At 31.0% G+C, this 116,252-nt stretch overlaps 1 protein-coding gene across 1 annotated transcript; it reads right to left on the bottom strand.

Moving 5' to 3' along the window:
- Positions 1-25,350: 25,350 nt before the first annotated feature.
- Positions 25,351-115,090, bottom strand: LOC113393064 (lachesin-like). Its single transcript, XM_026629757.2, has 9 exons — positions 114,767-115,090; positions 73,264-73,346; positions 71,581-71,702; positions 62,925-63,110; positions 61,678-61,867; positions 28,972-29,103; positions 28,632-28,751; positions 26,672-26,851; positions 25,351-25,961 (listed from the first exon to the last, which is right to left on the bottom strand). The coding sequence occupies exons 2-9, from the start codon at positions 73,325-73,327 to the stop codon at positions 25,777-25,779; spliced, it is 1,179 nt and encodes a 392-aa protein (XP_026485542.1). The 5' UTR covers positions 73,328-73,346; positions 114,767-115,090; the 3' UTR covers positions 25,351-25,776.
- Positions 115,091-116,252: the final 1,162 nt, after the last annotated feature.

Below are 116,252 nucleotides of genomic sequence, written 5' to 3' on the forward strand. Positions count from 1 at the left end.
ATACTACCAATTTTTTTTTACTTTAACATTTTATTTTATTTTGATTATATAGTATATTCGTTTAAAAATAATATGATACTAGAGCCGAAATTACGCAGTAGTTAGAACACGTAAATCTTAACAGAAGGTTGCGAGTTTAAGCCTCGTAATCACCACTTGAAAATTCTTTATATGTACACCAATCCGCATTGTAGCAGTATGGGAATGGGGCCTCCTTTATTATAAGTCTAAGCAATAAGCTGTCACTAAAGTTATATTATTTCATCGATATATTATCGAGTATCTATAAGACCAATGCTATAAACACTATTTCATTTGTTTTAACTATTAATAAACTAAACTTGTTCAAAGTATTGGCAGAGCAAAAATCTTAATCAAAATATTATGGTAACTTTTGAAGTAGGGTTATTAGTTTTTAATTTCTTCTTCTTCGAAAATAAATCTCATTTCAAATGTTATTCGTACATCTTTAGTTCCTAGAACCCAAGTATTAGTAGTTGGAATCGGGGCGTTTGATATATATATTAAAAATTTTATTAATAGCTTAGACCGATAAATTAACCGACAGGTTAATTTAATCCAGTTGTTCATCATGAAAGGCAGGACCGTTTGAAGTAGCAAATAACGATGTGGCAGGGTTTTTCAAGCTCGCCCTAATCATTTGATATTCTACCGCCAAACAGCAATAATTACTTTTTTAGTATATATGTTGGCAGATGGACAAATGCGCCACCTGTATATTAAATATACTTCACATCACCAATGCGCTACCAACCTTGGGAGCTAAGTTGTCTCTTGTGCCTGTAGTTATACTGGCTCACTTACCCTTTCAATCAGTACAATATAATACGAAGTATTGCTGCTTGTCGGTAGAAGATATGATGAGTGGGTGGTACCTAAGCAGACAGGCTTTCACAAAACCACCAAGTAAAATTACATTTTGTTGTAATTTGGTTTGAAGGGTGAGAGAACCAGTGCAACAAGAAGACTGGACATAACATCGTAGTTCAAAAACAAAACAAAACACTATATAGGTACTTTATATGTATAAAAAAGATTTTTTTTTTAAAAGGTACGAGGAAGTGCTATTAAATGTTGATGTAAAGAATGCTTTTAACTCCAAATAGGCAGCTGTGACGAAATCCTATCTCGTTCTCCGGAAATTGACTCTTACGGTCACTATCAAAAATATTTTTGGCAAAAATACAATATTTTTATGTAGGATTCCAGCGACGAGATTCAATCACTGGCTTTTTGCTTTTTATTTATTTATAACTCTTTTTTTAAATAAAATTTTCTTATTGATGCAATAGAAGACATAACAATTTATATTATTAAGAATTGGATTAGGATAAATGTTATCCCTTTGGTCAATAAAATTGGGCTGAAATTGATGTGATATTTTTGTCTGCACATCGACACCATAATTATTTAATTTTTCAATAACCGTTCTACAAACATCCTTTTTTTTTAATTTAGAAAGATCAGATTTTTTTATCGTTGGTTTCACTCTTGGTAAATATTTTTGGGTACAAGTTACTCTATTTATTTGGTGATTAAAACGTTAAAAAGAAATTTACCAATGATATACTATAAATCGTTCTAGAAAGTATATATTAAATAATTTTAACAAATACTGCAAAATAATAAATGAACAATGTTTGCGTTACAACATCAGTCAGAACTATGTTGTTGTTTGACGTTTAACTAATTGATAATATTATTGAGAATTAATAATATAACGTATTACGTGAACACGCATTCAGTTTGCCCAATCGTAAATTAATTCGAAATCAGAATCATTTCCAATCAATTGTAATCAAAAATTATTGTAGATTATGTCTAACGTTATTTCATCATCATTGTTGAAAACTGTAAGCTGCTCAGAAACATTTCAAAAGTACGATAATTTACATACTACAATAGAAGTTTGTTAGCAATCAGATTTACCACTGCAAACTCAACGATATACGAATATACGTTGAATATTCCACGTGTTGAACACGTTGTGTGTGTTTTGTTTCTTTAAGTATTCTAGTGGCGTCGACTACGAGAGCTCCGGCTCATAGACAACTGTGTTTGATAGTACGAAAAATAAAAACTGAGAAATGAGCAGTGCTTTCAGAATATCACTAGAACAGTAGACAGGAAGCTAAACGGAAAATCAGAGCGAAAAGGTATGACTGGGTCGCGAAGAGGCACGGACACAGAATGACATGAAAAACAAATACCATCTCATCTCATGAGTCATTTCGTTTGTAGAATTTGGGATATATTACTCATCGTTATAGAGAAGAAAAATAAACGTAATGTACCTGATGGTAAATTGCTTATTTAACTAATACTGGTTCTGTAAAAATATAAATCATTTCTTATACTGTTATTGCGCTGCAAATCACAGAACCTAAGATATCTTGTCATTAGCCATTACAATGTCCAGCTCAACAGTCGAACCAAACCAGCATAACCGTAAAACAACCGGTATATCTATATATATACAAATACACATGGACCTGCATCAATTATTATCAGTAACACAACGAGCATTAGAATAAATAAATATTTCAGCTGTAAAAGCTAGACAGCAAAGTATAGTTAATATATAAGTTGTTATTAAAATCAGCCAATTGTAAACTGATCATTTGTACTACGACTTTAAATGTAGTAGAACTCAGTCGTAGGACACTCAAAAGTCAATCTTTCAAGAGTTGATACTTTTTATGAGGCCCCGTCTTTTAAAGTCAAAATGAAACCCTTGTTGATTGAGTGCCTGGCGATGGAAATATTGCATACCATTATGCATTTATATTTTATTTTATAGGCGCAAAATATTCAACGTATTCTAATAGGATGGTATTTTGAATTCAGCAATACGTTTTAGATAATATAAGAATAATGCACACGTATAAAACGACGTTTAAATATTAAAGGAAATTTCATTAAATTGTCGTCCCACGTTTGATTTAGTGGAACGGTTATAAAGTGAATAAGCAAGAATCTTTTGTAATGTATATGAAATATGTGACGTCTAGTATGGCACAATAACCTATAAGTATATTTTCACTTCTAAATAATACTGAAAAATATCCATCGATGTAGGCAGATAGATAGAGGAAAGGATAGCAATGTCAAAAATCTTGATACGATCAGCCGTTGAAACATACAAAGACGGAATCAATGTTGGCGAGTAATAACAATTATTAATTTCTATAATATTCAAAAGAAAATATAAAATAGTAGTATCGTTAAACATGTAACACAATATCAAATAAACAATGCTCTTATCTCTAAACAATGAAAAGTCACGCACACACGCTCTAAGTACCAACACTCCCCGCTTTAATAAAACAAACTCGAAATTTCAATGGCTTCTTCACTCCTTCGTTCACAACTCATTGTCAGCAATTCCTATGCCTTTTTGAGTGTAATTGAATAAGACGATTGCTATCACCAGAAAAGAATTTAATAATAACGGTATGAGTGCAACGTGTAGTATGTTTTGCTTGGCTTTTAAACGTGCGAAGAGAAAATTCCGACAGCGCTTCGCTTTATAAAACACCTAATATAAGCGCTTTATTTTTTCTTTCGATCTTGTTAAATCTAACATAGTAAGACGTTAATTCGTTTTTTGTTATACTCTCAATAAGGTAGCTACAACAGTTTGGCAAGTTTGTTCATTAGAATATTTTAAGCTCAATTTCGATGCATCAATTTTCACTGTTTTTGTATAAGGACATAATATTATTATTTTTAAGAATATATTATATTTTATATATATAAAATAAATAAACTGTAACTTGTATAAATTTATTTGTCCAATAGTAGTAATATTCTAAATATAATATGTAAATAAAAAAAATATTTCTTAATTTTGCAATGCTAGCTTAAAATATACATATATAAGCACACGATGTATGTATATACATCGTACAGGGAGTATACAAGCGAATAAATTGACTTTGTTCTGATTCAGTATCATTAAATATTTATAAATATATCATTGTTTTAAAGAAAACTAGACGTTTCAGGGAAATGGTTCCCTAATTTTCTCCTGTAAAGCTGAGACAGGTATTAGTAATATAAATAATTTAATACGATAACATATTACGATAAAATTATATGTTTAGATACGCAATCCATGTAAAATTTTTAATATTAGTTTGCTAAAACTATGTATAACGGGAACTACACTATTGACTGTATTTTATAGCTTTATACGAGCTAAAGTGCTCCATAAATTGTATATTATTACATTTTAGTAATGTATACTCAAATATTAAGTAATATATTTATATAGGTGTATGGTTATTTGAGCGTATAAAGTAATATTGTATTTACTATACTACCTGTATATATTACTAGCTGTGCCGCGACTTCGTGCGCGCTGTTTCAGTTTAAGTTATTTGCATATTGTAACGTGATTTTATTTTTATTCTATATATTATAATTCTAAAATAAAATCTAAGTTACTCCTTATTACATCCGCTATCTGCCAGTGAAAGTCCCGTCGAAATCGGTTCAGCCGTTCCAGAATTAGCCGCAACAAACAGACAGACAGACAAAAATTGTAAAAAATGTTATTTTGGTATATGTACCGTGTATACATACATATGCATTTAGTAAAAATGGGTTATTTTAATACTACAAACAGACACTCCAATTTTATTATATGTATAGATTAAATTGACGTAAGACATGCTATACTAAATAAGTCGAATGTTTTGTTATTTCGTATGATATGGCATTAGATTTAAGTGTAACTCAATTATTAATTTAATTTGATATTCAGTAGCTGCCTTATTTATTCAGTAGGTAGCTTGTACAGCGGAATATCGTGATATTTTAGATAGGTGGGAAATTAACTTTGTTAGATTTCATGCCTGTCAAGATATAGACGGAGATAGGTTATGTGTCTGTTCGTACACATATATTTTTTTTTTTTCATGGATTGGTCTAAAGTCATTAACAATTTCATCTCAAGACGCATTTACGTCTTACCGAGGAGAGCTGGACACCCAATCGAAATCTATCTCCGGGTGTATCAGATTGCCATTCCATCGGACTATGAGCGTGAGGGAATATATAGTGCACTTTTGAGGTAGCGTTGAAATTGAGTACCGTAACAGAAATCAACGAAGAGATCAGCAATAAATAAAATTTTCAACTAATCATTCTAGTTTTAGCAATACCGTATGGTAGCAGGAAACCGATTTATCCGCTAGAACATTCTACCAACTCAATGCTACCCGTCTTGGGATATTGTCAATGTTTGCCAAAATGTTTTTATTTCAGTGATATAAAATATTGGGTCGATTCAATATCATAAGAGCGGGATGCATAATCATTAGGGTGTCCCTTATATGACCACAAAAATTTTTTTTTTGAATTTCGATATGCATACCCTCTATTTTTTTATAAATGCTAAAACATACTCAAATATGAAATTTCATCTTTTTAACATGATCGCAACCCTCTTTTTGATTTTTTTTTCAGGTCAGTAATGTCTTTGTTATAATACTTGCATTTTCCCAAAATCACTTCCTAATCACAAGATTTGCACTTTACTGACAGTCAGCTTAACTTCGCGAATATTGTACAAGTTTCACCTACACTATTGACTGTGTGAACTTGTCGATTAGATGGTAATTTTGCACCTTTTATTTGATGGCTGACAATCCGATAAAGAAAATATTGTGTTTATCAATTCGTAATTCTATCGACATATTTATAATATATTTTGCAATAAACAATAACGCACTAAAAATCTTAAAAATAACGTAAAAAATGAGAATTACAATACGTAGTTAGTGGTCGCAGCGCAATACCCGCGGAACTGGTATGGAGAACTTTAAATCGGAAGTCGGCACGGGTTATCGCTAATAAAACGGGCCTATATTTTTTTCTAGGCAATATTGGGTTATTACTAAAGTTTTAAGAAGGTATGCGTAAAAATATATCGAAGTTGAAATTTAAGGGACACCCTAAATTGATCATATATTATATATATTTATAACCTTTAATTAATAAAATATGTTGTTTTATTTAAAACTTATAAATAGAATCTTTTAATGTGTTATCTGTTGTCTAGATATATAACGGTAAGTCACATTCGAGCGTTTTCAATCATGCCATGTCGGCAACGTCTATTACTGAACATTTCGCACGGTCGTTTCCATGAAAGCTTTATATTTAGAGTCTAGCATACCCTTCAATTTGACGGATAGCATTGGCAACGTTTTAGTTACAGTTCGAAATTAGAATTTTACAACCAAAATTTGAAGTTATATTAAAATATGATGTAGGTAGTTATATAATTTATTATAATATTTAAAATCTGATTAATTTTTTTTCGCAAAGTTCTCAATAGAAAATCGTATTAATTTTTATATTTAATATAATAAGTAATATAATTTATGTCTTGCTTTATATAGAACTTCGTTCATCTTAATATTGACTTAAAAATATTTTTAGTAGATTACAGTTGTAATCAATCAATTAATTCTATATTATTTCTTTTAAAACCGCATCGACTTCGAATCAATTGTTGGACTGTGAAAACGTAAGCTATAAACAGAGGTATTCATTTAGATATATTATTATATGACCAAATAATGTTATATGACTACTTTGATTGATAGCGGTGCAAATTTAATTCCAACCAATTAATTAATTACGACTAATATGAGCAAATCAAGCAATGTGCGTAATTACGGATACGGAGTTTCGTCAAATGACTGTTGTCTTTAATTCAAATGATGTATCAAGTTCATAATAACATACGTGTACATTAAAAAAGTCATTTCAGCAAAAATTCATTACAATGCCGTGGAAAGAAAACCAATCGAAAAGATATTTATATGTATTTCATTGAAGAATTTTATTTCAACTGAGGTTTCAAGGTTACAACATTTAAGTCATCGAGGTTGCAACATTATAAATAAATTAATCAAAATAACGTACTTTATTCAATCATACTTTTAGCACTTCTGAATATTCATCTTATATTTATGTAAAGCTAACACAGATTTGGGATGAAGATTATACCGATAAGAAAAACTCTAGTAAGAGTTTTTTTTTAGATTTTTTCTCGGCATAATCTCTTATTTACTAAATCACTACATATTATAAAACAAAGCCGCTTCCCGATGTCTGTCAGTCCCTGTGTATACTTAGATCTTTAAAACTACGCAACGGATTTTGATGCGATTTTTTTAATAGATAGAGCTGAGCTGATTCAAGCGAAAGGTTTATATGTATAATACATGCGTAATATAGTAGATAAATACTGATCATTTTAGAGGTTTCTATGTGATGTCGTAAATGAACACTTTTTTGATTACATTGCAAATGATAAACCCTATGAGATAGATCACAATAATATACTACAGTATTGTATGCCTTAAAATAATCCGCGATGGTATTTGTCTATCTCTTAGGGGTAACCTATAATAACCATTTTTAACCTTTATTTTTTACGAGAAATAATGGTTTATTTACGAAGCGAGATAGCATTAATCCTTACCCAATTTACCTTAAGTACATTGTGCATTTAATATAGATCGCTATGGCCTTTTACAGCATTTAATTTAAATGAATATTTTCGTAGATATTACATATCTTAAATGCAGGGACATAGCGGTTTGTATTGTCTAAAGATATCTAATATATCTACAGCCAGGTTATTGATGTAAATTAACAAATGTTATGTGCTGCTTTATGATTATTATTATTATACAGATAATTTTACTTCTAATACATATATTTCTTCCAATTTTACACTGAAGACGAACAAAATCAAAACAAATCCTAATAAGTCTAGGGTGTTGAAAAGTCAGACAGTTGTCAAGTCATGTGAACAATACTGCTCACGTGTCATTATACTTGAAATGGTCGTATTCAATGGACGTAAAAGTAAACGTGCATGCATTTTAGTGGTTTATTGGTGGGGGCAGGTGTCGCCTCCATTATCAAATACATCGAACGATCGCCACTTATCGTTCCGCTGTCACTTTAACCGATTTATTGCTGATCCATTTGACCCGAAAGAGTATTGAACATTTTATATTGCTTTATGAAATTGGCCTCTTTGGGTTAATACCGCGTTTACATGGTTAGACTTTAGTCGACCAATCTTTGTTGCTTAACGTGAAATTTAATACGAATTTGAATTAAGAAGATTTAAGCATTCGATTAGAATAGACTCCGAATTTGTAACCAAGATGGCGGTAAGGGGAGAATTTATGACGCTATTAATAATAATTCACTGACATTTTACAATCGCGTCTTAAACAAAACACGTCAAGCTAAAACGTGCTCACAAAATAAGCAAGGAACAAAATTTTCTTATGTACTTAAATCAAGAAAAGTTGAAGCTATAACTATTTTAGTTGTCTTAAATTTGTTTGAGAATCTGTTCAAATGGTTGAAATCGCGTAAAATTTACCAGTTGCTCTCTAAAATGGACTTGTGTGAACCTACTGCAAGATTATTTATGATTTTTTTCTTTTACTTATAAAACACGAATAAATGCCCTCGGCTTTTTAAATTTGGTATTTAAATATTACTGTACAGACAAATCAACTCTATTCAATATAAACCATTACTATTTTCCATTGAGCATGATAAGAAAATACTTCAAGGAGCTCCAACGAAAGAAACTTTTTTATTTAAAGTTTAGTTTATTAAAATGCTTGGAAGGAATCATTTCTTTCCGCAAGTATTATCTCTCGACTTTGCTCTAAGTTTACTTTTTTTTCTTGAGAGAAAAGTTTGTTATACTCGAAGTTAAAGAAACAGCGTGTCAAGTTGTGTCATGTTTTTTAATCATGCACATACGCAAACATAATTTATTTCAATTTTTGATAATAATAATGTTGCTCAATTTATCTGTTTAGACAATACTATACTCAACAATAACTACAAAAACAGTTTTGTAACAGTTTTACTTTTCGCATAGAATAGTTTGAGTACCAGTTTCGTTCATTATTATTTCTATCATTCAAAAAGTTATGTGACGGTATTAATACTGATTTAAATATTGCATGTGTGTGTATTTATTTTGTTATACAACTAAGTAATTAAAAATATTAATATAAATAAATATAAACCGATAATATAGATAAAGTGATCCAAATCAACTAAGCTTTCAGAAGTCGCTGTGAAAATAATTTAGTTAGTAAAGAAAAAAAGTAAGCTACTTATAAATATATTTAGAGTAGTATTATTCTAACAAATGTATTTATCTCGTTAAAGTTATTTCATAACACCTACAAAGCAATAACTTAAAGATACAAAGTGTATATAATATTTTTTATTCTTACTTGTCAGCTTAGTGCAAAGTCGTTGTAAAATAAAACGTACACATTCTAAGAAGTGTGAATAGCTATTTAAACTGTAGAGTTTGCTCTTGCCAACAGCAACAGTATGAAAATTTGTAATTCGAATCTTACATTTATAAACTACACGCGTCTCGGCATACCTTTGTATGCTACTTTAAACTTCTCCGTTTAGTAGAAGTTCTTCAACTTGGGATTTCGAATTCGTACAAGTTTCATCAACGTGTTATATATTATAATGTTCACGAATTAAACTGCGATTTTATATGTTTAGTAATATTGATTCATTGATTGAATTTTAGTTCATTAAAAACCATTTTGATCACTTTTCTGTGGTCTTTGGTACTGGTTGCGGGGGTGTATGGTTTAGCATCGTTATAATCATATTAATTATATGTAGAGGTAATAGTTCACTCTTCTAAAAGTCATTAATAAAAAATAAAGTGCATGTTATCTGAGTCTGAGTCTGATTTCAGACAGAATTATGATATTCATTTGTTGTAATCTTTATTTTAATTAAGTTTCACGTAACTTTTTTCACTTCATTTTAAAGGTTATTTATATATACAAAGACCATAGGAACAATACTTCTCAAATAATCTATCAATAAGTCAATATATAATAGTAGTCTATGATGGTTTATTTTATTAAATCTCTAGGCATGCGCAAATTATTATAATAACCTAACAGTCTATAGAATTCGTGGCTGTTATAAACGTATACAAACTGAGTAATAATTTCAGACTGTTTTAAACGAGGTAATTGCTATTACGAAGTAAATATTAAATTCTCATTCTAAGATTTGAGCCAAGACCAAATAAATTAAAGAGGGTTGGATCAAACATTCACAAACCTTCAATTAAACTGAAAAACAGAGATAGTTAAATATTGGCACAATTACCGTCATAATTTTATTATTCAATAGCTTAGTAAATGACATTTAGCAATAAGTGTTAGATTAACTGAATACGATTAGAAAGTTATCCTTTTAGAAACGATCGCTACCCGTAGTTGCTACAATGTATCTAATTGTAATTGTATTTTGTATACAATCAAAGTGTGCAATTAAAAAAACAACTCAAATTAATAAATGAATGAATATATATAATTTCACATTTTAAAGTCTTATATTAAAGAGGTCTAAGATCTTATCAAATCCTAAGAAGTAATAGAAAAGTTATGAGAAAAATATTTAGAAGAGCAATATCAAGGTGAACGCCTGACGCGCCATTTTCAGTTAGAAAGGGTCGTCATATTGCTTCTCAGCTGACATAAAACCCAAACGACATGCGTTATTGTGGTTTATTGCGGAGGCAGGTGTCGCCTACATTATCAAATACACACTGCACACTCGCTCACAATAGTACATCGATAAGTCACATTTAATATATTTTTAACGATCGTAATATTTTATTTAAAATTGCTAGTATTCGTTCATTGGTAAAAAAAAACAAATGAATTAAAAAGCGTCATTGATTTGTAACTTTGTCATAGGAAGTATTATGTCATTGGCAGTATGAACATATTATGCTGTGAATGTTTATGTAATGCATAGTGGTTTATTCTTTTAAATTAATTTACGGTATTATAATAATAATGCGTGCAATATGTGCAGTTATATGAAAAATATTAGCTTTCTGAACTCCTTGTCTACAAAAACTTTCAAGTACATCAAATTTCACACTACTTCGATTTTGTAATTTTCATAAAAAGGGGTACAGAGTTGTTACTTCACATATTAATTTAAAGTAAAAAAAATAATAAAAACTTTTTTAATTTTAAGTTAATTATACTTTTTATAACTTATGTTATATTAAATGGAAATCTGTATTTCAGGAGAAAGTTCTTATTACAATAATTTCTCATATTCCTACTAAAGATAATTTTCACTGTATAAAACATAATTGTATAATTAATTTTATGAAAATTTGGTTCTTTATAATTGTTACGTGTTAATGATAAAATAAATTATTTTACAATTTAATTTTTGAATTCCTCTTAATGTGAATGTGAGCGTTTTTTAATATACTGGTTTGGAGTAACCTTGAAGACTTGTATTTTTTTCTTTATTCTTCTGTTCTTCTACCATCGAACAACTAAACATTGTATGACCTATACAACTACGTCATCCAAATCCCATCCATTCGCATAAAGCGTTTCGCTTCGTTATCTTACATGCGCAAGCCAAGAAATATAATGTCCTTCCTGCTTGTGTATTTTATGATCAATCAAAACCAAATATTTTCAAAGTAAGATTGTTTAAGGGTATGTTTCTTATACTGCATGTTTATTACCATCAGGAGTTGTTGTACTGTTAAAGTACTGTATTCAGGTGTCACTGTACCCATTTGGAATTTTTCAATTATTAAATTTAAAATCTTGTGTTAAAAAACTCTTTAATAAATCAAGCAGTATATTTTATTTTCCGATAGAACATATTGATTTAATTGTATTTTATTAACATACCCATGTTACTTAATAGGCTATAAATGTAGCCTTACATTTAAGGTAATCTTGTAAAATAACATACAATTTAAAAATACACTACAAAAATAAAACACAAGTAATAAAAATAAGTTTATTTAATATAACACTAGAACTATTATAGAGATCAACCCGTTGATATTTTAAATAAGAATTACAGTAAAACTATCTTATTTCCGTTGAAATAAAGTAAAGTCTGATATCAATTACGATTCTACCACACAAGTAAAATGAAAAGAGTTTGAAAAAGGTAACGTACAAACACAAAGATTGTGGTACAGGTCATAAAGGCAAAGAGGGCGTTGGCGTTGTACTAACATTACTTTTTATTGTATTAAATTTGGCGAAAGCAGTCGTTTTGTTCAATTACATCTTGAACTCGAAAATATAAGAGTATGATATGAAATTTCAGAAAGAGCTACAAAAGATTTATTTATCATTTTAATCTTTCTTATTTTAGTTCTCATCGAGATAATACATTAATGAGCATCATATATTTGTGTTACAATAATCATAATATTTTTTTATCATTTACTTATAAAAAAACAATTGAATACTACTTCTCTACTGCTTAAATAATAATATTAAACTCTTAATATATAGATACAGTTTATACGTTGTTGACTTTGGTTGATGGACGTTACCGATAAATATGCCGTGTGGAAAACTCACACCCTGTGCCCTGTAATTACAGAGAAAAGAATAATAGGTCCGTTGAACAGCAGATTTAATAAGCGGAAAGAGGAAATGGATCATCAAAAAATATATATTAAAAAAGATATTCTGCAAAAAAAACCGAAGGTTCCCTTAGTATCGTGTTACATAGTATTCCAATGTTAAAAAAAATATCAAGTAATAAAAAATATGCCTACGAAACATAAACTAATAATAATATATCAGAGGGTACTTTGCATACTTATTTCTTTTACTGATTATTCTTATTATTATTTTTTTGGAAAATAAGAGGAAATGTTATATATTATTTAAGATTTTCCGGTAACAATTATAGAGAAAAATGAAATCAATGTAATTCCAATGAAGCCATTTCATTTATATCCATGGCAAAATAAAAATATCAAACAATTACTAACCACTGACACAAAAAAGTTTGGTATCCTTGCGTCTGTCTATTTGTCTTCTTCACAGACAAATTTTTGCAGATTAAATTTTAGATAGATAATTAGATTCAACTAATTCGTATAAAATAATCAGCTCTTATTTTTAAGTTTAAAGGTAAATGAAGTAATAATTAATCAATACTCTGTTTAAAAGATTCACACTTAATTTGATAGGTGATTTATCAACCGTTACCTTTAAATGTTTCTTGTAATTTTCTTGCATAAATATTTAAGACATTTGTACCGTAGGATTAATAATATATGAGACTAATCAATCACAAATACGACAGTATGTATGTGACCTTAAAATTAAGTTTACAGTACAGTAAACAATTAGATACAAATAATATAAATAGATACAATTAATTGCCTATAAGTTATATTCCCTTCGCTTGAAATTATACTAGCAGACTCACTATTTAAACTGGAACACAGTTATATAAAGTCTTAGTGCTGAAGTCCCTTGGCTTTGGTTACTATTATGAAACTTAAATATTTACATTGTTAGAAGAACATTCGAGAATTAACGTAAGTAATCACTTGGTAAGAGTATTACTGCGGAACGGCTTTATTTTCACTGATTGGAAGTCTTGCAAATAATACACATGGCCTGGGAAGGAAGCAGGGTAATGGGGAATCTTAATTTGTTTTCACAGACGTATCTCGAGATGTGCTACACTCGTGGCGTGGAGCTCATAGCTATGCGTACGTCAGCACGAGGCCACCTTACTGGGGGCTGACCTCTGTCGCTTCCGCAGAGCGGGATCAGTCGGTCTAACCTTGCTCCGCTGTCTGCATCCGGACCATGACGGCCTCCCGGAAGGAGACTACGGCCCTTCACGCAAGTTTTGTCTCTTGTAATAATTTTACAGTATCTTATAACCTTAAAAGTTATAAATGTTAGTAATATATGGGGAATTTGAAAATACTAGCATATCGTTATTTTAGAAAGTAGGTATGGTAAATGTACATACCTTTAAAATATTTCTTAAAATTAAATTGCAAAAATATAATGTATTACAGATATAAAGAGCCTTTCTTAACGTTGAATTAAGTGAAATTGAATAACACTCTAGAAGAGATTGAGTGATTTTCTCAATTTTCTATATAGAAACGCATGATCGGGTAAAGTAAGCTTATTTAAATCTCTTTATATCAGAAGAGGGCGATTTACTTCGTGAGATAGGATCGTATAAAACAGTCACGTATTTTTAGTGTCAGTGGCTTCGACGCTTCTCGGTTTAACAATATCATAACCAACCTGGCGAAACCGTCGCCCGCATCGGAACGAAAAGTACAATAAAAGTGACAAGGGCGTGAACATTTCGTACGTAGATTTATGTCTTGCAACCAATTTTAGCCTAGCTGTAATAGGTAAAAGCTATAATAATATATACATATTCATATGTCCTTTTGAACTTGTATAAAAAATTAATTGTCTTATTTGGTTGTCGTGTTCATTTTATGCATGCATTTGTCATGTCTCGTTTCAGCGATATTGCTTGTTGGACTTCTTTGTTAAAACAGATTCGTATTGAGAAGTTCAACGAATTGTAATGCTTACTGTTGTAGTAAGCTTTTAACTTTATTCGAAAAACAAATCAAACTTAGTCGAAAAAAACTATATTATATTTTTTTATGGTTTTTGTTGCCTGCCTCACGCTACACATGCCAAAAATTCCTGAAATGCGTGATTCGCGTAGTTCGCAATTGTAGGATACATTCATTCGCCCCGGGACTCATTCGAATTGAAATAAATTTTGTTTTCTTGTCCATATTCCAAAATAATTTAATAAATTTATAGCGGATCTTATATGCGAATATATGCTGAATCTTATTAAGAAACTTGTAAATAAACATGAAATTGAAACATTTCACAATTCACAGAAAGTGCTTAACATGAAATTATATGTAACATTTTCTTTAGCTACAGTTTTTTAATATAACAAAACAAGACAAGGATATAATAGCAACGTGACGTAAGCAATATAAAACAATCGTGTTTAGAACGAGTGATTTCGCGTCTCTCTTTAGCAATATCATAACCATCCTGCCGCCATTGGGAAAGGCGGCAATGTAGCTTATTGAATTCCTACGTGAAAAGGGTTCGGGATTCGTGAATGCCTGTTTCACTGTTTAAACAGCCAATGCAATCCAATGGGTTATTGACTCTGAGTCCGCTGTCTATGTTAAACATACTCTCATTTATTAATCATTTGTTTAATAATTAATTCCAATATAAAAAAATATACGTTTTCAATTTATTAAGTACTTGAAAGTCGAAAGAAAATGTAAAATATTATGAAATATATTACCTCCTTGCTTTCACTGGTAACGGAGTGGCTTGTTGGAGCTTGGATTCGAAATGAAAAAAAATGCAATAGAAGAAAGACCTCATCTTTTGGCATTCATGACGTCAATGGTGACGTGTGGGCCGGTACATTTCTCGCAAACAGAGTTAAAATTGCCATTCAGCAGAAAAATGTCAGTGGTGCTGTCGTTCTTGCTGTTAATTCATGTGGCCATGTTTAATATTATTTTTTTCTATAGATATTTATTCAGCCGCAAATTAAATGTTCATAAAATAAGTAAAAAAAAAACAAAAGCACTTCTCGCGTCTGACAGTAGTATACTGATTTTAAAGCCCTATGTACTTTAGACCAGGTTCAGGTCTGGTTTTAATGTGGTGGATATAGATATTTTCTTTGGGATGATTTAAATATGCACTAGAAAAGTTATTATATATATAAGATACATTTAAATATACAGTAGAAAAGTTTGATAATTAACTAAAAGGTAATTAAAGTGATATTGTTGAATTTAACGCATAAAAGTAAAAGGATTATTTTTTTACATAATAAATGTATGTATGTATGTATTACAATACAATATCATAATAATATTAATAAGTACTGTTAAGAAGGTAGCTTAGCTTATTTTAAAATAGTATTAATTTTTATCTCGATATAATAGGACGTCATAGCGTGAAACCCTATATTTTTCGAGAAATATCTGAATTAAATAAATGAGAAAAACTAGTTTATTAAATAGTTTCTTGAAATTAATTATTAAATATAATTTTAACTACCATTACATTCATTAAGATTATTTTAATTTTTATCTTGAATATCAAGCACGAAAGATAATAATATCGACAAGTGCCTAAAATGTAAAAGCAAAACAAAACAAAATCTACATTTAACTTTTAAACTAAAATATATATTTTTACTTAGGTACATATTTTCTAGAGCTAAAAACAATTGAATACACGAGAGATAATAAGAAAAAAAAAAATAGAATGAAACAAAATACGAATACAGAACAACATTTTCGAGCAAAAGTGTTGAAAATTACGAGCTCAAAGATAATTAACATAATTTTAGGAGTCATAAGTTGAAGACTTGTCTATCCTTTGTCATTCAGAAAATGTTTGGCTTTTTAATTATTCTGTCTATGTCACTTGAAGTGAATGCTTTAATTGCAAACGTAATTAAGTAGGCTACCATGTGTTTAGGTTATATTTGCTCAAAGATAGTTTGCATTAATAGTGTGAAAAATATTATGTAAAGTTCGGACACAAATCCGTGTTTTACTTAATCATCAAACATTTTAGCGCCAAACAGAAATAATTTGTATTTATTGCCTTGTTCTGGGTGTGGGGGTGAATGAACTAGTGTAATTACAGACACTAGGGACATATCAAGTTAGTTTCCATGGTTAGAGGCGTATTGATTTCGTAAGGAATTGTGATATTTCTACAACAGTCCCAAGGGAATACTTAGTATCGAGTGGTTAATTTGCGTGTCTCCCTTCCATTTTTAAATAATATGCAATGGTGCATACGAGTATACAATATGTAAAGCTTCTACAATATAAGTTTGTAACTTAATGTTAATCGCCGATTCGAAAAATAGAGGGATTAGTAATTTTTTTTATTTCAAGAAATTATTATCATCTCAGAAATAGAAAGTTAGTACCCTGTGTCGCGGAACAAAAGCCGTTGTTGATTTTTCGCTGGATCTGTGATATTGCCGTCCCATCAAACTTTTAGCGTGACGATATTTCCACATAGACGTGTGTTTGTAAACGTGCTTGTGCACTATTATATACTTTTGTTTGAGTGTTGCCACCGTTATTAAAATTCGGTCAGGAAGACATAAAATTAAGTTTAAGTTTCATTCTCCTCTTAACACATTAGCGGACGGTTCCAGTTGAATTTATATTCGAGAATGACACATAAAATAAATTTGACGTTTAAATAAAATAAATGACAAGCACATCTTAAGAAGTTAAGTTTAGATTATCGAAATAAAGTCCCTTGGAATTTGGCTAAGTGTCTTTGGAGGATATAAAAAAAACGAAGCCATGTTTTAAACTTTATTTGTATTACTAAAAATTACCTCTGAATTTTTCATCCACTGGTAAGATATCGATAAATAATATAATTTTACCCACCTCACATCGTACATTATAAAGTGAGACCCGCAGCGATCCAATATTTTCGTTGTCCATCGATGTCAGTCGTTGTACAGGGATAGATTGATCACCGTCTGATGTCCCTAGATCCCTGTAACTCCACGATACGCTTCTATAACGTTATACTTTATTTACTAAAAGAAATAGCAATGTTTGAAAGCAATTTCCTATATATTTCTGTGAAGTTAATATTTAATAGTGAGCAAAATACCACATAGATAATTTTATTACGCTTTTTAATATGAAATGATAAAAACTTTTTACAATCGTAATGAGTCCGAATTATTTATTTTAATTTCACTATTGTCATATACGATTATTATAATAAATATTGAATATTGTATCTAAATTATGTTTGTACTTTATCCGCTTTTACAAAAGGATTAGATTATTAGAGAAGGTCACTTTTAAAATGATAGTTTAACTTGCAAATTTGTACACAATAAAAAATTAGTAACAATATATGCATTAAATATATCTTTTCTCCAATAATAGCGTTAGTTCATTTTCAATGTCTTTATGAAATATTCCCGCTTCTGCCGCAGTAAATCCTTTCGAGCGCTGACGTACCTGATGGCGAAGCTGTCAGGAACGTTTTAAAGAATTACTGCCACATGACGGAGCTGTCCGTGCAGACGAATGCACGTAGCGAAATACCGCAAATCACAATGTTCACTGCTATTGTTAGGTGGCTAATATTTTTATTATGATGAAATTGTATTATATCAAACCTTTGTTTTTGGATGAAGTGCTTTTACGTGGTAGTGTGATTTGGCAGAAATCGTCACGTAAGGGAGCGTTATGCCCCCACTAGTCGGCCATACCCTCACACTCTCTCTGATTCTTTTAAATGGCGATATCCGGTTTTATATAACATTATTTCAAATAATATTACATTTTTGTCATTCTTTTAATCTACGTCACTTTTAATAACAATTTGTTTCTTTCATTTTATTGTGTCTGTTATTTAATACATATTTTTTCATATTAAATTAGTATTAAAAAAAAAAGTAAAAATTATACATTTCGGGGATAAGTATTCTTGTCTCGCTCAAACAATATTCAAATGTGTATTATCCATTTTAACAAAACATATTTCTATAATCACCCTAAAGATGCGTCAAGATTTAAAGTGTCAATTTTAGTTGAATTAAGAAGTCGTTGCTCTAAGGATCGTAGGTACGTTTGGCAATGACATTATTAAACTTCAGCGCATCTCTCTTGGAGTGACGCTAAAAACTACGTGACCGAATTGCACAATTGACATTTCTCCTCTGAAAAATCAGCCAGTCCAAAACCCGGGCCTTCAAGTGAATAAAATAAAAATTACGGTAGCTTTCCCTCGGGACACTTACCGCGTAAGTAACCTACATAAATTATATGAATAAAAGTTTTCACTTCTGTATTAATATTGCATGCACGACACCCGAAACTTATTTCGATTCTGAATATTTTTCTTTAAATCCGGTGCGAAAATGGAAGTTTAATTTTTATTATTATTTGTTTCGATTGTATAAAAAAACTTTCGATAATTTAATTATTTGAATCACGGCTCGCGTGACCTTTTTTGTACGTTGATGATGTTGGTACTATGTTTAAAACTTTTACGCGTACCGAAAACTGTTAAAGGTCTCAACACAATCTGACATTATATTTATGTATAAAATATATTTTTCAACAAAATACCAGAGCATTTTGGTGTTTAAAACTTTTAAAAATTTAAGTAATTATTCAGTACAAGTGCTCAACATTCGTTGCATTATTTTATTAATTTTAATCAACCAGATAAAACATATGGGAAATAATAGGGTATGTTATAATTAGTCACAATTTTCATTTTTACTTATATTATGTTCACAACATTCCTTTTTATTTTTTTACTTTCTTGCAATACTTTTATGGAGTAATTTTTTTTGTTGCAATGGAAATAATGGGTTCGATTTTTAAAAGTAGGATTTTTTATAAAACATTATCTGTTTGAAGTATTCAGAGTTCTGTTCTGTGATATTTAGAAATAATACTCCACGAAAAAAGGTTTCCGATTTAAACTTCATAAGTTGAATAAATTTTTCGTATGTCACGCCCTAATAAGATATTATATCGACGTCAAACTTTTATCCCCCAATGCGTAATAGCATGATGAACGCATAATTAAGTTTCTATTTCATACGGTTAAATTTTGGGGTAAATCCTGCCCTGGGGTGATATGAAATCGTATACCGTCACGGCAAACGGCATGACCTGCTCTCGTAACAACATATTCCCTCTTTTTCGCCGTTGGCTACCCCCTTGTTCACGCAACACACAATGTATATAAAATACTACGTTGTTATATATTATTGTAACAATATGAAACATATGAAACTCGTAGTAACCACTACAACTAAAGTTTTTATTTATTTCATTCTATCTACTCTTTACTACATCTTTGTTGGTTTTCATGAATTAGAGAATTATTAAAAAAAAAAAAAATGTTTTCCATCTGAATATATCACGATTGCCACTTTTTTATTTAGTCATAGTACTATCCGCTACGGCTTACAAGCCCTAAAATAGTCTAATGTACGAAAATAACGGAACAGCTTCTCGACGTAATGATGTTTAAGAATACCTTGGAAATCAAGCTATCTTGCTATTTAGAAGCCGCTAAATGACGCCATCGCTATCTTTAAAAGAAGAACATCCTTTAATAATAGAAACCCTTATCTGAAACTTTAAAGTATTACATAACTATGTTTAATTAAAATGTTTTTTTTTGTAAAGAAAATAGCATATGTTTCTATTGATATTTTTGAACAAATTATGCTAGAATAATCTCCTATTATTAAATTATTTGAATAAGGATGTTCTAGGCCGATACGTAGTATCATTATCGTCGTTACCATGATTAGAGTGTAAATGAGAAGATAGAAGGAGAAAATGATCTATAAAAAGTTTGTTTATTCATCCAAGTTGTATCGAAGCGCGGATTAATAATGAGACATCAATCGAAAAACAAATTTCACTGATTTGGTCTCACGATCTAGATTACAGATTCATCGAGTTGTTTTTATTTGAGCTTCTTTGTTATATCGACACGAATTTCAGCTTCCAATCTTTTTTTTAATAATATAATGTGTACAATATTTGTATAAGTTGACTCGCAGTGTTAATGAAAAGTAATAGGAAAAGTACGTTTATATTATTTTTTAATATTTTATTGAATACGTAGGCGAACGTGCAAATTTTTGTCCAACTCAGCCCGAAGCTCATGAACTCTGCTGCGGCCTTAGGTCGCCTTCTACCCAACGTAGTAGGGCCGGAAACACCTTGCCGGCGTTTATACGCTGGCGTGGTGCGCTCTATGGCATTGTATGGTGCACCCATTTGGGTGGACTCGCTCACCGCTCGTAACAAGGTTCTTCTGCGGAGATCGCAGAGGGTCATAGCGGTAAGAGCGATACGGGGTTACCGTACGGTGTCGTGGACGGCGGCGACACTTCTTGCGAGCGATCTGCCCTGGGAACTACAGGCGGAAGTGCTTGCGGAAGTGTACCGGTTCCGGGTGGAAGCATGGTCAAGCGGCGATTGTCCACTGGTGGAGGTAAAGCGAGTCAGGGCTCTAGCCCAGCGAGCCTTGATTAGAAGGTGGGAGGAGGACCTGGGGTCCCTCTCGACAGGCCTGACGACAGTGGAGGCTATCCGTCCCCACTTGAGTCGCTGGGTGGAACGAAGACACGGCACACTCACATTCAGGCTGACGCAGGTGCTTACCGGGCACGGCTGCTTCGGAAGGTATCTGCACCGGATAGCGTGGCGAGAGATGACACCCTCCTGCCACCAGTGCGGCGCGCCTTCGGACACGGCCCGCCACACCCTGATTGAGTGTTCCGCATGGGGGCCTCAGCGCCATTCCCTGGCGTCCATTGTAGGCGGAGACCTCTCGCTGCCGAGCGTGATAAACCATATGATCGACAGCGAGAGATGCTGGAAGGAAATGGTCTTGTTCTGTGAAAACGTGATGACACAGAAGGAGGCCGCGGAGCGGGAGCGTGAGAACAGTGCCGCCGACCCGCTTCGCCGAAGAAGACCGGGGAGAAGGCGTCTTCGTTATGGACACCTCCTCCTCCCGCCATAAGTCTCGCCGGGGATAGGGAGTTTCTGACCCTCGAGAACCCCCTAGGAATTGGAGGCCCACAGAGTTGGGCCTACCGTCAGGACGTCACGGTAGTATGCGCAAGCGATCCCGTGACGTCTCCCAAAAAGACGGAGTGGGTACCGCTGGTTTTTTAGTGGGTATTCCGGCGCCTTCATGCGCCGGCGAGCCCCACATACCCCTCCACAGCATGTGGGGGAAACGTGTTATGCGTTTTTCCAGCGTAAAAAAACGGCGGACGTGCAAATGGGCCTGCTGAAGGAAAGTCTCCAAAAAAAAAAGTAAGACATTGGAGCTATCAGAAATATTAAACACATATATCGTCAATGTCCACCAATCTTAAGAGATAGTATGTTATGTCCCAAGGGACAAGTGCCTGTGGATATACTGGTTCACTGAGTCATCAATCTGGAACACGACAGTAGTATAGTGGTACCTACGCAGACGGCCTTGCACAAAGCTCTAAAGGCATGGAAACTTTAAAGTTTGTGTAATAAAGAAGCCTATACTAAGAAGAAGATTAAATTGACGACGATGATGACAGTAATCCGTTTATTTAAATTTAGTATATTATTTTCATTAGCTGCGATACGGAGCCGAAACTTCTAATGGATTCGTTTCAAAAATGTACAAAAACAAGTCTCCCTTTTCTTTTATAAAGCTCGATTAATTCTTTAAAGAGGACGACTGGAATAAAGCGTTGACGCATTAATTCAAGTGCAACACGAAAAATGCATTAGTGGACGACGGCTATTCGTCATTGTCCTGCCTTTCTTTGGGACAACGCTAACCTACGGAATATTGGCGTGGACATTAAAAATCCATTGTGGTTAACATTTGTTACTGTTAGTTAAACTGTCAATCGTTTTTTACGTTTAGTTCAATGATTTTGATTCATTGATTGTTCTTTATATTGAACAATGTAACAAACCGCTAAAATATTTCCGTCTAATAAATCTATACAATATAAACTAAACACGAACATGATATATGTATAATTAGAGAAACGTATGTATGTATATAACTACTGTTGAGTGGTTGTTGTTAATGTGTGCGTGTGTGTAATGTTTGTATTTGTTTAATTTTGTGTGTATCCTTTAGTGTTTGTGAATTTGAATGTGTTGAGCGTAAATATTTGTCTGTTGGGATTATTAAACAGACTCAATTGATTTTAGGTATCATCAGAAGTCGTACCTATAAGTGTTAGGAGTCATACTAGATGTTTTCCGTTATACCACTGCACCATCGGTGAGGTCAGGCAGAACGCACATATTGAAAACTTAGCCTTGAGGCACTGTAGGAATTTGGATAAAACAGATATAATCGCTGGTCACGTGCACAAGTTCGATCGGTAATATTAAATGCTGTTATTGTCAAATGTTTATCGTTTAATAAAACGATTTTTCAAATATTAAAAGAGGTCAAAGTATAAGAATTCATCCCAAAAATAAAAATTCCTTAGACAACTAAATCTTTGCGGAAATAAAATAATAAAAGAGTTTACAATTTATTCTTTTATTAAAAAAATATTTTCAATTAGGGTTGCAACCTAATTACTAAAAAAACACGCAAAAGTTGCGGGAACAGGATGCCGTTTCCAATACACTCCGCCGAAGAAGACTTGGGAGAAGACGTCGGCGTCGAAGTAGTCGAAGGGTCTATTACACCGGAAAACCCCAGTAGGAATCAGATACTTGCAAAGGCGGGTCAACTGTCGGGCCGTCACAGTAGTATGTGAAAACGAATTCGGTACCGCTGATTTTTTAATACTAATAATTAATGAACTTCCTTAATTACCAACAAAAAATATTTTAAATATTTATGGCTATTGTGGAATTTGGAAGTTAGCAGTATTTACATTTTCATGCCTTGAAACCTAAGGCTTAGCGCTGCGCTTAAGCTCTCTCCAGACGTGTCTGACGCCGTGTCCTTTTCCGTCGGATTATGAGAGTGCACCTGATTTTGCACTCAAACTTGTTCACCGCAAAATCTTCTACGCAATTGGCTAGTCTTCATTGAGAATGGACTAATATAGGTATTACTCAAGTTTAATCATAAATACTATAAAGACTGGCTTAACGCCCGTTGATATATTTTATTAAACGACTCAATGATTAATATTTAAAAAAAAAGATGCAATAACAAGTAATAAGACAGATTAAATAATAAAAAAGTAAACGGGTACGAAAAAAGCACTCAAATAGTTTTTCACATTTTATTTCAACTTTACACCAGTTTTAAATTACACATTTATTGTCAAAGTCAACGTAACATACATACTTATTAGCACAAGAGTTCAAAGTTTCAAACAACCAGTAATATTATGAGGGTAAGATGTACAATTTACGCAGCAGCCTTTTTGTAATTATTTATCGTGTGTATGAAGTGAGCATTACTTGAAATAACGACATTGTTGCCATATTTTATTCACAAAAAATCTATTAAAATTATAGATTTTTTGATGTATGATACGGGACAAATAATATTGACATCTCTTTCTTATGTGTTAGGGTAAAAAGGATAGCGATATTCTTACTCATGGTAAATTAGACGAGTTACAAGTCGATAGACGTAGTTGTTTATAGAACTCATATTATGTATAGAAAAAATTACATAAGTATTAAATATTTCATGTGACCACGAATGCATTTGTCTTGCCCGCATATAAAATAATTTATTACAAAATATTGTTTACAATGTAATTACTATCATTGACAATTGCGTACGTCGTCATAGATATTAACCAAGTTTAAACTGTCCTTTTTCAACACACACTAACAGAAACATATTACAAATGTTTACCTGTGTGTGTATGGTGTAATCGCTATGTTTTACACCTTATAAATTATAAAAACAATCAATTTTTATTAACAGATTATTACAACAAAGTACAAATATTTGATATTAAAATTGTTAAAACCTGTACAGTGTTGAATTCGCTGTATGATTTTAAGTGACGTTTAAAATATGATGTTCCTGGATAAAAAAAATCACGGTTTAATTATAATTTTGTATGTATCCATATTAAATTTTGTAGTATGTCTCTCATTACTTACTTCATAGGGAAATGAAGTTAATAAACTAATTGAATATAATTTTGTGTATGTAACACAGAAGAACATGTTGTGTCGCTTCAAGTAAAATGCATTTTTATATGTAGATGTTATTTATACGATAATTTTATGACGCGGTGTGTTTTCACCTTTACATTTTTAAAATTTTGTATCTATAGGTATACTAAGCAGTAGATAATTTTTATTTTATAATATCAATATTTTATAATATGAAGGTATGTTACTATTAATATTTTAATATTTGGATGGAAAATCTAGGTCTATATTTATGACTACATCAATATTTACATAAAAGCTATATATAATATATAACGTAATAATAAATAAAAGGAAGCATAACCAATATTTAAAAATTTTATATAACCGTAAACAAATGTACTTATATTGTACGATAAAGGAATAATTTCTGTACAAGGAAATAGATTCTTATTATAAAGGATGACTTATATTTAGTTTTACACTGGAATAAGTTTCTTATTAATAGTCTAGTTTTAGTTATAGTATGACTAGACTCATAAGAATATTATAAATGTTACTCGTAATTGATAGAACAATATATCAATAAATCAGAACTTTATTCTGACACTGCATCCTTACATTTTATAAAAAACTATAATTTATTTAAATATTGTTCATTATTTACTGAACAGACCCGTGCGACTGAGTGAAGCGAAGACGACGCTGAGTCTGATTAATTTGTAAAGCTATATTTAGAACTATAAAGTAAGGCTATGGTGATGTTGTATCCGTTAATTACAATAATATACCTTTACAGATAATCTCATTTTTGCTGAAATCCTTTTCTGAAATTATGAGAAAAGTCAAATTAAATTTTAGTCAGGTTCACTAAATTCGCTGGATCGCTTATAGCATAATATGCTGCCACGGCCAAATAAACATTCAGATTAAAGTTAAATTATTTAATCCGACATAGATCAGTCTTTCAGAAACTTAAGTCAGTAGTACAGTTCTGGCACATCTTGACATTTTGAATAAATTATACTAAGAATCCGGTTCGAATAATGACTGCAAACATTTAAATATTATCAAAAACAGAGTACACAATATTGATATCACTCGAGAAATTGTTAACATTCTTAAACCTTGACTCATACATTTATTTGCACACATAGGATTCAATATATGATCCACAATTAAAATGTATGTATGTAACGAATAGTCGTCAAGAGAAGAGCGTACAGTTGCGGCGGGAGGTGTTTGAGGTATTGGTGCGCGTGAGATGCTGCGGGTCGCATAGCGGGCAAGTTCCGTGCACGCTGCCACGCCGCGCCCGACACCATTGGCTCATCGGCGTATCCGTTCATGCTGAACTGCAGTTCTGGTAAAATAAATAGTAGACCCTTTTGTTCAATATCTTATTGATTGTTTTTACCGATAAATTATAGGTAGAATATATGTATTTTGGATGCAATAGTAAATTTACATTAAATTTATTTTGCCAAATCACGAATCAAGAATACTTGTAAAAGTATTTGAATATGTATTTTAGGATTTTATTTATGTAATGTTTACAAGACAATGTTATCCTCTTAATTCAACAAAATAATATTATTTTATCATATCACATATTTATTGCACGTAAAATGAACATTTTTAATTGGAAAAATATATATTATGTCAGGTTTAATATCCAAAAATAAGACAAACACGATATGTATGGTTGTGAATGAATTCACTGTCCTCATTCTCGCTGTAAGCAGAAAAAGCAATAAATCGCCACCACACGGGAGATCGTCTGTCGTGTAGTGTATTTCCTGAGGATGCTCCGGTTTCGGAGCGAAATCTATGTCGAGTGCGTTGTATGTGATTTGTTCAACGATGAATTTTATTTCGAACAATGATGATTTGTATACGAGTTAAAATAAATCTCAAAAGAAAGGATTTGAAGTATTTCAACAAAATTCTGTCTCAAAATATTTTCTAAGAAAATACCTACAACGTTAAAATACGACAGAATTTTGATGAAAACATATTCGGTACCTTGCAAATGCATATAAATTCATGCGGTTCATAAAATATTCTACTCACTGTGTAGGCTAACTTGGCTCTCCATCTTTCCGAGCGCGTTGACAGAGGCGCACACATAAGTACCGAAATCGCCTGGCGCCAAAGACTTTATCGTTAAGTTCATCCATAAAGAATACTCGTTCACCGCTGCCTCCGTGATGCGAAATTTCGGATTCTCTAATAATTTGTCACTCACTAAAGCTGTAAACATTTAAATTTGTAAATAACGTTATTTTATTTTATAATGTACACTGCAAAAGTATTAGATCCGAAGATATTAATTAGAAATATATTGTACTCAAAATTGTTTTTTTTTTTTAATTAACTTAATGATAGAATTATGCAATTAAATATTTAAAATGAACGTAGGTATATTCGATTTAAGTAAAAAAAAAATAACAAATATATTAGACTAAACTACAACTAAAGGTTCGAAAGTACTTTCGCCTTATGGACTTATACAACGGACTGTGCTTAAATAGAGACTTAATCGAACGATTAATTTTATTAAAGTAAATCTTTGTTCAGAGTTTAAGCTATTTCCCATTTCATAAATAAAATGTTTTAGTGACGTTGTTTTATCGGATATCGTAGTTTTATAAATTATATTTGTATTATATTTATTACATTTAGAAAAAATATAATTCGGATGTAATTTTTAATACAAATAGTTTTGTCAGGCCTGGTTTTATTTGCCTTAGGTAAATAGTTTCTGAAACTGTGAACTTAATTCTGTAAACAACTTTTTATTGCAATTGTCTAGATTTATATTCCTTGGGCCTTCTCGTTTTTTTTTCTTACAATGAAATACATGCCTTTATTCAAAATGTATACGAGTATATGGCGAAGTTCATCGTTATTTGTATAATGTTTATGAAAATGAAAAATGAATATTTTACTTTTATTTATTAATGGAATATTATGTTGTTTTTTACGATCGCAAAATTTTTAAGGGATTATTTTTACACATTGTGGTCTTATTATACATACATACATATACTCGATTTTTTTTAAGCTCTGTAATTTTATAATATCATAATTTAGCTGGATCTCACACACACATTTAACGTATTGACGACACCGGTAAGGCGTCTTAAATGTAAATATAAATATGAAAATTGTCATAATACAGACAGATAATTGGAAATTTATTTAATTTAATATTTTCTCTAAAACTTATCAATTTAATTTAATTATTCAAATTTGACTTCATTAGACATATTTTACTCCAATACATATTGGTAAATATATATTTAAGATAAACATCTTTTACGTGTATCAATAATATTTGAATACAACATTCAAACATCCAATATAGACACTCCGAGGTGTTCAAGTTTTCGATAGATTAAACGTTAATCTTACTCGAGTAATCTGTCTGCCTATTGTCTGGCGGTACTCCAAATTCACTATGGACGAATATTTAATAAAGCTATTACGTACTCCATGTGTTGCCCGAAGAAGAGAATATCATTAATTACATAGATTTTGCTTTGTTACGTGATTAATCGCCCTGTTCTTATGTAATCTTATGCCCTCGCTTTAAGTGAAGCCATCTATTCTTGTTTATCAGATTTCTTCTCGTTAATAAATCTCTCAATGGATACTAAATTTGTAATTTATTCAGAAATATATTAATTGTACGAAACGAGTCAACTGGCACTATTTTAACATACCACAGTTTTTTTTTTAAATAAAATTATAGTTTGTTGTGGTTAAAAAGTGGTTAAGACCCACATTTAAGTAGCGTGGTAATTTCCAATTTTTTTTCTCAAAAAGCGGAGGCCTTAGCATGGCAGTAAGGCAATTACAACATCTTAGTTTACAAAATTCACTTTTGGTTTTATGACGCATTTGTCTGCCTTGTTTTTTAAGATACCTACAAACCTACCAAATTATATAACGAACTGAAATACCTATTGATAATAAAGGGAAAATGTAGTAACGCAAATATCTAAAACCTTATTAATTGAATACTTACAGTCCTCACGGTACCAGGAGTTCATAGCTTTGGGAGAGGCTTCAATGTAACACTGAAGTTCCACATCACTTCCAAGAGGCGCACCGACTAATTGGTTTGTGACCTTTACCTGTGGTATAACTGTTGAAAAAAAAACTTTATTTATGTCCTAACAAAGTTCTGTAGCAATTGAAATTTCAGCTAATAACATAAGATAAATGTTATAATATAAACAGTACTATCTAAATAGCGCTATATTGTATAGTATGTAATTAGCCTTATTAATAGTCTACGATGTTGCTTGCACGAATTTTGTAAATATATTGAAGCGGTGTAAAGTCTGCCATAATAGATGACTTACAATGCACTTGCACGTGATATCGGCGACTGACGGTGGGCGGCACCCCGTTGCTCGCAATGCAGTAATACGCGCCCATGTCTGTTCTTTGCACGTGAGACAGTTCAAGACTCTCTCCTTTGTGACTATCTTCCACTGTTGAAATAAATAAAATAAAATAAGAATAACATTATTTTTATTTGTCACATTAATGTCTAAGAAGTTATAGTCTTCAGCTAGAGTTCTTATTTTGTATTGATCAACTTCGTTACTCAAGGTCACATACCGGCAACCAGATAATCCTTTTTTAACAATACATTTTCAAGGTTCTGTATTAGCGCGTTACCGAAATAAAGCTCTTTAGAATATTTTATATGGTTAATGGGACATTCATTATTCAGAGTCATTTATCGATACATGAGAATACTCTCATACTGATTTTATTTTTATTGTTAAAATTCGTACTCCCGGTGCTGACCCAATTAAGAGAAAATATTACTGAATACTGAGTAGGCACTTACTCTTCAATTGATGTAGGAAAAACAAATTTCTGGTTGAAATTACTGTACGTTTATTTCTTATTTCTAATTACTGCGGGTATTTCAGAAAATAAATTCACTGGAAAATTAAAACGCTGTTTCTAAATGACGAAAGTAACGTATAAACTTTTGGGGAGATAGCTCTGTGCTCGTTTAAACCCGACAGTATTTAAGTAATCGACATTTTGTTTGTGTGGTGTGATCACCGCTTCAATGCCAAAATTCCGAATCGCTGAGGCGTGAAAAAATATTCGGACTCAGGGATAGAGACGAGGCCACGTCGTCTGCTGTGGCTTTTCCCATTCAACAGGAATATAGTCCCTTCTGATATCGCTTTCAGTACAATTCTTTTATTATGCTAATACGGTTCATTTAGTACGGCAACATGTGAATTTGTAAAACGGCATGTTTAAAAAAATGAACAAGAAAAACTACTCAGGGACCAAGAAAGAACAAGACATTACTGACGATTGGTTTAGTATTAAGATTGTGTTATATTACAAGCATCGTAAAAGCCAACATCACAGTTCGTATATAAGTAGTGATATTTTGGTTTCGTGAATAAATTATTGTATAAATTGTATTTCAATATTTGACGAATATGACTCGTGAAATAGAGTGCGTATTTTGCTTGCAATTTAAATTAAAGTAGCGATCGATGCTAAAATTTGATCCGCAGTGGTAAACCGCTAACAAATAGTGTAGTACAGATAAACCAAAATTTTAATGTAAATAACGTTGCAATTTATGAACTGTAAGCGCTAGAAATGAATTACACACTTCTATTTATAGATTTGCTTTGCATTAAAAATATAGTCTATTAAAAGTATAAATATTTTTAATGATTTTATTCAATCGAATCAGGTTAGGGTAATGCAATGAGTATTTTTTTATTTGTCGTTTCTTTTCGTAGTAATTACAGCACATTAAACATCAAATTAAATGCTATAATATAATTATAATGAAACGATATATATTTCGAGGCATGAATAATATAATGGAGTGTACAAATTGGTATATTTCCGTAGGCGTTCCTGTAATTAAGATATTATAAAGGCAAAAGCGGACATTAACGAACTATATGTTTAACGAGATGGCAATCAGACAATATAAATTACTTGCAGTTAAAGCGCGGAACAGGACGTGTGTAGTCGGGTCGCTAACTAATGAACTCGACTGGACACACTGAAATAGACGATTGAGGACGGGGTAACTGGCTCTAATAATATTACATAGTGTCAACCTTAGTCCAAACATATAATATTTAAGTATTACGTATTTTATTGTAAATTATATGAAAACATATTTTATTAGAGCCCAGATGGACTAGTGGTTTGAATACGTGAATTTTAAACGAAAATTGCGGGTCAAACCTTGTATTGGTGGTAAAATAAAACATTGTAATTAAAAAGTTTGCGTATTCAAACTTGGTCAAGGACCATTGAATTTTCATGAGATTAATTCTAGTTTATATTACATCTTATTTGTGGCGGTGAAGGATAACATCGTGAGAAAACCTGCAACTTTTGAGTGAAACCTGACATATAGTATATTTCAACCAACAATGGACCAGCAATGTGGAATAAGTTCCAAGCTTTCTTCCTAAAAAAAGGTGGGCGCTTCGCTTTTTTTACTTTATACTTAACACACAAATTGTAAAGTTCTAACTAATACTCAATACATTTTAAACTACCATTGCGTTTTGTAAATAGAACGAGCCAAACAATAGTATTTAATTTAGTTTATTTCATAGTCACTCCACGAGTTCGCTTTTGATTTACCAAATAATAAACTATTTATTGATTACCTATTGTTCACAAAAACAAACAGTGTCCCCGATTTTAATAAGAATATATAGGTCGTGTCTGTTTTACTGGGTGGTAGGGCTGCGCGCAAACCCGTCTGGGTAGGTACCACCCACTCATGAAATATTCTCCCACCAAACAGCAGTACTCAGTATTGTTGAGTGTTTAAAGGGTGAGTGAGCCAGGTCGATGGCGCATTGTTGATATGAGGCATGATTAAAATTTCTAACTGTACCATGTTTATGGGCAGTGGTGACTACTTACCATCGTGCGAACCATATGCAAATCCGCTTACCTATATTATTAAAGAAAAATATTTATCGTAAAAAAGCATACGAGTAGGCTACCTCGTGGTAAGTTAAATTTACCCATACAATCTCTGGCACTGAAAAAAGGTATAAGCTTATCCTTGACGATATAAACGAATCGGATCGAAGATATTACGTCCTTTTCAGTAATTACACTAACTCACTCACCATTCAAACTAGAACACATTCATAGGAAGGGTTAACATATATCCTCTTAACCGATTTCGAACACGGCCATTCTAAACGGAGAATAGCAAATTGCGCAGGGAATATTATAGTACTCCATTTTCTTACTGTCATAATCCTATGGGATAGGAATTCGACACGACCATAGATAAGACTAACTGCTTCACGCGTTTTTCGAAGCACAGGACTGTTAACACGGATTATTTCCAAACTTTGGTCAGTTACTGAGAAAAAACCCAATAATTATTTATAGGCCGGATCGGGGGAGAGAAACGAGATGAGGACTGGAATAATTGATAAGTAGGTTGTACATATATTCAACACGCAGCTTTTACCCGGCCCATCTAAAAAGCGGCTCAATTGATGAAATTAGATAACATTTTTAGGTCACCGGAAAAAAGTTGGCGACTCCAATGAATCCTAGAGATCGGATCGAAAATTATTAAAATTGCTCACGAAATTTTGATTTAAATGTTGAAATAAATAGTATAATGACTTTTTCTGATTAGAATCTCAAAATAATGATTTTCCAATATCAAGTCCGATAGTATGTTGCAGTTAAAGTCTGGATACGGTGGTTTATGGAATATTCCATTTGAGATGCCTAAATTTAATTTGCATTTACGGCATGTTCTCTCATAAGATCCAATTTCTTTGTTAGAATTCATCTGCTACTGACATTTTAATCCAAAAAAGGGGCCATTCCAGCCGACTATAAAGTCGTACGTGACTAAAATAAAACCATGCCGTTAGTCTGATTCGTGCATTTGCAGAATTTGATAAAATCCTGAATACGGACGCCACATAAAAATATAATTTAGAGTAAACAAAACAACTTCATTATACTTTTTAACTATTACAAAGCAGAGTTTCAATTTGCTCTTTTACGAGTCTTTTAAAAGTTGAAGCTTAAACGAAAAAAGTAATTAAGGTCGTTTCCTGCCGTGACATTAAATGAATCAAATCGTTAGAAGAAAATCCTTTATAAACTGCAATGTTCATTGTAAGATTACTTTAGAAAACTTCAGACTAAAAAGAATAGATACAATTTATTCATGTTTTTGAAACTTATTTCATTATTTGAAATATTTAATTTGACTGATGAGATTATTATTGGTGTAAATATTCAGTTAACAGGATAGCCTTTCCTAATGAATAAGATATCAGCAGATTCATGTTTATTAAACATGACTCTGTATGATTGCTTATTTTTGATGGCATAAATCAATTCATCAAATCAACAAAAGTTTCACATTGCTATCAAACACAAGATTATTAGAAAACATAATTTCAGCTCTTGATTATATATAAGTATTTATAATCAATTTTTTTTTTAAATTACTAGCTCTGTTGATATGATACATACATACATACATACATAATTTATATAAAGATATATCTGCAAACAAAATATTACATTCCATCGGGACAAGCGATCCAGCCGTATTGCACATCTTACCGCACGCCCCACGTCACACTTTCATGAGCTTATTCAAATATTTACATTCTACGAGTAGTATTATATTTAAAACTATTAGTACAAATAAATTGCAAAGAGTAAGTGCCCATAATAAGTTGTTTTTATTTTGTTAAAGTACTATAGTTTATTTATTAAATCAAATGGAATTATTAAAGATACTCTTCCGGAGTTATCTATAAAAAAACATTTTTTCTATATGTTACGGTTGAAGTGGCATTCTAAACTAAAAATTGCCTAACTAAATTGCATAATTAGTTAAACAAATATTGTATTCTCGAAACACTAATTAGAATAAGCCGAGATGATATAATAGTTAGAACATACGGATCTTAAACGATTGTCTTGAAAAATACATCGTGAGGAAACCCACATGTTGGATGAAAGTCTGCCACAACTCTATCTGTCTATCTGCCACAACTCTATCCTCTATCTATCTATTTATCCATCAACTCGTATTGGAGCAGCGTGAATACTCATTGGACGCATACTGACGCACACTACGTCATCGGCTGTCAACGACCAATGAACTTTCAGATTCAAATTAATCTGAATTTGTTCCACGTTTCAGAAATTAAAGGTAAATCAATAAACTAACAATGTGTTTTAGTTTGAGAATAATAATAAAATAACAATTATAACAAATATCAACTAGTATGAGGAATTCTATGTATGAAGCTATTAATTTCCAACAAGTGTTTAATACGTACCGGTTAACATAAAATGATAATCAAATTCCAAACATTCAATCAATCGTAATATATTTTAATACCATGACCAGATATTATTATTATGAAGTTCTATCTGCTTGTTTTCAATTAAAAATAGCTTATCTCATTGATATAGAATTGCTTGAAGTTCTGAGAAATTATAATAAATGAAAAATTGTATTAAGTTTTTTTTTAATAACTGGCGATTAATAGCGGTAGCATATCTCTCTGTTATAAATAAATCACAGTAACCAATAGTAACATTTTTATAACTAAACATTGGCTGAATTCCAAATATGAAAGTTAAATAAAAAAAAACTTTTTGAATTCGCATTCTGAACGTTTAACAACGCATAATATAGAGGCTTAGTTACGGTAAAGGTGGAGATCGTTTTACTACCTTATTTATCTTAGTATATTTATTTTAAAATATTATTTCAGATTTATCTTGGGAACTTATATGTTATGCCCCTTGTGCCTGTAGTTATACTGGGTCACTCATCTTTTAAGCCGTAGTACAACAATACTAAGTATTACTGCTTAGCGGTAGAATATATGATAAATGGGTGGCACCTACCCATACAGATGCACAAAGCCTTAGCACCGAGTATTTCTAATTGCTTCAAAGATTAGATTCAAACCTATCATATCTGTGTTAAAGCTACAGCATTTTTGTTAATGAAAAGAAAGATTTGTACGTGGTTTATAGATACATCTATAATAAACTACACCGTTTTTTGCTGTTTTGTGTTGCCCGTCTACCCGTCCATCATTCTGTCATCGAGGCAAAACTTTCACACATTTGATGCACAGCGGAAAAACAAATACAAAGTTCCGCGGCTCGCAACGATACCGGCAAACGATGTTTTAATTATACCAAGCAAAAAATAGCTTTATGGTCTTTTTTTGAGGCGGGAAATAGTGTATATTTCTCTTTTAGTTATTCGTGGTTGCCAGAAAATTCCTTTCGATGTCAACGATTTTTTTATATATTCAAATTTATAATGTTTATGTTAGAAGTAAAGACTAGTGCAGACTGCTGGGAATGTATCGACCAATAGGTTATCACCAAACAACAATATTTCATGGTTACAGAATTCCTACACTTAGAAGAGAAAAGGTAAATGTATAAGCGTCAATATATCCCACTGCTAAGATAAAGCCCTTATCCACCACGTTGCTTCAATTCCGTTTGGTGGATACATTAGTAGCACACACGATACATACAAGGTTGCTTACGATAAGTGCATATGTACCTTCATCGTCGAACATTATTGTCGAAACACATGAGGCACATGAAAATCAATATGATTAATTTTAAAATAATTATGAATAATCTGTCTGAGAAGCAGAAAAATTTAATATATGTTATTAATCAATTTAAATGAAATAATATAAAAAATAATGCATAGACCATACAGAGGTTTTATTTATACTAAAGGTGCTTATTAATAATTCATAAAACAGAAATACACTTATCAAGTTTTTTGTCGAAACGAAGAAGCAGAATCTATTAAACGATAGTTCTATGATAAAAAACAGCCTTATCTATAATAGTACTATTCAGTATTCCTATGAATATTACATTAAAAGACGAAGAAGGCCTCACGCATAAAATAAATTATGGCAGAAATTCAAGCGACAGGCGACCAAAGTGTTCGCGATCTTATCACGCCGGCATCGCGGTTATGACATTATTAAACTAGACCGAACGTATCCACTGACGCTAAAAAATACGTGATCGTTTTACTCGATTTTTCCCCGTTGAAAAACAACCCTCACAAATTTAAGACCCGCACTGACAGCCACGAATAAATTATGCTAATGAACGGTTTGAAAGTGCATCCGTTGATTCGGACGGTGGCGTGGCGCTTTTTCCGCAATTTACATACCCAATTACCGACATTCTATGACTGTGGTTGCATTGTTATTTTAAAGCGAGCAGTAACTTCTAAGGAATTATATAAACTATGCGTTTATTTTAATTTTACAGTTCAGCTACAGCGTATTGCAGTACGGAAAGGGTTGTTTGTAATTCAAGACATTAGTAACTGTTTCGCTCAGTTCTTTGAGTCTTTTGAGAACGGACTAATTATAATTTAAGACAGTAAATTATTAGTTACTCTAAGCTATATTTATTTTGGAACTAATTATTTATAATTTTATCGCCTTGCTAGCTTTGAGGAGGTGTTCATAAAATAGCAAGTCAAGTAAAGGTACCTAATAATTATGTTGTGCAAAAACTTGCTATAACATAACATAATTATAACAGTACTCTGTATTGTTGTGTTCCGGTTAGAAGGGTGAGTGAGCCAGTGTAATCACAGGCTCAAGGGACATAACATCTTAGTTCCCAATGTTGGTGGCGCATAGGTGATTTAAGGAATGGTTAATATTTCTTACAGCGCCTTTGTCTATGGGCGGTGGTGACCACTTACCATCAGGTGGCCCATATGCTCGCCCGCCAAACTATGCCATAAAAAAAAAAAAACTTGCTATTATATAAGTTATCCTGAAATTTGTGATTATAAAACATTGTAATGCTTGTGTTTTTTTAAGGCGTTTAAAAAGCGCTTATTATCATTTGAATCCAAAAATAACTATTCAAAGCAAAGATAATTATTCTGTTCTACAATTAGTTGCTATTTGATTGCTTATCCTGAAACTTGTAATTATATAACATTTTATTGTTAACGTTTCTCTGGCTGGCTCTTTGAGGCACTTATCATGCGTTTAATATAATTCAAGTGTACAAGAATAGTAGTTTAAAATATAGATAGCTAGTTGTGGCTCGCGGCTTTGTTTACTTCGTCAAGTGTTAGGCATAAAAACGTATGTTTGAGTTCAAGCTTGCTTCATACTAAAATTTCTTCAAACTTAAACTTGGAGCAGTGGTATGGCCGTGCAATAGCTACAGATAGACAGTGTTACTTTCGCATTTATAATATTAGTATAGATAAGTCTGTTTTACAATTATATTTATAAGTATTACTGTAATTATATTGTTTTGTATTGAATTCTCGAAGGCGATCCGTAAACAGTTATTATTTTCAAGCAAAACCGTCGGCCCACATTCCTTGCCAATTATTATTCACTAAAATCTTCTCCAACACGCGATAGTTTATGTATATTTTGTAGTTATTTTTTTCGGTGTTTTCGGAAAATAAAAATACGACGATATTTTCATTCAATTATTAATATCCGCAATGATATTAGTGTAAAGCACTAGTCGTACCCATAGCCTTGCTAATCCTGAATTTTGATTACATAGAAACGAGATATATAGAGTTTCCTTGCAACGTGCCGTAACCTAAATGCATTTTACATGCTAAATCCATTAGGATTATGTTCATAAGTGTATACTCATGTCTGCGTCCGACCATGGAACTACATCTATTTTTTGTTGGGAAAATATCCTATTCTGGAAAGTAATATACATTGATGATCCAGACGCTATGCTTCGACTTTTTATCTTGAATGAAGATAAATTATCTATTATTATGACCCGCGATGACCCAGTGGTTAGAACACGTGAATAATATCCAGAGATGTCAAGCTCAAATCCGTTTAGAACTAAGCAGTTTTCATTTGTGTAAAGTCATGAGAAAATGTATGTTTCGACATAGGTATTATATTTATGTGACATATTTCGCTTGTAGCGTAAAGTTAAGACTAAAATACAATTGCACATTAAAATAAATGAACTAATTTAGAAATATATACCGAATATTTAATAGCACCATGTATTAACTTTACATAATATACTATAAATAAATATTTGCGGCGACGTCATATACAATTATAATGAAAATCAAACCTCAATTATTGAAATGAGTTCGTAAAATAAGGCTTTATATACACATTTTACATGTAAATGATCATTATATCATATTTCAAGTACAACTTAATGAGTACACACGATACCTGTAATAGCACTTAATACATGAAATCCATACTTCCATACTAATATTATAAATGCGAAAGAAACTCTGTCTGTCTGTCTGTCTGTCTGTCTCGCTTTCCCGTCAAAACTACTGGACCGATTTAAATGAAATTTGGTACACACATAGTCTAGAGCCTGAGAAAGGACATAGGCTACTTTTTATTTGGAAAAAGTGCTGTAAGGGTTGAAAAGGGGGATGAAAGGTTGTAAGTGGTTGAAAGTATTGTCACTTTTAGAACTAGAAGCATAAAACTTATATTTTAGGGTGTACACTTATAAACTAACTAACTTAAATTTTGGAAATTTTACCCCTAAAGGGGTGAAATAAGGGTTGAACATTTGTATGGAAGTCCGTAATTTTTTTAGTTACAAACATGAAACTTTATATTTGGAATTCTGATTAAAAAGGAGTAGATACTTATTTAAGTGTTTCTGCATATTCTACCCCTACGGGGGTGAAATAAGGGTTGAAAGTTTGTATACAAGTCCGTAATTTTTAAAGATAGAAAATTTAACTTTATTTTTGGGATACTGATCAAAAATGAGTACATACTTATTTAAGCATTTCTAGACAATCTACCACTAAGGGGGTGAAATAAGGGTTGAAAGTTTTTATGGAAGTCAGTCATTTTTTAAGTTAAAAACATGAAACTTAATTTTTGGGGTTGACATTTCTTATATAGATTAGTCTGGAAGTCCGTAATTTTTTAAGTTAGAAGCATGAAACTTTATTTATGGGCTACTGATTAAAAACAAGTAGATACGTATTTAAGCGTTTCTTGATATTCTACCTCTGAGGGTGTGAAATAAGGGGATGAAATTTATTATGGAAGCCCGTCATTTTTTAAATTAAAACCATGAAACTTTTTTGGGAATACTGATTAAAAATGAGTAGATACGTATTTAAGCGTTTCTGGATATTTTACGCCTAAGGGGAGACATAGGGGTTGACATTTCGTATACACCTTAGTCTGGATGTCCGTCTTTTTTAAAGTTAGCAGAATGTAATTTTATTTTTTGGATACTGATCAAAAATGAGTAGATAAGTATTTAAGCGTTTCAAGATAATCTACCACTAAGGGGTGAAATAAGGGTTGAAAGTTTTTATGGGAGTCAATCATTTTTTAAGTTAAAAACATGAAACTTTATTTTTGGGATACTGATTAAAATGAGTAAATACGTATTTAAGTGTTTTTTTATATGCTACCACTAAGGGGTTTAATAGGAGTTGACATTTCTTATATAGATTAGTCTGGAAGTCCGTCATTTTTTATCTTTAAATACGTATTTAAGCGTTTCTTGATATCCTACCTCTGAGCGGTTGAAATAAGAATTGAAAGTTTTTATGAGAGTCAATCATTTTTGAGTTAAAAACATGAAACTTTATATTTGTGACACTGATTAAAAATGAGTTAATACGTATGTAAGAATTTTTATATTATCAACCTCTGAGGGGATGAAATAAAGCATGAAAGTTTTTATGGAAGTCCGTCATTTATTAAGTTAAAAATATGAAACTTTATTTTTGAGATACTGATTAAAAATGATTAAATACCTATTTAAGTGTTTCTACATATTCTACCTCGAAGGGGTTTAAAAGGGGTGACATTGTATATAGGATAGTCTGGAAGACCGTCATTTTTGAAGTCAGAAGCAGGAAATTTAATTTTTGGGCTACCGATTAAAAATAAGTTGATATGCATAAACGTTTCTGGATATTCTACCTTAAGGGCCGAAATACACACCAATGTGTTATACAAAGAGGTTATACATTAACGTAATATTTTAAGTTCATTTGTAAATATAATCATATTCTACGCGAGCAAAACTGCGGGTAACAGCTAGTTAGCTATATATTCAAAGCTTAGGTATATATGGTTAATATAAGGTAGCATTTCTTCGCTTTACTGTTAAAAACTGTGTAGTTTCGTTAATATTCAGATATTCTAAATTTAAACATATTTATTAATAAACTAACAGCCTGTAAAAGTCCCACAGGTGGGCTAAGGCCGACTCTCCGTTTGAGGAGGAGGTTATATCACCTCATTGCTCTAATACACGTTGGCAGAATCACACAAGTTTCCTTACGATGTTTTTCTTCACCGCCGTGAACGGGATAATTTATGAACACAAATTAAGCATTTAAAAAATCAAGTATGCTTGATCTTGTCCTTCTTGTAATTTTCATATATTCAAGTTATGAAACACAACGCACAATATTTGGTCTAAACACGAGGTCCGACGATAATATTTTTTTCAACCCAACCGTTAAACCGGACAGACGTTATTCGTGTATATTTTCAACTCCATTTAATAATGCATATTTGAGGCAGATGAAGCCACCAAAGAAAATTTAGTAGCATGGAAAAAAAATAAGCCATATATGAACCAAAATTAATGGAAATAATGCAATGTTTTAGTTCCTGAAGCTTAAACATTCGCGTGAAGAAAGAGTTGATACTAAAATTATTCGTAAATTATTGCAATATTTTCGACAACTTTGTTTTATATTTAATTTTTTAATGTTCATAAATTTTGATTTCGATATTACTTTGCATACAATTGAAAATATAACTACTTGTATCACAAGACAAGTATTTGTTATTAAAAGGGCGTATAAAGCAAAATTGCTAATCTTTCACTTGTACGGGTAAATCCAGTTCAAATATTATGAAAATAAAATATTGTATGTAAAACTAAAATTATATTTTCAAGGACTCCGTTTGATCGAAAACATAAAAGAAAAACATTTTATTGATGAAAAAAATTACGATTTTCAATTTTACATTTTTTTATTTATACTCGTAATCCATAAGTTATTGAGAAAATAAGTTGAATAATTAATTATAATATATAGAAATAATCTACTCCTATTTATTTAAATATTTTTAATGATACAATGTTTTTGGCGCTTACTGCATTTTCTTCGCGAAAATCAATCATACATTTAACATACATTTGTTTCTTAAATCAGTCGCGGCACTTTGTATTCATTATCATATTATATTTAAAAAAAAATTATGATGTTCTTCAGAATAATCTGGAAGGTATTGGTAGCCTGAAAAAAAATATTGTTAAAATGTGGATAGGAATGAGATCCCGCACCGAGAGGGGCGTGAAAGGGACGCGGGGATGAAATTTGAAATTTGTGGACTTTCAGCGCTCTTCAGATACTTATTGAATCTTATTGAGCTCGTGTAATTATTTAGATACATAGTAAGTGTGATAAGAATGTTATTAAGCCATAAAATATGAATTTATAATAGAAAAGAATTCAAAAAGCCAAGGACTTAAACGATTTTATATTTTAACTAGTGATATATAAGAAAATATCCTATCATCCCATCGATATCCACCTCAATATTGCAGTGGAGTTACGTATCTGATCCAGCTCCAAATAATTTTCCTAAATATAATTTACTGGATGCTATGTTTGCTTGTGAAAGAACAAATGAATTTAACGAAATAATCTGTTATCGCTAGGCCCAATTAAATGATATTTAATAATAATTAAGATCATTATTCATTACCCGACGTTATTAAGAAGGTTCTATTGTCTAAACTGATTGTTACACAAATGAACCATCGTTAAAGTGATGTGTTATCTTGACAGACATCACATTCTCAGCTTATAATATTAAATTTGATCGTATAACATACGGTAACATTATACATTATTACATTCCTGTCACGTCGAATGTATACAGGCTTATCAAAACGTATACCTTAACGTTATATGATACGTCAAATTTACCCCTGTCAGGGATTTGAAATATTTAGTCAAACAATACATGTTTATAAAGCATCATTTTATTTTTGGACGTATCTAAATGAATTTTATTGGTATTATGCTTATATATAAGTAAATATATTTTTGGTTAAGTCTAATGGAGTCATCGATTTTATTGGATTTTTTGTAGGCTGTGTGTAACGTTACTTTCTTGGAAAAACGATCGTGATCTATTTAAATTTTTAATTGCCATAAATATACAACTGTAACGAGATGTGTTTTGTTGATCAATAAACTTAACCTTTTTGTTTAAGTAAATAAGATTAATCATATGTTTTGTCAAAGTAAGAGGCATTACATAAATATTTTTACTAGTATAAAATATTTTATTCTTGTATAAGATACTTAGTTTCGAGATTTATCGTTTCGATATTTTATCATTAGGTAATTGTTAACTGTTGGTCTTAGCTTTAGATCGTGTAAAAAATAAGATAATTTCTTGATGATTTTATATACTTGGTAGGACTCTGTGCAAGCCAAACTCATCACATATTCTAACATCAAACATATATTTAGTATAGGTGTGTTTGAACAGGAAGTGTAACAAGAGGCACAGGTGACATAATATCATAATTTACAAGGTTGGTGGCGTATTAGCGATGTATGGAATAGTCTTAGATTATAATCTGATATAATATATATACATAGATAAATAATTACTTATTATCTAACAGATTAATCATCGCCGAGCGTAAACTATTAAAGTTAGGGCCATGAAATTTGGTAAGTAGGATCGTTTTATTGAGTAGACACCCACCAAGGAAGGAATTTTGGAAATTGTACCTCTTAGGGTGTGAAATAGGGGTTGAAAGTTTGTATGAAAGTCCGTCATTTTTGAAGTTAGAAGCATGAAACTTAATTTTTGTGCCACTGTTTAAAAATGAGCTGATACGTATTTAAGCGTTTCTGAATATTCTACCCTAAGGGGTGAATTACACGCCAATGCGTATACGTATACAAAGAGGTCTTAAATCAACTTTATATTTTATGTTAATCTGTAAATATATTCAAATTCCACGCGAGCAAAGCCGCCGGCAACAGCAAGTGAATCTATATAGAGTATCGCACTACAAAATAACTTTACCATCTTAGGGTACGTGACAGCTTCGCTTGACGCTCGCCAAACTTCATACTATGGCCACTATTTTTTTCGACGCGTTCTCAGTTTTGACAGTCATCTAGGTAGATGAATATTCAAAGGAATATTTAATATTTCTGTGGTATATGTAAAATATATATATATGTATATATGATAACTAAAATATAATATTTTTTAAGTATCAAGCTTTAAAACAGATTATTATACTATGAATCTGTGATTAATAGTATTAATACTTAATAGCCCACAGTAATAAGTATAAACAACTAGTAACGAAATCGTAAAGAAAATATTTTTGCAACAACTTCGGGTCGAGATTTGCATTAAAAGACGAATAACTTATTGCCGGCTTCGAAGCGGATATTTTAGTTAATTCGTAAACTTCATACTATTCCCTTCGCTGGCAACGAGTTAAGACGTTAATTAAAACACTTTGCTAACTTTAAGTACTGAATTTCTAAAAGTACGGCAATCAGCTTAATGGCTCAATCAAAGATCAAAACAGCCCCATCGCGTTAAATGTATATTATAAAAGATTTACTCTCACTTTTTATTATTTTATTTTCCCTTCGTATTTGTTTTGAGAAATGTGAAAATAATTTTCTTCCTCTTTATTCTGGATCCACTTAAGGATCTATATCGAGCTGCTAAATATAAACTAGTATGCCTACCCAGAAAAGCCAAGATGGTCCAGCGGTAAGGTTAAATTTTAACATAACGTGGTTTCAAACCATTGAATTATAAAGACTAATTACGCATTTTGTTTTTATAATTAATTTCCTGCTTGGAAAAAACATAGTGTGGAAACATGCTTGAGTCGAATGAACCTCTACCACATGTGACCACCATACCCGTATTAAGGAATCTTAGTAGAATAAACTCCAATGCAACCGCGGTACATTCCAATGTTTGTTACTAAATATTTTTGTTATCATCGACAAGAGAAAATCTAGTTGTGAGTAAACTCGTCTGAAATAAATGCGAAAAATAAAATAAATCCGTTCCAGCGGGAATTGAAGCTGCAACCAATGGCTTTAAAATGATTATAATAGCTTTTTCAGATGATCAGCGACGAAAACAATTTACTGTGTAAAATAAAATACTTCATTAATTTCATTAAAATTAAATTGTAATGATGGCTTAATTTGTATGTAATCTGATAATATTTCTAAAAAGCAATTAATTTTAAGTAACTTATTTTTTTACTTCTTGTTAAGATTTTTTTACGTTTATTTCTGCTTTTTTAAGAGGGTCATTCGTGTGTAGATAGGGGAGACCATTTTAATAAGAATTTAACGCTCTATGAGCAGTCTGTACGCCATTATTACTGAAACCACTATTCTCTATTTGTAGTAGGTGAAGCTTACAGCGCGGGTCAAACGTAGTGAAGTGCTGTGAAACTTATCGATAATTAATTAAATGTTTAAGAGTTCGCTCAAAAGTTACGCTTCTAATAAATTTTAAGAGCTCACTTAATTTGTTGCCATGTTAGATTTAATAATAATTAAATTATAATTATACCAAATATTTTTACCATAAATCTATATAACCTACAAACTAATCCTTTTTGAAAATTATAGAAACATCCACTACATCAACTGTAAACTTTTATTCAAGGCTGCCAATACATTAATAAATCTAATTGTATATGGCATATTACTTTGGGGTAATGCTGCAGATATTGAAACTGTTTTTATTTTACAAAAGAGAGCAATCCGGTCTATTTATAATCTTGGAACTAGAGACTCTCCTCGGGATGTTTTTAACAAAGTAGGAATACTCACCATTACGTCAAAATATATTTACAACAATATTATGTATATTCACAGTAACTTTGATCACTTAGATAAAATCAGTAATAATCATTGTATGTGCACAAGAAGTAAGGATAAGCTTATAACGCCAAGTTTCCGACTCCACAAAGTCAATAAATCCTTCTTGGGCAAGGTATCCGTTTCTATAATAAAATTCCGCAGACATTTCTATCTTTGCCGTTTCATAAATTCAAATCATTTGTAAAAAATTCAGTGGTAAAGAAGGCATATTACTTGATACAAGATTATGTAGATGATAAAAAACGTGGAGTATAATACTTGTTGACTTCCGGGCAGGATATATGTAACATTTATATATAATTGTATTTAACTAGCATGACTGTATTTTTAGATTTTGAAAAAGAATAACTACTGAGTTTCTTGCCGGTTCTTCTCGGTAGAATCTACATTCCGAACCGGCGGTAGCTTCACTTAATATAGTTTGTTAAATGACGATTCAAAAGTGCTTGTAAAAGCCTACTTGAATAAAGTATATTTTGATTTGATTTGATTTGAATTATTAAAAAATTGCCTTTCTACTATTTCTTATATTGTATCTGTATAGCACATTTTTGGTAACGAAAATTTTTAATTCCGTAATATACAACTAATTTCAATTTGTCAGGATTTTTTTCAAGTGCATTAAGCAAATACGGCAATATGGGTCTGTAGGAGTTCTGTGGTAGAGTGGTAATATAAAAGAGGGAAATACTTTCTTGAACAAGTTAATAATTAAAAAAACCTATTCAAAGAACTCTATCAAAAACAATACATGATAAAAAAATCACTTGATAATGTCTACTGGGAATTAAAAAGGAAATAAATATAAAAAGACGTTATTATTCATAGACTAATTTACTTGCAACGACAATATTTCAAAAATATATATAGTGTACGATGTTTTTTTACAAGTATGTTATATAGATACGCAGTCTAAAAATCAAACCTACCTACGGTCGTTCATGCTCTTGTGCATGTAACTATGACTAAAACAAAAATAAATAACAACTCTCACGCTCCCCTCACTATCTTTCTACGCTTCAGCTCCTTTTAATAAATAGCAATATTTCTCTTTTGAGCGTTATATAAGCCGGTGTCGACTAGCTTCTACATTACCTCCACAATTATTGCAATTACTTTGTCCAGACCTTTGATATTGCTTGAAGACGTGTATTACATACAAAACATTTTATGTGCTATTTTTTATGACACGGAAACAGCATTGTACTATTATTTTTTGTTGTATTTTGACATTAACAACAACAGAAAATTATGATATATAAATATAATTATTTGTCTAAATAAATGTAACAAGTATCGATCATTTCGAAGTATTTTATAATTAAAATAATCATTGAAACGGTACAAATTTGTAAAATAATCTAGTAATGGCAATTAGCATTGTTCTACAATATAATAATACCTATATTAACAGGAAATATGGAAATGGAATGAAATATACAAAATATCTTAATTTGTAAAGCTAAAGTTTATATAAAAAATGAATGGTCTGGTAAAATGTATTGTATATCTAAGCTAACCTTTAAACTAAACTAAGTTCAATAACCTTTGTGTTTTTAATAGTAAATTTTTTTTTCAGCACAACAATATTTTGTGATAAAAGAAAACGTTGAGAAGAAACTTGCATACTTGTTTCTATCAACCGCAATTTTCGTTCCAAACAAAAAAGCGTAAATTCAACTCGTCAATGGGACTACAAATTGTTATTTGATAGAAATTATTTGTATACCTTTTAGCCGTTAACCTATTGTGATTTATAAATACTTCTATTCGATACAAAAATACCGTGAATATTTTAACTTTGCCTGTTAATACATTTGAATGTATATAATAATATTAATCGCTGATTGATGTAAGAATATTGATTTGTATAATAAAAATATTATAAAATAATATAATATTATAAAATAATGCTTGTAATAATTATACATCACTCAGTAATCCTTCAATTCTTTAGAAGTTACATAATTATTTAAAGAATGCTAGTTTCACACTGATTCCATTTTATTCTCATACTCAGTTGATTTCATACCAAGGTATGAGTAAGGTTCTATGAGCATGGAACACTTAAAGTGTTAGGTATTTGTCCTTCCCTTCTTCAACACATAATTTAATGCTAGTTTGGCCAAAGCGAGCTAACCATCAGCGCCCGATCATTTGATAACCGTGCTTATCCAGAAAAAATGGTGTATAGTATCTAAATGAAATGAGCGATATATTATGGTTAGATTTAAGATAGGTACTTCATAAATTAAATTCTAGTTAAAATATCACTTACCTTTATAGATAACTATGTTTCTGTTGGTACAGTGCTGTTTTTAAACAATATACTGAAATATTTTAAGTGCGTACTGCAGTATAATGTACGAAGAAGAAATTAATAATATCCAATACGTTGACGAAAACACTGCGCATCCATTTCATTTGAATATATCTAATTGCTCTGGTCAATTCGATCGTTTGCTAAGGCGAATTTAATGAAGGTTTTAAATAAAAAATCTTTAAGTAAATATGATTATTATGACATGTTTACATTTAATTTGTCAATTATTGTTAATGATGACGTCTGTCTCTATTTCATATGTTTGTCTGTATCATTGCAATACGTTCCGAACAACTTAAAAAAATATATAATTGTTTATATTTTTAAAATATTTGTATCAATTCGAGTACATTTTGTTGTTATAGTTGGCATTTATAAATATAAAAGTTTTAGTAATATTTTATGTTAAAATATTTAGTTTTAATCAAAGAAAATTAAATAAATTTACGTAGAAAAAAAATCCGGTGTTAATGTTAAAATATAGGAAATTAATCCGATTGTACATCGTGAAATCTCTCAAAAAGGCATAGACAACGTCTTATGGCATACAGAATACCATTTTAAGAAAACATAACTCGGCGTGTTACGGAAACACGTTTGTTTTTCTTAGCTTGTTATTACGTCACTTGTTTAGGCTCGTTAAGAATTGTGGCATACAGAATCAGGGCCCTGATTGGTTATATACTCTAAGTCATTTATTGTATAGGTATATTGATGCGTTTAATTATATATACTTTTTGTCACGTAGTAAAACTATATCCTATTTCTTAATAATTACAAACTTTACAAATTTACAAAATATTTTTAATATTTACAAACGTTATTAAGCAATGAAAGAAGTCATTAACATTTGACTATTACTATTCATAAATTAATTTCAATTTTTTCATAATATTTTACGTTAAGATCTTCAGCTCAAAATAACTATAAGGATTCGCGTAAGTAAGCCAACTAAATAGTTAAACAAAACATATTACAAGCTAGTTGTTTAAGGTTAATGAGCTCAGACAATTCCTACGAGGATTTCTATTAATTAAATCGGACAATCTAGTGAAAATTCGTGTTTTACGCCGACAAAGTAATGTGTAAAGTTTCATTGCTGGCTTTTATCTAATATATTTTTATGGTTATATGAGGCGGTTTGTGAGGTATACTAACCCTTTGTAATGGATTGCAATCACGCGTAGATAACGTGAATTAATTGTAACATTTTAATTAAATGGAAATATATTAAAATTGTAAATATTAATAATAATGTAAAAAATATTCGTAACTATTTATTAAACTTTATAAACAAATCTCCACAGTCATGTTATGTGTGCCTTTGGTGTCTTTATGTTAATTTTGTTAAGTTTGTTTTGATATGCCTTCATATTTTTTATTTCTAAATATATTCGAAATAAGGATAATTGATGTGAATACTATACGATTGGACTTCCTCTAACATAATCATCATATTTTATGCATGCCTCAGCATCTTCTGGGCTCAATTTAAAAGACATTTCTAAATTAGATTTACAAGCAAAGCTAAAAACGTTTTGCGAAATATTATAATATTTTAAAAGTAATATAATTTCAAAGATTTACTTAAACAAACAAAATTTCCTCTTCAAAGGTATGACCGACCTAATTTCTGAAGAAATAATTCGAACCGTAAACCGTTCTACGATCTTCTTCGTTAACAACTGTTAAGAACAATTTAATTTTAAAAATTGAAAATACCAAGGCATTGTACTACCATTCCTAGTCTCGAGAAAACTATATTGCGTTTTTTTATTAAAAATACGGAGTGTTCCAACGAGGGGTAAACGAGCACTAAAACGTTATGGTTACTGCGGTGACGTTCGCACCGTTACCTAACTTATAAAATTGGTTATTTGCCACAATGACCATTCCTGGCTATTATATACATATATATATTATCTTAAAAACTATTCAGAAGTTTGATTTAAAAAAATTGGTTTTTGAGCATTATAAAGTTTAAAATGTAGCTAAAGTAAGAGACCGTAATTCATATATGAGGATTTTGAGTTATTTCCATCATGCTAGTCAATTGCAAGTTGGTGTAAATCGTCCGAGATGTGTGTGTTGCTGCACGATGTTTTTCTATAATGCAGCTGTAACACTTTTTATTTTTATAGGTGATATTAATAAAAATTTTCAAATCATGAAATTAAATCTTAAATTGGTAATTAAAAAAAACACAGTATATCTTTATTATATATTTACTATATACGAATAATATCATCGATACAAAAAAAAATTGCCTACATAGTGTAAGCTGATTGAAAGTGAATTGTTATTAAAAGATAAGGAAACGACTTAACAAGAGAAAAACTTCAATATTATCTTCTCGGTCAAAGGAAAGCTAGAACGTGCATTTTAGATGCTGTTATAGCTCAGCAATAAAAACAATGGAAAAGTTTATTCGCTTGTGTTTAATTAAAGGTACAAATTTAATCCGAGTTCAAATAAAAGCGCGGTATTCAAACGCAAAACAAACAAGCAATTTACAATTTACGTATACATCGCGCACACCGCATTTACATTAAGGCAACCAATGATATCCGTTGCTTCTGTTACGTGAAATTTCCATTTGGTATGTGGCAGTTTGCAGAGCGAAATTATTAGGCAATTGTTTGTTTAGCGGTTCGGTTATAGCCTAAACAACATCGTTATATGTGCATCGGCGTGATAATGAGTTCTATGTGCATACTGTATGAGAATGTTGATGGGAATGCTAATGTGACACCTGGGGGAGGAACAAGAGACTAAATATCTACGAGATTTAACAGGGATAACTTGAATTTACTCTATCGAAATATCAAAAAAAAAACAATACGGTACTTTAGTCTAGACAAGTGTTCTTATAATTTTTTGAAAAAATATTTTAGCTAATACAAAGGTACCAAAAGTAGCTTTTGGTCCACAAGTCCATCTGAGTTGTCACCACCCACTCATTGTATATTCTACCGCCAAACAGTAATACCTACTTAGCGTTGTTGGGCTCTGATTTGAAGGGTAAATAAACGAGCATACTACAGGCCTAAAGGACGTAACATATTAGTTTCCAAGGTTGGTGCTGTACTTAGACAGAGTTAGACTTTGGACAGTACTTAGTACTACTATTTGGCGTGGAAACGTTTGATTATGGGTAAATTTTCCCGGTGGCCCTGCACAGCACAAAGAAGTAAAAAGTGTGTGTGTTCCAAATTTAAATAAAACATATTGTAAGTATGAATTATTTTTATCAGTGTTTAAGCACACACAGACCACCGCTCTTACTAAATAACTTAATATTTATTCTGAGATAGAAACTTTAGTAAATTTTGAATGTATTAAAATGAAAAACAATTTTACATTTCAGATTTTTCGCCCCAACCAGTTTTGGAAAATCCAATTTTATACCATTGTGTTTGTAGTACAAGGATCGTCAAACCCTCTCAATTTAAAAAAGTTAAAAAATTTCCTCGAAGATGATGAAAAGATAAAATTGGTATTAAGTCGATATTTGTATTTTCCTCGTACACAATAACAATAAACGAGAGATAAAAAAAGGGCATGATACGGAGACATGTTAATGATCTCGCGTTTTTCACTACGACAGATATTTTAAATATTATATTATAGACCTCTGCTCTCTATTGATTTTTAATATATTATATTCTAAAAAATATCAAGGCTTAAAAATTTTATATAAATATACTTTAAGGACACAGAACGTATGATACGAAAACGTTTTTATATTTGAGTTTTGTAAGTTAAAAAAAAAACTTATTAATAATTATTATTTAGTCATATAAGTAGTACGTCCAACAAAGTGAGCAGATCAACTAGTAAAAAAGTACAGATATCAAATAAACTTTAATAATTATAAAAATAAATATGTATTTTTTTAATAACCTAAAATAGCCACAGGCAGACTCTTTACTTTAACGTAAAATCGCTGAGTTACTCGTAAAATGAAATATCATTAGCAACTTTTCGTAAACTGTATTGCCCTTACAATATCAACAGAGACTTCGCCATTACTCCCGCTGCCCGTGCTACCGTAACTTTAGGTTCAATCTTAAAGAAACAAACAAAAATTCATAAAAATTCAGTGGAGAGAGCGCAGTTGTCCTTTTGGTCCCCCCCTGAACGGCCCGACGTAAAAGAGTCTGACAGAAACTTGTTCGTGGAAGTCGATTTAAGTTACGAAGAGTGATAAATTACATTTCATGAAATAATGTTTAGAAAATAAGAGATATATTTTTATTACCGTCCTAGTTGAGAAATTATATTACCTCTCCTTATATGCTTTATATTGGATTTGAAAAACAACGAGATGAAATTTGAGGTTATCAAAAAGAATATCTCTTATATTATCAGATTAATCTTGTATGGTTACAAATTTTCGTATTTGCCTTTTTAATATTATGAATAACAAATACCTACACAACCTATATTCTACACAATATACAGCGTGTGCCTAATTAATATTATGCTGTTTTTTTTTCCTTTATGACACACATCGACGATCGGCATTGATTGGATTTAAAAACACTTACAGCAAACTACTTGAATTTGAATATTGAGTTGTTAATAATACGAATACATCGAAATGTTAGCAGCATACTTATAAATTTTAAGCAAATGAAAGTATTTACTACGTGAATATATTTTTTGGAACAGAATAATAATAACAATATTAATATATAACAAAAATCACACGAAAGATATATTTTATTGAATAATATTCTGTAACAAATATATAAGATCTGAGAGCGTACAATCGAATCGCTGTGATCATTATTTACAATTTTAACAAAGTATTACGCAAATAAAACCCAACGATGACTATAAAGTCCGCAAATTATTCGAATCATTTCAAAGGAATCCTACTAAAAGGAACGAAGAGTAACTCAAAGCTTTTATATCTCGTTTAGAGCCGCCTTATTGTCTTCAGCGATATATGTATTAAAGCTTGCTTTCTCTTGCGTAAATAAAATCCATTGGAGAGAAAAGTGCTTAGGACCAAGTGCAAGGGAGGCAGGCGATGGGCTAGGTGTAATGCCTCATGCGAGTGTCGGGGACAATGCAAAGTAGATTGAATTGAAAAAAGACATTCACGCTTTCGGGAAAAGGGAAACTCGAAATAAAGGGTTAACAATACAAACACTCCATTGGATAACCTCGTAATCATAAATAAGATTTTTATAAGCATTGTCTGTTAAAATTGTCAATTCCAAAGTATTTTGATAAATCAATTTTCAAAATTGCTATAAAATCAATTAATCGGTATCAAATTATACAATCAGTTACCTGAGTTGTAACATATTGTCTCAAAATTTTTGAGAGTATTTATAGATAAAGAGTACAATCACTGATTTGAGAATTTATCATTGGCTAAAATAAGTTTTATTACCTTTTTAAATAATGCATGTGACATTAGAAGATGTACGATACAAAAGTAGTACCAACGTACGCCCGCAGGTGCTCACTTCGTACTGTGTTCTCACTATTCGTCCCGTAAGTGCCATAAATATTTATGTAAAAGTACTCAAACAACAGTGATGAAAGCGTACAGCGAAAAACAGTCACTGACTCCCTTTATTATTTACCATTATATGTTCGTGTGACACTTAGAATGTTCTTAACGTGATTTGATATTTCAACATACCTTTCTTTTCAAATAATTTTGAAATATTTATTTGAATAACATACATCTTATATATTAATAGCGTTAGCCGATTTTCCCAGTGATTGTGGGTCGATAGCTGCATATAAAAAAATCGGTTACGGTCTCATTTAGAAGAGCTGCAGCCGTAGATGTGCAGAAAAATAAAGAGAATTCTTAATTGCAATATACTAAATTTATTAGAATAAATTTTAGAGAGCGCAAAAAAGTTGCAGGCCGGTTAGAGAGCGGTACTAAATTGTTATTGATCAACTCCAATTCTAACCGAACTAATGTTTACTATTTGACATAAAATAATAATAATTTATAAAAAAATAAACCGACTTCAAAATTAGATACAGCTAGTAAAATAAAAATAAAAATAAAAAATTTTAGGACTTGAAAATACAAAAACAGATTTATTCTTCAGTTTTCATTCGATCCATTTGTTTATTGCCGAAATTTTTGGGACAAGGAGTTCAACATTTCATTTATCAGTTCAGTAGTTCGTAAAGTAGTAGTACCTAACACACTCTTGTGCACTTTTGCATCACACTATGGAATAACATAAAAATAATAACTATACAACTACCTACCTATATTTTATTTCGAGTAATTTACCTATATCTCCGAAACTACTGCATCGATTTTAATGAAACTTACACTGTTCTATAAGTTAAAGTGTACCTAATTTAAATTAAAAATGATCATCTCGATATGACTTTTAGTTTTCAAGAAATTCGTGGACAAACATACAAACATACACTTACGAAATCAAGCATACGTGCTTGGAACCCTAAATGGATCATCATACTCAAATATAATTCAAATCTAACAATGTTACATACATGTCGAACTGATAACCTCTTTTTTTTTAAGTCGGTTAAAAATCATTTAAACAAGTTTTTATCTATTTGGGGCCGAATGTAGGTGAGTAACTGGCAGTTTACAATGAAATTAAATCAAAACAAAACCTGGCACAAGTCTCGAAATTTCGAAAAAATCATTTGATTAAACGCGAAGTTTCGCGGACGACGCACTAGTAAATAGTGATTATTGTATACAAAAAATATATTAAAGTAACAACGTAAATGTCTCAAAGGGTTAAGTGTTCTGCACTAAGGGAATTTAGATTCATGTTTAATATAAATAAATTAAGAAATAATAAGTTTCGCGAGTCACGTTGGTGACGAAATAGAGAGCGCACTTTTGTTTGCGCACAGAGTTGTGCACTATTATTTGTCCCGCGTATTGGGTCGCCAGGAGGATGTCAGAGTAAAAATATCGCGTCCTACATAAGAAAAAAGATTGTCCGAATGTTAAATTTTTAATCACCAAATCTAATCTTTCATTAAACTATAGATACGTGAATTGTGAATATGAAATTGTATTATATATCTTTAATATGCATTATATGTTCAGAATGATAATTTTTCTAAAGGTATTTTAGATTTATGTACTTAATTTTTTTTTATTTGCTAGAATTTTCATACCTGCTTGATTGACATTTATGGCTTCTGTTCCCCTTGTATGAAATGATATATATATACTGATATATGTAAATGCTCTTGAAGAAGCAGCGACAAGTTATACAGTCTGTGATCTCCCTCAATTAAGGGGCTATAATGGTAGAATAGGAAATATTTAAATATACCTGGGCTATTTCGAAGCTCGTTTCAGTATACACATTTTATGATATTAATGTTATAGGCAATATCATATTATAGAATATTTATTTACTTTTCTCCCGCTTTTAACTGAGTCTGAACTGTCAAAAATAATGAATATTTCAATAAAGGAGGTAAATTATTTGTATGTAGGGGCTAATCTCCAGAACTAATGATCTTAGACCAAAAAGGTTAATGATAACTTTTTAAAACGTAACAAGTTAGTAAAGTCTGGTGATTTATTACATTTATATTAACATGGTATCATGATTGTCATCAGATATCATGTTAATCTTTTTTTTTATATGTTTCAGAACAATATATTTTTTATAAACGCTTAAAAACTTTATATAAACTCAAAATATGGAAAAAATATTTTATTACACGCGTAGGTAGGAATTATCTATCTTAAAAGTTTGTTTTGACTGACGAACGAAACAGCCACCGCTAACAAGCAAATATTCATTAGCTCACGACAATATTATTAAACGTGTTAAAATCAAAACGCAAATGACATCATTTGAATCATTCGTGTTTTAAAATGAAAATACTAATCTAGTTAGACATGCTTTAGTGAAAAACCAACTTCTTAATTAATAGTGAATACAAGTTTGTGCGATAAAAGTGGCAGGGTTGTTAGAAAAATGAATATAGTTACAAAGTGAAGTTTGTAACTTCCACTGTTGAGGGATTAGTTCTCTTGGAAGAGTAATCTTCTTAGCGGAGATTAATTTGTATTCAGGTCATGATAATTGAAGCAATAATAATTTTAACATGAAATAAATAAAATTTTCGCGTAAGAAATTATTTGAGAATAAATTATTTATTCCGTCAGTTCAGTAATTATATTTAACTGTTGACAAAACAATAATATGACTTTGTTTTCATTGAGTAGCCGGTGGGAAGAATTATTGACCTTCTTTTATAATAATTAATAGCTTTAAATAAGAAATTAGTATTGCCTTTAAAACGTTTATAAATTAAACGGAAACTATTAAAATATTTATCAATATAGCTTGTGCTTATTCAAATCGCTGTACTAGAATAAAATCGCCAGGTCTTCTTAGCATGTAGCGTAAAGCGCAATTTAGGATAGTCGGTCGCGAGGTGCGTTGAACAAGCGAAGCGTACGAGATATCCCATTTTCCCTCTCAACGTTACAAACGTTAGAGACTTTTGCATCTTACCAATTGCAAGCAAAAATTTAAATATTAAATTTTCATTACTTATTAAATTAACACACTTGATATCAATTTTTTTTTTAGCTTCAGGTAGGCTGTGGGAAAATGGTCCATTACAACCAATACTGTGAATTATTCACTTCATCTATGCAATTTATAAGTTATATTTATGGACAACAATAAAAAATACACGTATACAGTCAAAGATCTAAATAGTCATTATTTTAGGAAACGTATAGAAATGCATGAGTTCTTTAAGTCTAGACCACAATTCCTTTCCTCTTGTTAGCAGATTACATAATCTAAGTTGTATATAATATGACCACCTAAGTGCTAACTACACAGGCTAAGTATATTTACAAAACTCTACGTGGATGTGTGTTTGTAATGCACTTCGTTGGTTTTACATGTAACCATTATAGGCCGCATCACAAGCTTAAGGCAAATTAATTTATATTCTATAAAAAGAAGCCATTTTACCTTTAAACTTTAAAAACAATTACACGCCGGTATTAAAACAAGCGATGTTTTCGATGGCTCTGTTTATTTATTTTATTGATACTAAGGGTACATTAACGACAAATTTATAAGTATAAATTTGTATGAATATGTTATTTATAGGTTTGAACAACATTTACAGGAAGACATATTTAAATTTCTTCGATATATATTATTTAATTATATTTAAATTATCGGAATAGTATGATGAAATTGATATTAATTATTATAAATAAATTATACTGTAATAAAAAGTAGGTAGCATTTGAAGTGATATAAGTTTATATCCATATAAAAATAATATTAAAATATCTAGGAATGTTTTTGTATTTAAATTGTGATCAACTTGTTGTCGCCCTCGGCTTTGCTCGCGTTATAGAGTTTGGTTGTCAGCTGATAGGCATAAAAAGTAGACCTAGTTCTTCCTTGGAGTTCAAGTTTGCTTCATCAAATTTCATCAAATTCGGTTCAGTAATTTAGCCGTAAAAACAGACAGAGTTATTTTCTCATTTATAATATTACTATAGATCATGATGTAAGTGACATACTGAATGATGGTCTTGTATGTAAAACTCATTGAATAAAACATTTTAAATAAAACGCTTACACTGTGAACTACAAGGGAAAAAGGCGGAACGTGTTGACAACTTGACATAAATACCTTCCATTCTTTATGCGGTTTCTGCAGACAATATGTTTTCTATTTCGTTATGGAATACGTAGCAGATTCATTTAAGTACCAGCTTATAGTTCCCACTTTGGCAAAGAAATAGGATTTTTTAACCAGGTTGCTGCACGAATTTTATCCGATTAATGCAGATTTTATCACCCCTTTTCAACACAGAGCACGAAACGCATCGAGAGAAGAATTAATTAATCAATTTGGCCACGTAAACATTCTCGACGGAAGCTAAGCAAATTGAAGTGAAAGATTTTAGAGCACAATTAAGTGTATGCTCAAATATGGGTGTGCTCTTTATTTCCGCGCTGTCATAATCTGACGGAATGTTGATTGACATGGCCGGAGAGTTCAGGTGGTCTCCAAGGCATGAAAGTGAAATACTGACAACTTCTGATTGCGAATGATTGTCTGATAAACCAAATAACTTTTATAGGCTTTGAATTATAATATAAGAGTCTCGGATTCTACGGCGTCATAAATCAAAACCTTAAATCAACGAGGTAGACCAAGGGAGAATCGAACCAGTACACTTCGATTTCAGTTCAATCCATGTTGAAATCATATTAATAACCAGAGCGTACGTAAAATTATTTATTACGTAATTTAGATACAAAAAATTGAAATAAGTACAAAGGATGATTTTTTAATATTTTTATTGTTCACATCACACTAGGACGCTTGTGTTAATTCCTCTTGGAAGCTTAAAAGTGAGCGTTTGTTGAATAACTATTTTCAAAATATGCAGTAATAAAGGGGTTGAATTGAAAATTCCAGTCCAAACTGAGTAACTAGTAAAACAATGGAACTGAACGTTTAAATTTATGAGCTGCAACGTGATTTTTAAAAAGCAAGTAGTTATTGTTATTGAAATTGTACAAATGAAAATATAGCTGGGATTCGTGTTTACTATAATATTGTTATTATTATTTTTGGCTACGTACATGGTCACACGTAAACATCACTCAGAGTTCGACGTACATAATAAACGATTAATTATTAATTCAGAAACGTAGAAATCAGCGTTTATTGTTTTTTATTTATACCCACATAATAATATTTGATAGACCACTCCCATTAACTCATATTATATAATTCCCATTGCCATTAAAAATACAAGCTTATTCCATAAAAAAAATATACTAATATATAAAAAGATGTTAAGGTAATCAGTTTATTCGTAATTAAAATAATAAACAGTATGAGTATACTGTAAAAGTTGAAATAATTGCGAGATAATTGAACATAAGATCTTTTACTGTTAAGTTAAATGAATGTAAAGCTGTTTTTTATTTATTGAAACATAACAAAGAACGATAGCAAACGATAAACAAATGAAATGTGGAATTAAAAGAGCTTAAGGGACATCAATTTCTCCGAACAATCTTCAAATTAAAAACAACGTACGTCTATACTAAAATTCATTTTATAAGTTTCAAATGTCATTTTCAAACAATTCGAACTGTAAACAAGGCAGGAACAATACGTAATATTTTTCAACCTATAAGTTAGCGGGAGTTGCGCCGTCATTGTGTAACGGAACAAATTGTTACTGGCTCCTTTTGTTACGATTTTCTCTACGTTTGATACTTTTGCATTCACAGGTGATAGAACATTAACGATCTAAAATATAATATCTGTATATTGAAAGAAAGTAGAAATATTATAATAAGAATAATGTAATTTCAAATACAATTACTATATTTTTTCAAAGAACAATATTTATTCGAATTGAATGGTAACTTAAGTATGATAAAATAATAAGCCGAATTAAAGTAAGGAAGTATTTCAGCTACCTATTGAAAGTTTTTATAAGCGTCTCATACCTTAGGTAAATATCTACTTAGAAACAAATACAAAAAAATATATTGATAATAGTAGTTCCTTTGCAAGATTTTTATTTTGTAATTTATTTAACATTTTTTCTCCCATTATTGTTGTTGTTTATTGTTTATTGTTTCATTTGGCAATCCAACAGTGTTACAATATCTTATAAAATTTAACATTATACTCTAAAAAGTATACATCTGTCATCCGTCAAAGAAAACATCCAAAAATAATATATAGAATATATATAGTTTAAACATATTAGACGGATATATAAAAGGTAGACACGTATAATTATACAAAATTTAAAATACACTAAACGGTCACTATTTACTTCAGAAAATTAGGACAGGACATTTGCTTAAGATGTGGGCATGTGGCCGAGCGAAGTATTCCTATCAATTATTTCGTAAAGTCAGACACGACGTATTTCATCACAAGTTACATACAAGTTTCTCATTAACTTTTTCATGGCTTTGGATAAGATCGAGTAAATGAGAATGCGTTAACAAACATTTATCATGTATTGAACTCAGTAATGATTATTTGTATTGAGGTATTCTACAATATAATAATCCATATGCTCCGTCTAATGATACATTCATATTAGAATAGAATAATATTTTATTTTGAATAATTATAATAAAACAGAGTGCCCCGCCGTGTCTATCTGATAGGGATAAGTTAAAAAACTACCGACTGATTTTATATTTAATTTAATGCGGTTGCCACCAATGCACGGAGACGATAAAAGAGCCGAGATGGCCCAGTGGTTAGAAAGCTTGAATCTTAAGCGATGATTGCGGGTTCAAACAAGCAACCCCAGGCAAGCACCACTGAATTTTCATAAGCTTAAATTGTGTTATGCGTAACATGTGTGTGTGAAAGCATCGTGAGGAAACCTTTTCTAAATTTTCTTTCCTTTTTTGTTGTGTTTTTTTTTTTGTAAATTAAGTGGTATATATACTTTCTTTCTTTGTTTCTCTCCCTTTCGTTCGTTCGTTCGTTCCTTCGCTCGCTCGCAAATGGAGAGGAGGCCTTAGCCCAACAGTGGGAAATTTAGAAACTGTTACTTAACCGGGATGATTATGCCGACTTGGAGTTTAGCTCATAGAGTTCATAGTATTTACTGCGATATAAACCTCTTATGTACTCTTAATCTACGCGTGCGGAAACAGGACAGGTAGCTGGTTATTAAGATAAACTTTATTAAAAGCCACGTTCACTAATTAGCTTAGTAAGTTAAAATTAGTCTTAAATATCATAAGCTCATAAGAAGTATTTCGAAAATCTTTAGAAGCAACGTAGAAATAACAAAATACAGCCATAAACGATAACAACCATCCACAAATGTGAACTATAGTACGGCGAACGGTGTAATGAAATGAGTTCGCTGGAGGTAGAACTTTTACATTTCAATTAGATTCCGTTTACGGTTGAAATACTCGCAATTTTAATTTTTGCAGCGGAACGTTAATACTTATCACCGTTAAGATGTATTCTGTATTCAAAAAAACTCGATAGTCGACGTTTATGAAAGATAAATTTTATTTTATTTTAAATTATGTTACATTTTCAGTTGTGAATAATAACTATCTAAAACTACTGCTCGTGAAATTATTATTAATAACGGCCAAGAAGTTTTATTATGTAAATTTTAATGGAAGATTTATAATTCATCGAGTACTCGACTGTGAAGGAAAACTTGGTGAGAGAACTTGCATGTTGCATTGCATTCACATCGGAGGAGCTTTTTGGAATGCGCTCTAAGCCTCTCCTCAAAAGTAAAAAGAACTAGAGCAAATCTTAGTCCAACATAAAACATTTACTGTATGTTACTTCAAATAAGTTATGTTATTGGAAAACGATACAAAATATTATCTCAATGGCTCTATTTATCTAAAAATTTAAATTATTTTTAATTTTTAATTATAATATATATTTTTTTATATAGCGTTATGCGTAGGTGGATAAGCTATCGGATTGTAAGTAGTCACGAGTGCCTATAGATCTATCTCGTCACATGAAATTTTAACGTTTCCTTACATCATGTCACCGACCTTGGGATCTGAGATGTTATGTCCCTCGTGCCTGTAGTTATACTGGCTCATTCATTCTTAAACAAGTTGCATTGCTGCTTGGCGGTAGATATACATATATAAATTGGTTTAACCTTCCCAGACGGGCTCGCACACAGTAAAATATAGTATATTTGGGAGTAAGGATAACATAGGTATGATGCTAATAAACTACATACAAATATACATGAATTTATTTTAATAATGGTGTTGAATAAATCATATGTATCATTGAAAATGTATAAGTTTAAGTTTTCTGCCACTATGACGCTATTGCTCTTCCGAGACACACCGCACTTAGTCTGTGGACACGTGGTATACTTTTTATAATCTGTGAACCATGGTAAATTTAAAACTTGTGCAAAAATATTAAGAATAAAGTGTTCAATTTGATAAAGTAGTCTAAGAAAGAGTTTTATTGAAATATTGCCTAGACTCAATAAATTGTATATACAGTATGATGATGAGATGCCGTTTCTTAATTTTACAAGGCGTTTCTCGAAGCTTGCTTAACGTGACGTTGATCGCACGAGCAATTCTAAAATTGTTAAGGTAATTGTATTAGGTTTTTTCAAATGCAAAATACTGTATAACACACACTGAACTATATACATACTTAATATACATATATGTATTTAAATGATGTTATTTCTTATGTTTTTTAAAATGTTTTTCATTTTCAGTTTAAAGTTGCTGTACTGATAAAAGCGTCAAAGCTTTCAAACACGTTGCTTCACTAAAAGTTGAGGTCGTGTCAGACTCATACAGGCTTCTTCTTACTGTTTTCCTTCACTGCCAAGCTAAAGATGAATTGGATACACAAATTTAGCGTATGAAAAATCTAGTGTTCTTTTTTTCTATGATCTATGTGAATAGATCATTTGGAAAATAAAGTCTATATTGCAGTGTATTAATAAAAATGTATTTTTGACTGTATGGCGAATACAAGTGTACTCTTCATTCTCTCAATCTAATAGTCCATCAACACGGCCAACTTCGGAACTTCGGGATGTTACTGATAATTTCACGAAACAAAACCTTACAACTTTCTAGCAGCCTGGCCCTGATCACTTTTCTAGCTAGCCACGATATCAATGCATACACAATAGTATAAAATCAACCTTACCTTTCTTCTCTCTGCCACCATCATGTCTGAAGACAATCGGCCGATTGCTCTCCCTACGCCACAAGACGGTAGGTGGTGGAACGCCAATGGCGCTGCAAATCAAACGAATGATGCCTCCTTCTCTTGCTGAACTGCCTTCTGTTACAGAGTCTACGATATCCGGAGGAATTACAACGGATAAGTGACCCATCTGAAAGAAAACATTTATTTATTAACTTGTAATTTTATTTTAATAGTAGTTGACATAATATCAAGACTAAGTATTTATAACAGACAGCTTTAAAATAAATATTAATTAAAATAGCTTCGTATTCTCGGGCGAATAATTATTATTAAGGCTTAATATTGTGTCCATACAGATCAATCGAGAAACCTTCAATGATTGATTCTTTAAACTGTCAATTCCAGGTCACAAACCGTTGGATCACAAAGCCAGAGCAATTACGTTTGAACCCTTTAATATTTCTATTAGTACTCTATTGTTATATAAATTAATAATCAAATGATTATTTTATGGCTGGTACATGGGACAAATGAATAATGATGACGTAATATTATATGGGTTTTTTTGTACCCGCATTGCAATACTTATTATTACAAACAAAACAATACTTCACTTAAACTAACACTAACTAATAAATTACTAACTAAATAAACTCATCATTATTCGCTTGTTGCTATTTTATTTACTTGGGAGTATGTTTTATATAGCACTGCAAGAAAGTAAATGTTTCTTGATTATATCTTTGTTGGTTTCTGTTAAGAACCGATTGTCCCGATAAAAGCGCTATTTCTTTTATTTCTATTAAACATGCTCTATGTTATTAAATAAACTTTATATAAACTTCTTCTTGATTCAATGATAAAAAAAATTATAACTTTGTCAATTGATAAATTTAAATCACAGTTAAGAATAGTTTGAGTAATAAAAATATATAATATAAGAAGAATTACTTAATAATCGATTATACAGATGATAAAAAAGTGTGGAGTTAGTATTCATTGATGTCCGTGCAAGATAAGTTTAATTTATTATTGTATTAAATAATCTTTGCAACTGAATGTCCGAAAAGAGTAACTACTGAGTTTCTTGCCGATTTTTCTTTGTAGTATTTACAATCCGAATGGTATCTTTAATTTTAATTGAATTCTGTTAAATGAAGATTCGAAAGTGCTTGAATGAGCCTACTAGAATAAAGTGTATTTCGATTTGAATTGGATTAACTTGAATAATAAAACATACCAACCTGACTTTTCATAGGGTCAGTATTGACTTGGCACATGTAAGTGCCGGAGTCGTTTGCTTGTACGTTACTGACGTGGAGTTTCCATGTGTTGTGGTTATTGTAAGTGACAGACAGACGAGGATTTAATGCCACCATGTTTGTGTGAATTGCGAGGATGGCTTTGGAGTCTGACTTAATCCACGCTACCTGGAAATAAAGTGATGCTTAATTGACACGTATAATACTAGTATACAAAGTATTAAACTACTATGTACTTACTTAGTAAATAAAAAAAATAACAAATACTGCACTTGTCAAAAAATGTTTCACACGTGAATATTGTTGTTATCATTATTGGTCACTGATGACTTCAAAGTTTTGAAACTTTAATTATACTAATATTTTTATGTTAAATATCTACATAACACATATTAAATACATATACACATGCACATATTGTTAATAGAATTGGTGAATACCTAAGTAACCTATAACACTTTTAAGTATTATATTTTTTTATGGCATTGTTTGGCGGACGAGCATATGGGCCACCTGATGGTAAGTGGTCACCACCGCCCATAGACAAAGGCGCTGTAAGAAGTATTAACCATTCCTTACATCACCTATGCGCCACCAACCTTGGGAACTAAGATGTTATGTCCCTTGTGCCTGTGATTACACTGGCTGACTCACCCTTCTAACCGGAACATAACAATACAGAGTAATGTTATTTTGCGGTAGAATATCTGATGAGTGGGTGGTACCTACCCAGACGGACTTGCACAAAGCCCTACCGCCGAGTGATATAAGTATATATAACTGACTGGTTCATCTATCGCGTGTAGATATAAGGCTACAGATCCCAAGATTTTGGATTCGAATCCCAGGTTCGCCCGATAAAAAGGTATTGGATTATTTTGTCGAAAACTTCTTAGTAACTGCCCGGAGTATGAAAATTGGAAGTGTGTCCACCCGCAGTTCCAGAAGCACATAAAGCCGTAGGTCCTGCGCCTGAACTCTTTCAATAGAATTTTGAGAGTGAGAGAATAGAAAGTAGACCTGTAATTGCGCACACAGTTATGTACTATAATATGCCCTACGAAGTTAAAGAAACTCATGTAACAGCCTGTAAGCATCTGACAGCTGGGCTAACGATTACGTTAAGAGAAAGAAGAAGCTTAATACCCCTCTTCGTTCCGTACGATGTTATAATTAAACACAAATCCCTTTACAAAATGTAAACACAATTTAATCACTTGAACATACATGAATATATATTACATTACATTAACAGCCTGTAAATTTCCCACTGCTGGACAAAGGCCTCCTCTCCCTTTTGAGGAGAAAGTTTTGGTGTATATTCCACCACGCTGCTCCAATGCGGTGAAGGGAAACATCGTGAGGAAACCTGCATGTATCTAATTTCAACGAAATTCTGCCACATGTGTATTCCACCAACCCTCATTGGAACATATATATATATAGCAGTTGGGCTGCACATATTTAACCCACGACCACAGCTAGAGTTTATCTCGTGGTATTGCTTCAGTTCAGCTTTCAAAGATATAAAGAAATAAATTTATTTATCATTGTGAAAAACTTGATAATTAAATTGAAGATTCCTTTTGTTGTTCTGTTGATTCCAATTTAAGAATGCAATTAGAATCAGTTGTCGGCAAAACAAACCATCTGGGATTGCATACGAGCGTGAAATTTCATTTAATGTCTGGGATTAATGTCATAAATTGCTCGCAATTTCCTCGGCGCTTCTCCAAGTTTTAAATCGTTTGTATTGTTCAACGTAAGAGGCTGAAAACTTAATGTGACTTAAACTCTAAGGCGAGCAGTAAAAGTGAGGGTGTGACATATAAAATTGTATCGTGTTTTACTGAGGAATGTACGGGCGTCTCATCCAGCCGCTTCCACCTATTTTTCATGTGACATCTCCCTTTGTTGCGGTTGGAAAATAAATTAGTAACAATTTCATTGTTTGTAGGAATTATTTCAGTCTAGCGCTGAAGCTAACATTGCTAGCAATGTTTTCGTGAACGTTATTATGAACGTGTTAACTTTATATGTTGTTGAGTCATTCTCTTGTTTTTTTACTTATAAGTCCTCTTTTACTTTTGACGACTTCATTTGCTTACATCTTTTAGACGTGAATGGACCAAAGTATTTATCTATTTTGTATAAACGTTTTTGGAAGCATTATCTTCAAAAATCATGTGATCTTGTTATTATTTATTTAACAAAATAATATATGCATATTCTTATAACTACATGATGCTTACAATATTTAAAAATAATTTTATAGTATAGAGAAGTTTCATTATTTAGCAAACAACAACTTCAACTATAAGCATTTTCCTTCAGGCTAAGCACATTTTCTAAGAATCGCTGTAGGTATTTTATATTTGGTTCATTCACGATGCAAAATAGTATTGCTAGAGATCACAAAACTTTTACTACTTTCATTAGTTGAAAGAAAGCGGAGTCTGTTTCAACATAATGCTTTTAAATCTTCTTTTACGGGATGCTTTTAAAGAATTACATCGAGGAAGCTAGGTAATATAATATGGACATGGATACTATTGCTCATTTTGAATCATGTTGTTTCATAATTATTGACGATAAAAATAATGATGACTGGAGTTAAAATATATATTTATAATTTACTTGTTAAAATTTTCTGTATTTGTAATTGTCGCTACCGTTTTACGGAAACCCTTATATGCATACGATGAAAAATTAGATAAGACCTTGTAGATCATAAATAGCTCTATTCACAGTCAAGAAAGAAGATGAAGAATATTAGAAATAAGATGGGATATTATATCGTTTTTGTTTATATTTCAAGGTACAAATGTTTCAATTGCAAGCGGTACAAAGATATTATTTAGAGTTAGAGACGAACATTTGCGCCATTTGTTCGCTCGGTATTTTCCGCTGCGACTCCGGCCTCTAGTTTTGTTTCCCTGAAATGAAATGCGACTAATTTTTGAACAATAAGCGCTGGGATGTCGATGTAGGAAGAAACGAATGAGAAATTAAGAAATCCCTGGCTAAAAAAAAAGTTTCCATGTTTTTACTCAAAGAATAGCGCTGTTCCTAGTCGTAGATCTACTGTTATATGATAAGCCTATGTTTTTTTTTCACTAGTTTAATGTTTTATCAACTAGGTTGCAGAGTTTGAACTAATAGTTCATCCTATTTCTTATTTGCCAATGTCTTTAGAGATATCGTCACCTGAACACTTAACATTTACGTTACGTTACGTAACGTAACGTTTTGAAATAGACTTGCTTATAGAATTTGCCAGAAACATAATATTGTAAATTTTCCTCGAGCCAATACCACCTTACCGATAAGAAAATTAATATATAATTTTCTCTAAATATAAATTTATTGTATACTGATATATATATATATTAATTAGGTGAACGTAGTTGTGACAAAAAATTCTACGCGGACCATTTCTGTAGCGAACGCCGGAAAAACTACACTAAAGCAAACTAAAACCACATGAGTAAATATTCCGAACAGAGGATCAGCTCTAGTGGTTAGTAGGGTTAGCAAGATAAAAATACTATCAAATAATATATAATACATATACAATTTAATTATTTATAGTATATATCTATAGATAAAAAATAAGATATCCTAGTCTGTCCCGTAAACTAAATTATTTATTTATAACTTTTTACCGTTGTTTATGACATTTGGTCATTCAAGATTTCTGGTATGGTCCTATAAATTACAATGAGATGCGCGAATCGTATTATATTATTTTTAAGAAAAATTTAATAAAAGCGCATTGCTGTGCCTGTCAGAAATTTGTCGTAGATCATTTTGGTATATAAATATATTCATAACTAGTATATAATTATTAAATCGTGTAAGAAACAACTTCTATGTAATACGGAAGTTCGTGTTATGGCACAAAACATCTTTAACAGACAAACTGTTTTGCCCTCTCATAGAGCAAGTGTGAATCTGGCGGTGAACGGTTAAACAGACAACTGCGCTGTATCAGTGTATCTAATGTTTGTGGCTTGGGATTTGTTCGAATGTTTGCTCATGTCAAAGTTGTACTTCCGATAGCAGATTTTTAAGCATCGAAATGATCTTGTAATATAAATAATGTGTTTTTTTGTTTGGCCGTATGCGTACTTTTTTTTTGAAAATCCTGGAAATTTATGTTTTCCCAACGCAAAATAAGTGTATGTGGGACTGACGTAATTGCTGAATACACTGGAATATCCATTATTCACGGGATGGTTTGAGTATGCTACCATGACGCCTCAACGGTTGGTCTATCTATGCGGAAGATGGTGCCCATAACGCACGCGACGTTGTCAATCAGCCTTCGATATCGGTCTTTTCCCCATTTTTCTTTAGCGGAGCGAGTTAGTGGAGACACTCTCCTCACTTGTGGCCTCCTTACGAGATACGACAGGACACTTTCTCATAAAGAGACTATCTCTCTATATTCGGTAGCGAAAGATCTCCGTCGATTAGCGCCACCAGGGAATATCTCTGTGCCCCACGAGGCACACCCCTAGCAAGAGATCGTATGCGTTCCTAAACTATTAGCCACTTAAGCATTGAACCTATACAGTTGTTTTTGACTCTTCCAAAAGGTTGCTGCAATAAAGTCATAAAAGCAGAACGAGTGGCACGCGATTTGTATCGGATAAACATTTAAAGAGGCATTGCAACGCATGGCGGGCATTCGCTAATCTTTTAAGCAATTTCGTTTTTGTTTTATATTCTGGAAGTTACATAATAACAATAAGATTAACCTTAACTTACTAAATATAGAAAATACAAACAAAAATTGTCATATATTAAAATGGCTCAGAGTATGCGATGACGTGATGTTGACAAAACGAGTATATTGACTGTTAATCAATATATGTACACAGAATCATATTATATTTGAAAAAAAAAGTCAAGCAAGGACAACTTAGTGGGAAATACTTATAGACAATTTTGTCAATGTAGAATATAATTTTGTCTATTGAAATATTTATTAAAAAAATTATATTTTAAAATCGGTACATAAATTTAAATTTGATGTCACAAGTACTTTACATTCATTCAGCTGATATTTAAATTATTCTATTTTCACTGCCTGATCGTGGTTTTATTCGTTACGTCTGCGGTCTCGCTGTAAAACGGCAAAGCCGAGTGTAGTTTAGAATTCCTAGTTTTAATTGCATGTCTAATATAATTGTCATTAATTATATACTTAATAGCGTTCAATAAAAGACATTTTATTAGTAATTTATTACATATATGAATTATTAGTAAATATGTTTTAATAAATCGCTTTGGGTGGAGGCTTAAGTTTAATTTAAGATTTTTCTGATCTACTCTGCTCTGCAAAATGTTGACACATTTTCGTCGCACAAGCCCGAAGATGAGACGTCTATTTAATCAAATCGAATGACAGCAATTATTTTTTGTCGAGATATTTATTTGTAAAGTATACTATATGCTTAAACTCCAGTGGTGCCCTAATCAAGTGATGCTTGTATCTTAGAGGTCAGTGCCATCCTATGCCATTATATCTGAGAAAGAGTGGAGTGTTCGAGTTATATGCATCAATAAAAAAAAAAATATTTGTACTTATTTTCTTGCAAGAAATTCGTTTAATATCATTTTTATTTCATACTATCTATTTGTTCTAGAACGCCATTACGAAGGAGACGTTTAATTGAACCATGAGAGAGATTAATTACACCACATTAATAAGTTTATGACTCTGTCCCGGTGAAAAAGCTTACAATTTACGTGACACGCAATGAACTTCATTCCTTAGAAAAGTAAATTAAATTTTTGATTACGTATTGTTTAGTTTCTATGAAAATCAAGAATTAAGATCTTTTTCTGTCGTTTGTTTTACCAATTTGCAGAGTCACTGATATAGCGAGCATTTTTTATTATATCTGTATGGATTCTCAGCTTTTTGATAAAAAAATAAAGAGAGAGTCACACTCAAGTTGTATCCTATTCAATAGAAAGGTTTCACAATCGGTAAACATATTGCATTATTAACTAACAAAAAATAAGTGTAAATTTACAATCTTCTCTTTATTCAAGTCGACTAAAAGCAAACGAACAGACAGCCAGTCAGTAGAAACATGAAGTCTGAAAACTTGCAGTGTTTCCACTGCCGTGCCTTAGAGAGCACGTTTGGTCTTAAGGCTAAACAGAGCTATTTAGGAAATATTTCCGGCCGTTTAATGTCATATTGAATTATGAATTATATTAATATTTTCCGCTTAGTTACTAGTTCATTAGGATTAGTGTCGAGGATTCTAGTCTCACTCGCCGTAGCCGAAATCGGTCAGGAGAACATCATCATCAAACACTAGTAAAAAAGTGTACTTTACCTAACCTGCCTACCAAAAAACGAAAAATATATCATTCCGATTATCCGCTTATCATATTCTATCATATTCTGCTCTTTGATAATAATATTTGACTGTACGCTTAAAACGATATTAATTTGTATTCAATAAAAGTATTAATATTTAATGATGCTGTCATTTTGAATTTGAATTGCTGAAATTTTGCAATTTTCCCATAATTACAAGCGAAAATAAAATTAAAAATTCTTTTATTGGAAGTTGCGTTACTAAAAGGGAGCGATTCCCAGTCGATTCGTGAGCGTCCCAGCTATCTATGGATACTAATTGACAATTATTTACTTAATTAATGGCGCAAAACAAAAGCATCCAGCGAGGCGAAGAGTCGACCGCCACGCCGCATCGTATCATGTTGAAATTTCCTACTGAATCGGGGTAATTTATTTTTTAATTTAAAGTTTTTATTTTATCGCACCATGAATTAATTTATAATTTCTACAGTGATTTATAAACTGTAATTTTGTTTTACTAAAAATAGTCGATTTGTCTTTGAGAAAGGTTAATTAGTAAACAGTTAAATCCTCGTAAATTTTAGTTATTATTTAACAACAATTACTTGTATTAATAAAGTTATGTTCTAGTATATGAGGTAACTAAAATTATTACGATGAACCATATTAAAATATACACGTGTATTTATTTTATATCTATTACTTGCTTATAATAAAATTGTTCAACAAATTAATGTATTATTATTTATTATTAGATTAAATTCTCTTAAAACTTGTTATGTTCACATATATTTAATAACTGTGACTCATTTTCATGCCAATGATACCACAATATTCATTCTTAGATGAGATTGAGATTTGTTTGAAGATGTAATGAAAACTGTTAAAGATACTTGTAACTGTGAAGAAATTAATATTGTTGATGCAAATGGAACTGATGGCTTTCGTGGACAACCAAAGTCAACACGTTTAAATTTAATGAGACAAGTTATTATGATTTTTTTAGTAAATACAAGGGTATTTTTTTAGTAAATACAAGGGTACTCTACGAAGCAGGAACCTTTTCCTGCTAGAGTAAACTCAAAAGGTATATAAAATTCATAATTTCATATCATTTCATTTTTTAATTAATTTTATTTTCAGACTATACAACGAGTGAAATTTTTTGTGTGTAATGTTGAGTGTATTGATTGAACTCGGTAAATGGCACCGCGATCGAGTTTTTTAATTCACCCGAACGAAGTCAGTAGGCGTACGAGGGTAGCTCGTGTTAATATATATTTGAAATAAAACTTCATTATGTGCGACGAGAGTAAATAATCTGATTTTGACTTTACAGACGTGTATAATAAGTAAAACGTACGTTTTACGATTTTATTTCCTTTTAGTTTTTGTTTTATTCGAACTTAAATTGGAATTATATGATGATGTGAAGTAATAACCCTTAAATGTACCACTAGTGCAAAGGCTTGGTAATACAACGTGTTAGGGATGCATACTGCCACACTTGTATCTACACATATGGCAATATATTCATACAGATTTCCCTCCTATGTATATTTTGCTGCGATGGTTTGTTTGATTAGATTCTAATTTAGCTTAAGATCATGTTCTATTCTCTAACTTCTCTTCGCTTTTCATATTATATTATATTTGTTTTTAATATCCTGATGTAGCTAATCCGTCGTACTTATGAATCGATATTCTTGAAAAGACAATTAAATCGATTAAAAAAATCGATAGATTGTATACACTTGAATGGAGTTTAGACATTTGCGACATCTCTCTCATCATCTCGGTGCTTTCAGCACTGAAAAATGTCCGTGAGGAAAGGGGAACTAGTTTACGTGGTCTTTATTGTCTATGGAGTCCGTTTTTGCGTCCGTTTGACCCGTTTCCTTAATTATATAATAAAAAAGGCTGTAACCGCCATTATACATCACGTCAAATCACTTCTATTAAGCCTTCTCTTTGTGATGTGTGATGTGATTGTGATGACACCTGTTGGATTGACATTGATTCTTGGAACGGCGACAAGCTCTTACCAGGAAAATAATGATAAAGCCGCAGTAAAATACTGAAGCAAACAAACGAAGATAATATTCGTCTCTAATTCTTAATTGTTTTGTTTTGTTTTTAGAACAAACATGCACTTTACACTAATATACTTTCGATAAACAAACATCACAGTTTATTTTACGCGGTCATGATTTATACAGTACATTTAAATTTTTTGCACCTATATATTTATTTAATTTATCGTAAATATTTCCAAGTGAAAAGTCAGCTTACCCTATAATGGGAGAGGTGATTGACAACACAGGTAAAGTGGACGTCTCTGCCTTGAGTGACAGTGTGGTTTTCGAGCGCTTGTAAAAATTCGGGTTCCACTTCTGCTTGTATCGGCATTTCTCCTAAAAAATTTAAAACATTAGAAAACAGTGTTTATTTAAATACATTTTAATTATGAATTCATCTATACTAATATTATAAATGCGAAAGTAGTTCTGACTGTCTGTCTGTTGCTCTTTTAAGACCAAACCACTGATCTGAAATTGAAATTTTGTATGAAGCAAGCTTGTGCCCTAAGGCTATTTTATGCCTAATACTAGAGAACCAACCCCTACAACACGAAGAAAGCCGCGGGCGACTACTAGTATTATTATATATTAAGCTACTTGTATTTAGTTGAAATATTTCAAAAATGAGAAAAAGACAGGAAGGATATAATTTTTCTTCGTGTAAAATTTTATGCATCATAATATTTCACTTTTTTTGTTGTCATAAGAAAGCCTGAATTGAAATTGAAAATATTATTTAGAAAAAAAATTAAAACTCAATAATTTATTGGACAAGCTTGATTTGGTGTTTTTTTCATTTTCTATCAGCAGTACAAAATGAAATGGCTAAAGGAAACCAGCGGAGCGAAATCTGAAAGATTTTCTTATAAATTAATATTCAATTTTACTCAGCAAATCCCGAGTCTTAACTTGTCGATGTCGGGAATTGTAAAATGATTAGTCGAATATTCAGTTTAACTTCACAAGTGGAATTCTGAAAATGTCTAAGAAATTCCGCTACCCCATTTCATATTAATCTATACTTACAATAAAACTGAAAAGGAACTGCGTTTGTGAATTATATTCTTGGAAATTATTGAAACATATGTTATTGTTATCACCTTCTAATACTTAAATGTAAAATATGGGATTCATTTTTTTGTTAGTACATTGTCATTTTGTTAGTATATTTCTCTACTGTCTTGGTATCGCATGCTTTATCGGCAGGCAGTATTAAAAACAACTTAATCATTTTATAATGTGCTTTTATTACTATTTCAAGTATTTTCATCTGGTATTAAGATGTAAGCGTCAGCTGCAGTGGCAATGCTATGCTTTATATCTTATTTTAATTTTACGATGTTATGAAGTAACTAAAGCGATGGACATTAATTACCCTCTGTTAACTATTGCAATTATAATTAATATTATTTAAATATTCATGCTCCGAAATTTCGAATTGAATACATTTAGTTTTTTTTTATTGAACTACTTCGTTCCTTTATTTAATGATTTAAAAAATTAAGTGGCATAAAATTACTACCAAAAATGCATCTCTATCTCTCGTCTCGAAATGGATTTTAGGTAGAATTACTTTTCAAATTTATTACAATACTATTTTTCATTTTAATAATTTAATAAAAAATATACATGTAATTTCTAAATTTTATGGAATACGTTTTTTTATCAGGAATTTTAATACGCATAGACGGAATATTGATGTTTGTACTGTACATACAAGAAAATGATTTAATTTTCACATTTTAAACAAAAAATTAACATATGGAAGCATTTTTTCGATTTTAATTCAGTTAGCAGCTTATAACAATCTAAATTTCAAAATATGATATTAAATTTTCACTAGATGAAGTCTAAGTGCCTAAGTAATACAGAAATTATCTAAAATAAATAATACCTGTGACGAACACACTCAGAAACGTCATCAGCCAGCAGGCCGCTTTTGTCGACGGTGAAAGCATGTGTTTGTCGATGATATATCTGAAACAAAAATGTAAAATACAACTTCATTTTCTTAAACTATAGATTAAATTCTAGTTGAAAATTTTCCCGGCAGCTGAAGAAGACAAATGGTTGAGGCATTAACGCTACACTTAGCAGGTAAATAATTTTCACGGCACTTTTATTCGTATTTAATTTTATCCATGTTATAGTTAAGGTTTGCTTTTTTATTATACTTAATCGACTACCTCGTCGGTCCAGTCGTAAGTTGGAAGGTTCTAGATTCCGAAGTCCTAGGTTTCAAACCGGGCCGGAACATAATTATGTTATTGGGATTTTCGTCGAGAAATTCTCAATAGTAGCCTGAAAAATGGAAATTTCTTCGTCTGAATTATTTTCGGTTGTGTCGGATTGCCATCCCATTTAGTCAAGGAGTACACGTAATAGAAATATACTTATGTGCTATAGTGTAATTATAGTCCACCGCAGTTTGTTGACCGAAATTGGTCAGGAAGACATCATCAAAAACAGGATCAAACTTTTTTAATATTATATTATTATACCTATAAATTAAAAATATACAACAACCTACTCCATAATAAATATTAAAATAGACTTGTCATTGTAAAAGGTCAATTCTTGAATTATTGGTCATAGGATTAACAATAGTTTAGAGAAATAACTAATCGCTTAACCTAAATAATTAATCCTTTACAAAACTTGTAGTGGGGAGGTAAGCGCGTTTCACCGGCTTTGAAAGCGCTGAAATACCTACCAATAAACTAGCGGTACCCACTCCGACTCTTCGAAGGGCAGCCTGGGATCGTTTGCGCATTACGCATACCATGCTGCCCCTACTGTTGGCCCACCTGCATGGGGTCCTATCTAAGGTAGATGGATCCCGGGGTACAGATAACCCACCTATTCCTGGCGACGTTTAAGGCGGAGGGATAAGATGAGCTATGTGTCCATAATGCCAACGCCTTCTGTCTGGTCTTCTTTAACGGAGCTGGTCAGTGGAGGCACTCTCCTCACGCACCCGCTAAACGGTCGTTTCCCCCATACAACACTCTTGGAGGAATATATAATCTCGATCCACCACCTCTCTCATCTCGATCATGGCGTTAATCACACCTTCGCTGGCTTTCGCTACCAGAGATGTCTCTGACGCCACCGTTGACGGTACTATGACCGAAATAACAATTCAAACTATTTCATAGTTTCACTGTTTCATAGTTTGTTCACGTCTCACCTACTAACTAACTAATCATCATAAAAATCAGGTTGTCAGGGGCAGAAATAAGGCCGCAGGCCCTTCCACTGCTTTTACTCTCCCAACATGCACACATTATTGCTGATTAATCTAAACAATATCTAAAATATAATTTGACCGGAAGAAAAAAATTTGAACTTTTAAATTAAACTATTAATTAAAAAATATAATTAAACAAACTTTGTAGAGAGGAAACTCCGGTTGTTATCCAAAAGTGCTCAGTTAATTTGGTGTAACGCTTTTGCTTTGCACGTAGCACTCATTTACGTTGGTTTTTATTTAAACAATGAAAGGTTAAGCAATTATAACTTTGAAAAATTATTTTTGTGGAATTTGAATATCTTATGATTAATATAGCAAAATATTATTAACAAAAAAAAAAAGAGTACCGCAATCCCCATTCCATTAATTAGCATATTATTTACATGTAAACATTTATTTTTAATCAATTTACACTTTTGTATGAACTTTATATATTTTGTGTTGTTCTATTTTAAATTTGCTACTGAACTTAGTTACTGGCTTGGATTTAAATTTCAATTGTAATATTGTAGATGTCCATATCTTATTCAAGTATAACTTTAATTTTAATCATATTGTTTATTGCGACTGTCTGTGCAAATGATCTGACTTCTGATCGTCCAATAAAGTACTTAATATTATATTAATTTCTCAAATGACAAAATATACTTAGTAAAATTTGTATAGTTAGATTTTGTTGGAAAATAATAAATAACGAATAAGGTAAAACGACAAACAGTCACCAATCAGATTCGATACACAAATAATATGATTAATTCAGCAAATCCGGCTTACACAACTCGATTACGTGTATAATTAGAGGCTATAGAAAATCAATCAATGCGCCACAAATCGTCGGCCGTCTGTAGTTTCATTCGATCTCTATGGATATGGTGGGTCCCTTAGAATATGATACAGCAAAAATGAGAGAAACTTACATATAAACGTATCATATAAATGTTAAGATTTTTAACAGCCTTATAAGTAACTATTTTGACTTAAAAAGTTGAATTTAATTTATGATAATGATAAGATTTAATTTTTGACGTGTTATATTGCTGTCAGGCATATAACATCATCTATCTCGAACTTTAAAAACTCGTTTAATCTTACCGTATAGCTAGTTCCATATAAAATCATTTTGATCTTTCCAGATAGATTGTCAAAATAGTACTTAAAAATTCTAAAATAAAATACCTCAGATCTAAAGAGCCGGCGAACGGAACTCATCGGTTCAATTATTAATACTCGCTGTTGATATTGAAATGTATGTATGAATTATTTAAAACAATATTTAAGGATGTATATACATTTACCCTAACAGCCTGTAAATTTCCCACTGCTGGGCTAAGGCCTCCTCTCCCTTTGAGGAGAAGGTTTGGAGCATATTCCACCACGCTGCTCCAATGCGGGTTGGTGGATACACATGTGGCAGAATTTCGTTGAAACTAGACACATGCAAGTTTCCTCACGATGTTTTCCTTCACCGCCGAGCACGTGATAAATTAAATACACAAATTACACATGAAAATTCAGTGGTGCTTGCCTAGGTTTGAACCCGCAATCATCGGTTAAGATGCACGAGTTCTAACCACTGGGCCATCTTGGCTCTCAGGATGTAAAATGTGTCTCTAAAAAAAATTTCAATGACAAATTGCAATTACAATCAATGAAATGCTGTTATTATCAAATTAATTCCAAATAATATTTTTTAAATGTGTCATAATTTTATTAAAACTGATGACATTACCAAAATTATATGTTCTATGATGAAATCGGCTAAGAAATAAATATCTCTAGCGGGAACACCCCTAGAAAACTAATTGCAGCCCTATCCGTATTGATGGCACAAACGAACGGGGCTCAATGTAAATTATCCAAGCTGATCCACAGAATGCCATTATCGTATATCACTATAACGTTTTATTTGTTAAATACTGAATCTATTACAAATTCTACTAGCTAGAGCTTCAAATTCACATGAGTAATTAAAGTTTAATCCCTAGATATATTTTTTTTAATTATAAAGTCATAAGCGTACAGTGAAAGACATATGTACCTTTATATGTACATGCCTTTTTTAATTTCATTTTATTTCTCAAATTGTTTGATTTTGTTTTGGTGTCATTTTTAATTTCGTAACTGCTTAGTTAATGCCCTGAATAGTATATTTCATTTTCGTATTCTTAGCTTCGAAATTTCGTAAATAATCATTATTATTATTTCGACTGATACTGATGAAATCGTAAGAGTCATATAAGCAATATTTGCTAAGTGTAATCAATCTACTACGTAAACGTTTCAACTACCTGTGTGATTTTGAGGAACTAACCTACCAGTGAAATCAATCTTAAGGAGAGGTCAGGCAGGCAAGAAATCTGACAAATCAATTCCATGCAGTTTATACATTTTTCCGATCAGAAGTTTCACATAAATGAGAAATACGATGTACAATATAATTATAATAGTATGTGAAAATCAATTATTTGAAAAGGCAATTATTAAATATTTACTGACATCTGTTTATTTGCATTCCGATGTGGAACGAATTAACTATCAAATTTTTGAAATTATGAAAACAATCTGAGCCTAAATGAAATGCATTTTGATAATGTTTGACAGTAATTTCGAAATAACATCTACGAAATGTAAACAACTATAACGGAATAGTGTATCAAAGTATTCATTCGTTTAAATCTATGTCAATGTGTTTGTAGATACACCCAATGTGTGTGTGTAGGTTTCGGTTAATCAAATACAGATGTGATTTCTATACATTTTAATCATTCACAAACGATTCGTTAATGGGTATGTAACTTTGTCTCATGTATCATCGTATGGTATGTGACTATGTAACCCACACTAACGGTGTTTTTTCGTATTCAATAGCTCAATTATTCTTTTATTTTAAATTTTTTCCTCAATATTGGTCATTGCGTAGACAGATATCCTTATAATATATGGGACATAAAAGAATACTACTCATAAAAGACAAAATACATAATAGTTTGTATAATGACATAATATGTATATAATCAATTTGATATAAATAAATTAACATATATCATAGTTGATCCGTTAAAATTTCAATTAACTACAATTGCTTCTTAATTGATATTGTTCAATGATGATATCGCTAATTAATAATAATTAGTTTAAATGCGGATTTATTGAATGTTAATCTTTATTAAGTGAAGTATACATTGAATTTTCTTATTAACACATCATTTTAAATTTTAAAATATATAATTTATCGTTGAAGTAGAGACAGCAGAAAAAATTTTTTTTTTTTTAACTGTCCGAATTTTAATATTATAAATAAAGTATATTTGATTTTTTTTTTCTATATTCGAAGCGGTTAATTAAATTTATTAGTAAATCAATATTACCTCATTTAATTTGAATAGGTATTTAAGTAATTAAGTATAACATTGTACTGAATTTAATTTTATATGTACGATTAGAGAGTGTTTTACAGGCTGAGCCCAGGTTATTATATCTGTATTGAGTTCCACTCAAACCTATTTAGTGACTCTCACAGAATACCTTTGCAAACAAACAGAAAGGCCTAGAACACATTTTGTAAAAAATCATTAACCCCTCTATAAGTAATAATTTTATTGAATAGATCAAAAAAAGAAAATGGATGATATAAAGATTAAAGATCATTGTTATATATGCACGTGTTAAACAAATTATTCAATAATAAGACAATAAGAAATTTATTTTGGATACGCTACTTAAATAAACTTAATATAATTGGTAATTATATCAAATATCAAGCTTTCGGTCTTAATAAGATTTCGCTTAAGATAAGGAAATTGTACACAACGCAAATCCAATCATATGCCCACAAGCCACGCGTGATAACGCGATAATTATTGCGTGAGATTATTATCTCCACGTATCTATTGCGTTGCATGATAGCTGAGCTAGAAATAAGAGAAGACACAATTATTTTGATTGCGTGAGAATTAAATGATATCGTTTCGGCACAAGATAAATATATTGTTCAATAATCGTAAAGTAGAGCAATAGTCTGTTGATACTGCTTTGCTTATGTTTAATAATAAGGCTTTTTTTATTGAGATGAATAAATTAATTTAAAACAATTCAAATTTGTAAATGCTGACAGCGTTCTCACTCCTCCCATCCCACGTGGTCATGATTTCGTAATGTTGCTATTTTAATGCTATTATTTAAGTTTTCAATGTGAATAATTCTTATGTAACTTAAGTTTATAATTCTTTACTGAAAAATTAAGTCAATTTTTTAAATATTTTGTGAATCTATTAATATTATTATTAATTATTGTACCAGGGAACTTGGTTGGACTCCAATATAACCCATAGAATAGTCCACCGCTAATCTATTAATGCCATCGTTTAGGCGCTTAAATCATATAAAGATTGGTTAATGTGAAGGTGGTGGTAACAAAACCCAAGTATTGGTAGGAGTGCTAGTGCGAGACAAGCAAAATGACCAATGTTTTTATTCTCTTAATACTTCCCACGCAGGTCAAATAAATGAAGATGATGACTGTAAGATTTGTATTTCCTTTTTTTTAAAGTCAAACGAGCAAATAGGCCACCTGACGGTAATTGGCCTCCAACGCCCAATGACATTGGCGCTTCAATAAATATGAACCATTCCTTAGAACACACCAATGCGATACCATCCTTGGGAGCTAAGATATTACGTCCCTTGTGCCTGCATTTACACTGGCTCACTCAACTTCAACTTTCAAACTGAAAAACAACAATGCTAAGTACTGCTGCTTGGGGGTAGAATATCTGATGAGTGGTGGGTACCATACAGGCTTGCACAAAGTCCTACCACCAAGTCGTTATGTTTAGAGCATTTATTATGTTGGTTTAATAAGACTAAGAAAAATCTTCGTGTGTCGTTTACGCTTCAGTCACATTTTAGTGAAAACTGATCGTTGTCTTTTTATGTAATGTATAACTGGAATAAGACATATTTAGCATCGTATTTTCGAGTTTCTTGTTAATAACATTTTGCCTTTTGTCTTAAAATTAATATGATTATTTTTAATTTACAGTTATATTATGGTACGTTTAAAATCTATGAACATGATATTAGCCTTAAATATGCAAAATAAATGTAACTGAACTACGTATCTAAAGAAAGCATCTTATATGAAAATTTGTGGACATAAAGCTGACTCTAATGGAGGTATAAGGATAACGCTATGTATTTTAGTGTTGATCCTGATGAATGTATGGTATATATTGAAAAGCAAGATACATTGTGATACATCATAAATGTATGGTGCTTATGCCTTACTGGGTATTAGGCATTGAATCATGGTCCATTTTAGTGTTTGTTTTTCTTGATAGAAGAAAAAAAGACGACAAAGTTATCTGATGATCAATGATAAAATTTACTCAAACATAAAGCTTTGACCTTTTAAATTAAATGGATGCACACTCAAAACAATCGTCCAAACTATTACCGACGCCCTCTCATTTACAATTGTGTGTTCACGCAGCTCACGGATCACGTGAAACAGGACACACAAGATACCGATTAATTTTAATGAATCAGTCTAAGATCTTCCTGTAATGCTTAGACATATTGGAATTTATGGCTGAAAAAGTCAAAATGAAAACACTGACTATGTCAAAATTTGACAAACTTTTTATAAAATATTAAGATGATATTTTTAGTTGCAAAAACAAAACAAGCAATTCGTACAATTTTATAAACAGTTATAATTGGATATTTCCGTGCGTAGATGTAAAAATTTAAACAATATTCAATTATTTTGTATAAATACTTTTTATTAATAATAAGTATGAGATCTTTAACAAACCTATTAAAGTCGTTATAAGAATTATTTCTTTTGCTTACTACAAAGACTAATAAATTGTTGCCGAGAATACCTTAATAAATCCAGTTCGAGTCAGAATCTGTAGCCATAAATTGTCAAATAAATCGTGCAACAAGGCCCCAGCTATTGTCGTTTGCTCGACGTCAAGTCATAATTCGAAGGGCGGTAGATTATCGCTTGTTCTCCTTGTTCATACGTTACTAACAATAAGGTACTTCTGAAATTATAACGAGGAATAAAACGTTATAGATTTTAATCGAACTTGCATACGAAATAACTAAAACGAAAACTTAAAAAAAATAATTAAATTAAGTAAAAATTTGTGAAATATTTTTTTTATGTTATAAAATACTTTTTTGTTTGTTTTTCCGAATTCATGCAAAATCATTTAATTTTTTTATTGTTGGTAGGGCTTTGTGCAAACCTGTACCACCTACTCACGATATATTCTACCGCCAAGCAGCCATATTTAGTGCAGTTGTGCTGCAGTTGCAAGTGAGCCAATGTAACTACAGTTACAAAAGATATAACATAACATGGTAAATTTACATAGCCAATACGCCACAAACCTGGAGATGTTGGTGGCGTATTGGCGATGAAAGGAATTGTTAAAATTTCTTACGTCGACAATGTCTATTGGCAGTGGTGACCACGTGCCATCAGGTGGCTCTTTCGCCTCTCTATACCGTAACTAATTGATTGATATTGAATTTAAATACGATACGACTTTGGAGGGATTATGAAATTTTTATCCACTAAAATCTCTGCCGTCTCCGTCAAGGATCAGAGTGGTTACTCGGTCGTATTAATATAATAGTCTGGTGACCACGAGAATATCAAATAAAGCCTACGGCCCTCCATGCCAAATATTAGTCACAGCAGTATAGAACACTTATTTCATTTTATATATATACAATACATATGTGAATAACGAAACTCCATCTCGCATAGCATTTGTATAATTATCATAATTCAAATTTATATAAACGTTACGTTAATTAGTTAATAATGGTGTCTCTACATTGATGATGATGTCGTACTAGCCGCTTACTGGCACGGCAGACAATCTCAAGGGAGGCTAGATATCTACGCGGGCCATAATAATTTTAGTGCACAAGTTGATGTAAACATAAGCGTATCCTCTATTCTATTATCCTCATAATCCAATGCGCCTAAAATACGATACGATCGAAATGACCAACGATACTGTTAATACTGCTGTTAGGCTTGGATCTCAAGAGGAGGCTGTATCTCAAGAACTTTTTTGGGCCAACCTGGAGCATGGTCCCAGGACTTCAGGTACTGCCGTATAACTAACCAAGATGAAGAAGGCTAAGAAGGCATTCAAATTATAAACTTGATTATTTTATCTTTTTATATTTTTTTCTCGGTTTAAGAATAATTAAGACTTTAGTCTGACTAGGGTTCTATTATAAAAATATATTTAATTTCTTAATTAATTGGCAAAGATTAGAGGTTGTTGAAACCATTTCAGTACCCTTTTCTCCTCTGATTGTCAACTGTCTTATCAATAACTCATTATAAAAATAAGAAAAAACCTATTTGTTTTCCTCAAATTTAAAAATAAAATTCCTGGTGTATTTATATTTATAATTCATCTCATGCTCAGCGATTAGATATAACAAATTAACGTGCAGCAAATAAAAAAATATATTTAATCTTAAAAGAAATATAGTTGAAACGTGCTTCTAGGCGTAATCACCGAAATGTCTTTAGAACGAAACCAATGTTAATAAAATTCGTTAAAGGTATTTTGAAATCCTAAAAAAGACAAAGGAACTCCACCACGTAGCCATTTATAATAAACGATGTTACCCGTCTTAGCTTTACAAGGGTACAGTTAAACTTCATATCAACTAGTCTCGCAGGAGAGAATAGAAATTATCATAACTGTATTTAACCGGTAATGTACGTGAAAATCTTTGACAGACAACCGTGCTCTGAGAGATTATGAGAGATTTTTACTTCTAATTTCCTGAGTTGATAGTCTTTGATGGTAATCGGAGGGGCGAGGTCGTTTTAAAAACATACCCATTCGCTTACTAATTCAAGCTGTACTCAGTACTATCGGTTGCATTTCTCAGGGTAAAGGAGAAAGTTGGGAGGAGTAGGAGAAGAAGAATTAGAAGAGATACAAAGGCCAACTACAAACTGTGCAAAAAAAAAATATTCACAATAACATGCATTTATATTATTAAATAAACGTTACAATTATAGTTTTACGCTAAAACAACTTATCCTATATTAGCAAACACATTTTTGGATGAATGAAATTTCTGTTGAAATGTTAATAGTATTTCGATAACTCAATACAAAAGCGAATGGATTGGTAATTTTCATTTTGACCACGTTTATCGTGATAAATTTTAACGGCGAGTTTATTATTTCATTTTTTCAACGTAAAGTAACATTTCAATATTTAAAAGTTGTAAATCTCTCACGATTAAGACTGAGCTGGACTATTGCTGGGTTTATTTGTCCTCTAATTTTCGATGGAAAATTTAGAAAAGGAACCCTAATTTCAGGAATTTGACACATGAGCTATTCCTTCACCACCACTTGCTTAAATGATTTCGAACCTGCAATATTCAGTTAAAATTCACTTTAACCACTGAGCCATTTGACTCTCATTCTCATCCTAACAGTACAGTAATTCGATATGTAATGTGGTGTATACACAAATAAACACATGCATAGATTTGCGTCCTTTCATCTCGGAAAAATGCGTAATCCTTGGGGATATAAATGCTGCATAAGAAAATATCTGAACAACATTTCTTTATCTGACATTTCACCTAAACTACTATATAAAACGCATTCTAAAAACTTCCTGAATAGAATGAAAACTTTTAAAACAATCGCTTTATAGACAATAGATAGAACTGGTCGATTTTATAATTGCCCTATCGTGTTGTATTTAATTTACTGTAAAGCACAGTAGTCGTCAGTTATTTGCTATTATAGTCAATTATATCATTCGCTAGCATTTGTTATATGTATATATTACTTGGTGTCATCCGCGACTACACGCACGTTTGAGGGTTAGCTTATGTCTTTCCTTGAAGCTCAAGCTTGTTTTAGACTAAACAAGCTGTCGCCTGCGGCTTCGCTCGCGTTTTAGGGGGTTGGTTGTCATGTGTTAGGCAAAAAAATAGCCTATGGGCTTCCTTGGAGTTCCAATTTACATCATACGAAATTTCATCAAATTCAGTTCATCGATTTGGTAGTGAAAAAGTGACAGACAGACTGACAGAGTTACTTTCACATTTATAATATATGTATAGAATGGATAGATGAATAGACTAGCAGAACCTGGTATATGTAGTTTTTGAACGGTACAGAAGTTGCAGCGCCATCTAGCGGTGAAATACAATAAAGTTAATACCTACTTTCTCCATGAAAAAAAAACATTAACATGCCAATTTTAATATTCTAAAAACGTCGAGGTTAATGAATCTCAATCGAATTTACCGACATTCACTTATATTATTGAAATACTAGCTGTTACCCGCGGCTTCGCTCGCTTAGAATTTGAATATATTTACAAATTAACTTAAAATATTACGTTAATGTAAGACCTCTTTGTATACCACATTGGTGTGTATTTCAGCCTTTAAGGTAGAATATCTAGAAACGCTTAAATGCGAATCAAATAATTTTTAACCGGTAGCGCAAAAATAAAACGTCATGCATCTAACTTTAAAATATCGGACTTCTAGTCTAACCTGTATACAAAATGTCAACCTTCCATAAAAACTTTCATCCCTTATTTCACCCCGTCAGAGATAGAATATCAAGAAACGCTTAAATACGTCTCTACCCATTTTTAATCTGAAAAAATGGTGCACTTCTATACAAACTTTCAACCCTTATTTCACCCCCGTAGGGGTAGAATATGCAGAAACACTTAAATAAGTATCTACTCCTTTTTAATAAGTAACACAAAAATAAAAAATTATGGACTTCCATATAAACGTTCAATCCCTATTTCACCCCTTTAGGGGTAGAATTTCCAAAATTCGCTTCTTAGTGGGTGTCATGTTTATAAGTGTACAGCCTAAAATATAAGATTTATGCTTCTAATTCGAAAAATGATAATACTTTCAACAACTTACAACCTTTCATCCCCCTTTTCAACCCTTTACAGCACTTTTTCCAAATAAAAAGTAGCCTATGTCCTTTCTGAGGCTCTAAACTATTTGTGTACCAAATTTTATTTAAATCGGTCCAGTAGTTTTGGCGTGAAAGCGAGACAGACAGACAGCCAGAGTTACTTTCGCATTTATAATATTAAAGTATGGATTCTTGTGTTGTATTGAAACTGCGTTTCAACCACTGGGATATTACAGCAATTAATAAAAATAATCCTAAATACTATAACTTAAAGTACATTAAACAGGTGTCGGTTAGTCGAAACTAATTTATCATTTATAGTAGGATGTTTGTGACACATGGAAAATGTTGTTATGACTAATGAAGGCGGATGACATGTCGACGGATACCATGAATGGTTCTGACCTTTGGGGACTATATTTATGCCTTTATTCTCTACTGTCATAGAATATTTGACTGTAATATTTTATATACTATAATATAAAGTTTAATCTCGTATGAATTTGATGTAACGATTATTATTACTTACAAAAATTATCATAGATTATAATTAATTATTGGTAATGGAAATACCACTGCTTATTACACGTGGACCACTAGTTATATCGTATTGTAACTACTGTATACTGTTGTACATACATAAGTATGCGTAAGTATTTATTGAATATGAATTGATAATTCAAACAAAAGCGTTAGTCTAGTTAAGTTAACGTATAACTTTAAGTTGTTGAAAGTATTGTTATTTTAAGAACTAGAAGCATAAAACTTATATGTACACTTATAAAGTAACATATCATGACACCCACTAAGGAACGAATTTTGGAAATTCTACCCCTAAAGGGGTGAAATAGGGGTTAAACGTTTGTATGGAAGTCCGTTATTTTTTAAGTTAGAAACATGAAACTTTATTTTTGGGATACTGATTAAAAAGGAGTAGATACTAATTTAAGTGTTTCTGCATATTCTACCCCTACGGGGGTGAAATAAGGGTTTAAATTTTTTTATGGAAGTCCGTCATTTTTTAAATTAAAAACATAAAATTTTTTTTGGGATACTGATTAAAAATGAGTAAATATGTATTTAAGCGTTTCTTGATATTCTACCTCTAAGGGGGTGAAATAAGGGTTGAAAGTTTTAATGGGAGTCAGTCATTTTTTAAGTAAAAAACACGAAACATTGTTTTTGGGATACTGATTAAAAATGAGTAAATACGAATTTAAGCGCTTTTGGATATTTTACGCCTAAGGAGAGAAATTGGGTAGACATTTCGTATATAGGATAGTCTGGAAGTCCGTCATTTTTGAAGTTAGAAGCTGAGAGCAAGAAAGAGGTCTTACATTAACTTAATATTATAAATTAATTTGTAAATATATTCATATTCTACGCGAGCGAAGCCGCGGGTAACAGCTAGTACATTTATATAACTGTTACTCTTCTAAGTATTCAATTTTTTACTTCCTGAGAAAATATTCATTTTATCTCTAGACCAAGTAATTCTTTCCGTAAGCAGTCACTTCATCATGAACTTCCTGACGCAAGATTATTATAAAACTTTCTTAATGTTTGTAATAATTTGAGATTGAAAAAAGTTAAAAAAATTACATGCCTTAAATTAAAAAAAATATACCGATCAGCTTAAATCAATGTTGTAATTCATTAATTTAACCAAAATGATACATTTATGATAAACAAATCATTATTAATACCAAAAACCGTTTAATAAAATATGGTGCGTTACACAATACGACTTAATCTACCTCAATAGCACATCAATTATCCTTGTTTCCTATATAATCAAATATGCAATTACCGAATGTAATTAGTATTTAATGTGAGGTTTAGACTGTGGCGGGATTCCCATAATTAATGAACATTTGGGTTGCAAATCAGTGGCCACGTTCGCAGAGTTGACTGCCGGGAAATGTGAAAAAGAATAAGGATAAGATTTCTAACGGAATTATCTACCTTTGCTTTTTCAACGGACTTTCATATACATTTCTATCTCCGCTATGTTAAACTACCTGATGGTAAGTGGTAAGTGAAACAGTAAAATTAAATATTGAATAGTCAGATATAATATAAAATATTGTAGGTATATTTATAATCATCTATGTATTTCTTTCTATTGCATCTTCTAATGTTGATTATTATGAAATTTACATAGATATAGAAAAGAACACAAGTTACCACCTAAAACTTGTCCAGCCCATCTTACGCGAGTGAAGTCGACGGTTGACAGTAGTAATGAAATATAATACGACTCTACGTATTTATATGATAACAAAAAAAATTAGTAAAAAAAATAACCATGAAAATAAAATTACATTAAGATATTCATACTTGCAACACTGCGTTCTAAAATTAAAAGACAAACATAATATTTAAACAGTTGTTTCTTAGATGTCTTATAAATTTGTCAAAATATTTCGAATAACATTTCAAAGTGGAAATGTAAAATGAATTCGAAATATTTAAAGAGACTGCTACAATTTGTCTAAAATTAACAAATCAACAAGGAAATTACGACACCTCGACGGGGCGACTTAATTTACCGACAAACAAACAAGATAAATGAACTGTCAGGTACTAATGCGCTTGCCGGAAGAATTCAAATATACGATTTTTGTTATATATTTTTACGAAGGAAAATTTAATATTTGACTTTACTAAGGTACAAATTGTTTTTGTTAATTGTACATTATTTACAAAACAATAAATAATAATATTGGAAACGAACAATGGATTTTAATCAAACTTTATATAGTATCTTACATCTTAAACAAATATTCTTTTTATTCTAGAATATTCTCAGAAAATCTGAGTGCTTGCATCTCTCGGTGAGATGGAAGTTTTGGGACATGACGAGACCTCCAAATAATTGTCTTAATACAATCAAGCAATATGCACACACATTTGTTAATATAAAATGTTAAACGAGTACTTGTGCCTATATACGTATGTGTATATCATGTATGGGTGTGTATTTATACATATAATTATTCTATCGCTTTATCAATCAAATTTCCAGATAACTGGCAGAAACACCCTCTGAACATACATATATAAAATCTAAATCAGTGTAATCACAGGCACAAGGGACATAACATCTTAGTTCCCGAGGTTGGTGGCGCATAGGTGATGTAAGGCATGGTTAATATTTCTTACAGCGCCTTTATCTATGGGCGGTGGTGACCACTTACCATCAGGTGGCCCATATGCTCGTCCGCCAACCAACGCCATAAAAAAAAAAAAAATAATAATTCATACATATACTTTCCATAAATAGGTACTTACATACGTTTTTGCCGGATATATCCAACTATATTTTTTATATAAATATGTAGAAAAGAAAAATTAATTTCGTTAAATTTTAAACGAAAATAAACGTAACTAGTAACGTTCTAACAGTTTTGGTCTTCCTGCCGTGGAAAGGCTGACTCAATTTATTTCCACGTAACTACCACAGAACAGTAAAACCACTACGCCGGTGTAGTTAGATAAACTGTTGTTAAACGTAGCTCGAAACTAAAAAAAATTATTCAAACACTCGCAAGTACATCGCTTAATATACAAACGTTACTATTCATGAAATTTTCGTTTAAAACCAATAACACTGACGTGAGTTTTATTAAGGTATATTACTAAAGTCTTGTTGGAATAAATTTTTATTAACCTTTGTGGAGCAGTGATAAAAGTTAAATCTGTAAATTATATAGTAAACAAAATAGTCTCAATGTTGATATTTTAATGTCAAAGTTAAATAAAAGAACACTTTTAACGAAACGCAAGTCTTCACTCAATCAAAGATTACCATATCACTGTCTGACTGGCGGCACAAAAAGCAGAAAAACTTATAATAAATATAATAAATCATACGTTATATCTATTATTTTAAAAACAGAAAGCTTATTCAAATATAATAAGCGCATAATATTGGAGAAAACATAAAAGCAATCCTATAGTTGTCATGAAATATTATGTGATCCGTTTAATTATTGCGCAAAATACGTAAAATCGAACCTAATTACGTGTGTATTAAAATTTACCGCGTCATTATATTATAATAGCTTAATCTCATTGGAACTGAAATGCAACGAAATTATATTTAATTTAATTATGATTTTTTTTTTTTTATTTTAATTGACGTTGTTGTTTAGTCTTGTATACGACTGCTTATAGGTTTAGAAATCGGTTTCAATGCGTGAATGTGTTACGAGAAATCAAAAAAAAAAAATAATAAGTTTACTCCATCTATTTTTTCTTAAACCTTCTTTTTCCTTTTATTTTGTATTTATTTGATTTAAATATACGTTAGTAGTTTTATCTCCACTCATTGTTTAAGAGGAATGGTATATAATATGCTAATTAGATAAGAATATGATATAATGACTTTACTGTCAAGTAAAATCATTATAATATATTCTTAAGGTTATTATTTATATCTGGTACATATTCTTAATGGGATTACAATTTGATAGTGGGAGGGATGAAATGGGAGGGAGAAAAACGAAAAGAAATACTATTTATTTCTTTATCGTGGAAATTTATAAATGTTTAATAAATTAATGTTATAACACTGACTCAGACTTAAAACCGAAACATTACAATACAAAGTATTCCCGTTTGACGGTAAAAACATAATATGATGAATGGGTGGTATCTACCACCAATACGTATTTTGTATTGTAAATTTACATCAATATTCCAGTAGTGTTATCCATTATCTGGCATAATGTATCTGGATATGCCAGATGTATTTACGTCATCATTTTTGTATGTTTAAATAGAAGATACATATTGAGCCCGTTATATATTCTGTAATTATTATTTGCTGTTACGATTCTGAATGTTGTCGCTTTGGATTTTCTTTGGGAGCGCAATATTTGCTCACTGCTAAATCCTTATGTAAGCACGTTAAGCTGATTTTAGTGAATTTCGTCAACTTTATCTTCCTTTTATTCATATATTATTTATATTTAAGATATAAGACTTCCTACTTAGATTATTCTTTTAAAAAAAAATCTATATTTAAAAATCAATCACGAAAAGGGTTATTTAAACTGTTCTTAAATAAACTATTGGAAAATAGTGTTCTTAATATTTCGAATGTATTTTAGTTTCTAGATCTAACGAAATTTTATTGAAACTCAATTCTATTTAAGTTTATACCCAGGACATATTTTTTATTCTGCGTTAAATTGCCATTGGTTGAAAGGGAATTGACGAAACAAAAAAAAAATTTATATCCACATTAAAAACGCGGATAAAATAAAGCATCTCGTTATAACTAAATATTTTCAACATTCACATCATTCCGTATGATTTAACATGTAAAAAAATATATTAAAACCGCCCAGCTCACGATAGGTGACGATGAAAAAGTTTCTTTTATTCATTGTGTCATTTCTATCACCATCACGTCTTTTTTGTTCGACGCCACAACTGCAACTGTGGGCTAAGGCTTAATTTTCACCGGTTATATTACGCTACATATTGCGATATGATTTTTGTCGTAGATTTTACTCGATGGAAACACATTGAAACAGTCAACAAAATTTACCGAACTCGAACACAAAATTTAAATTATTGTATAGATAGAAAAAATATATATTTCTATTATTATTAAAGTTTATCGATAGAATGGTTTTGTATAGGCTCTAAGTGGGTACCTACTTTCCAATTACCAATTCTACGGTCAAACAGTAAAATTTTGTTCAGATGTGTTCGAATTGGACGAGTGAGGCCGTAGTTACCATATGCTTTTTACGCTTATGCTGGTGGTTATTCAGAACCAATATGACTTGGGTAACTTCTAGAAAATAGCCTACCCATTTCGCTTAAAAGGGAAGACAATTACCAAGTCTACAAAGGCATTTTCCATCAGGTACCAAACTGTCAATTTTCCTCTATTAAAATAAACTTATATGTATCCAGTGTCAATGAGCAAAGATGAACTCTTATCACCAGGTCCTATTGTTGGTTGTCATCCTTAAATAAATTCACTCTGGGTTATTCCAAAAACGGCGGTTTACAAACAAAAAAAGATTTAAAATTCATCAATAGGTAAATATATTATGTTTACTTATATAGAAATAAAAACACTTAATAAATAAATAATTATTGAATCTTAGAAGATTTTAGTAACGAAAGTTCCTTTTTTTTGTCAAATTGTCTATTCAAAGCATTCCAAGCACAAACAACCTAAAATTAAATCCATTACAACTTTTTACACTTTCTTTGTTATATAAAACTTTCTAGGATAAATTATTTATAACAAAAGAACTTAATTGCTATGACCATAATTATTCTGTTATACGTAATAAATTATTTAATAGTTCTGCATAGTATATTCCCATTGAATAATCAACCTAATGTTCACCTTACAATAGCGACTACCGTAGTCGCTTTTTACACAAACGTTTCCCCTTTACATTCACGGCTACCGAACGCAAAGCGGCTTTTCAGTGTTACTTTATCGGATTCTATTCAATTTTATTCTATTTGATATATTACTTGAGAATATGTACATTTCAATGTAAGCGGAATGCGGTTCAAAGGTTTTGATATTAATCGAAATTGTCTTAGTTTTTTTTTTAAATATATAAATTTTCTATTTCAGTATCTATAGTAAATTTCCACTGATTTTTATAACTTTGCCGATTATTATTTTTGAGTCTTGCATTAAAAATATATTAACAGATAAGACTTTTATTAAGTTATTACAGAATAAAAGATGATGGTAAACATCGCATTCGTTCGTAAACGTTATTATCGTTCAGTCGTATTCGTTTCCAAAGGTCATTTCCATACATGACGTAAAAATATATCTTGTATATTTTACATATATATTGCTTTTAAGAAAAAGAGTCACTAGCGAGTTCTGAACTGGTTATCGGTAGACATCACGAACCAGTGTTATCTTTACATTCCATTCGATCTTGTCATATTACGATTCAGAAGTTCTTATAAAAGCTTATTAAATGAAATCAATATTTTCATTTTGAGGATTGGTTTAAAGAGCTAAAATAATTTAAATTGGAAAAAAGACAGTTTGTCTAATTTCCATTTCATATAACTTAAATGTTGCCAGATCAAACTGACCTGTTTGATCTGGCAACAGGGCTTAATCTTATATGTAATTGGTTTTTTTTTTATGAAATGAAAAATTAATTTATACTATACAAAAAGTAGGCTACAACGTGTAACATCCATGGTTGCTCAGATTTTAAATGATAAGCTTAAGTGAAATTTAATTTTAGAACGATTTTTTTTTACGCGGCTTACAGTAAAGTAAACTGGCATATATCGTCACGTAAGGGAAAAGCGCTATGCCAGGCTCTCGTTTTCTTCCTCTCTGTCTCTTCCTATTACCTATTAACGGTTTCATAAAATAATATTTAAACTTATTTTTTATTATTGTTTAATTCACACTTTATACAATACATAATATTTAGCGACTAATATAGACCATGTCGGATCGCAAATCTAAGTTGAACTGATTTCTTTGATATATTACGAGCAAAGTTCAGTTAATAGTATTTCAACTTACGTTAGTACCCTTTGTTCGCTACTTTATGCAATTTGTAGGTACTCCTAATAACTTAAGAGTATTATTGTACTATGTAATAATATGAAACCTGAATAACTAAAGTTTAAGTAACTTGCACCAAACATTATTCTAATCCTTAAATTATGTAATAAAGTTTCAAGTCGTGTTATAATTTATTTTATGATAATTACACAAAAAGGCTTAGAATATTAAACCTTTAGAAATGAGCAAATAGACATAGCTATGTGAAATTATTCCTAGCAAGCACGTAACATGCTAGTCACTTAGAATCGTAATTTTGGCTCTCTAGATCTACAGTCGACAGTCGATACTAGAAGAGTTGTCATCACCATAATATAATCATTTTTTTGCTCTTTTCTGTGTCAAATATAATATATTCTAACAGAATGCAACGGTAAAGGATCGATTCCATGTCGATGTAAAATACATTTTTCAAAAATATTTTTTAGTCTACGGAATATAACTTCGTTCAAGTTAATGCATGGTTATCAATAATATCCTAATTCAGATTGTGAATGATAATACAATTTATAAAAGTAAAGATTTGCATATTTCAATACTGGGTTCTTAAAATCCAAAGGTGATTTAATCTTTTATCTCATTTTATAATTTTTTTTTAAAGTTATTGTTATTAGTAATTGTTGCCTGCTTTATTTGACCATCTATATCACTGTTAGTCTGTATGGTATGGTTATATAGTCATATTTCATGACATTTTAAACAACTGATTTCAGAGTATGGGTATATAACAAGATCATTTTCCAATCAAATCAAAATTATTTTATTTTTGAATCGTCGATATTTAAAAACTACAAACTCAAGTTGAAGTTAATTCTAAGTAATTAATAAATTACTTAATTTATTACAATAAGTGATAGGCGTTTGTGTAATGCCCATCCGATAATACTACAATATATGTACTTAAAAATGTGCAGAAGATGCAGTGCGTTTCGCTGAAGGTTTTATTGTATAATCGAAATTTAAAAAAAAACATTTACTAAATCAATATACATAATATTTATACCAGATGTAGCATCGCAGTATCATCTGCTTTGACATGTCAAACATTTAATGTTCTAACAATTCTTACAATATCGTTGAGTCAGTCAAAAATCGTCAAGAAAGATAGAAATCTAAGACGCGCTTGCTGTTTTAGGTGCCACACTTATCTCGTGACATGGGCATAATTGCTAGCGCAGTACTGGCCCAGCAGTGGACATTTACGCATTTTTACAATTTATTTACTTTTTACTTTTATAGAGCTGTAAGGTACGCTTTGAAAAGCAGTGATCTGGATTTGTTTCGAACATTCAAAATGCAGCGCAAAAAGCGCCGTTTGTGAAAATAAAAATTGTAACCGTTGTGTACAAAAATATTGTACCTCTAATATTTAGGTATTTGAACAAATACACGCTGGTGTATTTTAATTTCATTGTTATTTCTATTCGATATATTAAGATTTTTTTTAATAAATCAATTTGGGAAAGTCAGATAACACACGGGAAAAAAATTATGTATAATTCATGCGGATTATACAAAACAAAGTTTTGAATCGGAATGTTTTTTTATGGTCAGAAAAGGGTATTAAAATAAAAACTTTTTTTTTTAATGCAAAGTTTAAAAATAAGGCAAAGGTTAATTTGCAAGTCATATTGAATGCTCGTACATTAAAATATAGTCTATGTTTATAAATTCGTTCACATAGGAACGGATATTTTTTACTAATTAGCAATGATTCTTTATGGTGAACCTAAAAAAGAAATATATTTTAGTAGGTTTGTGTAATTTTATTTAAATTTAAGACTTTAATAATATTTTAAACACCATTTAGTGAACATTTTGCTCGACGGAATTTATCATATTTAGTGGTCAATAAATTGTGTAAGTATAAATAATTAAGCATGCAGGAACAATAAGGAGATTTTTATTACAAAATATATTCTCTTGGTTTATTGATTGATGCTTGACTAATTATTAATGATTCTTTTTTTAAAATAGGTAGACAGACTGGCGGTTAGGCCACTTGATAGTAAGTGGTCACCAATGACCGATACCATAACCACTGTAAGAAAACTTCTCTTTCATTGTCAATCGACCACCAAATTTCGAACATACGAAGTTATGTCCCTTGTGTCTGTTGTACACTCACCATTCAAATCGTATAACAATAATATCGCAATGTATTGCTGTTGGAGTTGGAGGTACCTACCCAGACACGCTTGCAAGAAGTATTGCAACCGGGCAAATTGGTTATAAATGATGATAAAAATACTCGTAAATTTGGACGTAATCATATTGAGTTTGACAGCTCTATTTGACTACACATTTAGCATCGGAGTAAAATCGTAAAGCCTTCTTTTACTATACTATATACAACGTGAATATTAAACAATTTTTGTTCACATTCCGTAAAACAAATCTAAATCCATTCCTCTCAGAGCCGCTCGTTGTGGCGTTTATTTGAATTTCCCCATTTCTATTTCAGACCGTAAAGGCTCCGGGAGCACCGCATATCTGTATCGCAACATAAATATTCTGTGTCAATCGATTATAATATTTGAAACGATATCTCGTAATAAAAAAAGTTGGAACGTGTTTATACACGTATGTATTTTTAAAGATCTAAGCATACATAGGGACAGACAACAACGGTAAGCGACTTTGTTTTATACTATGTAATGATTTACAATAGTCAGATTAATCATTTTTTATGATATTTACATACTTGATGATAGGGCTTTGTGCAAGTCCATCTGGGTGGGTATCACCCAATCATCAGATATTCTACCTCCAAACAGCAGTATTGTTTTATTCCTGTTTGTAGGGTGAGTGAGTTAGTAGAACTACAAGCACAAGGGGCATAACATCTTAGTTCCCGAGATTGGTGGCGCATTGGCGATATAAGGGATAACTAATTTATCTCTCAGCGCCATTGTCTATGGGCGGTGGTGACCACTTAACATAAGATGACCCATTTACTCGTCCACCTAACAACACAATGTGCATACTCACATACAAAAATATTTACATACAATATTTTTTCTGCTTTAACCTCAACTTAGCGTCTCACCGTAACGACTTATTTGTATAACACTATTCCGAAAACTCTGCTAATTGATGAGAAACAAACACTGCCCTGTCGCTTCGTAAAAAATAAGGTTCGCTTTAATTAGTACCATTTAAATAAAGCAGAATAAAAATGATGAATCGAGTAGCGAGTTCTTAAAACATGCTTTCCAAATTTAAATAAATCCGACGATACGATGTTGCCAATTAATTAGACAGCTTACAAATGAACAAAATTATCTCGATAAATTACGTTTTTAATTTAGCCTTTAAAGCTACTCAGGTTTGAAGTAAACTTAACGATACACTCATTATTTAAAAGGAATGTGCGTGTTTCACAAGAATTTGCTTTGTGAACGAGTTTATAAGTAGATACAAACTTGTGAGGGTTGTGCTTGACATGCCATTCTGTTCTGATCTAACTGATACATTCAAAAGTAATTGATATTGTAGTACAAAATATTTATCTAAATTTTGAGTAAAATTCTTTACTTAATAATTCTTTTTTGTGTAATATTTAGGCGTCCGCCTAATGGCAAATGTGCTACCTGATGTGGGAACTAAGATACGTTACTGCTTGTAGTTACACTGGCTCACTTGCTCTCAAACCGGATCATAATTATACAAAGTTTCGCTGTTTGGTGGTAGAATATATATTCTTCACATATTATTATTATATACATATTATTTACCGCTGATCATATAATCAGCAGTGATACCTACCGAGTCGGTAACCACTAGGCAAATACAGTAACCGTATTCAATATAATAATAAACGAAATATTTGTAGTATAATTAAAGTCCTTTTCGCTTAAACAAAAAACAGTGTTTGATGTTATCGTTCCATTGTAAGTCTGTAAGCCAGTCTTTTTATTCCGGGAAATGCAGAACGGTTTTAAGTGGTAATTTAAATATTATATTTCCGTATACATATTTATTTTGATATTTAGTGTTTCTGAAATTCATTTTAAGCCTATCTATATTTACTTGTGTAGACCACTTTACAAATTACTATTCCATCGAGCTTTATAAACATATATTATGTATATTTCATATCTCATAAATTAGATTTTAGGAATCAACATCCAGCGGTAATAAATATTATATGTAGGTGTCCGTGTAAGGTTTTATAACATCAAGAATCTTCAGCATATTGGAAAGTATATTTTTCTTTAAAAATACAAATGTGTGCAAGGCGAATTTAAGTTATATTTAAATTTTATTATTTAAATAAGTTTCATTTTTCAAGTCATAAAGTTTTAACTTTATATTAATACAAACTATTAAATCCTATTAATAGATGAGAGAATATCTGAAACTTTAACCATTCACGCAATTTAGTTCACATACTAAATAATCATGCAAGTAGAATTGATTTCACGGCAATAAATTATTAAGAGGTTAAACTAAATTAGGGATTGGGGTCGGTGGTTTTGTTTAAAAAAAACCAGTACCGTCTTTAACATAAAGGCGCATTGGGCACGTGCCCAGGGCCCCTATTCTCACGGGGGTCCTGATCGGCTTATACTGTACTTTTTTGGTAATGATTCTGGCGGTGCGGCAGAATAGTCATTAGTGTTTTCTTAACATAAGTTTTATATAAGTAATTGTTTTCTCTTCTGCTCAGATACGTAGCAACTTTTCTTTTTTTGCCACATTGTAATTTTTTTTTTTTATTTAAGTACTTTATTGACCACCACAAAGTAAATGGAACAAAAGGCGGACTTAATGCCTGAAGGCATTCTCTGCCAGTCAACCTTTAGGTCAAACAGAAATCCATGAATGCGGTTAAAACTATAAAAAAAAACATATACATACACATCTATACTATCTATGGTATAAAAGTAAAAAAATAAAAATAGTAAAAAGATAAAAATAATAATTAATAATTGTGCATAATAGAAGTTATGAGTACTAGGGGCTTCCTGACGATATGTGCTCACATAGACGAGTCTTAAGCATTTCTAATTGTCCGTCTATTTGGTATTCTATCTTCTTAATTTGTATTTCTTTTTTCTGAACATAACAATTTAAGCAACTTTTAAACGTTTCAACGTAAAATATTCAGTAATTTATGTTTCATTTGCACCTTATTGTTCAAAAAATACACATAAATAATTCATGTTTGCAAACATGTACGATAATATTATTCATTTTCTTATGTTAATTTAACTTTTACTCATTAACGAGAATATAATTTTTAAATTTTTTACAATAGTATAATATCATAAAAAAGGTCGTTCACGTACCTTTTTATTTATAAAATAATTAATTATTAAAATAACATGTACAATTACGCCATTATATATTACCCACCCAAGAATTTCACAAAAAAATATATACTAACCTTTTTTTGTGAGGCTCAAATAGGTTTTCATTAACGTAATGCCTATTGACTTAACCCTCAACTCGGGTTCCATAGGCGGTCAATTTAATCCAGACGAACATGTAAACAGAAATGTCTTGGATGCTCAGTCGGGTCGCAAGTTGATGCGTCACGCAATATCAAAATGATTGATGAGAGGACAGCCGCTTGAATCCCGTGTGACCACAGCTTTGTGCCATTTGATACACTACGCTCGGATTAGTTTGTTAACGACAGGGCACATGTGTAAAGGAAAATATATGTTTTCAAAACTGTGGGATATAATCAAAACATCAATGCAATTAGAGGGTTACTACTACATAAAAAAAAAAATTTCAATTTAACAATGGCTTATATTTCTTTCAAAAATATAAACACATTCACCCTTTGTTATACCTAACTAATTTACGCAGTTTTATTTCACTTTAGAAATTAAATGTTTCGGAGTCGAGTCAAATCAAGAACCACATATTTGAAAAAATACATATATCCCTTCAAGTAAAAACAAAAAATGCAATACGCAAACGCATACTTGCTTTTGCAGATATTAAAAACACATACCTATAGCTCCCGTGTCATGCAATCTCAAAAAGATTGGTAGGAACAGTTCCATCAATTCGTTGAAACTCTTGCATTTAGTACATTTCTGATGTTTTGCAGCTCAAGGCTGGACATGCGCTCAATTTTCCTGTCCTTAACCTGTGTTTATTTTTAATCTCGAAAGAATAGTAATGCCCTAAATTAATTAAGGAATTAAGAATATTCCTTCCTTTTAAGCTTATCACTTGTATTAGGCTTAGGTACGACAATAGCCCAATATAGTCAGGATCAATCCAGCGACTTTTACATTGCTAGGCATTATAAACCATTGGGCTATTGATGTTTAGTTATATATTTTTTAATATACTTTACTCAAGTAGGCCCTTGCGAGCATTTTTTAAACCAATCTAAGGTTCCCGGTTCGGAATGGTAGTCTACCAAGAATAACTGCCAAGAAAATCAATACCTTTTTTATTTTCCTACAATCATTTCCATTATTATTAATCTCAATAAACGTTTAAATATTTGGAATATATTTCAAAATAACTGATATATGCACAATGTTTAAAAGGTATAATTCGCTTCTATTTACATTGAAAAAGAACGATAATTTTTCGCGATCTACCAACTATTAATTAATGCGATGTTTACTTATCAAAATAACTAATTATGCAAGTGAAGTAGACCTCTTTTTCCTTTCATTACACACATGAAGTCTAATAATATTTTCTGGGAAAATTATATCTACGTTTATTTTATTTTATTTTATCTTCAAGCTAGCACTTTAAAATGTATACACACACACACACACACCCAGTGGATTTTATTGAAATCTTTTTTTTTTATAAATTGCATATTGACATAATATGATCCCTACTATGGTCTAGGTAGCCTGGTGGTAAGTGGTCACCACCGCCAATGTACATTGTCATTGTAAAGAACATTACCCATTTTTCGTCAATGCACGACCGACCTTGGGAACTAAGATGTTATATCCCTTGTGGCTGTAGTTACATTGGCTAACTCACCCTTCAAACAGGAACACAACAATACTATGTATAAGGGTTGTACAAATAAACCTTAGATTATGTACTATGTAGGTTTTATTTTTATTTTAAGATGTACTCGTGCGCATAAAAACAGACGCTATAAGAAATATATTCCACTTCTTACTTTGTCAACGCACTGCCGATTACAGGATCTAAGATGTTTTATCCCTTATAGCAACTATTACACTGGCTGATTCATGATTCAAACCAGAATCAATCAAAGTTTTGGTATTAGTTGGTAGAATACACCTTAACCGGTCTGCACAATATACCCAGTAAAGAAGTTTAGTTTTAATATTACTAGTAAAAAAACTTATCTAAACTTATTTAGCTACAATGGTGGAAACTAATTAATGAACGTGGAAAATGGTATTAGATGCACGTTGTTTTAATCAGTTGGAAAAAGGGGCATTTCATGTTTTTAATAAAGAGGTTATATTACGAAAAGTTTTTAATATATTAACGAATTCTTTATATAAATATAACACGAATTGATCAAGAGAATAGTAGTATGCCTCAATGTATGCAATATCGTAACACAGCAATAATGCTAATATAGCCTCATCTATACTTATATTATGAATAAGAAAGCAACTGTCAGTCTGTCTGTTGTTCTTTCATGAAATTTAGTACGAAGTAAGCTGAAACTCTAAGGAAGGACATAGACTACTTCGTATGCCTTACAGCTGATGACCTGCCTCTAAAGTGCGAGCGATGACGCGGGTTAAAACTAGTATAATAATAACTTGTTACCAGTGCCGAAATGGTTTCATGCATACGAAGCGTAAGTTATTGAATTTTTTTTTACTCCAAATAATATCGCTTTAACAAAATAAACACCGACATATTTATAATTGATTTTCATTCAATTGTTTTATATAAATCGATATTTATCATGCGAACAGACCAAAAACCATTAGAGCAATAGTTTTAAAGCTTCTAATATGTCAAATCATACATAAATAAATAGCATTAAAACACCCGAATATAACACTACAATAAACAAGCTAAGAAAGGCGAAACTGTCACCAAACCATAGCACTGAATAAATGAAACGAGACAATACGATACAATACAATTGCAATGAAAAGACGCGGTCCGTGTGTTCTAGTTCTGAACAAGAGGAATGGGAACTCGCAGGTGCATACAACAATACATTGGAAGCAACAATGTATGCTATTGCCATGCGATTGCGCTACGCCACTCGACAGGAGTGACTTAAATTTTGGCACGACTAAGATTACTCCGTTTTTTAATCACTATCTTTTCTAGTATTAAAAAAAAAGTTATGAAATTTTAAGGCGAAATTCGTAAACGAATATCAAGTATTTTTCTGTTTTTGTTATAATTCAAAAACATTTATGTATTCATAATTGTATTATTAAAGTTTCTCAACAATTTTATGTTATTATTTAAATGAAGATTTACATGTGTTTTCCATCTAAACAAGCTTATGTTATTTTTTTTATTCGACGTAACAACTTAAGTTGGATGTACCGAAAATATGTAACACTCAAGAAAATGCTTAAGGAAATTATACAGTATTATTTGTTGTTAAGAAACTTATACAAATTCCATCTTAAAGCCATTTAAGATGTTCCAACTAAGCTCAGGCGCGACCTTTCTAATCCATCAAAGTAAACTATTAGAGTCGGTAGGAGATTTTTATAGACTCATTGAGATAGATGAATATATAAAACTTATTACATTATGTATCGATTCATATAGTGATTAATTATTAAAACATTAACTGCCTGTAAATTTCCCACTGCTGGGCGAAGGCCTCCTCTCCCTTTGAGGAGAAGGTTCGGAGCATATATACACCACGCTGCTCCAATGCGGGTTGGTGGAATACACATATGGCAGAATTTCGTTGAAATTAGACACATGCAAGTTTCCTCAAGATGTTTTAATTCACTGAGATGAATTATAAACAAAAATTAAGCACATGAAGATTCAGTGGTGCTTGCCTGGGTTTGAACCCGCAATCATCGGTTGAGATGCACGCGTTCTAACCACTGGGCTATCTCGGCTCTATTAATTATTAACGGCAGTATATATTTTATTTGAATTGCTTATGAAGTACATTTTTATTTAAACTTTATTTTTATTTCTTACTAGGTTATCCTTATACGATTCGTACGTGTAACTAAGAGCTTACATTAAACTATTAATCTTTTATATTGAAGGACAAACATACAAACATTAAATTTGATTAAATCTATTCATTTTAATTTTCTATCTATCTATTCTATTTATCTACTTGAATGTTTCATTAATCTTTATCTATGAATAGGACCGATGACTATCTTGATTGCGTTGTCAAGCAGTATCTCATATCCTAGACAATACTGTATATAAATGACTAGATGAATTCCTATGCCCATTTATTGCTTTTTCTTAGTCCTTATAAAGTAAATTATGTTATATATCGTATTTATTAATGTTCAAAAAAAATATTATTGATTTGTTATTTTTATGAAAAATAAATTGTTAATTAAGATTCACTTCAAGTTGCTATGTTCAATTGCAATTTATTCTGTGTAGGTCATCAAATAATTTTCCACCTAACAGCAATCACTTGGAGCGTTATGTACCGGTTATTTTTAACCAAATCATATACATTTCATTGATTCGGCGTTAATACAAGGGACATAATAATTTAGTATCCAAGGTTAACCACGAATTGACGAGGTAAGGAATGAATAATTTCTCATATTTATTTTATTTGTTAAAATAAATATTATATATTTTAACATCACTATTACATACATTTCGGCGACAGTTCCATTATTAACCGAAATTGTCTGTTTAAATAGTATATTAATATAAACATACTGTTGGAAATAAGTACGGAAATTTATATTTAACAGTGAAAAGTTGCTTAACTTTTGAAGTAGCGAATATGAAAAGCAAAATATTATCAGCTTTTTTTTTTAATTTCGTACATATTTTGCATAAACGGTATGTAAAATAACTTCGCGTAACCGTGGGTGCAACATTTTAACAGGAAATTTCTACATTAACCCGGAGTGAGTGGGCAATAAATAAACCTTTATATATTGAGTACAGTGTTTTTCACGTGAATTCGTTGCTTAAATTACTTATATATACTCACTCTATAGAAATTACTCGGGTAGTACACGAAAACTTACTTATTGGTCGGGGTTTTTCTCTGAAATAGTAATATACTTAATCTTTATATGAATCCTTATTTTTATTTTTTACCGACGCTGAAAGGAAAGTTAGACGTAAGAATAGGTGTAAGCATCAGAGTCCAAATCTTTTTTCATTATAGATATTCAGTATTAAACACTCATGGATTTCCAAAATATACAAACGTTTTGTAAATGATATCTCAAACCTCATTTGTTTACAATAAAAAAATAGTATGTACTTGATATGTCTAGAGAGCAATCGCTTAATCCCAAAGAGTAGCCTATCTAATAAGTTATATGTTTTACAATTTACAATTTTCGACAGCCACCACTGTTTGCGACGTTCGTTCGACGTTCGACGATATAATAATATAGTCAAAGTCAACATTTTTATTAAATATTAAAAACACATGACATGATGACAAATACATTGGCGTATGTAAAAATATATGTATATATATAATTTTAAATAAAAAAAAAACAAATTCAAATAATATTCTGAGAAAATCAATAAAATTCGAAACCTTTTTTAGATTATTTGCAATATATTTTATATTGATATCGTAAATAGTATACAATTCCAAACAAAAAAATACAATTTTCATTATCGGTTCATAAATTATCGAGTTGCGAGGTAACAAAAAAAAACATCCGAATTGAGACCGCTTCCTTTTTCGAAGTCGGTTAAAAATAATTTTCAGAAGAACTAGTGAGAGAAACTAAGTTTCGGTTAGATTACAATAATTTTTTTTTTATTATGAGTGACGGCCGAAAATCTGAAAGATCGACCTCTCGGACAACATTATGTAACCTCTTACAATATTAATACCAAGAAGTAAACGTGCAATAAAGAAACTAGCTCACATGAGTGGTCACAATGGGTTGAATCGTTGTACCAAGAGAATTTATCTATCATACGTCATTTTATACTTGTACATTAAAGAATCAAATACAAAAGTTAAAATAACGAGTAGTTATTATCTTTCTCATTTACTACTACTTACTAAGCAAGAATATGCCTAAAGTTAACTATATATTTCTTTCATTTGAAATAATGATTACATAACTAACAACAGATAATGTTTTATCCTGGTCTGTGCGTTCAAATCGTTTAAAAAGTTTCGACTATACGAAGCATAAAAGTTCACAACAAAAGTTAAAATAGCACTATCCATATAAGCAAATGTCGATGATTTAATTCGGCGATAGCGGAAACGTTATGTCCAATTCAATCCCAATGTGAATTTAGTCCCAGTCATAGCGGTCGGACCAACAATGCAAACTCTGAAGTTCCTAACTTTGTGCCCTCCTCCCGCCGCCCCGTCCCCAAGGACCTAGTCCGGCGTCAGTATGTGGCTGAATTTCGGAGGAGTCCAATTTAGCCCTATTTATGCAACACCCGAGGTCCCCTGCGTTTACTGAACTGACACTGTATTAAGTTTAATGATCCTGAGCATCTTGATTGATTCTGAGATTGTTTCGATTTCAATTCGCTCTGAATTTAATCTTGATTTGTACGTGACATGGCTGGATAAACATAAGGGTGTGGATATTGGAAGTTAGAAATTATTCTAATTAATTGAAACTAAACTTAAATATTTTTACATACAAATAATTTTAAATTTTTATTTAGGATTTTATTAATAAAATTGACCGCCCTATTAAAACAAGCCTTTTTCAATGGATGGAATCACCATGTATAGGTATCATAATCACCACGGTGAATTCTAAAGTACTGCTTTTTAAATCACCGCTCATATACTTAAAACATAGAAAAAAAACTAGGATGTTAAAAAAAGATATGGAAGTTTGTAAAGTAAGTGCGATTATTAAAAAAAATAGTTCGAATAAATCCAAGTGACACTATTTTTCTTCTATTTATTTATTATATTATTTATATATTATAAAAAAATCTGCCGAATATGAATCCAACGATCCGCATTGGAACAGTCGGGTTGAATACTTTTAAGTCATCCTCCTGCTGACATGAGTAAGAGTTTGACTAACAAGACATAAACAAATTTTTTATTTACTTTATTTTTCCTTTTTGTTGATCTATCTATCTTAAGATTAACACGTTTATATTATAAAGTAATAATAGGTTTTAACATAAGTGCTTCTATGAAGTAGATTTATAACTAGGCTTAAGTTATTAATAATATAGTTTATGGTAAAACCTAATTATTATTATGCCTTAAACTCATTTTCTGATAAATTTATTGTATAATAAAAATTTAAAAGCAAAATATTAAAAATTATAAAGCTATATTATGAGTTTTCATTATTAAAAAAAAATTAACAGTCATGTCCTACCTAATGAAAGAGCAAACTTACGAGCAAACGAAAGAGCCAAGTTTATAATATATATTAGGTATTTATTTAAATTGGAATCTATTTATATAGTACTGAGACTTTACATTAGTGCTCACATCCTCTATGCCCTGTTCGTGGAGAAAAGAGTCACAAGTCTATTCAGCAAAACATCTCATCCCTCTGTAGTTTAGTAGGGGACAGATGGGTTCACCGTGAATGCTCGTATCGCTTACATAAAAAAAAGTAAAATAAAAAAAATATGCCGAAGGTTCCCTTAGTATTGTGTTACTTAATATTCCAATGCTAACAAAGAACTCTTGTAATATATACTTTGGGAAAAAAAGCTAACAATAAGGAATTCAGAGAAGAATTTGTTACGTATGCAAAATTATATTGCTCCTTTTATTTTTATTTTTTTTTAAAGTGCCACGTTTGTTATATATATATTGTTGGTTAATATTTATTTGTATAAGTTTTTCCGATAACGAGAAAAGGATTCAATGTAACTGAAACGAAGTCATTTCACGGATATACGTTTTAAATTAAAACGCCTACCTTAATATGTGATAAGAGCAATAACAAAATGTATTCATCTGGCGACAGTTGTAATTATTAATTCATTATTAGATTTGTTATAGTTTTTACTAACTTTAAATTAAAAAGTTCCTAGAAATGTTAACTTTTATTTTAACCGATACGTAATATATTCATCATTGACGATTACATAACAAGTAACTGTAATTCAAGTTCTTAATCAATATAATTTACATTACAGTGATGTTTTGTTTAAATTGCTCTTATTTCTAAGCATATGATGAGCATAATCAAATAATAACAAAAGAAGTGAAATAAAATAGTAAAAATGCAATTTTAAAAATCTTCTAATACCTTTTTTATCTTTGTCCGAACTATTTTTATATGTTAATTAAATCTGTTATTTTATACCCATGCGTATACTACCTTTTTCTCCTCAAAATGTTTTTTTTTTTGTTTCGTAGCTATTAATGAGTGTTGCCAGTAAGATAAAATGATTCGTAAAATGTTTTTCCCCAAATTTGTTCAACAATGATTGTGATCGAATTTCGATCACTGGGCGAACACTAGAATAAAAAAGCCTTATAAAGCATATATAAATAATTAAAGACTCGCGCGAACTTTATATCTTCTTAAATCTATAGGAGCAATTTTCTTATCGGAGTGGAAAATGGAAATCGATTTTCTGAATAATCCATATATTTATACTGAGTAGCGAAGCAGGGCGGTCTGAGATCGGCTTAAATCTTTGCCTTGGGTTTATTTCGTCTCGTTTCTATGCTATCTTTGTTACAGAAAATATAAATGAGTACAGAATATTTTAACTAAATTTATTTCATATATATTATGTAACTTTGATTCGAAATAAATAAAAAACATTATATATAACTTGACTTTTAAAATTTCAATAAACTATTAAGTCGGAAATAAAAGGTAAATCTATAAGTACTTTACCTACGTATATCCATATATATTTTAATTGAATCTAAGTCAGCAGCGACTCTGAATTAAAAAATAATATCATATTTTTTATCAAATTTTTTGTACACCACAAACATGAAATATAGAAATCTTAGACTAAACACAAAAAAAAGCAAATCTATCTATCAGATTATATTTTTTTTCCGAGGTCCTAGCACCTATGTAGATGATCCTGTACAAAGTCCTACCATCCGATGGTTTTGATAAGTGCTATACAAAGGCTCCTTTTTTTGAGAAGATTACCCTGTATTTCATATATTCCACCCCGTTGCTGCAAAGGCAAAGCGTCGACCAACAAGTGCAGGTGCCCTTGCAACGTTTTCCTTCTCTGAGCATGACTTAAATTATAAATACAAATGAAACACATGAAATATTTGTGCTTGCCCAGATTTAAACTACAATCTGTTCAAATTAATCTATTCTATAAACTATCTAGTAAACTTCAATTGAATATAATTATAAATTAAAAAAATTAACTGATTATTTCTCATTGTAATGTTACTTTAAATATTCATTTATGCTAAAATCCACACACAGACAAATGTCAAAAAGCTAAATGTTTCTTTGTTGAGAAATTTTCAGTAATAACCGAGGATTCAGAAAAAGCTAGTGTTCACATTCCAGTGCCTGGGAAAACCTGTGCCTGTGCTCTTTCCAATTGTTTCTAAGTTTCCGCGCACACTTGTGCACTTTTATGTGTTTCACGTTGATGCGTAGTCTTCTTTAAGAAGGTTGATAAATTGGTTCGGAGGACATCAGATATCTATTGATCTTAGCTATATTTATAATATACATTTGATTATATGAGTTAATAGATCCTTCCTGGGGCACGGTATTCGTTTCTATAAAAAGATGCCACAGTTACGTTTAAGTTGAACAGTAAAAAATTTAAAGTTTATATCAAAAAAACATTGATAAATAAGGCAAATTACTCAATACAAGATTATATTAAAGAATAAAAAGCGTGGACTTCGTTTTTATTGAATTCGAGGCAGGAAGTTAAAAAAAAATGTTGTAATTTACTGACATACTCTGCAATTAAAATTTTGGAAAAGAGTAACTACTGAGTTTCTTGTCGGTTCTTCGGAACCGGTGGTTCGAAAAGCATATTCTACCGAGACTTCTTCTCGGAATCTAAATATAATCTCAGAATTCTACATTTAATTCAAAACTATAACTTGACGATTCAAAAGTTCTTTTAGGATCCTACTAGAATTAAGAATATTTTGATTTTATGACATATCGCAGTTTCTTCGTTATTACTTAAGTAAGGGACGCTCGATAACTAAGTATATCGATGATATCGAATCATTCAAACATCACTACTAGTAAGAGAACGCATATTGTGTGAGATATTAAACTGTGTACCCACTGGTTGTACTTTTTTAGTCTTTTTTTATAAATTAAAATATATTCAAACTGAAAAATATAACAGAACTAATAGGCGATCGTCAGAATGTTTTTTTTTACGGTTTTAGGTTTCAAATTGAGTAAAATGATACGAACATGTGCTTGAACGTATCAGTTTTTAACATTGGCAGAAAACCAATAAAGTTGAACGTAAAAATTATTTTTTTAAACATAACGCATTTTATTTTACATTTTTTAAATATATTAAAAAAATAGGCTATGTGAGCCATCGGATGGTAAAAAGTAAGCGCATAGAAAGTGTAAAATATAAATTATTTTTATATATCGACAATCGCCAAATGTGGAAACCAAGATGTTATGACCCATGTTCTTATAATTAAACTGGCTCACTGCCGTTCAAACTGGAACATTATTTAAGACTAGGAGGTAGATGTATAAATAATTTAATGACTACATAAGAATATATAACCGGTCTTACATAAATCCCACTGCGGAATTATTTGTAAGCAACACGCTTGTTTTATATTGTCCTTGCTTCTAACAAATATTCTAGTACTAAAGAGGTTGCTATAGTGTTGAGGTGCTTTCAAGAATTTTCGATTGTCATCCAGCAGGTTTGAACTTTATCTAGAGCTGATTGCGACTCTTTCTGAAGTATCGTCGGATTTTTCCTTTACTTTACTTGTTATCTCGACTGCAGAAACTTATTTCAACATGAGAAATATAACTCTTCTTAACTTTGTGAAATTGCACTGCAGATCTGCGTTATTGATTGCAGTAATTTTTAAAATAATATACGGAACGTTTACGAAGATTTTAATTCATATATATCATTATAATATCTTTCGTCTTGACAATATTATCCCGAATGAAAAAATATTATGCAATAAGGAAGTTTTACTTAATAAAGAAGCTAAAACCTTTATTAAGATTTCCAGCATCTTAATTAATAAATTACAGTATTTATTCGTAAACTTTGCATTCGTGCCCACATATTGAATTTTAATGTTGACGTTAAATCCGTGAAATATCGACTTTCAAATCTATTAACAGTTTCCTCGCTCCCAAAATTTTGAGGGCGTTGAAATGAAAATCTCACAAAGTCGGTAATAACGTAAGACACATTATAAATTTAAAAAATATATATATTTGGAATAATCCACTTAAATCGTATATTTATAGATTGGATATAAACGCGTAATAATTTTATAAGCAATTTGATTCCGAAGGTTTGGCTCAGAGTAAAAAAATGTTATAAATGTGACACATTTGCTTAATTTCAAATGCTATGCGGTTTTATTTATTTGCCTTAATATTCTAAAATGAATAATAGCTAACTAACTCTGTCTGTCTGTCTGTCTCGCTTTCACGCCAATACTACTGGACCGATTTAAATGAAATTTGGTACACAAATAGTTTAGAGCCTGAGAAAGGACATATGCTACTTTTTATTTGGAAAAAAGTGCTGTAAAGGGTTGGAAAGGGGGATGAAAGGTTGTTAGTTGTTGAAAGTATTATCAATTTTCGAACTAAAAGCATAAATCTTAAATTTTAGGCTATACACTTATAAACACGACACCAAATAAGGAGTGAATTTTGGAAATTCTACCTCTAAAGTGAAATAGGGGTTGAACGTTTGTATGGTAGTCCATAATTTTTTAAGTTAGAAACATGAAACTTTATTTTTGGGGTACTGATTAAAAATGAGTAAATACTTATTTAAGTGTTTCTGCATATTCTACCCCTACGGGGGTGAAATAATGGTTGAAAGTTTGTATAGACATCTGTCATTTTTTAAGATAGAAATATGAAACTTTATTTCTGGGATACTGATCAAAAATGAGTAGATACGTGTATTTAAGCGTTTCTTGATATTTTACGCCTATAGGGAAAAAGTAGGGGTTGACATTTTGTATACAGGTTAGTCTGGAAGTCCGTCATTTTTGAAGTTAGAAACATAAAACTTTATTTTTGGGCTACTGACTAATGAGTAGTTACGTATAAATGAGTATTACCCTAAGGGCTGAAATACACACCAATGTGGTATGCAAAGAGGTCTTACATTAACGTAATATTTTAAGTTAATTTGTAAATATATTCATATTCTACGCGAGCGAAGCTGCGGGTAACAGCTAGTAAAAAAATAAAATAAAAATGTAAAACGCGCGACCAGTCGTCGTCAGTTTACAATGAAATTAAATCAAAACAAAATCTTTCACATGTTCCGAAATTTCTAAAAATCTTTTGAATAACGTTAAGTTTCGTGGGCGACCCAGTAATTATAGACAAGTCTGTGTTGATCACTTATCAGTTACATTGCAGTTGCTTTAATATAAACAAATATAGATTGCGTTGTTGTAAAAATTTAATAAAAATACATACATCACACTATTCTTTATCTAAATTAGTAATAAAACTTCCACACAGTGTAATAAAACAAAATTCATGTTAAGCCAATCTGATTTATATGACAACCAATATTGCACAAGTTCTGATAACACATTGTCGTCACAGAAAATTTACTACGTACATAACTAAGCACGGGCGTAAATGCATACTCTTTGTTCATTCAAACAAAGGCATTCTTGTTCTGTACAGTGTGAACATCGTCAAAGGTTCCATGCATTGTAGACTCTATGTGTATTCAAATAAGAACTACTAATGTTTATCTTATTTGTTGCCCTGTATACAATAGCTCAAATGCACGTGCAAATGACATTTTTACTACCAACTATGTTTTCGTTTTGAAGTGACCTGAATAGCACTCGACTATTTTTACTGAGCTTATTTTTTTCATATCTATTAAACATTTCATAATGGATATCCATTTAAACTGTAGTATAAACACCTGGTTCAACCAGTTTGTTGAATGGGTGATTCTGTAAATCACTTTAATTTTTAATGAAAGCAGATCTGCGGGAGTAGACTTGACTAATAAGTGGTCACGTTTGTTCACGGAGTCTGATCTTAGGCTAAAGCCCGATGTTCAGTGTATCTCCATTTGTAAGGCGAAGCATAACATGTTCCTTGTCTCTGTAATTACTCTAGTTCAGTCATCCTTTATATTGGAACACCACTATATAAAGCGTTTAATTTGTAGATAGAAACTTTTAAGCGGTTTTTCTAACAGAAATTTAAAACATTTTGTATCAATATTTGAAAATAATTAAACGATGAATAGAACTCAGAAATTTTACAATTATACGTTAAATCAATTATAAAAATTGCTCATTTAAGGCCCTAACGGGTAAACAACGAGAACTCTCTAACGAACGAGGCTCTATTAATATTATTTTCTTTTAGTGCTGTAAGCATGTTTTTATATTATTTTATGTGCCTAGAGGTTTTATATAAGATGTTGATGTGCTAAAATTCACTTTGATTTTGAGTGCGAGTATATCAGTTTTAAATATTCATATCCTTTTTTATTCATTTTTTTCAGATCTAAAGGTTGACCGTTGGAGGCTGCCCCAGGGCATTAAGTCTGCCTTATGTAATAACATATTTTCATTCAAGTTTAGATGTATAAATAAAATACAGAGAAATTAATAACATCAAGTATGCTATTGCTCTAGTTTATATGATTATTCATAGAAATAAAATTACTTTTAGTTTACAAAGTATATTTATAATATAATAAAATAGCAAGTAATAACCAGTAACAACCAGATACGATGAAATATAATTATTCTTTAAACATATTTTATGGAACAAAATGTATAATCTTATATTTTCTTTCACAGAATTGTTTCGAAAATGATTTATCTCAAATCTCATACAAATTATTTTATACAATAGTCATCTATTTATAAAAGGTCAAGTACATGAAATAAAATATAAGTTTTATGCTTCTAGTTCCAAAAATGATAATACTTTCAACAACTTACAACCTTTCATCCCCCTTTTCATCCCTTTACAGCACTTTTTTCCAAATAAAAAGTAGCCTAAGTCCTTTCTCAGTCTCTAGACTATTTGTGTACTAAATTTCATTTAAATCGGGCCAGTAGTTATGGCGTGAAAGCGAGACAGACAGACAGATAACTCTGTCTTTCGCATTTATAATATTAGTATGGATAAATTAAAAAATGTTAGTAGTAAATTGACGATATATTTGCGTATCAGTGGGATAAATTTTAAACATTTTAATACTTTGAATTGACGTTTACGAAATATTTATGCAATATATTTTTTTAATGAGACTTTTTTCAAAATGTTCTATAGGATTGTATGGAATGTCTTTGTAACGGAAATTAAAAAGCGAAAATTTTGTTTTCTTCTATTTTGTATTCTAAGTTATACGAATTTTAAAATACGAATACGAAGAATTAAAATTCAAATTCAGATTTACTTCAATTTATAGCAGTTAGAGATATTAAAATGGATGGAAATATATTATATATCGTGTGTAAGGATGTAATAATACTGGATAGGCCAGTTAAGTATGTGAAAATTACTTGTATAATTTACATATAAATGTCATACTTAGTTGGGTTTAGCTAGTATTACCATAATTATTATACTGTACGTTACGGTAATCTGCAAACGTTAGTAGCCGATGTTTATCAACATTACTTAAGCCGTGTTGATTTGAACTTCTCAAAACTAATTTATATTATTAAATTATGTATACTTTTTAAAATTTCTACACTCTCAGGGAATATTTAACTATTCACTTGACGTCGTCCTAACCGATTTCGGCCACAGCCATCTGCAAAACAAGGAGACAAGCCAACTACGCAAGACTAATAGTGCACATGTGTGTGATCAAATACAGTTGCACTCCTTATTTCCTTACTATAATTATCCGATGAGACGGCAAACTAATAATTTAGGAGGTTTTACGTGCTTTCCGATGTACTAGAGATGTACTTCACTTCCAATTTTCAGACACCGGGCTATTATTAAAAATTTTGCGATGGAAAAAACCAATATTTTTTTATCTAATAGACTTGCGGTTTGAATCCAGGGCCTCGGGTTATTAAGTCATATCCAGTCACTTTATCAACAAGGCAGTCAACTTTTGTTTGTTGTTAAATAGATTTTCGGTTACGTCGTGTTTATTATCTATTAATTCTATTATTCCCTCAAAAGATTGAAAAAATACTATTTTTAAACAAGCTATATAGCAATACCCCAATTACTTTGGACTAAAGATAAATAATGACTCGTGGTCTGTATATCATCAGTATCATACATAATGTGATTAAAATTTTATTATTTAAGTTGTTTATTTTCCGATGTAGGTACGAAAGTAAGAAATATTGACCGTTCTATACATCGCCGAAATGTCACCAACCTTGGAAACTAAGATGTTATATCCCTTTTACTTGGAGTTACACTGGCTCACTCGCCCTTCAAGTCGGTACGCAACAATACTACAATATCTGATGAGTAGGTGGTACCTACCCAGACGCGCTCACACAGCCTTACCTAGCTATACATTTTACACTGGTTACACTTTTAAGAATGTATTATATAACATTTTACATAAAATATGCATGTTAAACGCATTATCATCCTTTACTAAGCAATAATCGGGTAAAAATCCGAGAAAGTGATAAGTGATGTCATCTTCGAAGCCGATACTGGCTGTAACCAGTTTTATTTCTGTTTACGATTTCTACTTATTTTTATCGTACACACATTCAAATTGAAACTGAAATCGGTCAGCATCTAAGGGTTTGAAAGAACTTTTTTTATTGTAGATTGTTTTGATAACATATAAAAACGCATAAAAACTCCGATACGAAATAAGTATGATATAGATGCATGTTTTTAATTATAATATATCTAGAGAAGAACATGCATTCGATCAAATATTACAGTATAAATGTTAACCCTACTTAAAAATATTATAACTCATTTTAATGGGAGAAAATTATTACAAAAAAATAAAATTATTTACGCCTATCTATGGCGCATATATCGCCTAAATCATATATGATTGAGCACTATTAATATTATTCTGATTATTATTTATAATGTATTACTCAATCTGTTTATGAAAAAAAACTTATATTCTTCTATTTATAAAATTTCTTATGAAATTATATCTTAATTGCCTTACAAAGGCTGCTTCATATGTTATGCAGATTTATTATACGTATAAAGCAGAAAACTTGCATTGTCCGCTCGCTCCAATTAATGAAACCAAATATTATTTTAAATGATAAAATGAATTTTTAATTGTTTCAATTAAAAACTATGGTGAATATAATTATTTAGCAGAAAGATCGATAATTAGCTTAACAACACTGTCTCGTTCCTTAACACGGACTTGGTAAAAACTAAAATTAATGATACAATAATATTACAGAGAGTTCCTCAAAATGTTTGCTATGCCATATTATATATTGAATAGGGAATATGTTTGTAATACAAAAATCGTTATTTTAAAGTAACGCTTAATTTTACACGTGCAAAATGAGTGAACGTAGCGCTGCCACCGTGCTACGTGAGAGCTGTGCTACGGATGTCGTAAATCCTTATTTCATTACCTCCTGCAGAATTTCCTTCCCTCTCATTATTAAGGATTTCGCCCTCTTTCATGTAATTTCTTTATGTAAATTTCCTTTCAAATTATCATATAACATTTGACGTCGTACTCAGTTCATATTTATAGCTATTTCTTTCCAAATTTTATTATAGATGTAATAAAATAGAGGTACGAAATTAATAAAAGAAATATTATATTTTTCAACATTGCTAAAGTATCTTATTTTTTTAAAAGTTCTTTGCTTTCGTTAGGTATCTTCGTGAATTAGTATTTTAAACATAATGCGATTGTTGATTTTAGGTTTACGGCATTCAAATACTGGTTCACTCACAATAACATTATTTATTGGCTTTATAGACAATATCGACTTGAATTTCAGACAACCTCGATAAACAATGATGAAACAAGATCACATTACAACAGTTGACCCCCGGGGATGCTTTTAAAAATTGTGAACAGAGTCTTTTTAAGAAATATATAATTCAAACGAAACCTTAAAAACATATTCAATTAAGTATTATTATTTTTTTAATTTATAGAATAGTTTATAATTTTTATATTATTAAAAGATGAATATATTTTTAATACATTATAAAAATGAGCAACAATATTTCTCTTCAATGTTTTGAAAATAATATAAATCATTGTTAAAGATTAATATTTATTGTATTTATAATTTAACATTTTGTGTTCTTATAAAATTATTCATTATTATTACGATAAAGTTAACTTACTTCCTCAATCGAACGAAGACAACAATAATAACAGCACGCCACAGTCATAAGTTTATAATAATTGTTTTTAAACATAAACACCAATTCATTATACCACGGCCTTATTTTTTACCGTACAGTAACTTTCATTCCTTTGATTCATTCAAGTAAATAACCACGTGGGCGGCTAATGCGCGGGAAATCGAGAGATCGAGCGCCAAAATTCACCGTGCCCGACACAACCATCCCTCTCCGTGTCTCACAATATACTGACAACTGTCACAGAACTCCCGGCCGGTGTTTCAGCCGATTTTACTACCAACGTTTTCCTCTCTTGCCCTATCTTGCTTTCACGAAAATATATATATACAGGGTACGTACACATACGAAAAACAACTTAGTACGGTTCTGTACATATTACATTTTATTTGACTGTGTGCACCGACTGCACGTATGTGCGAATTATGTTAGGACACATCTTCACGATTGCTTACTATTGCACTGTTGCACACAAAAATACTAAGTTTTTTTTAAATATCGGAACCTCATTGCAACGAAATAAGGTATAAAATTCAAAAATCGATTGAGTAGATACGTCCTGTTCGAAATGAATCTTTTGAATATTTGCGCATGTCTGTTGTCAGTGTTTCATCTGTTGAACTACGAAAACTATTGTTGTCCTTATTTTTCTTTAAGTTTTCATGCAAAAGTTTTATTAAAACGCTGGTTACAGCATTCCTATAAATATATTTTTCTTTCTATTACTGTTATAATATCTTCAAAGATAAATAAATTTAAAAAAAATGGTAAATCATTCGAAATTTTGTTTTCAACAATTCAAATGAACCTTAAAAGACCCATTTCTCTACTAATATTTCATACATTAACGTCAAAAATATAATTTATATGAGTCTTACCTATTTTTATTTAATTCTAAAAAATATACAAATTATACAATATTTCTTAACAACATTGCTTGTTAGTCATTTAAATTCGACTGCAATTTGAATAGAGAAAATATTACGTTGACTTCAAAGAACTTCAAAGTAACCAACGAAATTATAGAAGCACTTTTCGTTTCCGTTCCTATTCATTTATTATAAGACAAATCTTTTATCCGTTTGCTTATGGGAAATATTTAAGGAACGACGCTTTAAATACAGTTTGACTTGTTATTTATCGCATTAACTTGAATGAAATTATATGGTATAGTTTTACCATTATCATATGGATTAATCACGACCACTGGTTAGTTGTCTTGGCTAAAATGGTATATTATTTCATAATGCATACACATTATAGCTACGCAGGCTGATGCTGAATTGTGAATCACTTAATTAGCTTTTTGATTTTTAGCATTTCATACAATAGTCATTCAGCGCAATTTTCGTATTATATATGTAACAAAAAAAAGATAAGATTTTTTTTTATATCCTTAAAATGAACGCATTAAAAGTGACATGCTTTTAATAGATACAAATATTCGGATTGAGCGAGTTATAATGAG

This window comes from Vanessa tameamea, chromosome 12 (assembly GCF_037043105.1).
Source record: "Vanessa tameamea isolate UH-Manoa-2023 chromosome 12, ilVanTame1 primary haplotype, whole genome shotgun sequence".
Lineage (NCBI taxonomy): Eukaryota > Metazoa > Arthropoda > Insecta > Lepidoptera > Nymphalidae > Vanessa > Vanessa tameamea.

Excerpts from the sequence above, each read along its gene's own strand:
- LOC113393064 (XM_026629757.2), bottom strand. The coding sequence starts at position 73,327 with ATGCTTTCACCGTCGACAAAAGCGGCCTGCTGGCTGATGACGTTTCTG. Across the intron at positions 63,111-71,580 it reads ATCACCTCTCCCATTATAGG|GTAGCGTGGATTAAGTCAGA; the intron begins GTAAGCTGACTT and ends CTTTATTTCCAG. Across the intron at positions 28,752-28,971 it reads ATATCACGTGCAAGTGCATT|TTATACCACAGGTAAAGGTC; the intron begins GTAAGTCATCTA and ends TTTTTTCAACAG.